At 33.7% G+C, this 120,391-nt stretch overlaps 13 protein-coding genes, 2 non-coding genes and 1 pseudogene across 23 annotated transcripts in view; 9 read left to right on the plus strand and 7 right to left on the minus strand.

The window, feature by feature from the left end:
• Positions 1 to 3,523, minus strand: part of LOC110671766 (uncharacterized) — a 3,530-nt gene extending 7 nt beyond the window's left edge. The window contains exons 1-5 of one of the 5 annotated variants that reach the window (XR_002498154.2): positions 3,179 to 3,380; positions 2,572 to 2,659; positions 683 to 828; positions 309 to 406; positions 1 to 233 (exon numbers count right to left, since the gene is read on the minus strand). The exon at positions 1 to 233 is cut by the window's left edge and continues 7 nt beyond it. Coding sequence is in view for 2 of the 5 variants with exons in the window: in XM_058140190.1 (XP_057996173.1) it covers positions 365 to 409; positions 683 to 828; positions 2,572 to 2,659; positions 3,179 to 3,187 (288 nt within the window). In the remaining 3 variants the exon portion in view is untranslated. Of the gene's footprint in view, positions 829 to 2,571; positions 2,660 to 2,783; positions 2,848 to 3,178 lie in introns of all 5 variants that reach the window. The other 4 variants (XR_009145744.1, XR_009145743.1, XM_058140190.1 and 1 more) reach the window with 4 other exon arrangements.
• On the plus strand, positions 3,434 to 3,505 carry TRNAC-GCA (transfer RNA cysteine (anticodon GCA)). Its single transcript has one exon. It is a non-coding gene; the product is annotated as a tRNA-Cys (tRNA).
• Positions 3,524 to 8,802: 5,279 nt separating the features above from the next.
• On the plus strand, positions 8,803 to 9,974 carry LOC131175489 (uncharacterized). The gene is made up of 3 exons (XM_058139905.1): positions 8,803 to 8,869; positions 8,996 to 9,322; positions 9,460 to 9,974. Exons 1-3 carry the CDS (start codon positions 8,803 to 8,805, stop codon positions 9,618 to 9,620), a joined length of 555 nt encoding a protein of 184 aa, XP_057995888.1. The 3' UTR covers positions 9,621 to 9,974.
• A 23,367-nt stretch (positions 9,975 to 33,341) lies between these two features.
• Positions 33,342 to 36,944, plus strand: LOC110671763 (oxalate--CoA ligase). Its single transcript, XM_058140194.1, has 4 exons — positions 33,342 to 33,772; positions 34,217 to 35,264; positions 35,810 to 35,913; positions 36,364 to 36,944. The coding sequence occupies exons 1-4, from the start codon at positions 33,572 to 33,574 to the stop codon at positions 36,580 to 36,582; spliced, it is 1,572 nt and encodes a 523-aa protein (XP_057996177.1). The 5' UTR covers positions 33,342 to 33,571; the 3' UTR covers positions 36,583 to 36,944.
• A 759-nt stretch (positions 36,945 to 37,703) lies between these two features.
• On the minus strand, positions 37,704 to 40,879 carry LOC110671764 (tubulin beta-1 chain). Its single transcript, XM_021834331.2, has 3 exons — positions 40,301 to 40,879; positions 39,352 to 39,621; positions 37,704 to 38,581 (listed from the first exon to the last, which is right to left on the minus strand). The coding sequence occupies exons 1-3, from the start codon at positions 40,692 to 40,694 to the stop codon at positions 37,902 to 37,904; spliced, it is 1,344 nt and encodes a 447-aa protein (XP_021690023.1). The 5' UTR covers positions 40,695 to 40,879; the 3' UTR covers positions 37,704 to 37,901.
• A 4,253-nt stretch (positions 40,880 to 45,132) lies between these two features.
• On the plus strand, positions 45,133 to 50,128 carry LOC110651580 (uncharacterized; annotated as a pseudogene).
• A 14,584-nt stretch (positions 50,129 to 64,712) lies between these two features.
• On the minus strand, positions 64,713 to 68,329 carry LOC110651581 (uncharacterized). The gene is made up of 6 exons (XM_021806954.2): positions 67,475 to 68,329; positions 66,414 to 66,961; positions 66,020 to 66,212; positions 65,780 to 65,844; positions 65,397 to 65,607; positions 64,713 to 65,301 (listed from the first exon to the last, which is right to left on the minus strand). Exons 1-6 carry the CDS (start codon positions 67,655 to 67,657, stop codon positions 64,945 to 64,947), a joined length of 1,557 nt encoding a protein of 518 aa, XP_021662646.1. The 5' UTR covers positions 67,658 to 68,329; the 3' UTR covers positions 64,713 to 64,944.
• A 4,093-nt stretch (positions 68,330 to 72,422) lies between these two features.
• Positions 72,423 to 73,407, plus strand: LOC110641464 (heavy metal-associated isoprenylated plant protein 31). The gene is made up of 3 exons (XM_021793191.2): positions 72,423 to 72,601; positions 72,727 to 72,805; positions 72,897 to 73,407. Exons 1-3 carry the CDS (start codon positions 72,503 to 72,505, stop codon positions 73,223 to 73,225), a joined length of 507 nt encoding a protein of 168 aa, XP_021648883.2. The 5' UTR covers positions 72,423 to 72,502; the 3' UTR covers positions 73,226 to 73,407.
• A 551-nt stretch (positions 73,408 to 73,958) lies between these two features.
• On the plus strand, positions 73,959 to 74,977 carry LOC110640981 (heavy metal-associated isoprenylated plant protein 39). 2 transcript variants are annotated; one of them, XM_021792569.2, is made up of 3 exons: positions 73,959 to 74,123; positions 74,290 to 74,368; positions 74,494 to 74,977. In XM_021792569.2, exons 1-3 carry the CDS (start codon positions 74,115 to 74,117, stop codon positions 74,709 to 74,711), a joined length of 306 nt encoding a protein of 101 aa, XP_021648261.1. In that variant the 5' UTR covers positions 73,959 to 74,114; the 3' UTR covers positions 74,712 to 74,977. The 2 variants fall into 2 exon arrangements, with proteins under 2 accessions (XP_021648261.1, XP_021648252.1); XM_021792560.2 differs by having other exon boundaries at positions 73,965 to 74,123; positions 74,287 to 74,368.
• A 1,312-nt stretch (positions 74,978 to 76,289) lies between these two features.
• Positions 76,290 to 82,713, minus strand: LOC110640992 (pentatricopeptide repeat-containing protein At3g60050). Of its 2 annotated transcripts, XR_002492206.2 has the most exons (4): positions 82,612 to 82,713; positions 80,705 to 82,530; positions 79,510 to 79,676; positions 76,290 to 77,202 (listed from the first exon to the last, which is right to left on the minus strand). XR_002492206.2 is itself a non-coding variant. In XM_021792583.2 (2 exons), exon 2 carries the CDS (start codon positions 82,272 to 82,274, stop codon positions 80,829 to 80,831), a length of 1,446 nt encoding a protein of 481 aa, XP_021648275.2. In that variant the 5' UTR covers positions 82,275 to 82,530; positions 82,612 to 82,713; the 3' UTR covers positions 80,352 to 80,828. The 2 variants fall into 2 exon arrangements, 1 of the variants encoding a protein (XP_021648275.2); XM_021792583.2 differs by lacking the exons at positions 76,290 to 77,202; positions 79,510 to 79,676 and having other exon boundaries at positions 80,352 to 82,530.
• Positions 82,714 to 82,914: 201 nt separating this feature from the next.
• On the minus strand, positions 82,915 to 82,986 carry TRNAD-GUC (transfer RNA aspartic acid (anticodon GUC)). The gene has a single exon. It is a non-coding gene; the product is annotated as a tRNA-Asp (tRNA).
• Positions 82,987 to 85,289: 2,303 nt separating this feature from the next.
• Positions 85,290 to 95,785, plus strand: LOC110641003 (transmembrane ascorbate ferrireductase 1). The gene is made up of 4 exons (XM_021792593.2): positions 85,290 to 85,531; positions 94,631 to 94,679; positions 94,803 to 95,002; positions 95,352 to 95,785. The coding sequence occupies exons 1-4, from the start codon at positions 85,388 to 85,390 to the stop codon at positions 95,649 to 95,651; spliced, it is 693 nt and encodes a 230-aa protein (XP_021648285.2). The 5' UTR covers positions 85,290 to 85,387; the 3' UTR covers positions 95,652 to 95,785.
• Positions 95,786 to 100,540: 4,755 nt separating this feature from the next.
• Positions 100,541 to 103,697, plus strand: LOC110641027 (remorin 1.4). 3 transcript variants are annotated; one of them, XM_058139504.1, is made up of 5 exons: positions 100,541 to 100,955; positions 102,150 to 102,191; positions 102,301 to 102,388; positions 102,886 to 102,967; positions 103,325 to 103,697. In XM_058139504.1, the coding sequence occupies exons 1-5, from the start codon at positions 100,799 to 100,801 to the stop codon at positions 103,517 to 103,519; spliced, it is 564 nt and encodes a 187-aa protein (XP_057995487.1). In that variant the 5' UTR covers positions 100,541 to 100,798; the 3' UTR covers positions 103,520 to 103,697. The 3 variants fall into 3 exon arrangements, with proteins under 3 accessions (XP_057995487.1, XP_057995488.1, XP_057995485.1); XM_058139502.1 differs by having other exon boundaries at positions 100,544 to 100,955; positions 102,141 to 102,191; XM_058139505.1 differs by lacking the exon at positions 102,150 to 102,191.
• Positions 103,698 to 104,049: 352 nt separating this feature from the next.
• On the minus strand, positions 104,050 to 106,724 carry LOC110641011 (transcription factor MYB17). The gene is made up of 4 exons (XM_021792604.2): positions 106,571 to 106,724; positions 105,980 to 106,131; positions 105,454 to 105,583; positions 104,050 to 105,143 (listed from the first exon to the last, which is right to left on the minus strand). Exons 1-4 carry the CDS (start codon positions 106,603 to 106,605, stop codon positions 104,510 to 104,512), a joined length of 951 nt encoding a protein of 316 aa, XP_021648296.2. The 5' UTR covers positions 106,606 to 106,724; the 3' UTR covers positions 104,050 to 104,509.
• A 324-nt stretch (positions 106,725 to 107,048) lies between these two features.
• On the plus strand, positions 107,049 to 108,728 carry LOC110641047 (25.3 kDa vesicle transport protein SEC22-1). The gene is made up of 5 exons (XM_021792646.2): positions 107,049 to 107,494; positions 107,715 to 107,875; positions 108,080 to 108,223; positions 108,313 to 108,380; positions 108,500 to 108,728. Exons 1-5 carry the CDS (start codon positions 107,304 to 107,306, stop codon positions 108,605 to 108,607), a joined length of 672 nt encoding a protein of 223 aa, XP_021648338.2. The 5' UTR covers positions 107,049 to 107,303; the 3' UTR covers positions 108,608 to 108,728.
• A 1,056-nt stretch (positions 108,729 to 109,784) lies between these two features.
• On the minus strand, positions 109,785 to 111,665 carry LOC110641020 (transcription factor LAF1). The gene is made up of 3 exons (XM_021792613.2): positions 111,449 to 111,665; positions 110,754 to 110,883; positions 109,785 to 110,569 (listed from the first exon to the last, which is right to left on the minus strand). The coding sequence occupies exons 1-3, from the start codon at positions 111,582 to 111,584 to the stop codon at positions 109,948 to 109,950; spliced, it is 888 nt and encodes a 295-aa protein (XP_021648305.2). The 5' UTR covers positions 111,585 to 111,665; the 3' UTR covers positions 109,785 to 109,947.
• Positions 111,666 to 120,391: the final 8,726 nt, after the last annotated feature.

Genomic DNA, 120,391 nt, shown 5'->3' on the forward strand with positions numbered 1-120,391 from the left:
AACAATTTAAAATTTATATTTAGCTTTTCAAACATTGCCAATGCAAAATTTATTGGAAATACATCATGTTCTCCTTCGTTTGAATATACAATTAGAATGAAATGAAAATTATAAGTCAAACCAAACTTATGCCTAAGCCGACGAATAAATTCCTCAAACTTAGCACGGCAAAGAACTACTTGATCTTCTGCAGCATTGCAATCTACTTGAGGCTCCGAAACAGCAAGCTTGCGCTACAAAATTGAGAACGAAAGATTAGTACAATTGAACCTCATAATTAAAATTAAAAAAAAAAAATCATATACAACCTTGTCTCCGACATGTTTGTCAGGGGATTTATCCTGTTTTTTTTCTCCATCATCATTTAGTTCAGTAGAAAATCTTTTTGCTTCCACTGGCACTGCTGCTGCTAGAAAAAGTTGTAGTAGTAGGAAGAAAACTATTTAAAAAATGAGAATTACCTCTATAATATGTAGATGGCATAAATCCATTGATAACAGGCAAGTCAAGGAATATATTTAAATCAAGGAATCTAATCATCCATTTATGGAAGATAAATATTCCTTTAGACCCAAATGATAGTTCAATGATAAATCAATAGTTGCTCATGCATAAGTCAACTGTTACTATTGTTCGATATGACAAGAACATGCTAATAAATTTTATGCAAATAAGCAATAACCTTAGCAGCACCTCGCTTCCTTGCAGGAGCATCTTCTTCAGTTGGTGATGCAAGACCGGGTTCAGGAGTGAGGCAGTGTTCAACATAATGGGCCATCACAAGTTTGCGAAGGTTTTCTTGTACAGCATCCAAACCTATACTATTTCCTGCAAAAAGGATAAAATACTCAGTTCATCAATTAAATTGACATACTTGTGTGAATTTTAATCACTTAATCAAGTAGCAAAAATTTTTCACAATTCAATGAAAAGCACTAAGATCAAATGCTGCTTCTTTCTAAACCTAAAATCTCAGGCATCAGGATTCATTTTAGGAGACATGGTGTAGTTTATTGAGCAAAACAAGCCAATCAGGGACATATTCTGAAAAGGTCAATATGAGAAAAAAGCAATAAAGTCACAAAAATAAACTTTCCACCAAAAATCAAACTGCTGACAATGCTTTCAATTTCTTCTTCAAGAGAATAAACCCAATGCCAGAATCATATGAGGAAACCCACAAAGCTCAAAGAAAGAACACATGAAGCTCAATGGTTGATTTTTCATCATGGCCCATGTAAACCATTGTTTGGCAGTGGCACAACAACAAAACCAAAATAAAGGTGCCACTAAGTACTTCCAAAAGCATAGTGAAGTGTTATGTAAAAGGTGTTATAAATAACTTGTATGTTAGATAGTAGAGAGAGAGAATTCTTAAATTGTTGAAATACAAGAAAGGAAAGAAGTGAAAAGATATGTAGAATCATATATATTTAAATAAAAATATATTATTCTATGATGGCACTTAGCACGTATGTATGTGAAATAAAATAATTCTCTTATTTTAATTTTCATAAATAAATTACAAACATATGTGTTTATTAACAAGTAGATGTGTCTGCTAATAAACAGATATATCTATTACATACAAACAGTTACGACTATTAGGAGATATGTCTTTTAATAAACGAATATAGTCACATCCATTAGAAGATATGCCTAACAAACAGTTATGTCTGTCAAGAAACTGTACCATGATTTTTCATTATCAATAAATATTGATAAGTTTTTCAAGTTAGATATATATTATTTCTATTTCTTCTTCTTCTCTTATAGTCTCTTTAAATTCTATTTGTACAAAAAGTTTTTAAAGGAAATCTTCACAAGTTGTCATCTTTCAGGCTTTTTTGTATCCTGAAGATATATTGCCGTAACCTTGCAACAATCTAATGAGAGCAATTAATATCTTAAAGATAGTGATTCATCACGCCTCAAAGCCTACTGCCTCAACAAAAGGTAGAAACAAAGTACCTTGTAAATCACACCACTGGTAATCAGGCTTTAAAGACAGTAACACATGAACACAAAATTTGTATTAAGATCATAAGAGTCTTTTCAGCAACAAAAATCTCCATTTCTAATACAGTGAGAAGTCAAGGTAGAATCAACAAGGCTTCCTACAAAGATTACGCTTGGCAAAAACCTTTTACTCAAAGGCTCATGCTCATCCTACACTGTCCTCACCCTGTACTACCTATCGTGGTTCAGTTCCTTGAGCAAGCAGGTGAGATGAATACATTCTTTTCAGTACAAGGACATAGACTAGATCATTCTATTTAACTATATGCACTAATGGATAAAGCAGTGATGTCAAGCAATAGTTGTTGATAATCGGGCCTTATAGGATGATTTTCTCATCAGCAATTCAACCTTGTTTATTACCAATTAACTTTTTTATTGGTTTTAATAGAGGCAAATCTAAAACAATAAGAAACTCTGGCTTGCATAAGAAATACACCTACTACATGAAAATGCAAGATATCCAAACATTCAGATTCAGGATGCCAGTTTGCCATGTAATGCACTTTTGCGGTTCCCAGGAAAAAATCCAAACATTTAGGAGATACTTGCCTTCCTTATGACTTGAGTTGGCTCTCTCAACAATTTGCTTCTGTGTAAGCCTACCATGTTGAAGCAAACCCTCAACAATGCCTACACACTGCAGAAACCAATGCTCCAAAAATGAATTATTCAAATTTAAGTCAACTTCACATGTTAGTATGCACCAAACTTAAACTTAAAAAAATAATAATAATAATAATAATAATAAAATAAACACTAACCAATATAAATTATCAAACAATGCCATGTACCGAGTAATTTGTTTTGGCACACTCTGGGAACTACCTTCAAATACAATCATTAAAAAGACCACCGTGAAGCTCCTTAACTGAATTTGATTATTCCAATCAGGAAAAATTCAAAAATCACGCACTGGGTTTACTATAATTCCTCTAAATTAACATTCTTGCACTTCCACGCATGTCAACATATTAATTAAACAACTCGAATTGAAATACCAAAATTTTTAGTAGTCACAATCCACGCAACAGAAAAGCCCAGCAATCAAACAGAGGAGGAACATAAATTGCCAGAGGCCAATATCACTGGCTTTAGACTTTTTTTTTTTTTGGCAATTTCTGGGCACCCCAGCAAAGAAGAAACGCAAATAGATTACCAGTTTCATCGAGGCGCAAAGCTTGAACGCAACTGTGCTGGATTAAGGTCACTAAACAGTTCTTCACACGCATCTGAGAGAGCTCAGTGTATCGGACAATATTATGGAGAGTTAGGGATCCTTTGCGGCGTATTTGATGCCGTGCCGAGTCTTTACCATCATTGTTCTTTGCTGCATATGAGAGGCGGAGGGGAGTAGACGAATTGTTGGGCGTTCTCTTTATTAAAATGGTAGCATCACTTTCACGCATCAATTGGGTCCATAGCTCAGTGGTAGAGCATTTGACTGCAGATCAAGAGGTCACCGGTTCGAACCCGGTTGGGCCCTTTCATTATTTAAAAAAAAAAATCCGTTATGGACATCTTTCTCCTTTATTGAATGGGCTTTTATATATATTTAAATGTCAAGAATTTTTACTTTTTCTTTTCTAAACACCTAATAATCTTTTTTTATGGATTAATTTTTTTAATTGATAAATAAATAAAATTTTAATTAGAATTGAAATTTAAAATTTTATAGCCTTTAAAAATGATTTTAATTATTATTAAATTAAACTTCATGGGTGATAATATTTTCAATTTGGTGACGTGGTTTTTAAAGAAAAAATAGTATAATGTTGAAAGAAAATAGTTTAGGAGCCCAGCTGTTGATGAGTATAAATTCAGAAAATAATTGATTCCAACAAAAATACAAAGAGCCCTGAAAGAGAATTCAATGCCTGGTAGCTTTTATGCTCCAAAAGACATGCTTCATTTCACATGGGAACATTAATGGATGGACATGATTGTGATATATAAGACAATTCCCCACCAATTGAAAGAAAGTTTAATGGCCAAACTGAAAATTGTTGCCAGTTCAATTTTCGTATATTGACATAAAATGCAATTTTTCCACACGGGGCAAATGACTGAGGGCATCTGAACGGAGAAGAGAAGTATGTAAAAGGGTGATGAGAGTGGACAACCTAGTAAAGGCAGCCGAGGAAGACAATGAGAAAATGAAATATGCAATTTCGGCTGTAAAAGAGGAGAACAAGAAGACCCGCGTGTACCAAATCGAGGGGACACATAGATGTAATGTAAGTGTGTGGGGGTGAGAGGTGCCTCTAATAGGGTTACCTCCAGCATCTCACACGAGAGAAATATGGCTTATTATATATATAAATGGCTGAGTTTCTTCCTAACACCAATAGCTGTTCGATTGCTACTCTTACCCATATAACACTCTCATTTGACACTAACATGTTATCGCATCAAATGCATGAAGAGTGAAGAAGAGATAAGATAGGGTAACAGCAGACAATGTATTCTTCTTTCTTTGTATAAATCAACAAGTAGAGAAGCCCCAGGTATGCTTCAGCCAAAGCTACTGCTTCTGCTTCTTCACTGATTAGTGCAGGTGGAGAGTTCCAAAGGGATCGCATTGATCTGATGATGATCTCCACTACTGATGCTCCCAAATGAGTTTAATTCTCATTTCCATTCATTGGATCATGCGATCCCTTAGGAATTTTCCACCTCTAGCTCTAAATTCACACCATATCCTTTCCAGGTAATAAGCCAACTTATATTCTTTCTTCCCAACTTCTTATCACCTTATCATTTGTCGCTGTTTTTATTTTCAACATAAATCTCTCTATCATCTGCGCTTTATATATAATTTTTCTTTCTTTGATCCTTTTAATTTCCAAATATCAAGGTTTAATCTGCCTCGAAAGCCCAAACCCATATTCAAAACATGTACGTTTACAGGCCCTGCCCAACTCAGCCCCAAACCATCTCAGGTCTCCTTCATACTACTTTGCTTTCTCATCTGCGAACGTGCTTAATCATTTAAGCTTTTTATGAATTGAATATAATTTTCCTGGTATCATATTATTTATTTTTATTAATAAATGAAATACATAATTAATTTATATTAAAAAAAAATAAGAATAAATAAATGTTAAAAATTCAATTTTAAAAACAATAACAAATTTATCTATTTATATTGATAGATATAATATTTTATCAATTTACATTTAATTATTTTTAATAATTCATCAATTAAATTATTAATATTTTTTATTAAATTAGTGATTCGCTAATTTAATTGCTTAATTTAATTAAGACTCGATTAATTTTAATAACTACGAATTGACCAATAAATTGTTTATTTAATTTAATTTCCATAAATATAAAGTTTTCATTCCTCCAGGAGAAATGGGTGATTCCTCTATCGTAATCTATTTTTCACAAACCATTTCTACCTTGACTCCGGTCTTATTTGTCCACAAACCAAATGGCAATGAGAAAATTATCAAATACGTAATAGCATTAAAATATGGTAATCTCTTGAATGTAAAATTATTTTTTTTTATTTATAGAAAAGTAAAATTAGAAATTGAAATGAGTGAGGTACTTACCAAAATTACCATATTCAAACTCAATTATCATTTTTAATATCTAATTTTATTTTAAATTTGATTAAATTTTATTTTAAATTATCTAAAACTGTATTAAATACACTTACTATTATCAAATTTGTTTATCTTTATATATTTTAATTAATAATATATATATAATATATTTTTATTAATAATTTATAATATTTTAATAGAATATTATAAAAATATATTTTTATATTTAATTAATTATTTATATAAAAAATTTAAATAATAAATACCCAACGCATCAAATCTAAACTCCATCTAAAATTGATTATATATTATTTAAATTTATTCAAATAGGATTTAATTGAATTGAGTATTTGAAAATATCCCATCCCATCCCATTCCATTTATAAGTGAGAGGAAATATGTGCTCTGAGAGTGCTATATAATCCCTTCCGATAATATGCTCAATTTAAATTATTATTGAGGAAAATATTTTTTAAAATATATTAATTAAAAGGTATTAAAAAAATATTAAAAAATAAATTTAAAAAGTTTTAGATATTAAAATATTAAAATAGTAAAATAATTTTCTTGAATTACTTTTTTTAATAGTATAATGATTTTTTTTCCTAAAAAATAATTTTAGCCTTAAAAGCTCAATATCAAATAGGTAAGATATTCAACATTAATAAGCACAATATATGTTGAATGGGTGAATTGACCCACTTAATTTTTAAAAATAAAAAATTTCAATATATATTATATATTAAATTATTCAAATGACGTATTAAAATTATTTTTTTTTAACCTTTCAAAATCTTCGAAATATTTATATATTTAATAAATTTAGATTTGTTGGACACTTCACTCTAAGACCCTATTATTTTAAATTTTTAAAATAAAAAATAAAATCTTAAAAAAATAAGAAACAAAAAATTAAAACCCTACTGACTAAAACTCCAAAAGACATATTCTTCTCTCTATCCCTCCTTTTGCTAACTTCCATCTCTTTATCATCTTATATTCAGAAAATTATAACTCTCTCTCTCTCTCTCTCTCTCATTGTTTTCTCTTATTCTTTAACAATTAGCTTTGTCTTTTTTCCTTTTTTTTTTTGTGTTAACAAAATTAGTGAACAACTTCAAATTAATAAGTTAATTTTTTTTATTTTACTTACTTGTGAAATTAGTATTGATATTACATATTACAATTTACAATTGCAAATATTTAAAAGATATATTTTACAATGAAAATTATGAAAACTCAATTGTGAAATTAAATGCAAAATTGATTGTTAAATGATTTATTAATTGTATATATTAATAAAGATGTCTTTTATAACACCGATGATAAAGAAATTATGTAATTTTTAATTGAAAATTTATTATTTGATAAAGTTGTTTTCTTTTTCTACTAAATTATTATTACATAAGAAAAGTTACATGCATTATATATATATATATATATGTATGAGTAGTTTATTAGTGTATATAATATTTTTTTAAATTAAATAAAACTTTTTTTGGCTCCATCGATTAAATTTCTTGACTTCTTCTTTGTTATTGGTATCCATTAAATAATCACATTAAATATATAACAAATTTATTAAATAGTTTTCTCTTTCAAAACGTTAAACTTGTTGGTATTATCTTTCCAAATATCGAGTGAATGTTTGGTAGTTTCCATCAATTAATTAATTTAAATTCAAAAAATAATAATTTTCGTGCCGAACGGGGATAAAGCATTTGTGTTAATGGTTCAAATTTAAATCGAGTGGGTTGAATTGTCTTTTGAAGAATGCAGACTTATTGCGTACACATTTTGCAAAAGCATACACTCACAGTCAATCAATTATAACTCCGTTGTTTCCAAGCCAATTTGGAAAAACAAAAAGGAGGATGACAAGTGGCGATTAATTATTTAAATTATTAGTTTAAATGACTTTTATTATATTTAATATATATCAACGGTTGAAATTTATGGACAAGTATTGTCGGACAAGAAAAAAAAAAATCAATGTTTAATTGGGAAAAACCCCCCAAAGTTCTCTCCTTAATGATGGGAGCTGCCTAACTTCACAGTCCAAACGACATTAAGATCTTGACAATGCATCGCCAGCCAACAAACCCTACACCACGGTTCTCCTGTACTAAGAAAGAAACATTATTTTCAAGTTTGCTCCGTGAATGACGGAGGACAAAAGTCACTCCTTTTCAGCTGACTTGTGTCACAAAAACATTGGCTAGGCTTTTGTTTAGTTTTATTCAAACTTAATATGATCATTTTTATATAAAAAAAATTTTAGAGCAAGAAATAACTATAAAATTTTAATTCTTAATTTATTAATTCAAAAATAGTTCTAAACAGACTTGTAAAGAATTTTTGAATAGCTATAAGCTTTGAGAGATGAAAAAAAAAAAAAATCACATTACCAAACAAAACAGCTCTTCATTAAAAGTCTCATTCAGATTATGTTCATACATGAAAGAAGCCAAAAGAAAAGTACAGCACCATCAAAAGTTGCCAGATATTTAGTTTTCCATACAACCATGCAAATATGGAAGCCTTAACTTCCATAATCAACGTGCATGATTCATGTGCCGGGCAGGGTTGCATCCGCATCCGCATCCGCCATTGATAGCGCGCTTGTCATTGACCGCCCATGATAACTTCTTTCGGAGAAAGAAAACAGACTATACCTTTAGGAAGCGTAGAGGGATTATTCAGGGATTACATGCTCTACATGTGTGTAAATATATGAATTAATCCGACTCTTTATAAAAAAGAAAACTGAAATATTATGCTTAAATAAATATTATTTTTTAGTGTTATCAGTATATATTATAATAAAAAAAATTATTATATAAATTCATTATATCATAAATTTAAAATATAATATATATAATAAAATTCACATATAAAATAATGGAGAACTGCAGGTTGAGTTTTCTCGTGTAATAATTAGCAGGACACGTTGGCCCTGATTGTGGGGTCATTGCCAACGATCACAAGCTTGACTATCTTCTACAAGTAGGGTCCCTGTCCATTCTCAGTTGAATGTCTTACATTTCGTGGTTGAATTTCAATCTACAATGCCAGTTGAAACCAAGTATATAAATGGCCGAAACCTTCTCTTGAGTCTTCGCAGCAAATTCGAGCTCCTTGGCCTAGCACAAACCCTGTTGCCAACATTGTATCCTAAGTTCAAGTCTGGCCACCGAGCATACTATTTCCCTTTAGAACTGTTCCTATGGCTTGCTTCAAGACCCTGGCAGTCCTGGCTCTTGCCCTCGTTCTCTGTGCGCGAGGCACTCTAGGTAATTATATATATGTCTTTTCTTCTCTACATAATGTTAGAGGTAAACCCAGTTCATAGTATAATCTATATAATTTTAAGATCATATCTCATGTTGAAATAACAAAATTAAGATGGTGGTCTGCAGGAGAAATAATATGTGAGCATCTCGACCAAGAGACATGTTCTTACGCAATATCATCCACCGGCAAGCGCTGTGTGCTCGAGAAGCACGTCAAAAGAAGCGGAAAAGAATCATACACTTGCCGTACATCTGAAATTGAAGCCGATAGATTGAGGAACTGGATCGAAACTGACCAATGCATAAAAGCATGTGGTCTCGATAGAAAATCACTGGGAATCTCATCAGATTCTCTCCTTGAGTCTCGCTTCACACAGCAGCTCTGCTCTCCTCAGTGCTACGATAGCTGCCCCAACATCGTTGATCTTTACTTCAATCTCGCCGCTGGAGAAGGTATAAATGCACCTAAACATGATTTTCATTTTCATAAACTTATCACTGGACAACAAATTTTTCTTTCGTTAGGCAAATTGTAATTTTTATAAATAAATGCTTTGATTGAACATTTATGTTCCCTTCTCATATTTCAGGTGTATTTCTTCCAAAGCTTTGTGAGTCCGCACATGAGGGAAATGCTCGTAGAGGATTGATGGCTGATATCCGGAGCTCTGGTTTTGTTGCACCAGGACCAGTTCATCCAGTGAAGTACACGATCGCCCCAATAGTCTCCCCATCACTGGCACCCTGTTAATCAAATTTCATGGCAATGAAAACGCAAAGAATCAGAACGGAGGTGTGAATTTATATATTAAGCATATAATAATAATGATAATAACGAAGTAGCACGAAGATTTTAGTAGCCAGCCGACTAGATTGCTCCATCAGGGTATAGAGTGTGCGCCTGGTTCTGTTATTTAAAAAAACAAGATGTTACGTCGGAATATTATTTTAGACGTGTTCTCCTAGTGTTAATTATATGTTTATATATGTGTTGCCATAGTCGGCTTCTTCTTTTTGAAGCAGTATAGATATCCTGGAGTCATGTAATAAACGTTTTGTATTCATAATTTCATTTTCCAAATAAATTCTGTGTGGTGATTTCGTATTTCCGTGACCCTTTGGACCATATATTGTTTTAACATTAAAAATGTTAGCCAAGCAAAGATTATATATTTTTTCTATTTTTCTTTCTTCTTTTTTTTTTTTTTAGAAATGTCTACACTTGAATAATAACTCTACAAACTGAGCAAGGACAGAAAAATTAAAGTAATTCACTTTGCCCCATATGTCACTCCAAGATTCACGACCAGAAGGCCTATAATAAAATGAATTAAGGGTATTAAAGGCAAACCAATATTTAAAACCAAAATCAAAATTTTCTATTATAATAAGGAGCTGCTAGCTTGAAAACTTAGAGACGGCAATCTATTATTTCATGGAATTTTATAATACCATCTTAATGACCCTTCAGAGCATTAAAAACTAGTCCTTAATTATATTAATAATTAAGATCCATACGCTCCCTTTATATAAAGTATTCGCATTAATTATTTCAAGAAGCATATATTCCAGAACTAATATTTTGATCTTATTAAATAAATTTATTTTAAAAGTGTTTAAGATAAATATTATTTACATATTTTTAGTGTTATTTACACTAAATATGTTGACATTATGTATGCATAATATTGCTTATTTAATTATTTATAGCGAAATATGCAATTCTTAACATATTTTACTTTTTAATTAAAAATAATTTATTCAAATTTATTTAATAAAACAAATTTGTTATACTTGCAAACCAAAAAAAAAAAATTGTTATACTTCCAAAGTCTCTTAGCATGCTGAATATATTAATTAATAATAGCCCTTCTTACCACAAAGCTCATTATGAAACAGAGCATCTCCTTTATAACACCGGATAATTTTTTTAGAGAGGAAAATAAAGATTTATCTTTTTTATTATAAAAATGAAGTTAATTTTTTTTTATTTGAAAAGGGTTGAAAATAAAAAGGGCAAAAGAAAATTGTGAGAATTTACAATTTTATACCATTATCAAAACTTAAATAAAAAGGGTAATTTTATAATTTATTTATAAAAAAATAACTTTTCTTTTCATTTATTTTTTAATGTTCTCTCTAAATTAAAAAGGAACATAACAAGAAGAAAATTAAATTTATTTTTTTTTACTTTTTTCTAAATATAAAAAATTATAAATATCTCGTTATTTTTCTTTAGCTATTTTCTTTCAATTTATTTTTCACGCATCCCAACAGAGGGTCAATCTCTCTCGTCCCTTCAACTTATTTTTATTTAATTTTTTGTTGTACAAAATCTCTCTATGAAGATTAATTATATTATATACAAATTGTTATTTTTTCTTACTTAAAAAACAATCAAAGCTTTGTAAATGGTCACTTCGGTTCAAAATTAAATTGAATTAATTAAATTAAAATGAAAAAATTAATAATTTTAAAAAATTAAATCAAACAAAATTAATAAATATTAATAATTTGTTTAACTCTGTTTAAAGCAAATCAAATTTATATAAAAAAAAATCGCATTACTATACATAAATAAAAATTAACCAAACAAACCGAAGAAAATAACCCAATCTCCCAGTCAGTTACAATGAAGAAAATTACTCAATCACAGCCAAAATGATCCCCTAGTCGGTGCCAACTCCCAATCCATCATCCCAGCAGCCAAGCAATGATTTTCAATTAAAAAAAAAAAAAAAAAGATCAATCCCACAACCAAGCAAAATCAACAACTTGCAAATCGCTGTTGGTGATGAGGTGTGAGTGCAATGAGCTGATGAAGTGCGACGTGAGGCGAGGTGATGGCGACGAGGAAAATCCAATAAATGCTATTGGTGACGAGAAGAGTGCGAATGAGGTGACTGAGGGTTCTCTCTGGGGCTAGGGCTAAAAAAATAAAGAAACAGAGAGGGGGGAGAATAGATGAGAACCGCCGAGATTTGTCTTGGTGAGTGAGAGGGCTTGCGGCCCTATTCTCTGTGGAGCATCTATATCGACGATGTGCGAGAGATAGAAGGGTCGAAAGGGTAGAAGAGAATCGGAGAAGGCAGAGGTTCTATGTTGAGTGTAGACTGTGGGGAGGGCAACCGGTATAAATAAGGAGGCAAAAACGGCGCGTTTTAAACTTCAATATGTTCATTATTTAAAAAAAAAAAAACTGAATTAAAAATCGAGAATCTCTAAAACTTTAAATCGAACCATTTAAATTAAAAAAATAAATTAATTGAACAAAATTAATTCAACAATAATACCACGTGGATGAATAGGGATAGATTAGTATTTTACAATTTTTAATTGCATTTATTACAATTTCTCTCAAATTAGAATGCATATTTTCAATATAACAACTTTCTTAAATTTAATTGGCTAATATTCTTAATTTAATTTTTTGCAAAACTCTTCATTTTTTCATATTGTCTCCATAAAAATTAAGAACAAATATTTCATATTACGTTTTCCTTCTTAATTTCTACGTTTTTCATCTTAAGCAAATATTTTGTTCTTTGAATGCTTTATGCATGACACAGCTGATGATTAAAATCATTTGCCGCCCAAATCAACCAATTTTCAGTTGTTTGTGGTTTTAATGAAAATAAAAATTATAAATTACCATAATTAAAATATTAATTTAATAATATTAAATACGTAGGAGTGTGTGAATGATAGGTTTGATTTCAAATTAAAACAAATTGAAAAATTCAAAACAGAATTTCATTTAAAATTAAAATCAAACCGCACTGTATAAACAATTAAATTAAATCAAACCAAAAAATGAACGATTAGGTCTTGTTCAAATATTTGGTTCTTTCAAATTTTCATTTTTTTTTCTATGTTTATCACAAATTCAATCACTGATTTCAAACATTCAAAACAAAATAAAATAATAATTAATTTTATTAAAACCAAACAAAAAAATCTATTTCTTAAATATTTTAAATTGAACCTAATTTTTTAATAATTTAGTTGAATTGATTTTTTTCGATTTGACCTAACTTCCGCTCACTCTTAGTAAATAATGTATGAATTAATTACTCTATACAAAACATAGTTTCATATAATTAGTGTATGGTAGTATTCATATATTAGTATATGGTACTATAATATGTACTAGCTTTTTCATCAATTATTCTTTAAATAATTTAATTAGTACTTAAGTCAATTATTAAATATAATACAATTAAATGAGCTATGCACACCTTAATTCCATATAATTAGTACATTGCACCATAATATGTGCCAAATTTTTTTTTAATTGCTCTTTATAATTCAATTAACACTTAATTCAATTATGAAACATGTTATAATTGAATGTGTTATGCATGCCTTAAGTTCATATAATTAGCACATAGCATTACATAATATATGTGTTAGATTTTCTATCAATTTCTCTTTATAAAATTATTAGTATTTAAATCAATTATATAACATGATAAAATTAAGTGTGATATGTACACCTTATAAAATTAATACATGTCACTATAATATGTACTAGATCTGTCACGACCCAACCTATGGGCCGGACCGGCACTAGGACCTGGGCCAGCCTAAAGCCCCCGAGGCCCGTAGTAAGCCTTAACTGTTCATTTACCCAATTCTAAGGCCCATTGGGCCCAAATTCAAGAAACCAAACGGACAGAGTCCGGCCATAAAATGGACTTTCCAACGGGGAGTTTTTGACTCACCCGACCTGTAAACACAATAAATACTCAATTGGGGAGCTCAGCTCACCCTCCACATACTCATCAACATAAAATAAATGGGAGCTCAGCTCCCTCATCCAATCCATCAACATGCATAACATATTTAAGTTTACAGGTCCAACATGATAAAAATATTACAGACCAAATTCAAATAAATACTGCTAACACATGCGGAAATTCTAGGAGTAATTAAAATTACACAAACATGGATAAACAACCTGCGAAGGATAAAAGCAGTTAACCTAATAAAATATCCTCCCGTGGCTCAGAAAATTTTTGAACAGAGGAGCGCTCGACTGTAGAGTAAAATATCAATCTTAACTATAATCTCTATAACTATCTCAAACTAATGCAACTCGTAGAGTGAAATGCAACATTAACATCATATTCACATCATAGCATCAAAAGGTAATTTGGAGCACTCACGCACTCGTAGCATCAATCATAATATATTGGGAGCCGATCCTCATGCACTCTCTTAAATCCAACTCGTGCCAAGAACTCAAGCCTGACTTTCGCTTAATAAACCAAATCGAGGGTCCCAAATGAAGAACTCAAGCCGTGACTACCTCAAGGAACGTCCCGCCAAGAACTCTGCCGTGACTACCCCGGCCCTATCCATAGTCCACACCACATCACACGCACGCCAACGCACGCACACCGCTCCAAATTACCACAAGAACACTCATGTCACTTTAACAGTTATGAATGTAACATAAATCGTGCATAGTGTTTATCTAGATAAATATATTCATATAAGTGATGCATGGGAATGCCGAACATATAATAATATCTAAATTATAATTAAAATTAATATTTTACTCACGCACTTGACGACAAATTATCGTGGGCGGGCGGAGGAAGAAGGTCGTCCTCACCCGACAATTACATTACATCTAATTAATACAACTGACTCAATACAAACAAAGAAAAAGACCAATTACGCTCTAAGTCGTGTTTAAAATCCGGCAGAGTCTCCCTATACCTAGGACCTACCCAACTCGCAAAGGGCTAACAACGCATTTCTATATTCACAATCCATATATCAACAGCTCAATCATATCACACAGCCCTCCCGCCCATCAAATCAATTATCCATCACAATACGAAAATTTCAATTTAGTCCTTATTATTGATCATTTTTGCAAAACCGCCCAAACAAGCTCTAAAATTATAAAACTTTGCCTCATTGTCCTTAGCAATATTACTAAGCTATTGCAAAAGAATCGTAATTTTCTAAGCTACCATTTAATATTTTACGGATTTTTAATCCTATTTAAGCACTAGAAAATTACGAAAAACAAGGTTCGGTTTACTTTGCCGATTCCGACCTCGGGACGCGCCGACGCCCGACAATGGGGGTAGGCAAAATCTCGCCCAATTCCGAGACTTTTCCAGAACGGTCCGTTCGCCTAATTTCGAGACCCGGCCAATCGCCGAATTTCCGCGAATTGAGAATACCTACACGAAGCCCATAACACTGGGGTTAGTACATAAATTATTCAGACTTTTCTAAGCTCATATAATGCTCGGAAAAAGACAGAGAAGTTCCGTGGGACCCACCAAAAACGTTGTCGGAAAATTTTGAAATTAATATCCCGAAGCTCTAGCCGAGTGGAGCGTGCTGGTAGTCTCGCTTTTCTCGTGGATTCACGGTTGCCGAAATCTAGCCCAAAAGTCGAAATGGGCGAAAATCTTCCCGAGCAAAAATCTGACAATCCGCTCGATGGATTTCGCGCTCTTGGTGTCTATGGAAAGCTCTCGCCGAGTAGATGATTTTAGACACAAGACCCGGTCCAATCGGTACGGACGCACGGATTTGGCCGAGAAACTAGAGCGACGCGCGCGCGCAGGGGAGGGGAGGAGATAGAAAAGAAAGAGAAAAGAGAGACGCGCGCGGGAGAAGAAAAATGAAAGGGAATCGGTTCGATTCGACCGGTACGATCCGATTCGGCCGTTTCGATTCTAAATACAAAATTTTGAATTTTTACTCGCCTGGACCAAAACGAGGTCCAAAAATTCAAAAATTCTAGAAAATTCAGAAAAATACGTAGACTCTAAATATATTTTTAGTTTTGCCACGTGGTCTTTAAATTAATTTTTAAAATCATCAAAGTTTATATTTTCGGAAAATCGAACCCGATTTTTAAAATCCGAAAAATCTCAAAAAAATTCCTAAAATTTAAATATCAAAAATACTCATAATTAATAAAATTTTGGGGTGTTACATTCTTCCTCTTACGTAAAATTCGGCCCTAATTTTTTACACAAGGCGTAATAAAGTACATGATTATACATTGAACAAGTAAGGGTACTTGCTACGCATGTCCCGCTCGACTCCTGTGTGCACTCTTCCACCGATCGACTCTCCACAAAACCTTGACCATAGGGACTGCTTGGATCTCACTGCCTCACTTGGTAGTCCACTATGGCTACAGTCGCTCCTCAAATGTCAAGTTCTCTTTAGCTCTATCACATCCTATTAAAGACATGAGAAGGATTGGGAATGTATTTCGAGCATGGAGATGTGAAACACGGATGAACGTGAGAAAGGTTGGGTGGTAGCTCCAACCGGTAGGCAATCGCTCCAACTCTATCAAGAACCTCAAAAGGTCCGATATACCGAGGTGCCAACTTGCCCTTCTTTCCAAATCTCATGACTCCTTCATTGGAGATACCTTCAGAATACATAGTCGCCATCGCAAACTCCACATCCTCCGTCTGGGTCCGTGATAACTCTTCTCGCCATCGAAAGTCGCCTTCACTGCTCGATTAAAGGAACTACCTCCGAGGTGTACCGCACTAGGTCTACATCATGCACTTTCGCTTCCCATTTCTCGCCCAACACAGAGGAGACCTACACTTTCTTCCATATAATGCCTCATAGGGTGCCATCCCTATGCCGGAGTGATAATCGTTGTTGTAGGCAAACTCCACCAAAGCTAGCCGTCATCCCATTGACCTCCAAAATCCAAGACACTCATGCGGAGCATGTCTTCCGTTGTTTGGATTGTCCTTTCGACCGCCCGTCTGTCGAGGGTGGAAAGCCGCATCAAGTTCAATCAGGTGCCAAGTGCCTCCCGCAACTTTCTCCAAAACCGAGAAGTGAATCGGGCCCTCTATCGATATTATGGAAGCCTAATTCCATGCAATCGACTATTTCTGAATGTAGAGCCGCATACCGTGCTACGAGTATGTAGTCTTTACAGGTAAGAAGTGAGCCGATTTGGTCAAGCGTCCACAATTACCCATATCGAATCATATCCTCGCGTGGTACGAGGCAACCCAAATACAAAATCCATAGTGATCATTTCCCACTTCCATTCTCGGGATAGGGAGCTCTGCAGCCTTCCCGACGGCCTCCGGTGTTCAAACTTCACCTTCCGACAAGTCAAGCACTTGGACACAAAGTCCGCTATGTCTCTCTTCATGCCATTCCACCAATAGCTATCTTTCACATCATGGTACATCTTGGTGGAACTCGGTGGATATCATGCTGTGTAGTGTGCCTCTTGCATGATTTCATTCTGAGATTGTCCACATAGGGCACACATATTCTAGAACCTTGCACTAGGGCGCCATCATTGGCAAATCCAAACTCACCACCTTCACCTTGTCAGACTTTTTCTACGATCTTCATCAATTGTTGGTCTCTCGTGGCCGGGAAACTCTAACTCGCCCTCAAGTCCGGCCTCACCAAAAGTGAGCCAACAATACCCCTCATCCGAAAGATCTAGGATTAAACCTTGATCCATCAACTCATGTACCTCCCGAATCGCTGGTCTCTTTCTCATGAAATGTGCGCCAAACTACTGTAAGATTTTCTCGCTCAAAGCATCTGCTACAACATTGGCCTTCCCAGGTGGTACCGATGGTGCAATCATAGTCTTTCGTAAGCTCCATCCATCTCCTCTGCCTCAAATTTAAATCCTCTGTTGGAAGATGTACTTCAAACTCTTGTGGTCGGTGTATATCTCGCACACTTCACCATACAGTAGTGTCTCCGCATTTTTAGTGCAAAGACTACACCGCCATTTCCAAATCATGGGTGGGGTAGTTCGCTCATGCCTCTTCACCGCCTTGAAGCATAAGCCACTACCTTTCCATTCTGCATCAAAACACACCCTAGGCCAACTCGAGGCGTCACAATACACGGTGTATCCTTCACCACTCACAGTAGTGTCAACACAGGGGCGTGGTTAGACACTCCTTGAGCTTCGAAACTCTCCTCACAAATATCCGTCCAAATGAATGGAACATTCTTCCTAGTCAATTTAGTTAGGGAGCCGCTATCCCGAGAAATCTTGCACAAAACGCTCAGAGTAGCTACTAAACCTGTAAAACTTCGCACCTCGTGATCGTTGTAGGCCTAAGCCAATCGCCATGCCTTCAATTTTCTTGGGATCCACTTGAATGCCGCTACTAGAAACCACATGTCCCAAGAATGAGATGCTTTCTAGCCAAAATTCACATTTTGAAAATTTGGCATATACCGTGCTCCTCAAAGTCCGCAACACTTTTCTCAAGTGCCACACGTGTTCTTCCTCGGTCCGAGAGTATACTGTAATGTCATCAATGAATACGATGACAAAACGGTCCAAAAATGGCTTGAACACCGCTCATCAAGTCCATGAAGGTCGCTGGTGCATTAGTGAGTCCAAAAGACATCACCAAGAACTCATAATGACCATACCTTGTCCCGAAGCCGCTTTGGACACGCCCTCATCCCCGATTCTCAATCGATGGTAGCTCGATCGCAGTCTATCTTGGAAAAGAATCTAGCCCCTTGAGCCGATCAAATAGATCATCGATCCGAGGAAGTGGATACTTGTTCTTCATACCACTTTGTTCAAATTGCCTATAGTCAATACACAACCTCAACGACTCCATCCTTCTTTCTCACGAATAGAACAGAGCACCCTGCAGGTGAAGTGCTCTGACGTATGAAACCCTTGTCCAAAAGCTCCTGTAGTTGCTCCTTCACTCTTTCTGCTTCACGGTGCCATCCTCGTAAGGTGGCATTGAAATGGGGTTTGTACCCAGACAACATCGATGCAAAACTCTATTTCCCTTCCTGGTGGCAACCCTGGAAGCTCCTCTGGGAAGACATCCATATATTCTCTGACAACAGGAACATTTTCCATGCTGACACCTTCTACAGATGTATCTCTCACCAATGCCAAATACCCTTGGCATCCACGCCTCAACATTTTCCTAGCACTAATTGCCGACACCAAGTTATATGGAGCCACGCTCCTGTCACCATCAAAGCTAAACTCTTCCACACTGGTATGTGGAAGTACACCTTTGTTCCTCGCAGCCTAAGGTGGCGAATGAGTTGCCAACCAATCCATCCCCAAAATTACATCAAAATCCACATCGTAAAGGAACCAAGTCTGCTGGGAGGATCTTTCCATCCACTACCACTGGGCTACCCGGAAATACCATGTCTACATCTATGTTGTCACTAAGTGGGGTAGCTACAGACAAAGGGCATTCTAAAGTGGCAGGGTTTCTACCCAATCTCATGGCAAATACAGGGGAGACAAATGAGTGCGTAGCACCCGAATCTATTAAAACACGAGCCTCATAAGAATGCACTGTAAGAATACCCGCCACAACCGCGCTTGAGGCTCGAGCATCCCGGTGGGTCGTGGTGAAAACCCGAGCTTGACTTCTACCCCGAGTGGCGTAACCTGCATCGACTCCTACCTCCGACCGCCTCCATATCCACGCCCCTTGTCTCGCCCGTTGGCCATCGAATCGATCGCCGCCATGTGGGAAGCACTGATACATACCGGCGAGGAACGTTGGCAATGTAACTCGTGACCCCATCCGTGGCTCATCAAAACGGGCATTCTCTAGCAAAGTGACTGGTTGGCTACACCAAGCACACTCGATCCCATCAAACAAGGTCCTCAATGCCCTCTTCCACATTGTGCACAAGGTGCCAAAGAGGATCCCGATCTGCACTGTAACTATCAGACTCGAACTCGACCACCGCCGATCCGCACTCGGTCCGAATCCTCGAGGTTTATGCCTAAATCCACTTTTCTTATTTCTACTCTTTCCTCTGTAATTACTCTGGCCACCACTGTCCTGAGTACCCATGGAAGGGACACCTGAGGAACCCTCTGCTCTATTTTTCTTTGCTCTTCCGCCATCCGCAGCAGAATCGATCTCTATCCGTCTGCCTTGGCCAACCACCACGCCAAAAGATCGATCGACATCATGGCCAGTTCGCATACCTCCCGCCCAGCCCTTTAAGAACCTCTTCACTTTCATAGTTTCAGAGCAAATACCGTAGGGGCATATCTCGCCAATTCTAAACTCAGAGCATATTCATCTACTGCATCGCCATTCGCCTTAAGGCCTCAAAAGCCCACTGCTTCGATCTCTCGTAGCTCGCACAAATCGATTGATGAAAAGTTCTACAACCGAGCCCATGACAAACCCTCCATCCGGTAACACGTAGTCATTCATCCATTGCCTAGGCATAGGCCCCATGACATGTCGTATACACTCTATCGCCTTCTATCACCAATCAGAGTTCGTTTCTCGCCGTCGCAGGAATCCAAAACCGATATGCGCCATCCGACACATCAAAATACTGTGCACCAACTTCTTGAAGTTTACAACTGCTTGTAAGGTTCTTCTTGGTGCGTGAATCACTTTGTGGGGCGGACCATATATTGAGCCATCATGTCGATGGTTCTCTCAGAACCCGCCTAGGGTAGCCGCCATTGGGTCCATGGAACCTCGTGCCATAAAGGATCGATCTCAGACGGGGGTGGCCGCTTCCTCTACTTGAGCAGCTCTAGGCCTCCTACCCCGCCTCCTTGGGGCAGGTGCCTCATCCTGTGCTGACACCTCGTCAGGCACATTTGGTTCTGGTGCAGTGGCAGCTCTCCTGCTTCTACGCATTTTCCTGAAATTCAGCAGCATTAGCCCACAAAATTCAAAACTGCACATTACATAGCTCTATAGACTCATATTTACACACAATATATGAAGCAGAAACTAGAAGCAAAGACGACAATGCAAGACGAATGTGGACCCTAATTTTCCGCATGTGACTCCTAGTAGACTTTTCCCAACACTTAGACAAATTTTCCCTAAGAATCTGGAGCCTAAGCTCTGATACCACATTTGTCACGACCCAACCTATGGGCCGGACCAAGACTAGGACTGGCCACCTAAAGCCCGCGAGGCCCGTATTAAGCCTTAACTGTTGATTTACCCAATTCTAAGGCCCATTGGGCCCAAATTCAAGAAACCTAACGGACAGAGTCCGGCCATTAAATGGACTTTCCAACGGGGAGTTTTTGACTCACCCGACCAGAAACACAATAAATACTCAATTGGGGAGCTCACCACCCTCCACATACTCATCAACATAAAATAAATGGGAGCTCACTCCTCATCCAATCCATCAACATGCATAACATATTTAAGTTTACAGTCCAACATGATAAAAATATTACATCAAATTCAAATAAATATCGCTAACACATGCGGAAATTCTAGGAGTAATTAAAATTACACAAACATGGATAAACAACTGCGAAGGATAAAAGCAGTTAACCTGCAATAAAATATCCTCCCGTGGCTCAGAAAATTTTTGAACAGAGTGAGCGTCGACTGCAGAGTAAAATATCAATCTTAACTATAATCTCTATAACTATCTCAAACTAATGCAACTGTAGAGTGAAATGCAACATTAACATCATATTCACATCATAGCATCAAAAGGTAATTTGGAGCACTCACGCACTCGTAGCATCAATCATAATATATTGGGAGCCGATCCTGCATGCCTCTCTTAAATCCAACTCCGTGCCAAGAACTCAAGCCTGACTTTCGCTAATAAACCAAATCGAGGGTCCCAGCGAAGAACCTGCCGTGACTACCCTCAAGGAACGGGTCCCCCAAGAACCTGCCGTGACTACCCCGCCCTATCCATAGTCCACACCACATCACACGCACGCCAACGCACGCACACCGCCTCCAAATTACCACAACAACACTCATGGCACATTAACGCTTATGAATGCAACATAAATCGTGCCTAGAGTTTAACTACATAAATATATTCATATAAGTGATGCATGGGCATGCCGAACATATAATAATATCGAAATTATAATTAAAATTAATATTTTACTCACTGCACTTGACGACAAATTATGGGCGGCCGGGCGGAGGAAGAAGGCTGTCCCGCTCACCGACAATTACATTACATCTAATTAATACAATCGACTCAATACAAACAAAGAAAAGACCAATTACGCCCTAAGTCGTGCGAAAATCCGCAGAGTCTCCCTATACCTAGGACCTACCCAACCCGCAAAAGGGCTAACAACGCACTTCTATATTCACAATCCATATATCAACAGTTCAATCATATCACACAGCCCTCCCGCCCATCAAATCAATTATCCATCACAATACGCAAAATTTCAATTTAGTCCTTATTATTGATCATTTTTGCAAAACGCCCAAACAAGCTCTAAAATTATAAAACTTTGCCTCATGTCCTTAGCAATATTACTAAGCTATTGCAAAAGAATCGTAATTTTCTAAGCTACCACGAATATTTTACTGATTTTTAATCCTATTTAAGCATTAGAAAATTACGAAAAACAAGGTTCGGGTTTACCTTTGCCGATTCCGACCTCTGGGACACGCCGACGCCCGACAATGGGGTAGGCAAAATCTCTACCAATTCGAGACTTTTCCAGAACGGTCCGGTTCGCCTAATTTCAGAGACCCGGCCAATCGCCGAATTTCCGCGAATTGAGAATACCTACACGAAGCCCATAACACGGGGTTAGTACATAAATTTTTCAGAATTTTCTAAGCTCATTTAATGCTCGAAAAAACATCGCGAAGTTCCGTGGGACCCACCAAAAACGTTGTCGAAAAATTTTGAAATTAATATCCCGAAGCTCTCGCCGAGTGGAGCGTGCTGGTAGCCTCGGTTTTCTCGTGGATTCACGGTTGAGAAATCTAGCCCAAAAGTCGAAATGGGCGAAAATCTTCCCGAGCAAAAATCGGACAATCCGCTCGATGGATTTCGCGTTCTTGGTGTCTATGGAAAGCTCACGAGTAGATGATTTTAGACACAAGACCCGGTCCAATCGGTGGCGGATCGGCCGGATTTGGCCGAGAAACTAGAGCGACGCGCACAAGCAGGGAGGGGAGGAGAGAGAAAAGAAAGAGAAAAGAGAGACGCGCGGAGAAGAAAAAGGAAAGGGAGCCGGTTCGATTCGACCGTCCGATCCGTCCGTTCGATTCGGCCGGTTCGATTCAAAATACAAAATTTTGAATTTTTACTCTGCCTCGGGACCGAAAACGAGGTCCAAAAATTCCGAAAAAATTCCAGAAAATTCAGAAAAATACGTAGACTCCAAATATATTTTTAGTTTTGCCACGTGGTCTTTAAATTAATTTTTAAAAATCATCAAAGTTTATATTTTCGGAAAATCGAACCCGATTTTTAAAATCCGAAAAATCTCAAAAAAATTCCTAAAATTTAAATAAAATTTAAATATCAAAAATACTCATAATTAATAAAATTTTGGGGTGTTACAAGATCTTTCATTAATTTGCTTTTCATAATTTAATTAATACTTAATTAATTATGAATATATTATAATTAAACGAGTTATACATACCTTAATTCCTTATAAATAATAAATTATAGGTTAACATATTAATTTATATATTAGCATATTACTTATTATTTTCTAGAAATATCTGCCAGTTAGGCATTCTTTATAAGTTTATCGCTTTCGTCATCTTGAGTCCTATTATTTTATAATTATTATGCACACCGTTTTACATTATGTTATAACCTTCTTCTTATTTCTCAATGATTTAACGCATTGTTTCATTAAGCCATAGCATAATGATCAGAAAATTATAATTTATTTTGCAATAGCCTTATAATATTATTAAGAATCGCAGAACAAAATTTTAAAATTTTTATAACTTATTTAGGTAGTTTTTACAAAATAGCTAGTTATAGGGGATAAATTGAAATTTTTTAAATTATGGTTGTTGATTATTTGGGTGGGCCCAGGAGGGGCCTTGTGATGTGATTAAGTTGTGATCGTGTGATTGGCAGATATAAAAGTGTATTTTGAAGCCTTTTACAGGTTGGGTAGGTCTCAGGTATAGGGGAAACTCTGTCGGATTTCTGGCATGAAATAGGATGTCTGTTGTCTCTTTAAAGTTTTATTTTGACTTAGTACTAATAAATTTATAATTTAATTATTAGGTGATCGATGTCAGCTATTTTCCTCCATTCAGCAGCCACAATAGTCCTTGGTGTATCATGAGCAAAATATTAATTTTAATTATAATTTTAATATTATTATATGTTCATGCATGCTCATGCATCACTTATATGTATATATCTATGTAGTTAAATATTAGGCATGTTTTATATTACATTCTTAATTTATAAATTGCCATGGGTGTTGTTTGTGGTAATTTAGAGCAGTGTGCGTGCGTGTGATATGGTACTGGATATGGACAGGACGGGTAGACACGGCTTGAGGGATACTCGCTGGGACCCGGTCCTTCTAGGTAGACATGGCTTGAAATTATCGCTGGGACTCCGTATTTGGTTTATTAAGCGAAAGTCCGGCTTGAGATCTTCGCTGGCATCGCTGGCAGAAGTTGGATTAAGAGGGCTGTATGGGGAATCAGCTCCCATATATGTATTGTTTGATATTATCGGGTGTGTGAGTGCTCCAAATTGCCTTTTTGACGTGATTGATATGAAAATTATGACGATGTTGCATTTCACTCCACATGGTGCATTAGCTTTGGATAGCTATAAAATTATGGTTAAAATTGATATTTTACTCTCTGAGTCGAACGCTCACTCCTGTTTACCATATTTTTCCAGGCTACAAGAGGAGACCTATTTCATAATAATTTGTTTCTTTCCTCGCAGTTTATGAAAAAATTACTTAACTTTATTATTATTATCTAAATTTGTAATTTAGAACTCCGCATTTACTAGTAATAGCATTAATCCTGTCAGAGACTGCATAAATTTAAGTTTTTGTATTAACAAATGAAAAATTTTTATGAGTTTTAAATAGTTTATAAATGATGTAACACGGTTGAGCTGGGCTCCCCAAATTTTAGTTTCTGATAATTACTGGGATAAGTTGGCCCGAAATGAAATTATAACAGTTTAATTTAAATTATTTTATATGCATACTGGGCCTACATTGTGGGCTTAGTCATGGGTTTGAGAATAGTAAGGCTTACTACGGGTCTCAGGGGCTTTATGCTTGTAACACCCCTCACCCGACTACAGTGTAGCCTAGCAAGGCGTGCTACATTTGGTACCGGAGCATCCTAACTTATCTTACTTTATTTCTTCAAAAATTTTGTTCTCGTTATATTTAATATCGATTATTTTTCGAAAGAGAAACTAACGGAGTTTCTCCTATTTTATTATCGTTTGACGTGTTTTACTATTCACCTGTTTGAAAATTTCAATAATATTTTACAATAAAAATCTCATCAATTATTCTCATTATTCACATCTCATTCATATATCTTAATTTCATATTCATTTTCATGCATTTCCATTCATGCACAATTTATATATATAAATTCTCAAGTTTTATTAATTTACATGATTTACAGACTGATTACATAAATTCATAATTTACATGATCTATAAATTAATTACAGTTCCATAATCTATATTTCAACATACAATTCATAGTTTACATCACAAATAATAACTAATTATAATGTACAAAATACATAATATGATCTATATGGGCCCTATCTACATGCATTGCTGAGGAGATGACAACCTTGAATACTCTGCAGATCAGAACTCTAAAATCTGCTTTGGTATTACTGGCTTTAACTTCAAGAACTGCGCTTAGAAACAAATCCATCGTGCTAAGCATTGCTACTTAGTGGTGCAATAATATAACAAGTAAAAATAATTGGAGCATACTTTTTATACTCAAGAATTTTACTGAGTTCATATGAAATTTGTCACACCTTACCCCTCTGTAAGGTATAACATGATCCCGTAGAATACCTAATGAACTACCGAACTTTACCTACCGATAATTCATTAAGTACACTACAAGGGATTTTAAAACTATTTTTTTGCATTTTGAAAGTGGTGAGCATTTTGGTAGGAATTAAAATCATTTATTCAAAGCTTATAAACTAGTAAAAAGGAATTAAAATCATTTATTCAAAGCTTATAGACTAGTAAAAATTTTGTCCATTTTAAATTTTACCTCAAATTTTATAAAAATTTTGACAGAATTCCGTTTATATTTAGAGAAAACCGTTCTTCAAAACCTGTAAAAAGCACTTCCAATAATTTTACACAACTCTCAATCACCAAATAATTTCAAGTCAACTCAAAATTTTGAAAACAAACCATTTCAAATAATTCCATCAACATAGTATGCACAAATTAAATTTACAGATATATAATCCAAAAATAATATTATTACAATTTATTATGCAACTGCTCACTTTACATTGATACTTATGATATTATAGTATTTACATCAAAATAATTACAATGGTATAAAACAATACCCGTACAAAAGTGTTTAAGAGTTCTTGTCAATCCCGCAGCTCACTCTGCTGCTTTCTCTTTGTTCTTATCTGCGACAGCAAAATAAGCTATCGCTGAGTATAAAAATACTCAGTGATGCACAATAAAAATTTAAAAAATAATACATGAATCATTCATTACCAAAACACAGTTTAAATATTTCTCAATCACATTTCACAAATTATCAAAGCTCATAATAACACAATTTAGTCAAATAATTTAAGAAACACAGTGTTGCCAATTCATACACAACTTAAGCCATGATACAAAATTTCCGATAAATGCCGCGTTGTACACAACGACAAAGCAATCTATAACCTCAATAATCGAAATCAATGAGGGAGGTGGCTAGCTAGCTAATGAGTACTCATTCGATCTACAACCTCAACTGGTAAACCAGAGAGGGAGGAAAATAATCAATCGCACCCCATAAATGGAGGAGGAATAATAAGGCACTGTCATGCTAAGTGTGAATAAAAAAAATCTATTTCAAACATTTTATTCAAATAATTCATGAGGAATCCGATAGATTTTCAAAATCATAGTTTCATTCACAAAGTGGCAACACAATTCATTATTAACACAAAATTTTCATAAATCATACCAAATCAATTTTTCAATGACAAAATACTCAAATAAGGTTTATTGTGCACAAACCTGACGTGAGTCTCCTCTAGGCCTTGACTCAGTCTCTCTGAGCTTCCAAATTTTTTTCAGCTGAAACACACAGTTTCACAGTGTTTCAGTACCATAACTTAGCGTAAATCCAAAAATAAATTTAACTTCACTTTTACCTAACTCTAACGTGTTAAAGTCGACGTTCTTGAACTTTTGTATTTTGGGTTACTATTCACTACACTATTCAAGTCAAATTATTGACTTTCTAAGGCTTAATCGGTATGGGAACTCCAACTTCACCCACATACCACATTTTGGTCACCAAACTTGTTGGTTTTGGTCATTTTCTCAACACTTAAGTCTTTTAGGCAAAATTGTCAATTTTCAGTTTTTTGTGTCTCGGTTGCACTGTTTCATTGATCATTTTACTGTTGGAATTTGGCAAAACTTCTTTCATAGAAAATGTTCCCTATTGTCTTAAGTTTATTCTCCTTTTTGAATCACTCCAATTGGAGTTTTGTAGCTCAAGTTATATGCAAATTACGTTTACTATTCATGCTGCAGAATATTTTTTGGCAGATTATTGATTTCAAATTCGTTCAGTAATTTGATCAAGTTAGGTCCATAATTTGGTCTAATTTTCTTCATATGAAATTTTCTACTATGCCTTAGGTTTTCATCGGTTCAAGAATCACCTAAATCGGAGTTTTCTAGAGAGAGTTATAGCTATTGAAACTTTACTATTCATATAGTAAATCTGCAGTCTGCAGATTCAGTGATCCAACTTTACTCAGTAATTTGATTGGGTTAATCGCATAATTTGGGTTGGTGTTCTGCATGAAAGTTTTAGGTCTATATCTCATCTAACCACTGATAAAATTTTAGGTCATTTTGACCTGCCTAGCTTGAGTTATGACCAAATGAATAAACACTGTTCTTTTGGTCAGTTTGTGCAGGGCAGCCTACAATTTTTCAACTTTGGTCAATTTGTTCACTAGGTTTTAGTCACTTTTTGGGCATTCTTCCTAAATGAAAATTGTGTCATTTAGTGCCTATTTTGAGTCCCAATTGGTCTCATACCAATTAGACTTGTAAAATTTCATTTTTGGTCCCTCAAAGTGGATTTTTGTTCATGCTGCATACCCAATCCGAATTTGCCTTTAATTCAAACACTTCTAACACACTTAATTAGATCACAAATGACCATTTCTCACTTCACATTAGGTCAAAAACACCATTTCACCATTTCTCTAAATTTTATCTCCCAAACCCTAGGTCCAAAACCCTAACTTCCATGTTTAGCTTATTTCATGCAATTAAACTATATAAACCTCAACTACACCTTCAATCGAGCTTGCCTACCTTTTTAATTATATCAAAATCCATCAATTTCAAGTTACCTCTAAGTTGGCTGAATTTCACTATATTCCTAAATATGTTGTTTTTATTTTATTTTCATCAATACTAGTTCACTTCAAGTGCAAATTCATGAATATAAGGAGAATTGAGAGGATTCTTGACTAACCTTTAAGGAAGTATTCCCAAAGCTTCAATTCTTCCACTGTCTTCCCTCTTATTCTTCTTTAATCTTCTTTTCTAGGGTAACTTAGAAGCTTTTTAGGGTTTAGGGTTGAAATTTATGGGGAAGAACTAAGTTTTTCAAGCTTTAAAAGCTTGTTAATAGAGGAACCTTAGGAGAGAAAAGTGAGAGAGAGATGAGGATGTTTTTTTTTTTGAAGAAGAAGAAATGGTTTTATTTCTTTTTTTTTATGAATTTTTAAGTCTTATGGAAGACCAAAAATGTAAATAAATAAATAAATTAATTATATTCTTTATGGCATCATGCATCATGCATGATGTCATCACCTTTTGACTTTTTCATTTTCCATTTTCTTTTTTCTTTTTTTTTCTATTAGTTCTTTAATTTAATTCTCGATTCTGAAATTTTCTTTTCTTCGATTTTATTTGACAGTTAGGTCAGGAGTCAGCTCTCGGGGTCAATTGACCAAATTGCCCCTCGCTGGTTCATCCCGATTTGCAAATAATTCAGTATTTTTTCCGGCTCCCTGACCTAATTATTTGACTGGCTTAACAGTTTTTTTTCATGATTTTCTCTTTTCCACTGTGTTCGTAATGGTCCTAAGGACCGCAGCGTCACATTTTACGGTTCGAAATTTGAGTTTAAAATGGCTTCGCAGTCGTTCCCAAGACGGTCACCCATCGCTGTGACTCTCAGCTCGTTTAACTTCATATGTCCTGTTCTTCTTATTTATACTTAACTAACTGGCAATTACTAATTATTTGTGTTTATAGCTTCTTTAGTTGTCTTAAGTGTGGTTTTAATTCCCTTAATTATCCGGACCGACACCGATCATCGGAATAGTGAATTATACCAGGTTATACAAATAGGGGTGTTACAAAATTTGACATACAATATATTTTTCGTCATTTATGTTGCTCTCTAGAATCTCTTTTATCATAAGTTTACAATAATCATTTATATAATGTACAAATAAATCTAAAATTTATACTTGTACTTATATTCTTATGAAAGTCACATTTGTAATGTTATTTAAGTTATAATTCTTCTCCTAGTCTTTTTATCACTTCCTTGATACTTTCTAAGTTGTTTACAATCATTTCGTAATATTTAAAATTTTTAATACTAATTTCATTTACTTCAGACCATTCTAAGAAACAAATTTTTTGAGTTAAACTAATTTATTTCAGAACTTCTTACTCATTTATTTGCTTTCTAGCATTTTTAATTGCTAATATTCGCAAGTTATTTTAATAAATTAGACTGCCCAAGTAACCTATTACAGGCTGACTAAACTGGATAACAGGTCGTTGGCACTGAGCACCGTGGTGCCTCAGGCCGTCATATCAGGGGACGCAGAACGTCAACCACGTATGCAGTCAGTATGGCTAAAAAGCCATGATAACACATAATCGGGCATTAAGCCATGAGTGCGGGCATAAAAGCCATGAATACGAACATAAAGCCATGAGTACGGGCATAAAGCCATGAATATAGGTATAAAGCCTTTCGCAGTATTGCTAAAACAATACCCTTTTGGTATGCCAAATTATTCAATCTGACACACATGTCTAGGCAATACAATGGCACATAATATCATTAAATATTAATATATTGTGTTTTATGACTTCATTATTTCATAAAAATTTTCAATTATAATGTTTACATTCATTTGATCATATATATGATCACAATTCACATCAATTATCCTTTTATATCATTCATTTGACCTAAGTTTAGTTGGCAATTTGACTAGGTTATGATCAGAATTTGGATTTGTGTTCTCCATAAAAGTTGTAGGGCTATGTCTCAGCTTTCTGCTGGTAAAATTTCAGATCAATTAAACTTTTTTACATTGAGTTATGACCATTTAAACAAACACTGTTTATTTGGTCATTTTCCAAGGACAGCATGTTGGTCACCCGGATTAGGGTAATTTTTAGGTCAACTTGGTTTAGTTTTCTGGGCATGGTTTCTTCACCAAGTTGTGTCATTATGTGTCTAGTTTCATGTTCAATTGGCCTTGCACCAATTGAACTTATACAACTCCATTTATGGCTACCCAAACCTACTAGACTCACAACTAGTCCTGCAGGTCACCAAGGGCAACATGCCTAAGTTCAACTCCATTATCCTTACTCACTTCAATTCCTCCTCACACACATTTAAATGGTCACTAATTGACCATTACAATGTTAACATACCATTACATAAGCAAAACTCTAATTTTTTCACAAAACCTAATTTCCAAGTATCTATTTCATGCTATCCATGCCATCCAACACACATAATTCCACCTCTAACTCAAGTTATCTCATCACAAATCACTTCTAAACAATTCAAGTCATACAAATCAATAAATCTCATCATTCTCCTATGGCTGCCAATTTTCATACATACTTCAATATAATTATTTTGTTCAATTCTACAATAAATTCTCATTTAATTTGTCTTCCTAACAAAGATTAAAAATATATGGAAGTTAGTATAGGCACTAACCTTTTTTGAGCAGAATTCTCCTAAGTTTAAACTTCACTTTCTTAGCTTTTCTTGGCTGCTAAACACTCCTACAAGGTGTGAGAGTAATTTTTATTGAAGGGATCTAGGGCTTTTGGTGCAAGATAAGCAAGGTTTCCAAGCTTTGAAGCTTGAACTATGGTGGTGTGTCCATGGAGTTCGGCTGGTTTTGAGGGAGAAGGAGCAGATTGCTTTTTCTTTTCTTTGTGTCATTTATTCTCTTTTATTAGTTAATTTAAGTGGCGCTTAATTGTGATTGGTATATAGGTTTTTAATGACATCATATGATGTCATAATTAGGTATTTTCTTTCATTTTCTTTTCTTCTTTTCTCTACTCATTTTCAATTTAATTTTTAGCAATATTTGTTCATATTTTATGTCATAATAATTATTTACTTAACTGGACAAGTCGGCAAAAAATCATCTCTGAATACGAAATGACCAAAATGCCCTCCGTTTGGCTTAGCAGACTAAAATTGTCTGTACCAATTGAAAAATTTTTCTAAGCATTTTCTTGGCATTCTAATGCTATAGAACCCTCAATGACTCTTCTCTGGAGTATCAAAAATTATTTTATGAATTTTCACTCAGGTCTAGGGCTCCTAGTTGCGAGGACCGCAACTTCCCACTAGGTTACTCATCGCTAAGGCACCTACTCATTTAACTTGATTGTATTTTATTTCTAAATTTTTCTTATTAATATTTGAGTTATTTATGATTCCTCACTCTAGTCTAAATATTTTTTCAAGTGTTCTAGCTGTCCAGACCGACACTGATCACCGAAACAGTAGAATGTGTGAAATTGCTACAGTTAGAGTGTTATAATGCTGATCAAAGTCTTAGTGTCGGTCCAGTCCATAAATTGAGTCGTGACATTAACTCCATATAATTAGTACATTGCACCATAACATGTGCCAATTTTTTTTTCAATTGCTCTTTATAATTCAATTAACACTTGAATCAATTATGAAGCATATTATAATTGAATGTGTTATGTATGCCTTAACTTCATATAATTAGTACATAGCATTATATATAGATTTTCCATCAATTTCTCTTTATAAAATTATTAGTATTTAAATCAATTATATAACATGATAAAATTAAATGTGATATGTACACCTTATAAAATTAGTACATGCCACTATAATATGTACTAGATTTTTCATTAATTTGCTTTTGATAATTTAATTAGTACTTAATCAATTATGAATATATTATAATTAAACGTGTTATACATACCTTAATTCCTTATAAATTATAAATTATAAGTTAACATATTAATTTAAATATTAGCATATTACTTATTATTTTCTAGAAATATCTGCCAGTTAGGCATTCTTTATAAGTTTGTCGCTTTGTTCATTTTTAGTCCTATTATTTTATAATTATTATGCACACCGTTTTACATTATGTTATAATCTTCTTTTTATTTCTCAATGATTTAACGCATTGTTTCATTAAGTCATAGCATAATGCACCATTTAATTCATTCTTTTTCAATCAACGATGCTAATTGAAAGTTTTGAAATAGAAAAAAGTTAATTTTTTTTTTATTTAGTTGGTTAATGAATTGTTTAGTTTGTTGATCACTGTGATAATACCTTTGAATTACATGAAAGTGTAACCTAAGTTGGAGAATAGCAAAATTTATAATTTTTTTAATTTAAATATTAGCTATTGAATATTTGATTAAAGAGAAATTAGAAGAGAAAAAGAAAATCTTAAAATCAAAATTGAAATCTGAAAAGCAGATTTTAAAATTAGATAAATATTAATGGTGAAACCTTGAAATTAGTCGTAATTTATTTAAGGTTATAAATATAATTTCATCTATTTTTAATTCATTAATAAAAACTTAAAAATTATAATTTATATATTTTCATATGTATTTCCATTTAATCGGATTGGTCTTAACGTCACTCCTAATTTAATTTAATTTAATTTTTTAATTTTAAAAGAAAACCACATATTCATAATTAAAACGGCCACTATAATTTTAAAAAAGTCGAATATAATTAAATAATAATTACATATGTATTGAATTTAAAAAAATTCAGATTTAACTCTCCTCTCTTTTTACATATGTAATTTAAAAAAGAAAATTAAATACGTCAGGGTCGAGACCATTTTGCGGATTTGCCCTTCCTTTCCCGAATGCATGACAAGATAACTGCTGCGGCAGCTAACAGATGACCGCCTGTCCCAATTACTTAACGAGGTAAGTACACGTCATAATTCGAGAAATTCCAAGACACAGAAGTTTATTAATAAGGAAGACACGTTTCAACAGTCCAACGAATCAACGATGACAGGGCAATCGCAATTCTGAAGGTGAATCTTCAAGCATCAGCATTTCATTTGCCGTTAACAATCCCAAAAGAGGCAGTCCGCTCCTCTCATCGTCCCTTTACTTCATCTTTATAGGCAGAACTAGTTACACAGTAAAAACAATGAGCTGGAATGCACGAAATAAAATCTACCTCAGTACCGACATTTTTACTTCTTTGCCACGTGGGACACTTTCCCCGAGTGCAACCTTCACCAAAAACATCGCCTACAAAACGATCTTGATATATAAAAAACGGGATCGCGTTCGGCTTTTCCATATCTGATATTCACCGTAATCATCTCTTCTTATCTTCTTGTTCCAGAGAACAACATGGATAGTTTTATGATCACTGGGTTATTGAAACGCATCGCCGGAGACTTCCCTCACAGAATAGCAGTCTCAGTTTCGGGCAAGTTTGATTTGACGCACTCTCGCCTTCATGAACTGGTTGAAAAAGCCGCTTCTCGTCTGGTTGCTGCGGGTATTAAGCCAGGAGATGTTGTTGCGCTAACTTTCCCTAATACTATCGAGGTTTGATTTAGTTGATTTATTATTATTTTTTTTAATTTTTGTTTTGATCGCAGTTTATCTCCTGTTTGGAAAGGGGGAAAAAATGGAAGCGAAATCTAGTTTTTGTTAAGTTGTTTGAAGTTTGATTATGTTTTGGTTAAGTATAGTTAGTGAATTTTTAAAAATTTCACAAATTTATTTCAACAACGCCTTGGTATTCATTGATTTAAGAAAAAATAAATTAATTTTCTGATTCTCAATCTGTTTCGAGAACTGAAATAATATCTATGAATGGATATTTTATTCTTTATTATTCTATTTGATTTTTTGTTGACTATATCCTTTTTTTTTTTTTGAGGGAATTCACTACATCCAATTTAATATTAGTTCACTGTTACTTGAAAAATGCAATGCCAATATAATCCAAAGATTGCCATTTATTTGTCCGTTTTGTGATAATTACAGTTTGTAATTATGTTTTTGGCCGTAATCCGAGCCCGAGCTACGGCGGCACCACTTAATTCCGTCTACACCATGGAGGAATTTGAGTTCTACCTGTCGGACTCAGAGTCAAAGCTCTTACTGACCCTACAGGAAGGGAACAGCTCCGCTCAAGCTGCGGCTTCCAAGCTCAACATTCGTCATGCCACAGTTGCACTGCCCGGAGCCGATTCTGGATTGGTACTCTCACTTCCGGACCCGAAGTCAGACGTTATGTCTCTCGCTCAGCTTGCCAACGAGCCATCCGACGTCGCACTCTTCCTTCACACCTCCGGCACTACCAGCAGACCCAAAGGGGTGCCATTGACACAACTCAATTTGGCGTCTTCTGTGCGAAACATAAAGGCAGTATATAAACTCATCGAATCAGACTCCACCGTCATAGTCCTTCCCTTGTTTCACGTTCATGGATTGGTGGCCGGATTATTGAGTTCTCTTGGAGCCGGAGCCGCCGTAGCTCTCCCAGCCGCTGGCCGATTCTCAGCATCAACGTTTTGGAAAGACATGCTCAAATACAAGGCTACGTGGTACACGGCAGTCCCCACCATCCATCAAATTATACTGGATCGACACTTTAGCAATCCAGAATCTGTTTACCCTAAGCTCAGGTTCATCCGGAGCTGTAGCGCGTCCCTCGCTCCGTCTATATTGGCTAGGTTAGAGGAGACTTTTGGTGCGCCGGTGTTGGAGGCATATGCAATGACCGAGGCAACCCATTTAATGTCATCGAACCCGTTACCGGAAGATGGCCCGCATAAGCCCGGGTCGGTGGGGAAACCCGTCGGTCAAGAAATGGCGATATTGGATGAAAATGGCGTGGCTCAAGAGGCAAATGCAACTGGAGAGGTTTGCATAAGGGGTCCAAACGTCACTAAGGGGTACAAGAATAACCCTGAGGCCAACAAGGTGGCATTTCAATTCGGGTGGTTTCATACTGGAGATGTGGGTTATCTTGATTCGGATGGTTACTTGCATCTGGTCGGTAGGATTAAGGAGCTTATTAACCGTGGAGGTAATGTTTTGCGTTTCAGTTTTGTGTCATTTTCCTATTCAGTTTTGCGCGCCCCAATTTAATATTTATCGTCTCTCAGCTGAAGCTAAGTTCTGTTTTAGACCAAAGAGAAGAGACCAACCACAGATATGGTTTGACGGCGGACAGCCTCAGGCCATTTCCTGAAGCTGAAAGCTTTTGTTTTACATTGAAAAGTTGCCTTCGTATTCATGAGTGGTTATGAGATGTGGCAGAACCTTTCCTTGTCAGATCTGCAAGCTCATGTTATTTGCATCCTGCAATTATTATTTAATAATTGTTAGTTTTGAAATGAGTCCCTGCGAAAAATTTCAACCGCCTTAACGGGATGCGAAGGAAACGTGAGAGATTGTAGGAGCAAAAATTGAAAATTGAGCTTCACCTCTTACCTTACAATAGATACATACGGGACATAAAGATGGTTATATTTTTATAGAGATTATTTTCTCCCATGGCAGCAATCACGAATGCCATTATGTGCATGTTATCTTAATAACTTTGCTGACTTATATTTGCACCATTTTCAGGGGAAAAAATATCACCAATTGAAGTGGATGCAGTTCTTCTATCTCATCCAAACATCACTCAGGCGGTTGCTTTTGGAGTTCCCGATGACAAATACGGTGAAGAGGTAAGATCAACAAGTAAAACAAGATTGTCCTAAATTATATACCATTCTTTGGAAAACCTCGGTCCCACGTATGCGTATTGCCTAGGTACAGTTAAGTAGGTTGGCCCTCAGTATGATGGAAAACATACACCAGAAAGCACCAATATATTTTGATTAATTAATGGTTTGGGTGTTGCATGACCTGACCATCCACTTCCAAATGTATGGTGGTGAGGAAGACATTAGGTCATGGAAGGCTTTGCTCCTTTTTCGTGATTGCGTAATAGAAAGGGACATTTAACAAAATTATGTAAGGGTGTCTGACGAGGATTATCGCTACTTGACGCCTTTTGGGTCAGGGATGACTGTCCATTTATTGCAGCATTGGCCATTAAAGATTTTGTCTATCCTAGACTTACGTCTCTAGATTTTCAGATTGTCTAATGTATAATGCTTTTGTGTCTCCAATAGATAAATTGTGCAATAATTCCTAGAGAGGGATCAAACATTGACGAGGCAGAGGTGCTGAGGTATTGCAAGAAAAATCTGGCAGCTTTCAAGGTCCCCAAGAAGGTTTTCATCACGGACTCTCTACCGAAGACAGCCAGTGGAAAAATCCAACGACGAATTGTAGCCGAGCATTTCCTTGCTCAAATTTCAACTGCTAAAGTCCCCAAGTTTGGAGCTTAAAGCCAACTGCGATTCATCTGCTCTTATAATTAAAAGGTGTGACAAAAATCCAAATATTTTCAGGCGAAAGCATTATATATAGCAGATATGAGTTTTAATTGGTACGGAAAGGAAATTGACGTTTCCTTCTTGGTCTGTGTAGTCTAATGATTTATGTACAATATCTTTTTATTTATCATTTCAAAATAAGAAAATGAATATAGATTAAGCATAAAAGAATGAGAAAGGATCTTTGAAGGGGCAAACTCTGATATGCAATCCGAATAACTGAAAGATGAATCACAGTTTTATTGGTGGAATTACTCTGATGGTAAAGTTCATTCTCAAATTTATGAATGATAATAATGCAGAATTTTAGAGGATATCATGCGATATATTATATTGAGACTTAGGTTTTTTTTTTTATTGAATGAAGATTTACCTATTCTTGTAAATTGAGGATATATGAAAGTAGTTTCGTGCACGTACGTACTTGGGTGGCAACTCATCGATTTGATTGGTAGGTTTTTTGGCCGCTTCTGATGGCCCAGGCTTACATATGTGATTGTGACCAATGAATCAACTATTGAATATATGAGATTGACTGATGGAGGGCTCAGTGCGGGTGCAATTTCCAGATTTCAAATTGCCAATTGCGGAAAAATTTGTTATGGATTTCTTTGGGCCTAGCTCCTTTCTTTGTACAAATGTCAAATGACCTTACGATGTATCTTTGCTTGGGCTTGGAAAACAACTTGCCTGCATCCTACATGCAAAAGGCAAGTTTTGACGAATTTGCAGAAAATTATCGATTACTTGCCAAAAATAATGATTATTCGGAAATCATGAATTCAATTGGCCCACTTGCCGCTTAATATATGCAAAACATCAAATAAAAAGATTTACAGAGAAATTGCCCACAAGATCTGTTGTCGTTACACTTAACCAAGAAAGTGTAACTTATCAAATTTTATCCGAGTAAATTACTTTCCTTATGCAAGAAACATTTAATAATGCAAATCAAATAAGACACTTTCCTACACTTTCCAAAAAAATTAAATTTTACTTAGTTTCCTTAAACGCAACCAAGCAAGGCCTAATATGTAATCGCCTAATATGAATTCACCCAAAAATAAGACTAATTAATCCATAATCAATTTACTGACGGTAACCACGTTGGTAAACCAGTTTGCCTAAACTACAATATCACATTTTCCAAGTAAACACATCCATACATCACAATCCGAAGTCCCAAATAAGGCATTCAGGTACAAAAGGAAAACATTAAATCCACAACAAATTTGCAACAAACATACAACCTAACACAAAAAATAGAGCATTTAAGCCTCTTCTTGAATGTCCTCTTCATCCTCGTACTCATAACCCTCGTCATCTGCTGTTGCATCTTGGTATTGTTGGTACTCAGAAACAAGATCATTCATATTACTCTCTGCCTCAGTAAACTCCATCTCATCCATACCCTCTCCTGTGTACCAGTGCAAGAAAGCCTTCCTACGGAACATGGCAGTGAACTGTTCACTCACCCTGCGGAACATTTCCTGAATTGAAGTTGAGTTCCCAATGAATGTTGAGGCCATCTTTAAACCAGTTGGGGGGATATCACAAACTGTAGATTTGACATTGTTGGGGATCCACTCAACAAAGTAAGATGAGTTTTTGTTCTGAACATTAATCATCTGTTCATCAACTTCTTTAGTGCTCATTTTTCCACGGAACATGGCAGAAGCAGTCAAATACCGGCCATGACGCGGATCAGCAGCACACATCATATTCTTAGCATCCCACATTTGTTGAGTTAGCTCAGGCACAGTAAGGGCTCTGTACTGCTGTGACCCACGAGACGTGAGTGGAGCAAAACCAACCATAAAGAAGTGCAGCCGAGGAAATGGGATAAGATTAACAGCAAGCTTGCGGAGGTCAGAGTTGAGTTGACCAGGGAAGCGAAGGCAGCATGTCACTCCACTCATGGTGGCAGAAATAAGATGGTTGAGATCTCCAACTGGATTTAAACAAAAAAGTACCAGCCAGCTTAGTGCTTACAGATAGATTCATTTAAAACAGTACAATTAAATCAAATTGATTTTTTCTCAGAAATTAAAACCCTCCAACAAAAATAGTGTCAGACAATAATATAGTGATAGTACTTGATGAGCAAAATGCAAGTTGTCTTGCAAGCCGAATCAATTAGATCTGCATGGGCCTTATGTTTTCTGTTATCTCATGTATCTTCGGCCATGAGGCAATCTGTATCAGGGCTATAAGCCCTTTTTTAATCAATGCAATAAATTTTCACAAAAAAAAATCTGCATGGTTCCCTGCAAAAGCAGAGTAGAACTAGATTTGACACCTGGGATTCAAGCTTTGATTTGTGTGAAGAACACCTAGCCCTATTAAACAAATAACTATAATATCACTCTGCACGATGGGAATCTAGATCTACACTTAAAATTCAACCAGTTGAGTTCGCTGCATAAAAGCAAACGCAGACCACGTGCAACCAGTGGTCCACAACTGCATAGAACATGACAACGCCACAACTTTCAAAAAGAGATTCTTATTCCCAATTCACAGTCACCAAACCAAGATTACTCACAGTAAAATTGGGAAAAGCTCTTTCTATCACAAGAAAACATGTTAAAGGCCCAATCACTGAGATACCAGTGAATCATCACATATTAAGCCGTATTCATATAATGGTGTAGAAAAAATTAAACATGTTAAAATAAAATTACAAATTACAACTCATTTGGAAAGAAGCTAGAGACTTACAGCTGGGAGTAGTAAGCTTAAGAGTTCGGAAGCAAATGTCATACAAGGCCTCGTTATCCAAAACCATGCACTCATCTGCATTCTCAACAAGTTGGTGAACTGAGAGGGTTGCATTGTATGGTTCAACAACGGTGTCAGACACCTTTGGGGATGGGAACACAGAGAATGTGAGCATCATTCGGTCTGGATACTCCTCTCTGATCTTGGAAATGAGTAGAGTTCCCATGCCTGATCCAGTACCGCCTCCCAAAGAGTGGCAAACCTGAAACCCTGCGAGAGTTTAAGAAACTGTAAGTCCGACAACTCAGTCATAAAAATAGATAAAAATGACAATAACCCAAGGGCATATCTCTGCTCTCAAATTACGGTCATGACTCTCAACTTAGTACCCTGACAAAAACATTCTCAAATTACAGCAAAAAAAAAAAAAAGACCCCTGTCTTCCACAAGCACAATTGCAGCAAACATAAAAAAAAAGCTCAAATTCTTTAATTCCATCAACATATAAAAATAAGCGCATTACTCATGTAAACTAAACTTCAAATTTAAGCTCTGCACTTGTTGGTACAAATTAGTGTTTCCAAATTCATGTTTTACAAGCTCTCGAACTCGCTTTTTGCCACTTTCACACTGAACAGGGAATCAAACGCTTCTTATCAAGAACAAAAGACACCATAGCTAGAAAACATATTGGAACCTCATTTACAAACACTACAAAGACAAATTAAAAAAATTCCTCATAAACACATTTTAAAACACCACCAATTAATAAAAACAGAAGATCTAGAACAGAGTCTTTAAATCCAACGGATCCATAGATTCAACACATAAAATGCAACTACAGCTGCCTTGAACAGCAGAAAGCATTTCTTATATCTATAATAGTAAAATAACAAAAATGAAAAACAGAAACATTTCGTAAAAGACTTTTTATAGGATCAGAAAGTACCTTGCAAGCAGTCACAGTTCTCGGCCTCCTTCCTCACAACATCGAGCACCGAGTCAATCAACTCAGCTCCTTCGGTATAATGCCCCTTGGCCCAGTTGTTTCCGGCCCCGGACTGCCCGAAAACAAAGTTATCGGGCCGGAATATCTGCCCGTATGTCCCGGATCTAACACTGTCCATGGTGCCAGGCTCCAGATCCATGAGGACGGCTCGTGGAACATACCTCCCGCAACTCGCCTCGTTGTAGTAAACATTGACTCGCTCGAGTTGCAGATCATTGTCCCCTTGATACCTTCCCGTGGAATCGATCCCGTGCTCGGCGCAAACCACTTCCCAGAACTTGGCACCTATCTGGTTGCCGCATTGGCCTCCCTGGATGTGAAGGATCTCACGCATTTTGATTCGAAGCGGTGAGTTCTGGATAGAGAGAGAAAAGTACCGAGAAGAAAAGAACAGAGAAAGAAAGCGCTAATGAGAGAGATGGGGAAATGGGGGAAAGAAAGAGAAGCTTTTATAGTGCGTAGATAGTGACTGACGTTTGTTTTTAAGGGGGAATTTGAATTTTGAAATTTGGCCAAAACCCTCTCTTCCTAGTTTTGGTTTTTTTGTACCATCTGATTAGGGCTAGTTAATGATGGGAAGCGTTAGGGTCAGTGTGGAAGTCCACGCGCCGTTAAGGAAATGGATTGGAACGCGCTTTGGCATCTGGATAAAAGGAATATCTCATTCTTATTTGTTTACGATCACATGCAAGGAGGTGGATGAGTATCACGTGACTACCAGCAATGGACACTGGACAGAATTCAATTACCTTTCGCCGCTGGCCCACCCATGCCTTCCATTTTTGGTTTGAAGATGTCTTTTAAATTATTTTTATTTTTTTTTATATTTCATTATTATTACAATTAAAATCGTTATTATTACTATTATTTCATATCGCATATTAATATTTAATGATTAATGTATCTTATAAATCTGTTGATTTATTTACAAATGATGGCGAAATAAGCAAAAATTAAAATGCCTGATTATCATGTAAGATATTTGGACATTGCAATGAGATGGTGATTATCTCTTGGGAAAAAAAAAGATGTGAATCCGAGGGCCCATAGATGGCTGATCTAAACAGATAGCTAAGGATTAGAGAGTGACAGACGGCCCACAACAAAGCGTACGTTTCACTCTTGCCATGCGAAGAGACCAGGGATATAATGAATGAGAAATGATGGCCTCCGTTGTTCTTGCAACCCCACTAAGGGCTGCTTCTGGCTCCTCTTTTCTTTGGTTTTGGTTTTTAACTATTTTTCTTATTAATAAGAATTATTTTTTTAATCCATCGGTGAATGTACTTAATTTTCATGAGGAAAACAAATGGAATTACACTAAATTATATTGTTATAATTAAAAATTAAAATTAAATTAAATATGATAAAATTATAATATACAAAAATATATTTAAAATTGAATTAATATTATATTAATATTAATTAATTTGATTTTATGCTAAAAAAATTAATTTTTTAAAAAATTAATAATGTTTTAATTGTTAAATTTAACTAAACTAAAACTAAAATAAAAATTAAAATTGTAATCGAAATGGGGACTTTAAAATTCAATTTTAATTTTCTTAAAATAATCGTTGATTTAATTATAATTTTACAGAAAAACCAAATCGCTCTTGTCTGGTCCAGCTTTGAGTTGACAAAAAGAAAAGCAATGTAGCGATTAGGGCTGAGCACAATACGGTTCAAATAGAAAAATCGAACCGAATCGATTCAATTCGATTCAATCAGTTCGGTTTTAAAAGTTAATCTGTTCGGTTCGATTTTAATTTATAAAAATTTCGATTATTTCAGTTCGGTTCGGTTTTGAAGAGAAAAAACCGAACCGAACCGAATAGTGATTTATATAGTCAAATCGAACTAAATCGAACCGAATCGATTTTTGAATTAATTTATTTTTATGGAAAAATTATGAATTATATTTAATTTTATATATATTAATTATTTAATTTCATTGATTAATGGTTATTAGGTTCAAACCAAAGTTAAAATTAGACCAAATAACTTGAAAATCAAGTCTAAATTAAAAAATCAATCAAAAATCAAACTGATCAATTTAAATCAAACCGAACCGAATTAAAACGGTTCGATTTAATTCAGTTTTTCACTAATTTCGGTTCTGTTCGGTTTCTAAAATTAATAATTTAATTTGATTCTGTTCGATTCGATTCGATTTGAACCGATTGCTTACACCTAGTAGCGATCACATAAACCTTCATGAAAAAGCTAAGATATGTGTTCTTTTTTCATATTGGTGGGTCCATTGCCCAACTAAGGATTATCATTTCTAAAATTATGAATCCGATTCGGCCCATAGTTATATTCTCTTTGAAGCAACAGGCAATAAAACCAAGTAAAATTACAACATGAAATCGAAAGATCCCATCTCTGATTATTATTAATTTAATTAAGTCATCATAATTCATATTGTTTAATTAATGTTTTGCTTATAATTATAAATGTATAAAATCCATTTAGAGCAGCTTGATTGAAATTTTAATGTCATGATTTAAAAATAATTGGGTTGGAAACTACTCTAGCAATATATTCTTCATTTGTATTATTGGATATCATTTATATTTGTAGCTTTATTGTATTGCTATGGAGAAAGCCAGAAACTCGTACACTATGGGATATAAAAAGAGCCGAGCTTAAATTTTATCCATCCATCTTAAAAAAAAAATATATATATATATATATATATTTATATAAAGGCTAAATACATAAACTCATTTATAATCGTCATAAAAAAAAAAAATCTCATGGCTTTTTCAGCTTTTAAAACATCTTATTACATATTTAAACTTAGAAAAGCTAAAAGTAAAATAACTTTATGAGTCCATACCATAAAAATTAAAATTCAATCGCACTGACATTTAATTTTTTTAGCTGACATTTAATAAATTAAAGTAAAATGTATATATAATAAAATAATTTTACATATAAAAATATATATACCTTATATTCTAATATTCATCTCCTTCTTTCCTGACAAATCATAGGGCCACTTGTTACACCACCACTTTGTCTAGCTTCCACAAATTTTCACCTCTCAATCCCAAGTGCCATCCACACCTCCATGGTCCCCTCTAATGTAGCCTTTCATCCTCTGCTTTAAACTCGACTTGACTATCCCTCATTCTGATGAGGATCAAAGTTCATGCAATTTTTTCTTTTAATGTTTTGAGGCTATTTATATTCATAAAAAGAAAAGTCTAAAATAGTAAATTGTTTATCACGGTAAAAAAGATGAATAGAAAAATTGCCTATTTACAGGAGACCCATTAAAAGTTAAGAATTTTGAGGTTGATTAGATTATATAATAATTAAGACAACAACAATAATAAGCAATATTCTAGCGCAAAAATATGAGTTATGATAAAAAAAAAAAAAAAAACACAAATTAAGCAACAATAGTAACATTCTTTTATTTTGTTATTTGTTGTCAATAAATAATAGCATATCTGATCAATTGCATTAAAACCAAAAAAACAGTACCAAATTTATATACATCTGCACTTGGAATCTATTAGAAGCATTTAAATTTGGTCAATGAGTACTAATAAGATAACTATTGATTTCTCCAACAGTTTCAATCAATCATATATCATTAATTACTTTGACATTTAGTGAAGATCCAACAGATTCATCAATTTCTTTGAGACTTACTAAAATTTATATAGTAATATTAAAAGCCGAAATCTTTTCCTTATAGATTTTGTCTTTTATGAATTGAACTCGTATAAAGTTTTGTAAATATTTACTTTGTTGGGCTTCCAACATAATTTTTGTTTTCTTTTTCTCCTTAAAAAAATACTATTCATTATCTACAATGACAGAACTCATTTCAACTTCAATTTCATTATAATTTTTCAATTTGAGGTTCTATGTTTATCAAATTTGTTACTTATAAAGAAACCAAAATTCATTTTTCGTAGAACCCAACTTCTCATTTTTCACATTGTTAAGAGTCCCTTTAATCTCCCCTTAGGTTTTTTTTCACCGCTAAGGACAAAACCCTTCATACAATTCTTTGTGTCTTAAACTTGCATGTCCAAATTAGAACGATTTGCCATCCACCATCAATGATTTTAAAAATATAGTGCTTTTTGTAGCGTCTGCATAAGGATGAATTACCACTCAAAGTTGATGATTTTGAAGATTTGCAACTCAAACAAACCTGTAGGAGAATGGCAAAGTGAACACAGATAGAAAAAAAAAAAAAAAAAAAGAAATTGAGAGAAGGCATGAATGGGTGAGTTAGCAATAAATCCCCTTCTCTCAAAGCTTGTCAATGGTTTCTAAATCCTAAGAGAGAAGCAGGTCTAGTGGTGTGAGGGAGATTTTTTTTTATTGTTGATTTTTTTTTTATTTTTGTTTATCATTTTCTAAACCTTTCATTTTCTTATGTATGCATTGATTCACTTTATCTGTGTTAACTACGATTACAAGATTAGATTAACTATAGTTTTGTAAAGTTTAAGAGTATAATAGAATGTTTTAAAAATTTATGATGCCACGAGAACTTTTTTTATAAGATTTAAGGTTAAATTTATATATTTAACATTTTCCTAAAAAAGCTAGAGTGTAAAGTATTTATTATTAAGAAAATATTGAAGATTAATTTAATTTTTTAAAGCTAATTTAATTTAGAAAATTAAAATTTTTTTTTTTTGAAATTTTAATATATATGAATGTAAAATTTTATTTTATATTTTATTTTTTTTAAATTAATATAATTTTCCAGAAGTGAACACTGTTCCTTTTTTATGGATACAGATGGCATATCCAACGACGTCGACTTCCTTGATCCAGCCCTAAAGTTACAACAAAAAACAAGTTGGAGCAGGATGCTGGTCGCAGCCAAATCCCAATTAAACCCCAGGCAACAGCCTCCTCCCCGGAGCTAAGTTTTTAGAAGACTTTCCGGTCGTGCTTCCCCAACTGTATCATCTTCCCTTCATAGTTTCAGTAGAGATGGTGAGCCAAAGACAGAGATTAGCCCGCAAGCGATACAGAGAAGCGCACCCGGAGCTATTCCCTAAACCAGAGCCAACGCCACCAAAAGACCCCGACAAGAAGAAGAAAAAAAATAAGAGCAAGTTCAAGCGAGAAAGGTCAGAGTACAAAGAACCCAGAGATCCAAATGAGCCCAACAAAAAGAGGTTTAAAAAACACCCATTTAGGGTCCCTGGCATGAAGCCGGGTGAAAGTTGTTTTATTTGCAAGGCCAAGGATCATATTGCCAAGCTTTGCCCTCAAAAAGCAGAATGGGAAAAGAACAAGGTTTGTGTCCCTTTTTTTAATCTTTATTATTTTCAGTTCTTATCATCTGGGCATTGAATCAATTATTAAAGCAAAACTGAGTATATACATGAGTTTCATGTGGTTTAAGCTCTTTACAGTGTATTGGCAATTAACTTCAAAGCATGAAGTTGACTATCGTTTGGGCTTGTTTAATTTGTAATTTATAAATATTGAAATGTGAGTATATACTTGAATTTGAGATTTGCTGTGCTAATTGAGAGGATTGGATTGGGAAGATCAAAGGTATTTGTCAAAAACAGACAATTGTTAGTTATGGGTGAAGTTAACTGATGGTGGTGGTTTTGTGTGTGAAAAATGGTTGCAGATATGCTTGCTTTGTCGGCAGCGAGGGCATAGCCTCAAGCGTTGCCCTAACAAGAAGGACGAGACTGTTGATAAGAAATTGTGCTATAATTGCGGGGAATCTGGGCATTCGCTATCTAAATGTCCCCAGCCTCTTCAAGATGGTACCTTTATTTCTCAATCTCTCCTCACTTCAAGATATATTGTAAATACAAAAAATCTGGTGGTTAGTTTGTCTAGTTGCTGAGTTGTTTTGATTGATAGCTTGTTGGTGAATACAACATGATATTTCACCTTATAATTAGTGAATTAGACAATTTCAAGGTCTGCCTTAAACATGATTTTTTCTTCATGACAGCAATGACTTGCCATTGTCATACCCTTCAAACTGGAAAGAAAACTGTGAAGTTTTGGAGGAAAAATATTATAGATGAATATTGCAAAATCTTTCTTTCCTTTTTCTTTCTCCCCCTAGGTGTTTGATTTAGGAGTTTCATTAAGGAGATTTAACAGATAAGTTCAAATGGCTGTCTAATGTCTATGAACTTGAAAAAAAGGAAAAAAAGAAGGTTTCAGTTTTATTCCATTCTATAGGACAGGGGATAAAAGAATATGAGATACTTATAATTACGAATGCGATATTCCAAGGCTTACACCTTCTCACGTATCTAAGTTAGTAAGGAGGCTTGATGTACCTTGGTTACCTACCTCTATGATTTTGGGAAGTACATTTATCCTTTTTGATAACTCATTTGGGCTAAAGCTTAATCTTTTGTTGTTTTATGAATCATGATTGTCTCTTTGGAAATCCAGGGGGAACAAAATTTGCCAATTGCTTTATCTGTAATGAACATGGACATTTGAGCAAGGACTGCCCTCAAAATACTCGTGGGATATACCCAAAGGTATGTCAAACGCTACATTTAATGTTGATGTTGTTAAAATGCAGGCTGCTCTGCTCCTGGAATGTGGGACTACATGCTTAATACATGGATGCTTACTGATTTAATTTTTCAGCTGAGTAATCTGCACTGTACATCCACTGATGCTAACATCTTGTAAATATGCAACAGGGGGGTTGCTGTAAAATATGTGGTGGTGTGACACATTTAGCAAAACATTGTCCTGACAAGGGTAAGAGAGACTCTCTTACCTCTGTTAAAGAAGGTAAGACGTACAAATTTCTTACAGTTATTGCCAACTTCCTATTCAAGCAATTTTGTAACTGGTGATGATAAAGTTAGCACATAGGATAGTGGCATCTAGTTCCTTCATATGTAACAGCGACTTAACCTTTTTGTGGCAAAGAAACGCTATTGAATATGAGAAGATATTTCAACAAGGATAGCTTGGTTCAAGCATATATGGTGTCTACTGACCTCAATTTAACATCAGGTTGATAAGATGTGTTCCTTTATTTGAGCCACTTGGTAGAAATGTTTGTCTCCTCGATGACATGTTAATTACATGTAAATGTTATCTTACAATGGGAACCAAGAAAAATGATGGGGAAAATATTAAACTAGAGAAGGATTTTGTACTAATAGTCTGGAATTTTTATAATTGCAAGCAATATTTTTGCATTCTATGATTTCCTGCTAAAGCATTATTAACTGCTAGGATGTTCCAAATCCTTTGTTTTTGCTTAATATGGCATGTCAGATTTTCACTTAACCTTCTATTCATTTCAGCAATCGAAAAAGGTGAAAGGCCAACTCCCAAGGTGACCAAGTTTGTAAGTGGGGATGAGTTAGATGATGATTTTGTGACAGAAAACACGAATGGCATCCAGCAAGAAAAGCCAGCGGATTCAAAAGATAGTCATGCAGAATCAAAGAAGAAGCAAGGGCACAGAGTGGTGAACTTCACTTGATAGAAACTGCCTTGCGATGAATACCATGAACTTTCTTTGATCCGAGCAATGACTGGATATACAGGAGTCTTAAAGATCTCATTTTCTTTCAAATCTATTTTTCTTTTTTCTCCTTTTTTTCAATAGCATTACCTACAGTTAAGAGAAAATTGTTGAGTCTGTAGTGGTGATTTTGCTAATACCTTTTGTCCAAAATCTTCATAGTCCAAAATTGACCGTTGATCATGTTCTCATGCAGTGCAAATCGTGGGGACAATCTGGACAGGACAATTGACAATGAAAATGAGTATACTAACGGCTTCATCATTCTTGTATGTTCATGAATGAGTAATGATTTCAAAAAAATGCCATAACCTTGGCTATTTCTATTTTTATTTTTTCCTTCATAATTTAACAACTCATATGGATAGTGCTTGAATTAATGGCAATGATGGATCATTGAATTCCTGGTGCAAGGTGCCTGAGCGCACTTGTAGGTAATTATTAAGCAGGGAAAGAAGGACAGAGAATATGATAAAAAAAAAATAAAAAAATAAAAAACGTAAATAAAAGGCATAAAATTTGGGTGTAGAAGCAACCTTTTATTATAGAATCTAAATTATCTTCTCATTTGATTAGCTTCTTATTTATTCTAACTTATTTTAAAAAAACTGAAAGAAATTATGTACCCATTATCCTAATAATAATTTTCGATTTATTATTGGTTTTCAAGCGGGTAAAGACGTGGCAAGATGAACTGTGTTATGTTCTTAATTTTCGCTTCCTTTGATGGATAAACAACATGGAAATATTGTTGTGGACATGATAAGCTTTGAAAGTTTAGAGAATTCTCAACCCTTGTTTTTGTCCCTCAAATTTCTCTTCTTCCCCTTATTTGTCTGGCCTCTCAATATTAATGTCCCCAAAATAAAGGATCTCCCCCATTTCTCCTTTTCATTTTTTTTTCCATTTTGCTTCTTTCTCCTCATTATTTCCCCCAAGGCCCTGGCTCTCATAGTTGAACTGCAAACATGGTATGCTCTCTCTCTCTGTTTCTTTGATCATGTTATTCTCATCATGCCTGACAAAGGGGAAAGCAATATATGTAAGTTTAATGGGATTTACACAGGTATGCTTAATCCATAAATTGAATGAACTGAATTCTTTTAAAATTATGTCATTTAATTCATTTCTTTTAAAATGATGTATTCTTTTTAACCAAAAGAATTGAATTTTATTAATTTTAAAATTTTCCAAATATGAAAATTATCAAATAAAATTCAATTGGATTGATCTCAAATTTTTACTTTTTCCAAATACGACATTTAGAAAGAGATGGAAAAAAGGAAGAAAAATGCTTAGCACACTAGTTATCTATCTACATTGTCTTTATATTCTATTATACTTCTAGTTGAATAAATGGTTCTCTGGAAATCTTGGGATTCATGCGTTTCTTAGTATTCTTCCCTTCATTCTTTGCGTATGGTCCAATTAAATTGTTGGGTTAGGCGAATTCGGCATCTGGAATGGCTGTGCATGATGACTGTAAGCTCAAGTTTTTGGAACTAAAAGCAAAGAGGAACTACCGATTCATCATTTTCAAGATTGAAGCTCAGCAAGTTGTGGTAGACAAACTTGGAAGCCCTCAAGAAACCTACGAGGATTTCACTGCATCTCTTCCAGCTGATGAATGCCGCTATGCTGTCTTTGATTTTGATTTCACCACTAATGAGAATTGCCAGAAAAGCAAAATTTTCTTCATTGCTTGGTAATCTACCAGTTTCTCATATTACTAATTTGAGACTCCCTTTTTTTTTTTTCTTACCTATATTGTCTATGTCTCATCTGTCCTTGTAGGTCACCTGATTCTTCGAGGGTGAGAATGAAGATGGTGTATGCAAGCTCCAAAGACAGATTCAAGAGGGAACTAGATGGCATTCAGGTCGAGTTGCAAGCAACAGATCCTAGCGAAATGAGCCTCGACATTGTAAAAGGGCGAGCACTTTAGACACTAATCCTTTCTCTTGTTTGAGATTCAGAGCTTTTTGTGACAAATTGCATGTCATCAGACTCAGCATTGTTTATTTATTTTTTCTTTTCTTTTCTGTTGCATGGGGTTGTTTTACACTTACCTCTATAGTTTGATGTAATATGCGTACATCTATCCTGTTTCATTCTCTTTATTTGGCATAACTGCTGTTCCTTCTTCTGGAGGCATAATTTGTAATTCTTTCACAATTGTAATTGGCCTGTAGCTACAGAGAAATATGGTAACTAAGTTACCTGAGAATCTTGAATTTGCTCAAGCATTATCTCTCCAATTTGCATCATCATAAAGGGAATTTATTTAAGACGAAAATGACTCTTCATCAAGGATAACATTTGAAAATACATCATGGGTAGCATTCAAACATCAAACAACATTAGGCAGCACCTTTTTCTTTGTACAAAAGTAGAAAACAGAAAAAGAAGCTGAACTGGTGCCCAACCACACAGGTGAGGCTACCTCATAACCCCAACATTACATGCCACGCAGTCTGAACCACAACCTTTTCAAGAATCGATAATAGGAATATCTGCATGACTTGGAGTGCGGTTTTTTGTGAGTGGAATGTTGCCAGCATAACTAGACGCTTCTAAGCTCTGGAGTTGAGTGCTTGATGGAATTTCCTGTAACAACCCAATTTTTCAAATAAATATATTTTTATTAATTTTCTTTTATTGAGTTAATAATTTATTAATATTTTATTCATAAATTTAAATTAATATTTTACAATAATATTTTTTATTAAATGGGTATTATTTTTACATATATTATTATTTTTATCATTATTATTATTTATTTATATGACTAGTTTTAAACATCCATATTAAATGCTGAATAAAATATTATTTTATATTATTAACAATTGATTTAATGGTAATTAAATTAATTATTATTGTTATTATTGACATTGTTATTATTATCAATTTAAATATATTAAAGAAAGATTAGGTACCTATGTGAACAAACAAGAAAAGTTCAGGGATTGCAATAAAATTAAAAGTAAAAAAAAAAAAAAAAAAAAACGTAGCAGCAGGCCCCCCCCCTCCCCCTTTTTTTTTCTCCTCTCCCGCGTCACCCCTTCCCCTCACTTTCTGGTCAACCGGCCAGTACCAGTGCCGATGGGACTCCCCCACCGCAGGATGATGTCAAGCAGTGGCAGCCACGGCAGCAGGCAGCAGGGAGGAAGAGAGAGAGAAGAAAGGGAAGGAAAAGAAAGGAGAGAGAGAGAGAAATCCATGCCATTTTTCCGGTCGATTCCGGCCACCAATGCCGGCGATCCAAGCTGTCATCAACTCCTCATGAACCCAGCTCCATTTTTCGACTAGCCATGCCCAGAATGATGAAGTTTCCAGCAAGAAACGAAAAGAGAGAAAGAGGAGAGAGATAGTGATGGCAGTAGGCTTTCCGACCGTTTTTCCGGCGATCCGACCGTCGGATCAAAAATCCGAGACCACCAATGGACTCAAGACGGCGAAATCTTCAAGATAGGATCAGTTCTACTCCGATCAGACACCGTTTGAAAAAGACGATAATTGGACGGTCCAGATCGCTTGGTGAGATTTTTTAACTTTTTCGATTTTCAAAATTTAAAAATAATTTAATGATAATTATTAACAAAATTTGAATTAATTTAGGTGCAATTGGATCGAGGATAGCTCACAGGCGCTGGGATCACATTTTCAGCTAGATTCGGCTGCCCGACGGCTTGTCTCAGAAAGTGATCGATATTATAGTTAATCATAGCATTTTCAAATGTTTTGGACACGTTTCAGGTGTCAGAATTGGCATAGGTAAACCCGAACTTCAAGTTGCTTATTTTCGGCTAATATCGATTTAGAATAAAAATTCATAAAATATTTGTGGGTGATTATAAAATTATAATTCTTTTTACAATAGTTTTATAATCCTATTAAGGACCGTTAGAAAAAATTTTAGAATTTTTAGAGCTTGTTTGAGTGGATTTTTATAAAACGTCAATTATAGGGACTAAAATATAATTTTTCAAGTTTATGACTATTGTTTGATTTAGAGGGCCCAGGAGGGGCCATATGATGTTGATGAGATGTGATTGTGGAAATTGAGATTTAGAAGTGTTATTTAAATCTTTTTACAGGTTAAGTAGGTCCTAGGTATAAGGGAACTCTGCCGAATTTTCGGCATAAATTAGGATGTGTTGTCTTTTTAAATTTATTTTAATCTGAATTAGCACTAATAAATTCATAATAAAATTATGTAGGTGATCAGGGTTACCCTTCTTCCTACACCCATCCTCTACAGTAATCTCTGGTGTACTATGAGTAAAATATTAATTTTAATTATAATTTCAATATTATTATATGTTCAAGCATGCTCATGCATCACTTATAAATATGTATCTATGTAGTTAGACCCTAGGCACTTTTTATATTACATTCTTAATTGATGAAGTGCCATGGATGTTGTTTATGGTAATTTGGAGCAGTGTGCGTGTGTTGGCGTGCGTGTGGTGTGTGGTATTGGATATGGATAGGACGGGTAGACACTGTTTGAGAGACACTAGCTGGGATTCGGTCCTCTTATGGATAAGTCGAGGTAGGCACGGCTCGAGACACTCGCTGGCCCCCGCATTTGGTTCATTAAGCGAAAGTCCGACTTAAGAGACACTTGCTGGCAGAGGTTGGATTAAGAAAGCTGTATAGGGGATCAACTCCCGTATATGTACAGTTTGAATATTATTGGGTGTGTGTGTGCTCCAAATCACATTTTTACTGTTATGATGTGATTTGTATACAAATTTTGATGATGTTGCATTCCACTCCTTGGGATGCATTAGCTTTATATGGCTATAGAAATTATAGTTAAAATAGGTATTTTACTCTCTGAGTCGAACGCTCACTCCTGTTCACCCTATTTTTCCAGGCTACAGGAGGAGACATTTTTCATAATAACCTGCTTCTTTTCTCGTAGGTTATCAATAATTACTTAATTTTATTATTATTCTCTAAATTTGTAATTTAGAACTCCGCATGTGTTTGCAGTAGTATGGACCTTGTTAGAAATCGTGTTAATTTAAATTCTTGAGATTGATAAATGAAGATTTGTATGATATTTAAATAATTTGTAAGTGATGGTATCAGGATTGAGCGGGGCTCCCCTGACTTCAGTTTTTTATGGTTATCGGGTTGGGTTGACCCGAATAAAAATATTTTATTTTACTTTATTTTATTTACATGTTGAGCCTAAGTTTTTGGGCTTTAGTTATGGATTTGGGAACAGCAAGGCTTACTACGGGCCTCGAGGGCTTTATGCTAACCCAAGTCCTAGTGTCGATCCGGCCCATAGGTTGGGTCGTGACAAATGTGGTATCAGAGCTTAGGCTTTAGATTCATGGGAAATAAGGTAATTGGGAGTGTAAAAAGGAGTCATGTTAGGAGGTCACATGCGGAGTATAGGATTCTGTTTCGTCTTTTTCTGTAATTCTTTATTTTTAGATTCTGCGTTATATCTCGGGAAATATAAGAGTGCCTCAGTTAGTGTCTTTATTTTCGTGGAGTACATAGAAATGTGAAATAGAGTTAGTAGACATGTTGAGGTCTGCCATAAAAAAACGTTCTCCAAGAAATACTATATTTTTATCAGTATGGGTCTAAGTGTTGTGCCTATCTGGTGCTAGGCACGAGTACATAAAGATGAGTTTTGATAGTATAATTGCACTAGATAAGGGTGAGGATACCATTGCTGGCAATCGTCAGTGGATGATCCAGTTAGAGTAAGTTTATGATAATAGTAGATTCTAGAAAGATAAGAGATTAGGAGACCTAGTCTGTCAAGACATATTGTAGTAACTATACAATATTCTTGATGTCTGCTCTGTAAGCTACAGATTACAGTACCGACATGAGATTATTGTATAGAGCTATGTGCATCCCCGTGGTGCTTCATAATGAGGGTGTTTGTGGATGACCTCTATTTTGTTATAGTTATGCCAAAACAGAGTTCTATATCTGCAGCGGAGTTGGAAACTCCTAGTTAGGTGTCTAAAGTTAGAATATTGAAAGGTCACAGTTGGGTGATAACTAGAGTTAGTGACTCGGTTACCCTAGCAAGAGCTAGAGTTACGTCAAGAGTTGCCATCAGACCAGAGGTTGCAGATTAGTTGTAAAGTAAAGGTGACATCTATAGAGTGGGACCATCTGATATTCGGTATGAAATTTTGGATGGTTTTTGCAGTACGACAGACGTTTTGCTTAAAGCTTAGTGAGAATAGTATACCTTGTGTGTATCAGCAAGGTGTGAAGTACAACCCTACTACCTAGAGAAGGTCGGAACTATGAATTGATGATTTACAGAGCTATGATATGATAAGAGAGTCATTAATTTGACATGGTTTTGGCAATGTGGTAAATGTAGTACCTTTGTTGCAGTAAGTTAGGGTATAGTCCTATCTTTTCAGAAGGGATAGAAGATTATTACTAATAATGATGACTTATGGAATAGTTTCCCAAATGGGACTGTTGCGTGAGATAGAGAGTTGTTAGCTCATGTGTTCTGGAGAGGGTACAAGTTCCATGTAGGAATCATAAGATGTAAGATCAAGATGTATGTAAGCCTTTAAATTGAATAACGGGTTTAGATATCTAGTATTTTAAGTTTCAGCTAATTAAATGGATATGAAAAACTAGAGTTGCTACAGATCCCCTCCCTAAGGTAGTAGGGGGTAATATGTAGTCCAAAAGGGTAAGAACAGAGATCACGCAGGAGAAGTATGACTACTATTCCCTAAGTTCATCCTTAGCTTCTTAATGCTTAAGACAAAAGTATACTCCAAATAAAGTAAAAGAAAAAGGACAAAAGTTAGCATCGATAAATCATAGAATATGTATATATATATATATATATATATATATATATATATATATATATATATATATATAGATGGAGTGCGGTTCAAATGCAGTAGGAGAGATAGCCTGAATGCCAATAGAAGTTTAGCTAGGGTAGTTAGAGGATCAATTCTGAGTAACATTGAGGTATAGATGATGTGGTAGGGATAGTGTAAGGGTATAAGTTTCTAACATGACAATCAGGTTCAAAAAGAAAATAGAGCTAAAGAATGGAAGAGTGAAAGTTTGGATTTGGGTAAGATAAAAAGAGTTGGCTAAAGAATAAACTGGAAAAAATAAATTAGGATAAGATTAGGAAGAATAGAGCCAAGATACCGAGGAGGTGAATATGGTTCTAGGAAGGGTAATTGAGATAAACGAAAAAAAAAAGTAAGGATAGAGAGCATAGAAAAAGGATGGCATTAGGAAAAACATTGTCAAGTTATGGAACCCAGAAGTACAGGACTTAGAGTAGGTCATAATTGATGTAGTGTTAAGAGCCTGAACCTAGAGCTTAGAGTTACAGGATCTGGATTAGACCTTATCTGTTTTCTACCCCCAAGGTAGGATAATGGGGTAATGACATAAGAACCCTTTTGGTTGTTGACAGTATAATGGAAATTAGGTGAGGTGTGCGACCAAAGTAGGTAGTAGCTATTGAGCGTACTGTGGTAACTTGAATTGTATTGTCAGATAAAGAAGCAAGATCAGTAGAAGTAAGCTGGATAAAAGTCAACATAAGGGATTTAAATATACAAGATGAAGGATAATGTCACAAAGGCTTGATGTTAAAATTTAGAATGGTGAGACCTAGAGTCTAAAATTAGAGTTAGACATATATTTTCAGTGTGATCGATAGGATAATTATGTAAAAAAAAAGAGTAATAATAAATAAATAAATAATAGTATGATAATATGTAGCAGAATGCTAGTAAAGGTCATAATAGGACAAGATAGGTATAGGTGTAATTATAAGATATTGAGAAGTACATGGATTAGAGGAGTGATTGTTGGTAAGATTGGAGTAGATCTGAAAGAATCTGTGAGTGCTTTTATCTTCTAAAATATATGTAACACCCTAGGCAAATCCCACATCGACAAAACACGGGAGAGATGCTGGGTTCATAAGATGGAGGTTCCTAACCTCTAGTGACGCGTTTTAAAACTGTGAGGGCTTCGGCTCAGAGCAGACAATATCACTAGTGGGTCGGGCCATTACATTTATGGTATCAGAGCTGCTCCGCGTGCAACCTTGAACGATGGTGGGGCAAACCTCAGCGAGGACGCTGAGTCCCATAAGGGGGGTGGATTGTAACACCCTAGGCAAATCCCACATCGACAAAACACGGGAGAGACCACTTAACCCAGTTTTGCCTTTAACCAATTCAAATTGTTAGCACAAGTTGGGTCACTGAAACTGCCAACCCAGAAAATGACCAAATGAACAGTACGTGTTCATTTGGTCATAACTCTCTCTATACTGGTCCAAATGACCTAAAATTTTAACCATGGAAAGTTTAGACATAGGGCTACACTTTTCATGAAGACCACTTAACCCAGTTTTGCCTTTAACTAATTCAAATTGTTAGCACAAGTTGGGTCACTGAAACTGCCAACCCAGAAAATGTCCCAAAATACTATTCCTTTGGTATTTTGACCATAACTTGAGTTCTATAATCCCAAACTCAGTGATTCAAAAACTGAAATTCAAGTTTAAACATAGAGGAGAAATTGTTATGAAGGAATTGTGACTAAATAGACATCCCAACCTAGTCAAATTCCTAGATAAAGATAACACATCAACATGAACCTAAAGAAAGGTTCATGGGAAAAATGCTATATAGGATAATTAAAATACTCATAAGGAAAATTCAATATTAAAAATGATATGAATATGTAAATTAGGACTAATGTCCTATTAATATGAAATTTATGGTACCAATGAACAGTACTAGATAATAGTAATAGTGAATAGTGCTAAATTAATTAAAAATATTTAATTGCCCATAATATACCTAGACTTATTTATTTAGTTGGATAAATTGGTATACCAATTAGGGACTACAGATAGCAGTACTGCCTACCGAGAAAATCATGAACTGACAATATATGTCTGGTATGATTGTTCTACAGGCTATATGCCTACTTTATTTCTGGCTTTACAAGCCTCGTGGGATAGACATATGGATACACCCGTACATCCAGCTTTTATAATTTGTTATAGGTTTTCTTGGGCACTGGAAAAAAAAAATTTTATTAAGACTTAAAATACAATAAGTAATCATAAAAGATCCCAATAATATTAATTATTTCCAAAGAGCAATAAAAATGTAAGATACCCAGAAATTATGAGTTGCATATATTATTTCAAATTATTAAATTATTGTTATTATAAATTATGCACCACTAAGCGTTATGCTTAGCGCGTTGGTTTTCCATCGCTGGAGATCGAGTACACCGACAGAGCTTTGATCAACCGCCATTGTCGAGTCACCTCACGTTGTATTTTGGTATGACCCATGTATAGACTAGTATTTTGGTTCATTATGTTTAGTCATGATGTAATTACTAGTTTATGATGTATTTCATTTTGGACTTGTAATTAAACTTTGAGATTGAAATGAAAACTTGTAATTTATTATCTATGAATTTCTATATGAAATGAAAACTTGTAATTTATTATCTATGAATTTCTATATGAATGCAATAGATAATACTTCATTTTGAGATCTCATAAATAATTGTAAATGATATGATACATGAGAATATGATATGGAAATGTGTAAAATGAATATGAACATGTTAACAGGTGATTAGTGGAATCATGGATGCTAATAAAATAAGGGAGGCTTCTCCACAGAAATAAGATATAAAAAAAAAAAAAAAATTTCTACACATAGAATACATGTTTTAAATGACATAAAAAGTTTACAATAGATATGATAAAACAAGATAGGGTGCTCCGGCACCGAATGTGGTACTTCTTGCTCGGCTATACTGTAGACGGGTAAGGGGTGTCACATTTAGTGGTATCAGAGCCTGGTTTCGATCCAGGGACCTGTGGGTTATGGGCCCACCACGCTTCCGCTGCGCCACTAGTGATATTGTCCGCTCTGGGCTGAAGCCCTCACGGTTTTAAAACGCGTCAATAGGGGTTAGGAACCTCCATCTTATGAACCCAGCATCTCTCCCGTGTTTTGTCGATGTGGGATTTGCCTAGGGTGTTACAATATAAGCAAGTATAAGGAGCATTGGACAAACAATTATAAGTATGGAAGATAAATGGAGAGTAAAAAAGAAATAGTAAATTCTAAGATGATATGTCAGGCAGGACAACAGTATAACAAATGGTAGATACAACTGATATCTTGTAATAAAGCACAATAATTACAAAGAAATAATGAAACTAAAAAGGGAGACTAAGGAGTATGAGCTAAATCTTATTTATCAAACAATGGTATACCATAAAAGGTGGGAGAACATTTCTCCTTCTTTCCAAATTAGCTCGTGTTTCGATTCTAGGAGATTATGTTAAGAAGAGAGGTTGTGTCAAAGTGACCCATTATGAAAATTTGATGGGAGTTAGTACACATCCAATCTTTTGAGGCGAAAATGACGATAATGGAGTACCTAATGTTAAGTATGAAAAAATGATCAGAGAGGTGACAGGAGTTAAATCGCGCTAGTTATCAGGGCTTACAACTCTTTGGAAATATAAGTTGGAGGAAGTACTATTTTTCTAATGAGTTACAATGAATGAAATTGTTGTTAAGGGGAAAAGTTGAGGCTGAAGTTGGAAAGCTATGGGTAGTATATGTGATTATAATGGAACTTATAATTTCTGGGTCTCCTATCCATCCAGGATGAGTAATTTCCTACTAAGGCTGGTAGGGAATGATAATGTTCTGATAGTTAAGTTGGAAAAGGGGATACAAAAGAATTTTCTATAGTTAATTACAAGTGTTACATAAGGTGAAGAATGTGCTGATAGGAGTAAATTGTAAGGTTATAATTCTCAAAGTAATGGAACTAGTAATTAAGATAAGACTAAGAAATAAAATGAAAGTTAAAGTTGATGATGGGATGGACATTCTTGAAGGAAAAAGGTGTAAGGGTGAGATAGGACTAAGATTAAGGAATAAGTATAGCATGTTGAAAAGATATCAACAATAGCAGAAATAGGAAAAGGAAGTGGATAAGATCCAAAGGACAGGAAGAAAGCTCGATAGAGCTAGTTATAATGATGAGGATAAGAAGGAATAGATATGCTAGGAACACACTAAGAGATGTTTGAAATAAGTTATTATGAGATGATAGATTAAAGGAGTAGTGGAGCCTCAATCTAAGTGCCAATGTGTCAGAAGTAGGCCACATACTAAGAAGCTTTAGGAAAAAGTCTAGATATTTCCATTCTAGAGAAGGAGTGGGAAACAATAAAGTTGCATTAACTAGGTTGTCAAGGAATACAAATACATTTGTCCTATAAGGGAAGAGACCCAGTTTACTCTCTAATATTGATAGATGGTGTAAGGTACCCTTGACACTTGGATGGAATTTTACCTGACTAGTTATCTAAGATGGACAGAGGTTGGTCTAAGTACCTTAGTGATGACATAAATAGATTGGAAATTTGAAGTATCATGAAAATAAGAAGATGCATAGGTGTTGACTATTAAGGTCATAGGACAAGTAAAGATTTTAAACAGAATGCCTATGATGGATGCTACAGGAAAACGTCTCATAGGATACCATGAAATAAGGAACATAAATTATGTCATTAGGGAACAGAGGTTGTTAGAATAGAAAAATGGGGACGAAAATCACTAAGAGACATGTTAGGATGCAGTGAAAGAGAGGTAAGCACCAAGTTGATTACGGTTATGAGACATCAAGTTAAGTGCAGTGAGGTATAGTAAATACTTGAAATGTCAGAAAAATGGTCAATAAATAGTTAAGAAATAAGAGCCCCTCTAGGAAGAGATAATAATAGTTAGGACACTATAAGTAGAATCAGAAAGCAGTAAAATGTGATCTATAGCATACGAAGAGTTCGAAGAATAAAATGTTTCAACCATCTCTATATAGCTAGAGGAATAATGATCGCACTTGTTCCAAAAATCTCATTTTCTTTATCCTCAGTTTGTTTGAAAATTCGGGGATGAATTTTTCTTAAGGGGGAAGAATGTAATAACCAAAATTTGCAAATAAATATATTTTTATTATTTTTCTTTTATTGAGCTAATAATTTATTAATATTTTATTTATAAATTTAAATTAATATTTTACAATTGTAATTTTTATTAAATGGGTATTATTTTTACATGTATTATTTTTTTTTATCATTATTATTGTTTATTTATATGACTAGTTTTAAACATCCATATTAAATGTTTAATAAAATATTATTTTATATTATTAACAATTGATTTAGTGGTCATTAAATTAATTATTATTATTATTATTGACATTGTTATTATTATCAATTTAAATATATTAAAGAAAGATTAAGGACCTATGCGAACAAATAAGAAAAGTTCAGGGATTTCAATAAAATTAGAAGTAAAAAAAGCAGCAGCAGCAACACACACCCCCCCCCCTTTTTTTTTTCTCCTCTCCCACGTCACCCCTTCCCCTCACTTTCTCCCTCTCGTTTTCCAGCCAGCACCAGCGCTGGTGGGACTCCCTCACCGTAGGACGATGTTAGGCAGTGGCAGCCGCGACAGCATGAGGCAGGGAGGAAGAGAGAGACAGAGAGAGAGAGAGAGAAGAAAGGGAAGGAAAAGAAGAGAGAGGGAGAGAAATCCATGCCATTTTTCGGTCGATTTCGGCCACCAACGTCAGCAATCCAAGCTGCCATCAACTCCTCACGAACCCAGCTCCATTTTTCCACCAGCCATGCCCGGAATGATGAAGTTTCCGGCGAGAAATGAAGAGAGAGAAAGAGGAGAGAGAAAGTGACGGCAGTGGGCTTTCCGGCCATTTTCCTGGCGATCCGACCATCAGATCAAAAATCCGAAACCACCAATGGACTCAGGACGGCAAAATCTTCGAGATAGGACCAGTCTTGCTCTGATTGGACACCGTTTGAAAAAGATGATAATCGGACGGTCCAGATAGCTTAATGAGACTTTTGAACTTTTTCGATTTTCAAAATTTAAAAATAATTTAATGATAATTATCAATAAAATTTGAAATTAATTTAGGTGCAATTGGATCGAGGATAGCTCACCGACGCTGAGATCGCATTTTCAGCTAAATCCAGCTGCCCGAAGGCTCGACTCAGAAGGTGATCGATATTATAGTCAATCCTTGCATTTTCAGATGTTCTGGACGTGTTCCAGGTGTCAGAATTGACATAGGTAAACCTGAACTCTAAGTTGCTCATTTCCAGCTAATATCGATTTAGAATAAAAATTCATAAAATATTCGTGAGTGATTATAAAATTATAACTCTTTTTGTAATAGTCTTATAATTCTATTAAGGACCGCGAGAAAAAATTTTAGAATTTTTAGAGCTTGTTTAAGTGGATTTTTATAAAACGTCAATTATAGGGACTAAAATATAATTTTTCGAGTTTATGACTATTGTTTGATTTGGAGGGCCCAGGAGGGACCATATGATGTTGATGAGATGTAATTGTGAAAATTGAGATTCAGAAGTATTATTTTAATCTTTTTACAGGTTTTGTAGGTCCTAGGTATAGGGGAAACTCTATCGAATTTTCGACATAAATTAGGATGTGTTGCCTTTTTAAATTTATTTTTATCTGAATTAGCACTAATAAATTCATAATAAAATTATGTAGGTGATCAGGGTTAACTATCTTCTTACATCCAACCTCTACAGTAATCTCTGACGTGCGTGTGGTGTGTGGTATTGGATATGGATAGGATGGGTAGACACGGCTTGAGAGATACTCGCTGGGACCCGGTCTCTCTTATGGATAAGTCGGGGTAGGCACGGCTCGAGAGACACCCGTTGGCCCCCGCATTTGGTTCATTAAGTGAAAATCCGGCTTGAGAGACACTCGCTGGCAGAGGTTAGATTAAGAGAGCTGTATAGGAGATCAGCTCCCGTATATGTACAGTTTGAATATTATTGGGTATGTGTATGCTCCAAATTACCTTTTTACTGTTATGATGTGATTTGTATAAAAATTTTGATGATGTAGCAGTCCACTCCTTAGGATGCATTAGCTTTAGATAGCTATAGAAATTATAGTTAAAATTGGTATTTTACTCTCTGAGTCGAACGCTCACTCCTGTTGACTCTATTTTTCCAGGCTATAGGAGGAGACTTTTTTCAGAATAACCTGCTTCTTTTCTCATAGGTTATCAATAATTACTTAATTTTATTATTATTCTCAAAATTTATAATTTAGAACTCCGCATGTGTTAGTAGTAGTATGGACCTTGTTAGAAATCGTGTTAATTTAAATTCTTGAGATTAATAAATGAAGATTTATATGATATTTAAACAATTTGTAAGTGATGGTATCAGGATTGAGCAGGGCTCATAACTGCAGTTTTTTATGGTTATCGGATTAGGTTGATCCGAATAAAAATATTTTATTTTATTTACATGTTGGGCCTAAGTTTTTGGGCTTTAGTTATGGATTTGGGAACAGTAAGACTTACTACGAACCTCGGGAGTTTTATGCTGACCCAGGTCTTAGTGCCGATTCGGCCCATAGGTTAGGTCATGACATTTCCCCTAATAGACTATTATAGGATAGATTCAATTAACTCAAGAAATGCAAACTGGTCATGCTTGGAGGAATTTTACCTGAAATTTGGTTTCTTGAAAAATCAACTGATTCTAGCACTCGCATGTCACAATTTTCTTGGGGATCTCTCCTGCCAAATTGCTTTCAGACATATTCAACGACCATAATCCCAACAGAGGAGTTATTTCCCCTGGAACCTGTCCTGATAGTTTGTTGCTTGAAAAATCCATGCTAGTTGTCAGTGTTAAAATGCTGTCACATTTTTTTGTTGTTTTGAGCGTAAAATGCTGTCACATTCAATTTCTCTTCAAGTTTCGAAGAGAGAATTAATTGGCGTATTTACTTGCAATAATGGGAATGTCTTTTTTCCTTTTTCCCAGACTGCAAATTCGCTGCAAAACCAAGGCCCAATATAACACAAGGAATAAGGACACCCAGTTACCTAACCAAGGCCCAACGGGGAATAAATTCTTTGAGATGATCAAAGGTAAATATTAATATTTACAAATTATTAAAATTGGACTTGCTTGAGTGGAAAAAAAATATGAAAACTGGAAAGTGTACGTATGAACCGCAAAACTTGATGTTGAAGGGCAGGTTTTGCTCTGTACAAAATGGCCAAATGGCATATTTAATAAGGTAGGTAACAGGCTACCCACCTTGCAAAACCATCCATCCATGACCGTGAGAAGGCACGCTGTCCAACTGCTTAATCCTCCTTCTGCTACTGAACTAGGTTATTTAATTTTGCTCTTTCTAAATAATATAAGTTAAACGGTAACTGTTGACCCCGTGTAGCTCAAAATGAGCATTGATTTTGATGATAACAAAACTCAAAGAGAATCTATCTAACCTAACCTTTAAGTGATGTGTAGATTCTTTGTCTTATGCATAAAGAACCTTTGAAGTTGCATCTAAGAAGAAAAGATACTCAAAGGCATTCCAAGACAAATCCAAAATGAGAAAAAGACTATGGAAGCCAAGACTCAAAGAAAAGGTATAAAAGGCATAGTATTAAGGAGTGAGTCTTAGGTCTTTTGTAAAAAGAATGGATGATAATTTAGTCATATGGAGCTCAAAAATAAAAATTTATTTTCTGATTACTTTTTCTCATCATGACCTTGAACACAACCATTGAAACATTTTTCAAAGGTCTAAATCATTTTACATTGCAAGTTGAGACATGCAGCTGTTGACTTAGTTTCCTAACTGGTTTGCTAAAATTTTCGGTTTGCTAATATGTTTGCTAAAAACATTAGTTTGCTAACTGCTCCTAAAATTTTATTAGTTTGCTAACAAAAGGACAAAATAACGGCTATTTTGTCTTGGGCAGTGTGTGTAACGTTCCAAAAGGGTTTCAAACGGTCTAAAATGATTTGGGACTATAAATACACATTCTTTACTTCATTTACACTTGATGAAAGCTAACAATTGAACTCCAACATTGATTTTTCATTTATTGCTTTCATTCAAGAGCTTTAAAGATTTTTGAGCTTCCATTGGCAAATCTACTCATCTCTTCTTTATAGTTTGATTTGTATTGAGTAAGAGTGAGTGTTGAAATATTAAATTGCATTCAAGAGAGGTTGTACAAGCACCTATTGAAGCTTGAGAGAGAAAGTGCTTGTGATAGCACTTGTAGAGGTTTCAAGCTACCTTGGTAAAGCTTGGTGTTGTAAAGGGCTTTTGGTCTCTTGCCTTCAAAAGAGCAAATAGTGGAGACAAGACTCAAAGAGGGTTCTTTGAGAGAGTGGATGTAGGCTAGTTTCTAAGGAACCACTATAAAAATCATTGTGTTTGATCTCTCTAACCTTTACCTCCTTAATTTTGTGCAATTTAAATTTTTCTTGCTATACATGATATTGAATGTTGTTTGAATAAGATTGAGTTAATATATTTGAGGACATATTAAGTGACTTGAGAAATCAATTGTATATTGTATGGTGCATGCCTTGTTAGATATTGCCATATACATTGATTGAGAGTTAAATTGCAACTTAGGAACACATTGTTGAAGCTCATATTATCTTCATTACATATAGAGAAACACTTAGTTGAACATAGCCACAATTTTTCATTAGACTACAAGCAAGGGCCGAAAAATTGTTAAAGTCCAATTCACCCCCCTCTTGGACTATATTTGGGACAACAGTAACCTTTTTTTTCGTTAGGAACTATACAATATGAAAGGCTTAACTGTCTATAAGGACATTCATTTTCCCACATATCCTATAAGGCTATATATGAAACATAATTTAGTGAACAGCATATATATGAGTCTCATTAATAATTTGGGTTCAACGAATAATTTAATATAAATTCCCCTACACTGCTCCTTAACTTATTTTAAATATTCCCCAGCATTTGCTCCCACAACTCTACCTGTTAATGAATGCCTTTTTCTGCTAAAAATGACATCAAAAAATAATTAAATAATCATCTGAATTGAAGGCACTGTGTATATTCCTTATTTTGTAGGATTCTAATTAATTGTTCTGATTGTCCCGGTACTTCTTCTCCCATAACTCCACTTGTTTTATTGAAATCTCTCTTCTCCTAAAAATGGCGTGAAGAGATGGAGGATCATAGGGAGGAGGCAGCGTGCATGGACTTGTCTCTGCAGGACTCTTCACCATGGATTCCAATATGAAGTCCTTCTCTAGTCCACCCAATCGGCAAGCCATGGATTCTGAACACAGTTTTATAGCTTTTCGAGGTATAACTGGCTTGAACGTCAAGAGATTTGCATACTCTTTCAAGAGATGAAACATATAGTCGTACACATAATCCATCTTCAATTCCTCCTGAATGAATTCACTGGCCGCCTTTCCAATGGCCTGTGCCTGCCAAATCCATGCAGAATGTAACTGAATTGTAATAAGTGATTTGACTCAAACACTTTCTGCAGGGTTCAAGGTAAAATTAGGTCAGAATTTACCTTCTGCTTGTGGGTGTTACCCCACTCAACGGCAAACTTAATGGACCTGCACTTGTCATTATCCTTTATAGGCCAGTATTGTTCAATTGGCCTGAGACTTCTCGTGAAGAAGTCATAGTAATGTGGTTTTACAAGTAAAGTAACAGAATCACAGGCAAGAATGTATTTTTCGCTGACTGACCATGCAGTCCCTTCGATATAGATCTTATATCTGCGTCATTGCATTTAGAAGCAGCAACAAAAAGATAGTGAAGTAAACAAGAAAAGGACGGTAATTAATTAGAAAGCACATAAACAGATCAAGTCAAAAACTGAAAGGATGTAGTTCACACACGTACTGGCACAAAATAAGAATAAGTGAACAATTTTGAATTTTTTCCTACCTGTGAATACATTGGCTTGCTAAGTTTGATTGCTTGTAACCTTGCCGTGATTCTCGAATCCAGTCCTGCAAGATAAAGATATGACACCATAGTTCACCCATTGTCCTCTCCTCTTATAGAGAAAAGATAACAAATAATGCTCCATAAAGCTTTCATATACTAGAAGAAGCAATTCTCACTTCTGCTATAGGTTAAACTGAACGAAGATATAAAGGAGGATAGAGGGAGTCAATTATTTACCTGAGCATACAAACGAGCATTCCAGTCTTGTTGCTCAGAGACATTACATTTCATAAGGTCCTGCCTGGTTTCAGCAACTGCTGGATTTCCTTTCCAGTAAGCATAAGGTTCCCTGTCCATCCACCTGGTCTTCTTGTTGCCTTCTTTCAAGTCATTCAGCAGATTCTCCCATGGCTTTATATTGACCTCAGGCCTTCATAAAGTTACAAAGCTATGTTTAATATAACAGGGAAGTGAAATTAGGTCTCTTTCCACTTTAATCAAGTGAACGAGGCCCTTAAGTCCAAAGTTCACTTGGTAATTGTTATCGAGTGAAATTTAGTCATTCAGTTGATATGAATGAAGTAAAAAAAAAAAAAAAAACCACCTTGATATGAATGATGGAGATTCTTACCATCCCCAAAAGGACCAATCTGGGAAAACGATATCCAGTGTGTCGTCATCTCCACAGTAACCAAACAAAGGTGGTGGGGCCGTTGCGTTGGGCCTCCAACTATACTCACTTGAATTCACAACCGGCAAATCAAAGCAATCAAACATGAGCTCCAAATCAGGCACTTTTCCTGGGTATCTCCGTAACAGCTGTAGGATTCCCCACAGCGTAAAAACATCTCTCGTCTGAAACGCCCTCCGGTACTTCTCCAAATAGGCTTCGCCATTCACAATCGCCAACCTAAAATTCGCTGTCCTTTTAGCTCTCTCAACCATTTCCCTCGTTATCCCCGTGCGAGCCCATGGACGCAGGTCTTCGTATATCCAACGGAAGTATTCTGGACAAGCAGAAACAGATGGACGGCGTGGATTTTCTGAAATGGTAGTGGAGTAATACGCCGGACATTTTCTTGTGAGGTTGAAAGCAGCGCAGTCGAGTGGAATCTCGATTTTGTTTATGAGCTTTTCGGTGGCTAAAAACGGCTTCTGAGCCAACCCGCTCTTAACAGTCTGCAAAAACACAGGCCGAAAGTTGAAAATTAAAGAAATAGTCAATAACGGCCAATCAGCTGTGCCCAGGTCCAAAATGGAATGAAATTCTACAGACATCATGGGTGCCTCATGGGTTGGTGGGAGGGACCCATGCACATGAATGATTACAATAAATCACGACACTAGTCCCACAGTAGACCAACTTTTCTCAGGAAAAAAAAAAAAAGAAAGATGAACCGACACTCACGACGTATGCGAGGCCTTGGAATCATCTCTTAGCATAATATGTACGCGTGTCCGGCATAAGAAAATGTTGCAAAAGAAAAAAAAAAATAGAGCTAACGACGTCGTTTGTAAAATTGTAGAGCAATCCCGCGCATGGACGTCATATTAGTTATTACTCTCCTTTTTGCCTTGCATTTCTCGAGAAAAGGATGAGGAATGTCATTAATTATTTTTGTCGGCAAGTGGCTCTTCCCTTTTGTTTTTATGAGAGCAAGCAAGATTGATCACAATAGGGCGTTTACTTACAGTGTTGTCAAAGTGGCGCGTGAAGTCGAACGCGCATACAAGCAGGAAGAGGAGGAACACGAAGACGGAGAATCTTGCAGATAACTTGACAGAAGGCCAGATCGTCTCTTGCAAATGATAATAAATCCCCGATCCATTTTGCAAGTAACTCTGCTCCCTCTGCTGCTCCCTGATTTCTCTCATTTTCTCTCTCTTCTCTCTCTCTGTAAATTCTCTTAACTAATTTCTGACAAAGCACTTGTCAGTGAGATAATTGGGTGATTTCCTCAGATATGTGTGTACTTCAGTTTTGGCTGATATGGAGATGTTTAAGGCATAACTAGGATCATTTCTTACGAGAGTTTCTGAATCGGCTAGTTTGTAAAAAATAGAAACCACGAACTTTAATTAAGCAGATGGATGGAGATCCAAAAGACGCAAATAATAAGAGAGAAACACAGTTGTAGTTTGCATTTGCTGTTGAAGTAGGGTCACGCTTAGCTAAAAGGATACCCAGGTAAAACAAAATTGGCTAAAGAAGTATGGATGGTGCTTAGGGAGAGCATGAGATCCAAATTAGAGTTTCAGTGTGAAATTGGAGTTTCAGTATGAGTGTGGTGGAGGAGTCTGCGACTGCTTTTTTACTTCCGTTTCTCAAGAGAGAAGCGAAAAAATTTGATTGTCAAAGGTGGAGAATAAAGATGGAGAAGGAGAACAAAAAGGAAATTTCTCTGAGGAAACGAAACACTGGAAAGTAGAATAATTAAAAAAAAAAAAAAAATTAAAAGCCAAATGTGGGACTCTCAGGTAAACCTGGTTGATCAGGACTCCACTCACGCAAATTATATACTGGGTTGTATTTATTTTTTATATAGATGCATGATGTGCCTTGAATCTGATATCTATCTATATATATATATATACACACACACACACATTGAAGAGATTACTGTTTACAATAATATTTTAAAAATATATAATAATTTAAAATTAAATTTAATATATTTTTTATTAAATTCATTTTTAAATTTTAATTAAAAGTATTTTTTAATAATGTTTAAAATAATATTTCTTAAAAAAATTGAGTTTAGTATCATTTTTTTTGTTTTTTATTTTTTTAAAATTAAAAACTACTTTTCAGTTTTTTATTGCTTGTTTTTAAAAAACTGTTTTTTTCATTGTACACGCGGAAATATTTTAGTTTGCATATATATATATATATATATATTAAAAAAATAATTATTATTATTTAAAAATAAAATATTTATTAAAATTTTACAGTATAATATAAAATGTAAAAATATTAAACAAAATCAATTATAAATATGTTCATAATATTCAACAAAATGTTAATCAGAATTTAATTATTTAATGCATTTAATCTTAATAATGAAACCAAGTGTAAATAAGTTACAAAAAAAATAATAATTAAAAAAATAATAATTAATATACCACATGTCGTTTCACTTTGAAAATTAGTTATGGCATTATAAAGGAGGATGAGTTGACTGGATTAATGCTACGTGAAAAACCAAAATAAAAATTCACTTTTGCATGTCTATACTTTACCGCATTCAACTTAAGAAAAAAACCCAAGTCGATAAAAATTATTTGAAAACGCAACGTTCAATCAAACAATTTCTCTTTTTTTTTTTTAAACAAAAAGACAAAAGAAAAATTCAACGCGCTCTTATTTTCTCGATTTTATTTCTAAGCGAAGTTAATTTTTTTAATAAAAAATTAAAAGAGAAAATTTAAACTTGAATCTATTTAAAAATGACAATAATTTTAATTTTTATCAATAATTGTTTTCATCAAATCCTAATAAAATTAATTTGAGTAATATATAATTAAATTTAAAATATTTTTATATTTAAAATTTAATATTTATAACAAATTTAAGAAAATTCAAATTTTATACTTTGAATATCTATTATTCTAATTCGTTTATATAAATATTTAATTAAATATAAAAAAAAATATATTTTTTATAATAATATTTAAATATTTTTATTTTATATAAAATAAAATAAAAATATTTTATGAAATTATTAAATTTTTAAAATATAAATTACTAATAAAAATAAATTTTAAATATATAATTAAATGAGTTTGAGTATTTTTTAAGTAATAATAATCAGATTTGAAATAGACTCAAATAATTAAAAATAAATTTTAATCAAGTTTAGAAAATATTTAAATTTTGAGAATATTAATTAAATTGAATTTAAGTAAGGTAATTTTCGTATATATCTTACTCGCTAACATTTAAGTGGGTAATATATTTCTAATCATTAAATCAAATTAGACTAACTAAATAAAGTTGTAATTTTTTTTATTAATTAAGCCATACTTTATTTCTATTTAATAGAATTTTTTCTTTATAGAATGTATGCATTCGCATTATATAAATCTATTCCTGTTTTCGTTTCTCTTTCAAGAAAAAAAAAAAATTTACCGTCCTGCTCATTTGAATCTTCAATATGAATTGGACATCCAAATTTTTCATATGAATATAATGTATAGTGAACAGTGTCAAAGTAAGAAATTTTATTTAGGGGGCTCATTTTAAATAATTATATTAAAATAAATAAATAAATATATATATATATATTTCATTGTAAAAATAAAAATAATAAAGAATTGATTAATAATCTTTTCAAAGAATAATAAAAATACATATATTTCCTCTTGTGAAGATTAAAATCACAATCTTTCTAAAAATTGATAAAAAATTATGTTTTTTATATTGATAAATTTGTTATCAGCTCTAAATTTTTAAGTATTAAACATTTCTTTCAATTACCTCAATTTTGATATTAAAAAAAAAAATTATAGAAAATTTTGCATAAAACTAAATATTTATATCTCTAAATTTTTTACTAACTCATTAAATTTTATTATTAAAGAAAATTCACTAAACTCAATAAAATATTACAATGATTAAATAGGAGGAAGAGAAAAGATATACTAAAATTGATATTTCAATATTAATTTACAAAGAAATCTAAGTATTAAATTGAATTTCTAACTTTGTTGTTCTATAATATATTTGATAGAATAACAGCTTTAAAAATTTACGATATTAGAAATCCTTATTCATTTTTAGTGTAGATTTTTAAAAAAATTTATTTTTAGCTAAAACTCTAAACACATCGTTTATCTAAAGAGAAATTCACACTTACATACTTAGTTTTTAAGAATTGAAATAAATTGTTCTTATTCTTAAAAAAATATAAAATTTAATCTTTTTATTACATTTTAATCCCTCACTTATGTTAAATAACCTTTATTGTATATTTTTTAGATAAAATAACATTTTAGTCCCTTATCTTTGATTTTCTTAAAAATTAAAAATTAATTTTACATGAAAATTCAAGGACTAAAATGTTATTTAAAGCAAGATCATAAAGATTAATTATATAATATTTTAATTGTATAAGTAGATTATTATAAAATTAAAAATTGAGTACTATATTTCTTAAAAAAAAAAGATATAAATATTAATTTTATTAAAAGTAAAGGAATTTAAGATAATTTAATTTTTATTTTTATTTAAAGAATTATTATACCCATAATTTTTTTCAAAATCTTAGGGGGTCTAATGTCCCCCTTGGCTATCGTGAAGACAAATGAAGATTCAAATTTTGTCTTTACTTTAAAAAAAAAAAAAAAATCCTACTTTTGTTTGGACCAAAACATATTATTCCTACGAAAATTGCCCCATGGGCTTGAAAAAAAAATTGCCCCATGGGCTAGGGAGGAAGCCCAATAGGCCACATAAAATTTGAATGTTCACTCTCAACTTAAATAATTAAGTGCGTCAAACGATTCAAAATTTATTTGGCATTATTATTAAAAAAATATCTTTTTAAATATATTAATTAAAATTTACTAAATATTAATTTTAAATTAAAATTAATATATTTAAAATTTTTAATTAAAAAATTTCCATAAATTTTCAAATCACAATTTTTTTAAAGATACAAATCACATTTTCAAATAAGTAATAAATATTAATATTATTAACTAGGTGGCTGTGATTTCTGATCCAATATTAATTAGAATTATTATATTTTTTTAAAAAAGAATAATGTTAATGTTTCCCTCCTAAATCCAATAATTATCACTACGATGATTATGCTCCCAAAATAGGTTTCTAAATTATAGACTTTTATTTTGCTTTATTCATATTGAGGGGACAGAAGAGAATGATGTAGTTTCTCATATTCTTTCTGTCTATTCTCCTAAATTTCGCAGCTTTCTAACAAAATTCAGGTGATGATAAATTTTTTCAGTCAAGCGATGATGGTATTTCAAGTGGCCTCTGTTTATATTTAAAAATATACAAACTTATAAATCATCCTAAAATTTATTTAATATTGAAAATAAATCATAGTTGAGAATGGAAGCCTTCGTTAAGTACAGTTGTTAGATAGTTCTTGAAAAGTTTTGACCTTTGCAATCTGTTAATCTTTCTTTCTGCTGCTTTTCTGTCTTGGAGCTGAGAAATCTTTGACGAGTTTCACTACTCTACTACTTTTTTTATATATTTTTTTTGAAACAAAAGAAAAAAGAAAAACAGATTCATCAGTACTTTATTCTGATAGTTCTTTTGCAGAGCCAAAGCTGATTCAGTAAAGCTGTCTCAATTTTTCTGTTATCGTGAGCTTTGGGGGCATCAAAAGGAAGAAGAATTAAAAACCACAGCACTGTAACTGAGCACTGCTGTTTCTCTCTACCTTGGGGCAGCGTTTGGGTCTCCCCACAAGCTTAACGCTTAAATCTGTTTAATTATTTGCATTTTTAAGGTGGAGTGGGAACTGGGAAGAGATTTAAGAAAGAAGAAATTAATGGAAGTGTGGTTGGGCAATTTGAGACCAAAGAGGTCCTACATAATTAAACTGGAGAAATGTTTAGTGGGTGCATGGGATGGGCTTCATCATTCCAGAGCAATGAGAGCGTGACATTAAGTACTTACACTCACGATTTCCTAATCCACGCGTGAATTCTTGCTTTTGAAATTCAAAACCCAAGACTGCAGCCTTAATGCCTAACGCTTTCACCTTCATATATATTCCTCTTCACTATCGTCTCCAGTCCACCACTGCGCATGCTTTCTCTATACTGTGTGAACCAGCTATGTCTGTGAGTCTTCTCTCTCTTTCTCTCTCTCTCTCTCACACACACACACACACAGACACACGCATAATGGAAATGTATGCATGTCGAAGGCGATACTTACGAATGGTAGGTATTATTTGCATATGCAGATGATAGAAGTGAGAGTTCCAAACCTTGACTGCGAGGGTTGCGCTGCAAAGTTGAAGAGAGCTCTCCTTAAGCTCAAAGGTATACATACACATGGGCTTCATTCTTTGACTTATTTTTTAATGTTATATTAGTTTTGCAAATGAAAAGTGGGCTTGTTTTAATTTTGCAGGAGCAGAAGAAGTGGAAATAGAAATGGAAATACAAAAAATAACAGTGAGAGGGTATGGATTAGAGGAAAAGAAGGTGCTAAGAGCTATAAAGCGAGCAGGGAAAGCAGCGGAGCCATGGCCATTTCCAGGATACTCTCATTTTGCTTCTTTCTATAAATATCCAAATCATATTGTCAACCATTACTACGATAGTTACAAAAATGTAGCTTCTAATGGCGTTCACACTTTCTTTCATACTCCTGCCATTTACTCTGTTGCTGTGGCTTCCGATGAGGCTATTGCTTCCCTTTTCAGTGATGACAATCCCCATGCTTGCATTGTTATGTGATTTTAGCTTTGAGGATCAGGGAATATTATTGTACCTTATGGTATTTAATCATAAACTGTATTATCTATTGGGTTTTGATTTTCTGTTTGAATACGTTTAAGTATAAATCTTTTTTGTTAAATTAATGATTCAATATTTTATTTGTAAATTGAAATGCAAAAATATAAATTTGAATTTATATTTGTTTTTTTTTTCTTTTTTCCCTTCTTAGAATATTTACCCCAAATAATGCATTGGTTTTAGCTGAAGCCAGATATTATACGCACATTTATTGAAGAAAGTAAATTAAAAGAAGCGGTTGGTGTTGGCTGGTTGAGTGGGGATGTTCAAAATCTCCCTTATCTTCAATAATGTCAACTTTTTCATCGATTGAGAGAATCTTGAAAACCATAAAAGAAATAGAAAACCAATTAATGTCAATTTATCCCTGCGCCCAACTAGTACAAGTACACAACAGTGATGAAATCTTTACTTCATGCTCGCTCAAAAAATCTAGCTATTATTTTTCTCCACTTGTTCACCTTTTTCTACATAATATAAAAACTTTTCATATTCAAATCATAATCTTTGTCAATTATGCAAAAGATTGTAATATTAGTAAATAAAAGTTAACTCATAAATCTTCATAATCCAACTCATAAATCTTCATAATCCTTTTTAAAAAGTGGCTCAAACTTGTCGATAATGCCAATGTTGGCCTCGTGAAAAAGTGCCTTATGGCCACAGACTTTACGAAAGCTTACGCCTCCACCTGTAGCGTACAAATTAATTTCTCGAACGTTTCACGCCACCCTTTTAAAAGAGAGTTAAAGAATGAAACGCCATACAACTCCCAAAAATTCATTTCATTTTTGACTTTCTTCTAAGCTTATATCATCTGCCTCTTCCAATGGCTCAGGTACCTTCTTCTTTTCTTCCCTATGAATATAATCACCTATAATTCTGTATACTTTCTTTCTGTAAGTTGTTTAATGCAATTCTTTTGTAAGCAATTTATATGAAAGAAAAAGATAGGTTCTTTTTCTACTCTGCTGTCTAACATCTCTGGTGAGATTTTGTAGCAGAAGGCGGTGCTAAAGATCTTGACCATGACCGATGATAAGACTAAGCAGAAGGCCATAGAAGCTGCTGCTGATATTTATGGTATTTTTGGTTTTCTTTTCCTTTCTACTTTCTGCAACTAAGACTTTGTCCATTCTTCACTTTTCTATGGAAGAAAGTTAGAGATCATCTTGTATCAGATTCATATTAGAAGATTGAAAAAACAGGGGTTGATTCGATTGCCGCTGATCTGAAGGAGCAAAAGCTAACAGTGATAGGGCTGATGGATCCAGTTGCAGTGGTGAAGAAGTTGAAGAAAGTAGGGAAAGTGGACATAATTTCGGTTGGGCCTGCCAAAGAAGAAAAGAAAGAAGAGAAAAAAGAAGAGAAGAAAGAGGAAAAGAAGGAAGAGAAGAAAGAAGAGAAGAAAGAGGAAAAGAAGTAAAACTCATTTTCATTTTGTAAGAAAACTTTCCCCATTAAAGAACCCTTTTCTTGATTTTCTCATGGTTTTCAAGAATCTGTGGTTACGAATACGTTTCAGCAAATAGTACAAGAGGGTTACAGTGAACCTGCTTTCCTGCATATTTTCACATGGTAGTGCCCTCATGGGCTTTTGTCCATTTTCACTTTTTTCTTTAAATAAATTCGAAAATGTAATTTGTTGTGTAAATGTGATCAGCAATGTAATAAGAAATGCAATTGGCCTTCCTTTGTCCTCTTTTTTTATTTTTTTTTTTGGGATTAATTTCGTGAGTTAGAGAGATTTAACGAGTTTCCCCTCCTATTTCTCCCTTCCAAACGAAGGCACACAAAATTCCGCATGCGCCAAGAGATTCCTTGCCAGAAAGGAAATTATATAAATTGCGTCACCTTGTGATCCCGAAGCTTCTCCAGTTGCAGTTGTTTAATCTTCACCAACTCAAAATTTCAAATAGGGTAGCCATTAGTGATGATGAATTGATGATTTTGATATTTTACTGCTACAAGCTTCACTAATCAATCACTGCTAGTCCGCTCTAATTCATTTCTGAAATTTCAGTCACCAACTACCTCGCATTCAATTCAATTGTATGCCAACTTGACTTCAACAGGCATCGGTTGATTGACCTAATCTAGAAGTTCCAAATTCCTACGGGTATTCATACTTTTGAAGAGGCAGGGGAAGATAGCATTGAAAGAATAAAAAATGAAGGTAAAATGTTCGTTATTGATAATTATCAATTGATTTGATTATAAATATATGAAAGAAGGAAAAAGTGAAGAGAGTAAATTAATAAATCAATAATATTAAAAAATGGAGTTGAATTAAAAATGGCATCTTCATTCTTGCTCCGCTGAGGAGAAAACCATTTTCAATATGAAAAGGGAGGAGAAAGGAACACGCATTTATGTCTTTGTTAGGCTTAAACATCATATTTATATGTAGTGGGCCAAGCATACCATTAAGCATGACAGTTAACAAGAAGACATGCGTTGGAATTTATCGAATGGTAATAGAATGCTTAGCTGGGGGTGACGATAATGGCTTGCTTATTGAGGACGCAACTGGCAACCGCCATTTTCAAACTCTTGGCCCAGTGAGCTTTAAGACAAGGATACTGATCTGGGATTTCCATATTCCTCCTAAGAAAATGACAATTTCATAAAATAGCAATGCCTGAGAATAATATATAAATTCCACATTGCTCATTTTGGACAAAATTATGAGCCACAATACAATGTACGTTCTCGTCTCTAACAAACGCCTGCTGTTCATGTGAGAAAAAAAAATGCAACCATTTCACCTGATCATTTTTGCTAATTTGTGTTAATACCATATTGGATGACCTGAAACAAGGAATAAAATCTTTTTATGTTGCATCTATTTGGAATTACCGTCCCATGAGCAGGATTTAGAGCAATAACAGAAACAGTTGATCTTGACAATGAGAAGACTGCATACCTAGAGCAATCATGGGCAACAAAGCCAAGCAAATTATTGCAGATGCTATAACTATCCACTTCGCAATCACTGCATGCATTTCGTGAAAGCTTAATGGCGATAAAATTGCAAAGAGATGTCACTTGATAAATTCTAGGGGGTTTACAATCATATGAAACCTGTTGGTTAGTCTATTAGTTTTACAAATGCAAAAGATATCAAGAATGATCCAGAAAATGAGTAATAGGAGACGGTGAAGTCAACCTCATACTACATGAATATTTAGCATCATACTTCAGCAGGTTTTGGCTGTAGTTAGTCAATGAAGTTTTACCAATCACTTGAGCATTATTCTCTATTTAGGGCTAGATCTCCAATATATAAATCTCCTGCCTCTCAACAGATCAGACGAGATGAAAATTAGTTTCAAGGTGGCCTTCTGGAAGTATTCATTCTGTTATAGGTTGTTGCATGATAAAAGAACAAGTTGAAGGACTAAGGGTTAAAGTGAAAGACAGATTGAAGCAGGGCTGCTCATTGCTATAGATGATGCTGACAAAACCTGAACAGTGACTGTGTCTGTTCTCAATACAAATCCAGCGTAGGGTGCCTTGGCATGCTTCTGCATATCTTTAGCTGAAGCAGAATTTCCAGATTATCTCCAGCTTTTGGTCATGATCACAGATAAATTTAGAATCCAATATCATGTTCACAGCGTTGGACTTTGTCAAGAATGATATCACAAGATAACGGCATAGAGAATCACAGCAGCAGAAAAGCATCATGGAGAACAAAAACAGTGGATCTGTAATCCCATCAGCATCCAGCTGTTTGAGGTTGCTGACTTCTAAGGGATGTTATTAAGGTCATGAGAGGAAAATCATAAACTAGACAAGCTTATGACATCAGCTTTGATGACCATCACCAAACTATCAGTTTATGTGTAAGCCTAAAGTCGTCTTCACTAGGCCATTCCTTTAAACATGGTTCAGACTTCAGATGAAAAGGAAACCTGCATCAAATATCAGAAAGAATCAAAAAAAGGTTACTGACCATATTATCTCCAGCCTCTTTCCTAGATGACCCTTTTTCTTCAACAACTAAAGAAGTTTATACTCAACTAATGTATTCCTTTCTCCCAAATCAATCTCAGATTACTAAAATAGATTGATCAGTTAATGAAAATAAATACAAGACAAGGTTACTGAAACATCTGAGAAACATATCAATTAACATAACTACCAAAACAAAGGCAGATGATGGCATAATAATTATTAAATATGGGTGTCTCCATATGACACAGGTACTAATGCAGTCAAGGAAAACTCAATTTAGGAATTATTATGATTTAATTTTTCATTGTAAAATTATGATCTTCAGTTCAGATTTTTTCTAGTACAATTTCTATTTAAATTTCTATTATTTAGGAATAATTAAAAAGTTCCGTTAGGTTTAGTATTTTCCTAGCTAGCATTGGTTCAGTTTTTCTTATTTTGGAAGAGCTTATTATCAATAATATTGACAATTGAGAATTATTAAAATTTGAGAGTTCTTTTCTTTTCCCCTTTGATTATTCTCTTAGGTTCTACATCAGGTACATAATAAAATAGGGGAGTTGAAATTTTTTTGGAGAATTGCCAACATCTTCCAATAATGGCAGCTTAAAGAAGATCAGGCAAAGTTCAGTTCCCAAATGCCTTGTCATTTGTACAAATTACATAGTTTCTTGCATTAACTGTGTCAGAGTCAGGAAAAATTCAAAATTTAAGAGTTTTTCCAGTGCCTTTCACCAAAAGTTCAAGTATAGAATTTAGAACCTTGGACTGCCATGAGTCAGTGGCTCAGTGCTCATTTCAAGAAAATCTTAAGATCTCCATTTATCAGGCATCTCAAATTCAGGTAAAACAATGAAAGGATTTCCATATCTCTAAATTTAGATTCACCGTGCCCCTGTTATCAGTGCCAAACACCATCATCACCACTTAGTCCATCCCCATTCCACCTTTTGGACAAATAGCAACTGCAGTACCAATGCTGAAACAGTGATTACAACAATTACATGGCACCTCTTTAGCCACCGCCAACATTATCACAATTTAAATTGCTGCACCATTACCATCAATGGAAAAACCACAACTTTCTCTATTTGTTACTTTCCCCCTATTCCTACCTTTCTCAGAGTTTCAGAGTGGAAAAAAGAGAGAGAGAGAGAGAGAGGGGGGGGGGGGGGTTGGGGGTGGTTGAGAGGGGATGGGAACCGCTCCTGAAATATAAATCGCAAAACATATAAATACCTACAAAATGAATATCATTATGCCCCTGTTTGGTTCAAATTTATATGGAATTCATTTGATTTGCAAATGAATTTCATAATGAATTTCATTTGTAAGTGAAATCTTTTTTTTTTGATATAATATAAATTAAAGATGAAATGAATTTATGTTTGGTATAAATGTAAAATTCAATTTAATGTATTTTTTTTTTTTCAAAAATGCCCTTTTATATCTAGCACCATTATCACTCTATCACAGCCACCACTCCACCCCCGAACCACCACCTCTACCCCCACCACTTCACCATATATTCAAGAACAATACAGATGCAGCTTTGTGTTGTGTGAGAAAAAACACAAACAGGGGGTCTGCATAAAATTGATTATACATTTTCTCAAGGACTTTGCATCAATTGAAGTATTAGACTTAAACACATCCAAAATTTCAACACTACCAACGCAAAACACACTTTAGGTGCTTAAAGCCCAGCTATCAGACTCACCGGACAACCTCAGGAGCAGAATCAAGGAAAGGCATACGAATAGAGATGTTGGAGGAGCTAACTAGAAATGATGGAGAAAAAGCAGACCAGCAAGGAAAAAAATGGAGATGAAGAATTGATTCTATTAAGTACCAGAGGGTATTTATTTCCAATATAATTTTTAACATTTTAAGGTCAGAATTCATTTACAAATTCTATCCAAATTGATAGAATTTGGATTAGTTGTAATAAATTCAATGGAATTTAAATTTTAAATTTATACATGAATTTTGATTTATACCAAACATAGTATAAATGGATTTATAAATGAATTCCACAATGTTTTGTGGAACTCATTTATACCAAACAAGCTCTAAGTCACCAATCAACCAAAAAATATAAGTTCCAAGTGGAAGTAGAATCAACTAAGGAAAACTTATTAAGGAAAAGCAAAAGTAATTAGTAGAATGCACAGAACTTTATAAATAACAGAGGCACAGAGATTTAGCTAACTTATCAGGCAGAAGTTTAGAAACAACTTATAAAACTCAAGTATGTGACTAACCAGCCAAGCAGCAATAAAAGGAGACTCGTGCTCTAGATTGACCAAAAAGCCCACTTTTGCTCCCGTTAAGGGGACAGATCAGATTGATGGTAAATACATCCTTGAGCATGCAGTTCTTAGCTTTTCCCCTGCACTTCTTGAATCATCCTAGTATGTAGCTCCACGCACTAAAAGGAAAAGAAAGTAAGAACAATCTAATGACCAGAATCCAATCACTCATTAAGAATTGGGCATGAAGTTGCTGAATGAAAAAGCAAATGCTTTCTACTTGCTATTGAAAACACAAGAAGCAAGGAGCTATAAAAAAGATAAGCAAAACTAGCAAACAACAACATTCGATAATTAATAGTAGCCTCCATCTTATAGCAGGTAGCATCTACTAGTCAGACCAACATCAAAACTATAAAAAGAATTACAAAAGAGCAACATATCTTATTTTTTTCTTATGGAGCTTCGTAAGCCAAATTCTTATTTTTATTATTTCATGACAAGATGCAAGGCCAAAAAGGCTTAGAATTGACCAATGGCCATTAATTACATAAGAAATTTAGCATCCCAACTTTTCATTTAGAACTTCTAAGATCAATATATAATGGTATTGCCAAGTAAAAAGGGCACACACACTTTCTATCCATATAAGAGACCAGAATCTAAAAGAACAGAAACTTTCTAAATGCTTCAAAAGTGCAGGTTACTATCAAGTTTTGGACGATTTTTATCACCAAATTCTTCTCCAAATATTTATCAATTCATGCCAGCTGCTTTCTAGATTCAAAAGCAATCATTCCACCCACTACCACATTTTTATCAGCTCTGAGAAAACTGATCAACGATACACATGATGACAGTAAAATTTCAAAATCCTGTTTCAATAACAAACAATTTTTATCCTCAGCTTTTGGAGGAAATTTATTGAAGATCATGATGTCATCATAATTAAAGATGTTACAGAAACATGTCACTACTTTAATACAGGTAGTATACAGGCATTTTGGACCCCCAAGCAAGAAGATTATGCAGATAGATGATCCGTGCAACTATATTTCACAAGTTGCTCCACAGGAATTCTCAAAAACTGACTTTACTCAAGAAAGGGCAAAAGGAAAGGTCTGCAATGAAAAGAAAATTTGGCTTTCTTTTCTGTCCCAGCTACACTCCATTAAAGAAGAATGACAAGAAGATGAGCATAACTTACCCTTTCAATTTCCAGGACATCTATTAAAGACAGGGAGATACGAGTCATCAACCTGAGCCAAATCGATAAGTATTATACTAGTGACGTTACAGAAAAAATTCTCCAAGGCAGATGGTCTATTACTTCAGCATCTCCTATATTCGCTGAACCTTGAGACTAGATGGGCATATTGCCCCTTCTCCACCATCTGTCTTATTACTTCACGGGCTTCAGAAAGCTTTCCAGCATTCTGCATATTGCTCACCAGGGTGCTGTACACAAGAAAATTAGGACTACATCCTCTGGATTCCATTTCATTGAGCATGGAACAGGCCTCCTTAAACCTCCCTGCCATACAAAACCCACGAATCATAGAATTATAGGTAAATACATTTGGCAACTGGCCCCTGGCTGTCATCTCATCAAACAATGCCTGAGCCTTTTCAAGCTCTCCTGCCATTATGTATCCTGTGATCATTACAGTGTAACAAACAACATCTGGCTTGCATCCATTTTTTATCATTTCTTCAAAGAAATACTTGCAGGCATCTAAATTCCCAGCTCGGCTTAGTCCATCTATCAAAGTAGTGAAGTGAAGGACATTGGGATCAAAGCCAACGTCCTTCATATGATTCAAAAGATTAAGTGCCGCAAGTGGCTTGTCCCCTTTACCAAGAACATGGAGAAGGATATTATAAGTATGAAAATCTGGAGAAAATCCACTCCTAGCCATTTCATCAAGCAATCTATTAAACTGATCCAACTTCCCCAATCTATACTTTGTACACATAAGAATATTATAAGTTAGAATATCTGGGGAATAACCCTCAACTAGCATGTGCTGATGTACCCACTCAATCAGCTTGTATTGATGAACTGCAAAAAGTGAATATAGGATTGCATTGTAACAATGTTTGAATGGCCTATAATTGAATTTCTTCGATTTAATGAACCTCTCCACGACTTTCCTAGCCAATCCTGCCTCACCACAAGTACAGATCAATATGTTAAATGTCCGTGCTGTAGTTGAGAAACCATTCTCAACCATTTCATCAAGCAGTCTCCACATTGCCTTAAACTCCTCACATTCTGCTAATATCTTCATTATCAAATGATAAGTATTCACAGTATGCCTGTACTTTTCCTGCTGACCGGACCACAAGAAAAAAGTATACCCTAATATAGCAGACCTTTCTTTATTCTCATAATTTATGTTCTTCAAAATCCCCACAAGGACCTCCCTGACAAGAAGCCCTGAGACCCTTATATGCAACTCACTTAGAGAAGCTTTTGCATTGAAGCCAAGGCCATCCCGTCGTAGAATATCAAGAACTCTTGCAGCGTCGCTCCTCACGTACTCAAAGAAACGCTGCCTTGGGGAGAAATGCTCTTCATTACAGCTTTCATATCCTGAAGAATCAAAATCTGAATATCTCCATGCTCTCTTCAAGGGTTCCTCAATGTACTCAAACCCATTACCACTTTTGTCACTATCAAAACTATAGTCACATAATTTTCTCGAAATGAATGAACTATACGATGAAAATTTATAAAGAACCATCCTTGCACCAAATACAGCTACAGTGTTCATTGTTGGAGTCTATTAGACCCATTATATATGTAACCTTGAAGTACTGAACAAATGCAATAAACCCACCACCAGATTGGCATTTCTAGATGCACAGAGCTCAAAAGACCTTACAAAATCGAATTGAGAGATACCCATTAAATCGAAAAAACCCAATTGCACAAAATTGCTTTATTCGAACTGGAATAGAAGAGGTACTAGGGAAATTTCACCAAGTAGAGCTGTAAGAATTTCTTAACACAAAATTGCTTTATTCGACCTGGAACAGAAGAGGTACTTGGTAAATTTTACTGAGTTGAGCAGAAAGAATTTCTAAGAAATTAGCAGACCTAAGAGTTACCTGGTACAAGACAGTTTGTTAGTATCCAGAGTTCTTAATCCGCCTCAAGGGATACACGAAGTTGAGTACTTCTGCTTCCGTAAGGGTTTTGATACTATTGTAACTTGTACGCAAGCCCAAGCATAAACCCAGACTAGAGGGATTAAAGAGGGCAATCCGGTATTTTCACAGAACAGAATACTCTTTGCTAAAGCTAATCATCTGACGCCACGTAAGTAAAAGAATTTTCTTTATAAAAGGGAGCAAAAACTTTATAGAATTTTTATTGAATTAAAATAAAATGGCGGGATTGAAAAAAGAAATCGCCGTTGCCGGGGATCGAACCCGGGTCGCCCGCGTGACAGGCGGGAATACTCACCACTATACTACAACGACTTCTATAGTAAACAATTTGTGTTTCTCTTTTCCTTCTAATTAGGACTAATGCAGTTTTTGGTGTGAATTAAAAAATCAAATCGAATCGAATCATTTCAGTTCAATCGATTCAATTTTTTAATTTTATTAGTTTGGTTTGATTTAAAATTTAAACATATTCAGTTTTTTATTCGGTTCGATTTTTTATTGATTAAAACCGATTAAACCAAATAGTAAAATGACCCAAATAATTTTTCAGCCCAAGATGCATAACTCAGCCTAAAAAAATAAAAATTCTAATATTTTCAGTTTAATACAACGGAACAATGGAATCGAACCGAATCAATATTTTTTTGTTTAATTCGATTCGATTCTCTTTAAGTGATCGATTTAGTTCGATTTATATTTTTAAGTGATTCAATTTTTTAATTTTTAGTATTCGGTTCGGTTCAAAACTTAACCGACTGAATGCTCTCCTCCACTCCCAATCATAAATAGAGTAATTTCCTCACATTCTTATCTTTATTATTATTATTTTTTTCCACGTCTTCTCTTTCTCCTTTCATTTCTTTTCCCACCAACCCTTTCCCATGATATTTTTTTAATTTTTCTTTATTTTTTATTAATTTTCATTTCTATTTTTATTTATTTGTATCTTTCTTTGTAATAATTTATTTTTTTATTTATATTTTTATAAAATTGTTACACCTAATTAAAGATTTATTCTATTTCCATTTTATGGATTGTTTTGATATGTGATTTTGTTATCTAGATACAAGCATAATATGGGATACAAATATTTTCTTCTATGTCAAAATTTAAAGATTATCATAAAAAAAGTAATAAAAATATTATGGACTCAAATAATGACTATAGATCATAACTCACTAAAATGTACTTCTCACTGGTTAACCAAGTTAAATACTATATCAATATAATTGAGCTTTCAAATCAATATAATTATTTTTTTTTATAAATAGCCTACATTGAATTTTTTTTAATGCAAAAATAATATCACATAAGATTTATATTTCCAATTTGTGTTCTATAATCAATTAATTAAATATATTTTCCTCTAAAATAAAATAAATCTCCCATAGTTTATTAAGAATGCGAACTAACTACTTTATCACTTTTCTTCTTCTTTTTTTTTTTAGCAAAAAAAGCGCAAGCTTTTTAATCCCCCAATTCCTCGCCTCTTTCACTCTCATCTCATGATTTTCGAAGAACATCTTTCTCTCCTTGTTTCCGACCAAAATCTCTTTTTCGATATTGAGAAATAGTTGATTCCGCTCTCTCTAAGTTTATGTGACAAATAATTTATGAAAAAAATTGATTTATAAGCAGTTTAACGAGATATATAACTGTTTAAACTTTTTTAAATATATATAAATTTAAATTAACTTATAAATTTTAAATATGTATAAATTAGCTTTCATAAATTAATCAAGCATCCATTTATATTCTATTTAACACTAAGGTTTTGAAAAAAAAAAAAGCTTTTTAGAAATAATACTATTTAAAATATTATTGAAAAAAATAATTTTATTATTTTAAAATTTTTATAATTGTAACATATTAAATTTAATTTTAAATTAATTTTTAAATATCCTCTATGTAACATATTTTAAAAAATAATTAATGTGATGCCAAATAACAAATAGAGCCTTAGTTCTACCGCAAAACCAAGCTGGTATATCCCAGGATTAAGAAAGAGACCTCAAACCCATATAATGCAAGAGAATTTTGACCCAGCACAATCCACAGATCATTAAATACAAGCCGATAAAGCGGTTGACATAAACCTTTGTATAATCATTCTCATTTGATGTCACACGTAACCTCACCTCTCTCACTAGTATGCGCCACGCAATGGCTTCATTACGGTGTCGTTCTAGTTTTCGCTTTCCATAGCGCCAATCACCATGCATTTCATATCATTTAATCATAACAACTATTGAACTTTAATTTTCAAATGAATTAAAATTAATTACCTATTAATATTCTCAAATATGTTAACAAATACCCACCCGAAATTGAATCGGGCCGGATCTCCGGATTATATTAGGACTTCAATTTCGTGTCCCCATCGATTTTAAGAACCAATGCAAAAAAAGAAAAAAGTTATTTTAAGGGAAAAAAATGATAAAGGACAAGAAAAATCCCCCGAGGAACCAGTGGAGACACGAGTGACGTAGCTGAGCCTCACAGGCTCACACTTAAGTGGACCAAAATCACTTAACAGTCATATCCACGTGGCATCAATCCAAGCATGAAGCTGCTAGAAAGTAGAAACAACGCAGGTGAGGCCAACCAACCGATCAGGCAAACAGATAAAAGGCGTCTCTCTCTCTTTTCTTTTTCTCCCCTATGATCCTTTGGTTTCAAGCTGATTGAGAAGAAGAAACCAAGGTGAGCATATATGGCTTTCGAGTTTAAAGCACTACCATTCACGTTTGTTACGCACGCACTTGCGATCGCTGGTGCGGTTCTGGTATTGGTTTGGTGCATACACTTTAGAGGTGGCTTGGCCTGGGAAGCTTCCAACAAAAGTCTCATCTTCAATGTAAGTTTTTATTTGTTTTGCATTTTCAATTCTATTTTGTTTTTCTGGTTAATCGAACTGTTTCTATCCTTTTCTCTCGAATTGTGTGTTCTTTTTTTTTTTTTTAGGTCACCATTTATGTCAGAATCAAAGGTTTTTGTTTGATAGTGCTATATATTGTACGGTTTAACTTATAGTTGTCGTTTTTTTGTTTCAGTGATTTTCGATGAGACTCTATAGTTTTTTACGAGCTACCTAACAATTTAATTTGATACTTTGAAATTTGCTTTGAGCATTTGCTAATGAAAGGGAGAATCCTGGCTTTCCATTTGTTTTTACTCTTTCTAAGGCAGCAAATCCAGCAAAAATTCCAAAACCAGGATTTTCACCAAGCAGCAAACCCTCATTTACTCAAAAATCATCAGAACTTCCACTTTCATTCTCCCCCCTTGTACTTTTTTTTTGCTCTCTCTGTCATTGCTAGGGTTTTTAAATATGACAGAGTTCAGATGGTGACGAGTTTTGGTTGCCCTCTCAGTTCCTCACCGGCAACGATATTTTCATGAATAAGAAAGCCACAGTAACAATATTAACAATGGCCCTGAAATGCTAAAGATATGCCTGTCTCTGAAACTGAGCATGCCAAGCCTTTGTTCTCATTTGACTTTCTTTATGGGTTTGGATCCTTTGGGGTGTCTTCCGATCTCAATTTTCTGATAAGTCGGTGGTCGGTTCTACGGAAGAGAGAGGCGAGGAGGAATACATCACTGGCTTAACTTGCCAAATAGCTCGCTCTACTCTTGAAGACGATTTCGGGGGAAACGATATGACGTTTGGCAATCAACGCTATGTCGGGTTGGAACTTGGGAGTGGGTGCGAGTGTAGGCAAGCGTCATGTCGTGGCCATCCAAGTGGATTCTACAAGGTCTCCTAAATTCTTGGTCACGTGGGCTCTGCTTTATGTGGCTGCCGGTGAAGTAGCGAGGAGGAGAATGAACGAAGAAGGTTTCTGCTTTCTGAGTTGATAGATTTTTTTTTAATTTTTAAAATGATTAAAATTTTAGTTTTATATAAAAATAATATTTCATTATGAAAAATAAAAATATTATTTTAATTTTTATTAAAAATTGTGTTGATTTAAAGTTAAAATAACTAATTGGATCAAAAAAGTTTACTTTGAAACTACTTTGTCTAAAATTCAAGGGAAATTTTCTGCTTTTAGCTCTATTCCTTTTTTGAATATCAATGGATAAAATTTTATTTAAATATGGTTTATTGTACATTAAAAATTTTACTTATATATCTCATCATATATATATATATAATTTTTTAATCAATGAAATTTAGTAATTAACCGTAAACCTCGTAATTAAGGTGTTAAATGCAATTTTTGTTTTGTTTTGGCTGATTTTTGGGCCACGCGGCCACTAACCTTCAATTCAACTGATTGATGAAGACTCATAACTTCGGGTCTTGTATTGATTTTTGCCCCACGATACTAGTAGATATGCTTATCTATTTTGGATTTTTTTTTTTGGTGATAAATAGAAGATAGGACCTGATTTTATGTGATCGATATTCAAAGTTGTGTTCTTGTTAATGGCCTGTTGCATATAATTTTCATATGCGGTCCAGACTTTGCTACACCTAATTTGCTTTTTCTTTCATGGTTTAGATTTTTATTTGGTAATACAAATAAAATTCTTGGTTTGAATTTTTGGTATTTCTTTTTGATGTGAACCTTCAAGTAATTGATAACTTGAAAACTCATTCAAAAAATATGGAAAGCAAAAAATCAAAGAAAAATCATGATTGATGAATTTGATTTGATATCCAAGTTGTTCAATAGATTGTTCAAAAAAAAAGAAAATGGATTCTTGACCTAATTTAATAATAATAAGAAATGAATAGAATAAATGATTAATATTATTAAAATTAGCAAACAAACCAATTAAAATTTAATGGTTAATACAAGACACAACAAACAAAACAAAACACTTACTAAAGGAAACTAAAAAAAATCTTTCACAAATATTCATTATTCGCTCTATCATCATTCCTCTCTCATTCTTATTTGTATTTATAATAATTTAAAAACAAAATAAAACAAAAAAATGTTTTACTGCATGACATGAAAGATCGAAAAAAAACAAAAATTAAAAATAAAAAACCTAAAAAGAAAAAAAAAACAAAAAAAAAATAAATCAAAAAACAAAGAAAAAGAGAGTCAAAATATAATAGTTATAATATGACAAAAAATAAAAAGGCCGTGTGAGATGCGTACATGCATAGGTTGGCATGCATCAATCACCCGTTATTTATCTAACTAATCCCACACACATGACACAGGTCTTCTAAGCTTAATAATTTTATTTCATAATTTAGCAATTATTTGCTTAATGCTATTTTGTAAATTTTTGGGCGTGATTTAACCTGATTGATTGACATTCCTTAATGCCAAAAGGATTAATTTTTGATTCGAGGATTCTTGACAATTTCGCATCGATATCAAAAAAAAATCAAGGACACTCCTAGCATCAAGATCACTCAGGGCTATGTGTGATTTTATTATTTGGTATTTTTAAAATATTCATTAATTTTGGAATTTTGTAATATTTTTCACATCTTTTTTTTTTTTTTTCTTGTATTTCTTTTTGACAAGACTTTTTGCAATTCCCATCTTTTCACAGAATTTTTTTTTGTTACTTTCTTTTTTCTTTTCTTTTTTTTTTTTTTTTATTTTTCTTTTCTTTTTTTTTCTTTCTTTCTTTTTTTTTTTACTTTTTTTTTGGAGTATTTTTCTTTTTTTTTTTCTTCAAAAGATCCTTGCTTTTCTTTTTAAAAAAAGTAAAACAATTTCAAATGGTTGAAAGATACAATTTTCAACAATGAAATCAAGGAGAAGGAATGAAGGAATACATTGAATCTAAAATCAATTTCAATTCATTAATAGATTCATGCACATTTCTTCAAGCTTTATAAACTACAAACGGAATAAAGAGTAGTTAGTTCCTGTACTTACTTGTTTCAACAATTAGTTTGTGGCAACTTAGTGAAAAAAAATAACCACGGTGCCCTTTCAAATAAAAAAAACCCAAAAGTAAACTATTTTTAATCCCTAAAATCCTCTAAACAATAGTAACAAATGCAAAACCTACTAAACTCTTCCCTAATAAACCATTGCAACATAATAAAAATAAAACTATTTAAAATAACAAAAAATGTCATTTTTCAAAATGAACAACAAAATTGACAAATTGAAAATTTTAAAAAACAAAAACAACAAAAACAAAAATCCCAAAACAAATTAGAAATCCCAATAAAATCACAAACCTAAGGTATACACACTGTGGCAAAAGCACATAGTAGCAAAAGCACTGACAATAAACCAGCACACACAACTACACCTAACACAACACACTCTAACCAATAACACATACTCTTTCATAAAATTTTTTTCATTAAACATTTAAAAAATTCTTCAACACATCTAAAGTTTTAATCAACACCAAAATGAGAATAATACACACCAATGGATTCATTCAAGTACACAAGTAAATTTTCTCTAAACTCTTATTTTCTAAACAAATATCCATCAAAAAACAAAACAAAATCATTCATTCAAAACAAATATCATCTCTCTTTTTTCAATCATCATCATCATATAATATATAACTTTCTTTCATTCTAATGCTAAATCTTTCATCTATAATAGGTAAGGGTAAATATTATCATTTTAACCATTTTCTGAATATTTTTTGTGTTGAATTACATTAACGAAGATATCATTTATGGAAGGTCTCAAGGAACTCAACCATTTTGCATTTATTTGACTTGACTTATTTTGCCTCATGATATTTTGCATGACAAATTGTGGATGACAAATGTGAAATTTTGTAATGTTTTGTGCATGTTGCTTTGTTTCCAAGGCACGTACTAATGCATACAACTCCTTATTATCATATTAAAAGTATCTTGTACTTATCTCTAAAAGCTCACTAATTAATCTCTCATCATTATATAAACTCGGTCTATTATCCTCTAATTAAAATAATTAAAATACAATACAAGCAGAAAAAAATGTAATAGAAAAACATAACAAATACATTATTTTTAACACAGGAGCTACACATCTTCTTGTTTAAAAAAAAAAAAAATTTTTTTCATTTTTCACAAGATCATTCAACAATTCAACATTCTTTTTCTGAAATTTAAATTAAAAAAAATTTAAAATAAAAAAAAATAGAAACTCTATAGTCCATGGTGGAGATAATCCAACTATGCTAAACTTCTCATTGGATTATTTTTTCATCGAACTCATGATAAATCATAAACATTTCTGATAAATCCTAAATGAACATTTACAAAACAAAAAAACACATTTTCAAGTTTTTTTATAATTTTTTTTTCTTTTTTCTATATCATAATGACTTTTATAAAATTAATCATATCATATGTTCATTCAATCATCTTCAATAAACCAATATCAAAAATAAAATAAATAAAACACACATAAAATCAAATATCAATAATAAATAATTCAATTCACAAATCAAAAAGCATTATCAAAATTATTTACCCAAAATAGCCAGCTTACCAGGCATTTATATCTTCACATTCATCATTCACTTTCATTTATTCATCAATTTCTTTTTTCAATTTCAATTTTCCAGCTATAACAATCACAAACAAAACAAACAACACACAACACATTCATCATCCAATCATCATATATCATTAGGATTTTATTGATTTTTTGCTTGATTATTCACACCATTGCACATGCGCCATGTGCCATCTTTCTTTTGTACCAAAAGGAAAAAGCAAAAGTAAAGTTCTCTCGTCTGCAAGCTCCTCTAACCTCACTCTTAACTCTCTCACTAGCAATTTCAATTCTTTTCTTTTTTTTTTTCTGGTGGGTGGTTTGGAGAATAATTGCAGAATAAAAAAAAAAAAATTGCTTCAATCCTCAATCTGGTGCTCAATCAAGTCTGGCTAGTAGTAGTGTCCATCTCTCCTCCACATTCTGCGAATCATACAACAGGCAAACTAACAAAACAACAATACTGCAAATATCATAAGGTCAATAAACACAAAAATAAACATTAATAACATGGTTTACTTAACATTCAACATGGCATTCTTCATTCTCTACACTACTTCTTTTCCTTTTTTTTCTTCTTTCTCTCCCCTCTTTCTTCTTTTCTCCTTTTTTTTTTTTTTTTCACTCTCTTTTTTTTTTTTTCTTTTTTTTCTCTTTCTTTTCACACCTTGTCTTGCTCACTCACTCTTTTTTCATTTCAATTTCTTTTTTTCCTTTCTTTTCTTTTCTTCTCTCTTTTCTTTTTTTTGATTTTTTTTTCTCACCCATTGCTTGCTTAAAAGCTGTTGGTTCTCATAATAAACTTTTGGTGTCATAGGTGCCAATATCAAAAGAGTATTTTTTTTTATACCATCATGGATCACCTCTATCAAATTGCCATGGTTGCCGCCAAGTAATAAATGGCCCACTTGCATGCATTGGAACCACGTCAACTTATCTTCTTGATACTTTCCAATTAAGAAAGAAAGAAAATTTTTTGTTACTTTCACCCTCACCCGCATTCATTCAACAATCCGCAAATTTTTAGGTCTAGGTGTTTGAAAGTCCTCAACACCCTAATCTCCGCAAATAAGTTACTAGCAACATTAGCAACTTCCCCCCCATCATGATGACACTACAAGCTTGTCTTGGATACTCTCATAATAGAGCACTTCCTTCAAGACATATTCCACCTCTCATCCTCCTCCCTCCAAGATGTGGGGAATCTCACACAATCCTCTCATCCTTCTATCTCACCATTTTCTCTGACCATGACTCTTGTTAGTTAGGCATTGAGAAGCAATGTGTCCACCGCCCAAACACATATTTAACAACATTTATTTCCCTATCCTCCTTCTTCCATGACTTCCAAAGATGAAGAAGTACTTACATTCCTCCAAATTTTTTTAAACCTTGAGTCAATCTTTGTAACCTCGATGTAGCTCTCTATAATAATGACTAGGAACAATTTTTCATCTCACCCGGGTTGCAATTGATTGCTCATAATTTCTCCTTCTACTAATCAACACTTGATCCCATACCAAAGCATAATCAAAGCATAATTCTGAAATTAACTCTTTTTTTTTCTTTTTTCTGAATATGTGATGACAATCACACACACTCTACCTCCCCTTTCCCCATTCAAGATACACATATCATTTTTTTTTTTGGAAAGAAAGACGGATGCTCATTTTAATACTTTTGATATTGTCATCTACCCTATTCAAAACACACACTCCCTCACGTACGTGTTTTTACACTGGAGACACTCCACTCGTGTTTAACACTCAAAGGCTTTCCCTCTTATGAACTCACCACCTGTGCCTTTTTACCCTCTTGGCTATGTCCACAAGTTCTCAAAGAATCAGACCACAAAAAATTTAACACACAATAAAATTCTTGAACGTGACGGCAACATATCCAAGTTTGCCCCACCAACTTATCAATTTTACAATGATTCACACAATACACATCACCAAAAGCATGCAATTATTGAAATGCAAAACTAAAATGCGACTAATTGTCGCCTAAATTTTTAATTTTTTTTTTTTCTTTTTTTAATTTTTTTTAGCTTTAAAATTAAATTTAATCATTTGCAAAATTTTTGTTCCCAACCAAATTTGTTAAAAATTTTGAAAATTAATTTAATTTGAGAAAACAAAAATGCAAAAAAAAAACAAAGAATTTTCAAGAATTTCTCGCTGATTTGCTATGTGAACTTAATTTGATGTCTAAAATTTTGAAATTTTTAAAAAAGACAAAATTTTTTAATTTTTAAATAAAATTTAATTTGGGGAAAAAATGGGGTATAAACAAAAACGTAAATTTTCAGAATTTTGGTACATTTGCTATGTGAACTTATTTTGATCGATTCTCACAAGAAAATTTTGTTCCCTACACAAATGGTTGAATTTGATTTATGAATTTGTTCAAGTGGGGTATATAAACACTTTTAATTTTTTTTTTTTTTTTTATCTATATTTGCTATATGATTTGATGATGATGAATAAAAAATTTGAAAAGAGAAAACAATATCAAAACACCCCCAAAAAAAAACCCAAATGTCTTAAACACAACAAAAATATTTGATACGACTTTTAGAGCCAAATTGGTAAGTCGAACTCAATGTATAGAATAAATGGGCTTGGCTTGATTAACCCAAAACCCTAAGACAAAAACAAACAGTCAAACTAAAACCTCAAGAGCCAAACAAAGAAATATAATAAGAAGCAAAAAGAAAATCTACCTTTTTTTTTGGTCTTTGCTGCTGCTCACAAAATCGATGTGAACCTTCATAATTGATAACTTGAAAACCCACATTCATCAAGATGTATGATTTGATTCTTTTGAACCAAAGACAATGATTTGTGTGTAATTCAAAAAAAAATCGTAAAATGGATTCTTGACATCTCAAAAAGTTAATGGGGCTTAAAAAAAAAAAAAAAAAAAATAATACTAAAACTAAAGGAGCATAAAATTTAATTAATGTTTTTAATGTCCTCTCTTCCTCTCTCTCATTACATCTGTATTCTTAGCCTCTTGGCTTCAAAAAGAAAAAACAAAATAATTAACTTCTTTAAGTAGTAATAAATCAAAAAAATTAAAAAAAAAACAAAAAATTAGAATAATAAAAAAAAAAATAAAAAAGAAAAAAACAACTAAGAAGTAAGTAATAAAAAAAAAAAAGAAAATTATATATACAAGAAGGAATATTCCTTGAAAAAAGGTGTGCCAGATACTATGTTGGATTTGGATGATTTGGTGCATGCATGTCGTTATTTATGTAAAACCTAACGCCTACATGACACCCGATCACTTCTAAGCTTAATTTTTTCTCTTTCCATTTCCAATTTAATCCTTGATATGATTATGATTTAAATTAAAAATAAAAAGTGATGATCTCTCTAGCTCTTGTAATTGGACCTTGGATGAAATCCTTTGGCGTGGATGTACCTTGATTCTCATCACTTTTACTCATCATGTAACATGTTCATTAAAATTCATAGCTCTCTTCTTCAAAACCAAGGAAGTTGGTTACACTTACAGTAATGAAAAGGTATTCTTAAAAGAATGAAAAGGAAATTGTTTTTAAGGTAAATTATCGTGCTTTTGAAAACAATTTTTAGTTTTTTTCTTGATATAAAAAATAGAAGTGTGACTTCGAACTTACATATTTTAGAGTCTGTCTTTCAAATTATATATATATATATATATGTTTTAATTTTATCTTTTGTTAATACTTGAAGGGTTTTTTATTCTAATGCTGCTAAATTATTTACTTGAATAAAATAAGATTTTTAATATAATAAATATCAAATATAAATAAAAATATCATGCATTTTAGGATCATCTGTGGATCCATGGCGTCTGAATAAATGGATTAATGAAACACTTAATCTGATTTCTTCTTTGTCTCGGGTGAGATTCATACACACACTTAGAGAGGCTAACAATTTTGCTGATAAATTGGCAAAAGCTGTTAGCGGGCGAGAGACTGATTTAGTGGCCTTTAATTTCTTTAGCACCATTATTTTGTGTTTATGGTGTTTTGCTATATACTTTCTCAATAGCTGTCCCTTTTACATTTGCTTATGCTTTGGCTGGGTTGTGTCGGTGGGGTTTCTTCAACAGCAGAATGCAGTTAGTTTAATAGGCGGGTGTATGGGCTTGGATAGGATGATACTGGGATCTACTTTTGCTGGTTTCCCCACCTTCCTTTTTATTCACTAATTAATAATAATCTTTCCTGCTGCTTATAAAAAAAGTGATAGAATAAACTATTCTTTAAAGGTTAATGAATATAATCTTAGGGTGTTTTTATAAAATTTAAAACATAAATCTTAAAATGTCAAATTGTGAAATCATGAAATCTATTTTTATATTTTTTCCAAATAAAAATTCCACTTCTTCCTATTAGTTGTTAGTTTTGATAAATACATAAAAATCATACTAATTTGGCAACTGTAAACAAAATTTCTTTTTTATTTTTTTATTGACACTATGAATCTGACATTTGACATTTCCTCTTCCCAAAACAGATTCATCCCGTTTTGATGCTAATTGGCTTGATCATCATAGGAGGCGAAGGTAATTGAACAATTTTTAAAGATGCATGGTAACTACTAGCTAGCTCTATATACGCGCTAATATTTAGTACTAATTAACATTTTTCTATTACATTTTTTCCTCATAAATAAAAAAAAAATACAGCCATTATAAGTTATAAATCACTTCCTTTGAAGAAACAAGAGAAGAAACTCATACATCTGGTTCTCCATGCCGTTGCACTAATTCTGGGTATAATTGGCATCTACACGGCTTTTAAATTTCATAATGAGAGCGGCATTGCTAACCTTTACAGCCTGCATTCATGGCTTGGGATCGCGATCATTGTCCTCTATGGCATTCAGGTAATCACCAACTCACTTTATATAGTTTCTTGCTCAATCAGGAATTGTAAGCGAGCTAAATGATGGATTATATTGGCACGTTTCTGGCCACCAAGTCGCATGGCCATTAAATACTTGTTAATATAATAGTTATCATAGCAGTAACGTACCTTATCAATTGGTACATTTGGAGGCAGCAGAGTTAGGGGAGGCGCCCTCCAATGCTCGCAACTTTCTAGGCCTACCGTTGCCCCCCACATCCTATTATAGGAGGAGATTTTGGCTCCACCAATGATTCTAGAATAAGGTTCTATTAATACCTTTTTCGGAGTGAATTTTTTTATGGAACTTGATCTAAATTACTTTGCAGTGGATATACGGATTTCTTGTATTTTTCTTCCCTGGAGGTTCAACTGCAGTTATGAGCGAGTCCCTGCCTTGGCATGTGTTATTAGGGGCGTTCGCGTATATTTTGGCAGTTGCAAATGCTGCAATTGGGTTATTAGAGAAGCTCACATTCCTTGAGAACTCGGGACTTGCCAGATACAGCCCTGAGGCCTTGCTCATCAACTTCACTGCTGTGGTTGCAATATTATACGCGGCTTTTGTTATATTGACCGTTATTGGTCAGGGACCTCCGGTGAAGGATAGTACGGCCGTACAGGAGTAGGATGATAGAATTTCTGGTGGCTCCATTTCAGTTGAAGTCATAGGACGTCTATTGTTTGTATTTGATGGTCTTGTATATATGTGTGTAAGAGTGGCAATTTAATTATCAATAATATTCTGGCCTTTTTTTTTTTTTTTCTTGAGGAATAATATTATAGCTTTTCAGTGCTGCTCGTGGCCAAATTTTAACATGGCTGGTACAGTTTGATACCGAGTGAAAGCTGCTGCAGCAGAAATGGTCTGAATTAACTAGCTTATTATGACTAATAACATCCACCCAATCCTTGCACTATAGTTCAATTGAAGAAGGGTATTTAGATGAAGTTGCCAAATAATTCTAGCCAGAGTTTGCGAATGCACACTTCCCTAATTCTAAAATGAAATGGTCTGCTTATCTCATCTTTACTATGCAGGCTTGCACAAGTATCTGTCGGTATGCTACATGAATTTTCTTTGTCATAAACAGATGGACTAAGTTGGAGAGCCAAAAAGGTCGAGATACATTCTTCTCCAAGGATATTAGCATATTGACATGGAAGAATGGGCGGAATGCCCTTTTTTCTGTATTTTGCTCTAAATGCTAAGAAATTGCCATTAAAAAAGCCCAAAAGGCAATTATATATCGAAATCTGGCCCATAGCCCCAATGCAAGATTTCACCCACCCCAACCAACCAGGCTAAGGACCAAGTCCCACCCACAAACCACAGTTAAGAGCACACCGCCGTCAAAGAAAAGGAGCTACGTGCCGCCAATCATTGTTGCCGCTCCGTCTGCAATCCCGAGAGCCAAACCTAGCCTCCTTGGGCAGCCGAACCAACCTCAGAAGCAGAAAATCAAAGAGCATCTACCGACAAGCCAAGCAAGGCTAAAAAAAAAGTAAAAATCAGACGCTCCAAACCAAGCAAAAGCCCAAAATCTCAAATATTGGAGGTAAGGATCTATCCCTGGAGAGGCTGCGAAGGAGGGCAGTAGGATTTGTATAAAGCAGTTTCATAGTAGTAAATTAATTACCTTGCAAATAGAAATAGTTGAACCAGAACTTAAAAACTTATAGCCAAAAGCTTTTAGATGGATAATGAAAGAAAAATAAAATAATTTATTTGGTTTTTTTCAATTACGAAAAAATGTTCCAAAGTTAGACAGGTAATTAATTTTGTGACCAAATCTGTAACCATCAAATGTTCCATCCACTTAATGAAGGGCCTTATCAACCCCTGCCAACTTGTTCCTCAGGACCCACCTGTTAATCAACCACACCATTCCAGAAGCTTTCTTTTTTCCTTATAAAAAAAATTAATTTTAATAGTTTTTATAATAAATTAATATTTTATTTTTTAATTTTACTGCTTTAAACGTAAGATTTTAAATATTAATTAAAGTAATTTATATATGTGTGTGAAAAAAAAAAAAAAAAACTAGGTAATTGATAACCACCGCATTGTTTTAGCTGAAAATGAGAAAAATAAAAAAATTGCGTTGCTTTGGTGGTCAAGAACAGACACGTGCACACAGGCTTTGCTTCGCAAAAGCATATCGTGGCGACAAGTGAAGCACCCTGCTGGCCGCGTTTTAACGACGAGTCGTCTATCGCTACTGCATTATCAGAGCCCACAACGTGGCATTGTTGGTTTGTTGTTTAACATTCTTCCAACAACTTGAGCGTCCTTGTCGGCCAAGTCATGTGATTGAGGCATAGATTAATTAGATTGCAACTTTGCAAGTGAGAGTTTTATTAATCACACAAAAATGTAGGGCTAAAAATTAATTGCATAAATTGATGAGGCTTGATAGTGATGAAAATAATGGTCATCCTGCCATGTTTTTGTGGCTATGGGGTTGGATGGGCTGCCTGCTAACACTGCCAAAATTTTCAACTCATATTAGATGGTCTGCTAGTGATGGATGCCTGACGGCTTCTGCAGGTGGGGGTCTCCAAATTATGATTATAAGGAATATGAGATAGAACAAAGCTAACTACAAATTTCATAGCCATGAAAATAAGAGGACTCGGCAGTCCAGTCGAGCATCTATTTGGGAAGTAAAGGCTGTAAGAATTAATTATAACTGTTGGTCCCACATTGCTTTTAGAATATGAGCTCTTGGCACCAACTGTGTGACATGTATTTTAGCTATTAATCTATTCAAGTGCTTAATTAATGTGGTTGAGACTTCGCTTTCTTCCTAATATTTTTTTAATTATTTATATTTGAGATTTATATTCTCAAATCAATTTAGTATGTTTAAAATAAATAATTTTAAAATATTATACAATAAAATTAAATTTTAATTAATAAAAAAAAAGTGGAGATGTAATTGTTATTAATTAAATTTATTATATTTCTCTTATTTAAAATATAAAATCTTATAAAAATTCAATTTAATTATTTATTTTTTTAATTTTTATATTTGAAATAAAAAAATTAATTCTTTTTAATTAAAAAAAATTATTTTAAAATAAATAAAAATTAAATATAATTTTATGAAAATTTAATAAAATTATTTTTTTATAAATAATTTATTTCAAACAAACTAGTGGATTTTCTTTCTAGAATGATAATTACTTTACCAGTAAGGTCTACATACCTTAAAAGCAACTGGTTAAATTTGGAAAGGCCGATTAGAATTACAGCACTATTCTATTAACCTTGAATGAAATAACTTTATTTTAGAAAATAAAAATAAAATTTTTATTAAATGGAGCCAATACAAATATAAAATATTCCGTACCAATGGAATCTTATCATTTATATATAATGAATTGGTATGGTATATCCATATCATAACATATGAATAATAAAAATTAGTATTTTTATTGAGACTATAACCTATAGAAAAGAAAATAAATTTATTAATGCAATCAAATATGCAGTATTTATCAATAAAAGTATTCAGTTATTGATGAAAAATCAATATACTTTTAATATCAAATTATAATCAACTAAAATAGAAATAAAATATTGTATAGAATTTTTTACAAGTTGGATTTAAAAACCATTAAATTTTAATATTTTTCATGAAGAGAATTTATATTTTTTTATTATTCTTCCCCTATTTACAATATAAAACTTTATAAAAATTTAATCTAATTTATTGTTTTTTTAAAATAATTTTTATATTTGAAATAAAGAATGTAATTCTTTTTAATCTAAAAAATTTTATTTTAAAATAAAGAAAAATTAAATATAATTTTATGAAAAATTAATTAAATTATTTTTTTTATAAATGATATATTTCACACAAACTATTGGATTTCTTTCTAGAATGATAATTACTTTACCCACTAACGTCTACACGCCTTAAAAGCAACTGGTTAAATTTAGAAAGGCCGAGTAGACTTAGAGCACTATTCTATTAACCCAGAATGAAATAACTTTATTTTAGAAAATAAAAAAAAATTATTAAATGGAGCCAATATAAATATAAAGTATTAGCTCTGTATCAATGAAATTTCATCATCTATATATAATGAATTGGTGTGATATATTCATATCATAACATATGAATAGTAAAAATTAATATTTTTATTAAGATTAAAATTCATAGAGAATAAAATAAATTTATCGATAGAATCAAATATGTAATATTTACATGTAAAAATATTTAATTATAAGTAAAAAATTAATATTTTTTTAATATCGAATCAAAATTAACTAAGACAAAAATAAAATATTGTGTAATTTGTATAAGTTCAATATAAAATCATTAAATTTTAATATTTTTATAAAGATAATCTATATTTTTTTATTATCATACCTCTAATTAAATAATAAAATAAAATATCTATTAAATATATAATAAAAAAAATTCTTTGTAAGGGAGGAATTATCAAATTCTCATGAGAAGAGACAACAAATTATCTAAAGACAAATTCATATTTATCAGTAATAATAGAATGAGAACAAAACATATTTATTCTAAAAATAATATAAATTTAAATATTATTAAAAAAATAAATAAATAAATGAAAAAAAAAAACAAAGGCTGAAAATACTCAACAGACTGGAATTATCAAATAAAAAAATAAGAAAGAGCGATATGGATTGATTCTTAGCCCGAAAAGGATATCCTGCTCGGGTAGCGCACCAAATTCCTCATAAGCTCTCAGTCTCCATGGGCCGCGCACGGCCAAGGCCCAAGCCCACCACGACTCCACTTGCGCAGACTCTGGGTTCGCCAGGCCCACTCTTAGCGCAGAGCTGTTTTTTACGCAGGGGCGAGACTCGAACCCGAGACCCCCGGAACGTTACGAGGCTCTGATACCACTTAGCCCGAAAAGGAGAGATACGTATGCTCTACACTTGCCTCGTTAAGAGGATCCTGTGTATCAGAAATATCTTTGTTTTGACATTAAGGTGCGACGGTCCCGTTATCACATGTATAATGAACAAAAGCGCAGAAAGCGATATGGATTGAGGGAAGACGATAGCGTGAGTTCATTATATGTGTGGTAATGGCTCCGTCCCCAACACGAAATGCTAAGAATCTGCAAATGATGTGACCGAATCTTTTCGAGTGAAAGCAGTTAAGCGACGCCGTTTATTTAAAATGAATCCGTGGAGGAAATCGGAATCTGCTCTAACGATGGATGTTGTTACTATACAAACCAGGTACCCTTGAAAAAGTAGACTTATTCCCCATCTGTTGTAATTACAAAATACTCCCTGAAGAAACAAATTATACAACTCACTTAGGATTTAATTTAAAATTAGCCAACGCTGTTATGCTTTATTAATTATAGTAATTTATTTTATATTTGATTTTCAGGAAAACGATTCTATCTTTTTTGTATTATTTATATTAATTTCAATTTAATTAATGAAATTTTGATTTTTTTTTTTTAAGAAAATATAGAGCATATAGGTGGTGCCAACGCCAACGCCAACGCCAACGCACAGTACACAGATATCAAGCACCTACCAATTCAGTCCAGCTCATACTTTCGAGATACAGTTACCCACTTTCAACTATAATATCTCAACCAACACAACAGCTCCTCCCTCCGTTTCCGTATTTTCTTCTTTCCTCTTACTGTCCTTCTTCTTCTTCTTCTTCTTCTTCTTCTTCTTCTTCTTCGTTTTCAATATTTAGCAATTTCTATTTCCATCTTTTCCTACTTTCTACCTTCAGTTTCCATATTTGGAACCAATATGGCCGAGGAGGAGCCTAAGAAGGTGGAATCGGAAACCCCCTCGGAGCCTCCACTGCCTCCTGTAGCTCCTGCTCCGGCACCTGAAGCTGTTGAACCTCCTAAGGACGTGGCTGAGGAGAAATCTGTAATTCCTCCGCCTCTGGAAGAGAAGGGAGGTGAGTCCGAAGCGCTTGTTGTTGCGGTTGAAAGTAAAATATTCTCTGTGTTATCTGTTACTTGCTTTCTTGTTCGGCTTTTGCTTTAACTTTAACGTCTGTTTGGCTGATGAGGACTTTTTGAAGCGATAAATTAAAAGAGTTGCCCTTTGAATTAGCTTTTATCTCTCTCTCTCTAAAATTCATAATAATTTATTTAGAAAGAATAAAAGAAGAACGATTTTTTTTTTCTCGAAATTACGTATGAATTCTTTAATTGTTCTTTTTGAGTTGGTTTGGTGCTATTTTCTTTTCAAAATTTGTAAGGATCCGTTTGTTTCAACTTAATAAACCATAATTAGATGAATCTCTTTGGAATCTTTGAAAGACAGAGGAAAAAAAACTCATTTACTCCTCTCTCTCTCTCGCTCTCTCTCTCTCTCTCTCTGTATATATGGATAAATAAACTTAGCTCCAGGGAAAAAAAAAAAGGATGAATTTAAATAACTAAACATTTTTTTTGTCCAGTTTTAATATATCGTCAAGCAACAAACTTCAATTTAGATATCTCAAATTTCTGAGTCAAATTTACTTATTATTATCTTCTAAAACCTGGGGTTGCCTGTAGAAGATTGCATAGTCATTTTCACATTCTCAATTTTAAGTCCCAGATTTGTATTATAAAATAAGTTTTTGGCTCAGCAGACTCAATTCCTTTTCCATCTTCCTGACGATGCAAAACATGTTTTGAATTTGAATGTGTTTTGGTCGTTGCACGCAATTGCATAGCATAGCAAATAGGAAATTGAGGACAGAGTAAGGCACTCAACAGTGACATACAAGCCACTTTGCTTTTTTTTCCTGCCAAATCGATTGATTCTATGAGGCTGTCATAGCTTAAGCTATAAGCATTAGTAAATTTAACTTCTAAATTAATTTACTTGACTTGCCTGTCTCCAGCTTCAATATTAGTTTTCATTTCAATTTGTGGCACATTACTGGCCATGTTATTTCTTTGAGACGGAGATATAAAATACTGTGATTTGGTTGATTGTATCTATTTTTTCGCTAGTTTTCTAATCCGCAATTAGTTCAAAAATGCACAAGGGATTTACTGGTTTTTGCAAAAAATGTTTTTGGGATCCAAATAAAGCAAAAACAGAGCTTCCTTATTTCCTTGATGTTTGATTTTGCTGCTTATGGCAGAGGCTCCAGAATCTGCTGAGGCTAAAAGTACTAAGGGTTCTGTCAATCGAGGTAGTGCTAGGCTTAACTGGTTAACATTCGTTCAATTCTCCCTTTTTCTCTCCCTTTCTAAATGTCTGTTATAGTTTACTAACAGTTAAATAACTTGTGTATTTTATAGATGCTGTTCTTGCAAGGGTTGAAACAGAGAAGAGGATTTCACTCATTAAAGCATGGGAAGAGAGTGAAAAGAGCAAAGCAGAGAATAAGTAATGGTTTCTCTAGTATTTGCTATTCTTTCTAGCAATTTTCATGATTCTAGATAGTCAAATTTTTACCAAGAAAATTTAAATTTCTGTCCATCACTTAACTGTGGCCAATGAATGGTTTATATATATATATATATATATATATATATATATATATATCTTCAGAAAGCATAAATGGCATGAGCCCACTATACAACTTGTCTTTTGTTCTTAGTTATCTGTTCCAGTACATAAATCTTATGTTGATGATGGCTTTATAAGGATCATTAGCATAATGAAATAACTTGTCAAATGTGCCATAATAAAAAATTCAGAGCTCCTATTAAGTTATATTCTTAAAGGCAGTGCTCTCTTCTATAACGTGCCTCTTCTTTGTTGAAATGAAAACAATGATATTCATTTGCTCTATAATCATGGTCTGCTGTTCTTAATGCTTGCTTCTTGTTTTCGATGATGATTGTCATTTCTTGACTGAGCTTGTTAAATTTATTGAGCAGAGCTCACAAAAAACTATCAGCCGTCGTGTCATGGGAGAACAGTAAGAAAGCATCTGTGGAGGCTCAGTTGAAGCAAATTGAGGTAAAAAGTTGAACCTTATATTTCAGTGAGCAATTTTTAGAACCTTCTCATTCTCAAAGAATTCCCCTCGATTGCTCAGCTATTGAATGCTTTTACAAATGAAGTAACCAATCCCAATTTGCACGTCAACCAAACTGTTCCATGGTTTGACTTCTCGGCTGTTTCTTTGTCTGTTCTTTTCATTCAACTAAGCAGTCAACAAGTTGGAAGTCACCAACTTTCAAAATCTGATTCCTACTGAATGAATGCGATAGCCAGATTTGTACAGGAGTTGCTATTAATCTTCAGTACAGAAAAGGCTGTTAAACTTGAGTTGAACTTGACATTGGTTTTGAAATCATACTTCCATACGAGCAGGAAAAATTGGAAAAGAAGAGGGCTCAATATGTGGAGAAAATGAAAAACAAAATAGCACTAATTCACAAGACAGCAGAAGAACAAAGGGCGATGATTGAAGCTAAACGTGGGGAAGATCTTCTGAAAGCAGAGGAGACAGCTGCAAAGTATCGTGCTACTGGAACTGCTCCAAAGAAGCTTCTTGGATGTTTTTAGACATGAATACTCAGGTTTAAATGAACATTGCATTATTTGTGTATTTAATTGTGAGTTATTTGTTAATTGAGTTGTGTTTGTTCATAGGGGAAGTTGGCCAATTATTGCGTGTTCATGTTGATGTATTGTGTATATATACCATGTGAATTGGAAGCTTGACTTATTGAATTTGTAAAAAGTGAGTATGAATCATCAACGAAAACTTTAAAACGATAAAAATTACGGCATGTAACCATTTGAATTGAAACCCGAAGAAACAAAAACAAGATGTGTGTGGTTCCGCAGGATACCTCAGTTTTTACATGATTAATGAGTCCCTCAATTCTCCTTTTTCTCATATCTTAATGGACACATTTTTTTTTACTGTAAATGAGATTCGGGTTTTTATTCTATGATTCTGACCAAGGGCCCTGTTACCAAGGGCCCTGTTATTCTTGCTTTAACATCTCAGGGACAGGGTTTTGGAAGATTGTTGCTGTTGGAGATTTGGTACTGTCACACTAAACTTATATGCTGCTGGGATCTGAAAGTAGTCTAATTGACAAAATACTAAATTTTAGAAGTCAGAAGTTCAAATTCACTTTCTGAAAGGAAAACCAGAAACCAAACTATAGAAAAATCCTTGAGAACCACTGGATATCAGTTGTGCTGTAAAATCATGCACAAAAAACATCCCTGACAACTTTGGATGAACTGAGACATAAAAAAAAATAAAAATAAAATAAAAAAAAGCTCATCTTTTATCATACGTTCGACTCCTACTGGACTCCCACTTGATTTCAGAGAAGAAAGCTTGTAATCAAGTAACTGCCTCATCCTTCTTAGCTTCTCGGAAATCAACCATAGCACTGAAACAAGAAAAAAAACTAGCTGCACTGTACGTTAGATGTCAAAGGGCGGCCAAAAATCACCATCTGCTTCAATATTGCCCTTTCCCTTCTAACAGTACACACAACAAGAAGCAGAAAGTTTGAGGAAAAACAGTCTCAATCACACTTGAGATTGAGGTAGCTGGTAAAATTTTTCGGTGTGTCCTTCCAAGAATTCCATATCATTACCACCTGGAATATCCAACAGCAGCTTCAATGCTGTATCTGAATAATCAGTAAATTCATTAAAGCTAATGGAATCCGAACCAGTTATGATATCTGCATTTGGTTTGCAGTTATCTTCTTGTTCATGAGTCTCCTGTTCAATGGACATCATTTGAAACTCATTGTCATTGTCAACTGAACTAAACCCAAATTTTGTCCATGAAGATGCCTGCAAGATAGGACTTTCACATGCTCCCCCATCTTTTCCATTGATATTACGAAATGGTTCCCCAACTTCAGAGTTCCATATCCGGGGAAAGTAATTATTTTCCATCTTAACCGATGATGATGGGTTAAGCAACAATGATTCCATTGACAGACGAGCCTCAGCCTCAACCCTAGCGCTCTCCCAATGTACCATGTGCTGGGTTGATGGAGACTCCCATTTTATATTGATGGGACCCCAAGAGGAGCTAAAAATCTGCAACTTTTGATCCAAGGAAGAAAGACGCTTCTTCAGATGTGTATTCCAAAAGTTCTTAATCTCATTGTCAGTTCTTCCAGGTAATTGTGATGCTATGGATGCCCACCTGAGATATTTGAGTTTTAAAGATTGACTAAAAATGAAATTCAAGAATGAACGAAGGTTGCATGGCTTCACATGATCATCTGATACTTTAAAAACAATGCCAAGCAATTGTTATAAGGTCAAGTTACCTTAAAAGAATTTTTCTGTGCGGGCAATATAAACCAGGAAACAATATCTATAGACAGGAAAGTTTCTTTAGCCCAAGAACATAAACATGAAGGACAAAATCCTCTTAAAAATCCATTTACAATACTTTGCAAAATTTCAGTTTAAGCATTATGCATAAGAAAAATGAAGAGCTAGTGGATTACTTGTTACCAAGCATGCCATGAAGTTGAATAATCGTAGCTTCTTCTTCAGGTGTAAAGGGACCTCGTTTAATGTCAGGGCGAAGATAGTTTGTCCATCGAAGCCGACAGCTCTTTCCGCATCGAAGGAGACCTGATCACAAATAATTAATCCCATTAGAATTCATCAAAACTCCCAGGAATTCAAATCAGATGAAACCATAAAATTCCTGCCAGCAAAGAGGACTGGAATCTGTATCAGTTGCAGGGTTGAGCTTATTAAGGTTCAATAATCAACCTATTGCAGCTGTGATAGTTTGATCTCCTATGAGATTATTGACACATTTTTATTCCTCGGATTTGGTTGCTCTCACTTTTAAAGAATTCTAAGATACAAATTACACAATAACCGAAATTGTGCAGAGATTTTTCCCCCTTTTAAAGATTATAGTGGTGAAACAAATTTCAAATAATTCATGAATCATGATTCGGCTCATGCGAGTAACATATGCATATACAGAAAGAAAAAATGGAAGAAAATAAAAGAGACCTGCATTCTTTGGGAGGGAACGCCAACTACCATGACCATGTTTTTGGATGTACTGAACCAAGATTCTGTCTTCTTCAGGGCTCCAAGCCCCTTTCTTCACTCCATCATTATCGCAACAATAAGTTCTTCCCATCTTCTTCTTTTCACCTCCTCTGCCCTTCCACGCACAGTCATCAAAGACAATTAAAAACAAAAAACTAGAGAGAACAACCCAGCTCTAAGTTATGAGATATTGATAAGTCTAAGCATTTAACGAGACAATAGATAGCCCAGAAAGAATCGATTAATGGGGTTTATCATCTGGAAATCTGATAATGAGCTTAATGCTATAGATGTTATGTGCATTATTTATTTCATTTATTTGCACTAAACTAATAGACCCCCAAAAGGACTGCCAAGCATTGCCTGGTTTCATAAAAGGAGTTGATACAAAAAGATGTTACCATCAGAACCCAATTCTGGAGAAGAGGAGATAAATAAAAGAGGAACCAAGCTGAAGTCTTGGAGAACCATTTTGCATAAGAGAGGAGGTGGTAATAATAGGTGGAGAGATTGAGGGGATTGCAGAAATAGGAAATGGGCATGGCTTACCTTTGCGAATTGATGTTCTTCTCAATAGATGTCATCAATTCTTCTCGCAAAACAAACTCTAAAATTGGTGTTCTTCTCAATGGAGTTACAAACGCAAGATGAACTAGCAGTAGTGGCGGAGTTATAACTCTGCACGAAAATCCTGTAGCGTCTCCATTCCTTTTGTTGACACGAGTAACGTGGAGAACACATTTTTTTTCTTTTCCTTCAAACACCTCGAGCTTATTAATTAACTCATTATTATAACCCTTGGCAACGTTAATGAACAGTGAAAACTAAACTGAAGTTTGAAGAGGCCCACACGAGCAATCGAACGTCATCGAGGATGTTGGTATCACTTGGGTCTCACAAGTCTCTGTAATGACCAAATCCATAAATTCTTAGAGTGGCCCTGTCGGCGAATTGGACAGTTCCGTTCGCTATCTTGCACAAGGCCCATCACCGTCCCTTTAAGCTCTCCAGTTTCTTCTTTCCCACATGCTTTCGTATTCAATTATATTTTCAAATATTAAAAAAAAAAAAAAAGGATGTAGGAGAAAGGAAATGAATATTCTCAATTCTTATGCCTTTGTACACCCAAGGAATGACTTCACCGTCAAGTTCAATTACCTGATCACCTCCTCTTTTGTCCTGCTATAAAGGGCCTTATGTATTGATCCTCCTCCCATCAAATCTGACCTTCACATATTGCTGTTAGATTTTACATTTGTGGATTGCATAATTCTTTTTGGTAATGGTTGAGCTGACAATAATTGGAAGGTTGGCTGATGGGTTGCCTCTTGCACAAGGGCCCAGGTACGTACATAAAGAGAATGATAACTTCATATTTTATAGGCAACAAGCTGAATTCATACTGAAAGAAATCTCAAGCGGTGCCCTGACACCTTCCAAGATGACCATTCGCATTGATCACCACTCCTTCAAGTATCTTCTTTCCATTATATTTTTTGTACTTGCTTCTGCTGAAATGAACTTAAATTTTATTATTAGATGGATCTTTCTTTTCTTTTATTTTTATTTTTATTTTTCGGCATAAAATTTAATGGTAAGGGAGAATTAGAAAAGGCCAAAAAAGAACAAGTTAAGACTATAGAGGTCTGATGTTTAATTAATTTAATTTACCTGATCTTTTTGACGCATTAAGCTACTTGGTTGAGAATGGAGTCTGCTTCATTACATTGTGCGATTCTTCATATCCAAGAAAGCTAGCTTTCCATTACCTGCAAGATTTGCAGAAGGAGTTGGAGAAACTTGACAATGCCCTCATTCACAAGATTACAAGTCCTTACACTTTCCACAAATTCGGTAATCTCTATATATACTACTCTAAGTTGAAGATGGCTGGCATACATATATGCTCACATGTTAATAGAGCAAAAACAATTAATCCAAATGAGACTTAAATCTCCAATATCATCCTGCTTCTTCAATAAATTTCTCAAGTTTCTCTCAGCAAAGTAAGTAGCGAGTACTAGCAGAAAAATATCCAATTCAACATTTTGTTTGCAGATGGTGTTATTAGAAATATAAGGAAGCAATACGTTGATACCAGAACACAAGCTAATCTGTCAAAGTTGAATGCTAGTAGACAGAAAGATACAGATATCATTACTCAACACATTTCTGAAATCTTGGAAAGAAAACGGAATGCAGGTAGAGATTAAGCTTTATTTTTATGTTCTATTCACAAGGCATACAAAAACCCTATGCATTGTTCATCTCCTCACTCCTGTTTTTATCAGAACTATCAGAAACAGCACTAGCAAGACCTCCAACTGCCCCTTCGATATGGGGTTCCCCACTCCTTGAGGTATGCGTGTATGAGTATAATATAGAAATTGCTTAGAAAATATTTTATAGGCAAAGAAACTGTGCCTAATCTTTTTTTATCATCAGAATTTTCAATGTATTAATTTTCTGATAGTACAGTTGATCGCACTGAAATGGACACCCATTACAATTGTCGTTGCTGTTGCTTCTGTTCTCTTATGGGCCAGCTTAATCTTCACGGAGGACTTCATCATTTCAACCATATGAAATGCCTCAAACTAGCTAGGATTGGCAAGCCCAAATTGAAAGCTGAATTTTCCGATTGAGAATATTACTTAAATTAGGCATTTTTCTGGCAGTCCTGCATTTAATTACTCTAATAATAATAACTTGTTTGAAATATCATTTGCTAAGTTTTATTATTTTATTAATTATCGTAGTTTACCTAATATGATTGATTTTTCTTAAATATAAATCATGTGTTTAGTATTATTCAAAATAATAATGTAATATATTGAGTATTATTTATGTCAATACATATAATATTTGAAGTCCCAAATCAACACAAAATAATAAATCCCAGTGTTAGGTAGGCCAAAAAATTAAAAGCACTTCCTCTGGAAAAATGGCATCTTCTATTAAATATTATATACTTCGATTTTTATTCGAAAGTCAATGGAATAACTAGAACCTTTAAAAAATTAATTTTCGGATGCTGCACCTTATTTGGTGCATGTATTCTGCCCTTAATTTTAATTTTTTTTTAATAAAATCAATTTTTTTTGTCAAAAATCATCTCATATAAATTCTATTTTTATAAAAACAAATCTAACAACTTTATATTAAATATTTATACTAAAATTTATTGATTATATGTACAATTGAAATAATCAATACATGATTCTATAACAAATGTCATCAATTTTATTCCTTGTAAAAATTAACATATGATAGAAACATGGACAATTGATTGCTTTTAAAAAAATATGAATAATTGATGCTAATAAGTATATAAAAAAGATATGATAACAATTGTTGTCATTATTGAAAATTTTTTATAGAAATAATTAACTATTTTTTCACAACAATCACAATTTTGTTATAAAATGTAAGAGTAACATGCAGTAATTTATTGCTATAAATTTATGATAATAAATTTTATACTTTTGACAATAATTTTTGTAATTAAATTTAACATTTCTTATAATGTGAATTTTAATATAACATCGAGTTTATACTTACAATAATGAACCTAAAATTATAATATAAGCCCTTAGTAACAATTTCAACAATTATATTCATAATTAAAGAGCAGTGGATGGAGATTTTTTTAATTAAAAATAATTTTTTAATAATCATATACTAATCTAAACTGTCAAAAGAAGCATGGAGCATTACACAGAGACAGAGACAGAGATGAGAAGAAACTGCATGGATTCTTTATTTCTAAAACAAATAGCTAATGGTTTATCCAAGAGCAACTTTCCATGGAAGAATAACCACTAATTACACTGATTAAAATATTCAAACTATATTGCGATATGAAGTGCAATTAGAGATTATTCTTTCTTGAAGTTGCTCTGAAAACATTCCCCTGCAGCTCAGCGCTAATATATATACATCAAATCGTTGTTGACGGTGAATTCACTACATATATCCTCTCCAGAGCTAAAATCAACAAACTGATCATTTACTGAGCTCTGGCATTCAAATTTGAACTGTGAACTGAACATGTCCTCTGCGGAGGCATCGCTAAGCGAATTATGAAATTCACCGTTACAAAATGTTCCTTCATTCGAAAAACATCCTTGCATGAAGTTATCCTGGAAGTTAGAATTGTTTTGATCCAAGAAACCCTTGGAAGCCATTATTGGATCACTCAAACTTGAAAAACTGTCAAGCGAAAGCCACTCTGCGAACATAAGCTTAGGCAAGCAGCTTCTGTTTGTTTGTTTAGGAGAGTGATCAGACAACTGTGGGACCGACTGATCTGTATTGGTTGGTGATTTTTCCATGTTCATCAATAATGATCCATAATTTGGAGTTTGCATTGTAAGGTTTTCGGGAGAATTATTAGATTCCAAATTATCTGAGCTTGTGTTGTGTACATTTGCCTCCTCCAATGTTCCTTGATCAGCTTTGAGAACCTTTTTCTTCAAATGGGAATGCCAGTAGTTCTTTATCTCATTATCTGTTCTTCCAGGCAAATGCTGTGCTATTTGAGACCACCTACTCAATAACAAATACAAAGATATTGATATGTTGTTACCAAAAAATTAATCAACTATTCAATAATACTGAAAATAGAGCTGTGAGATCTCGTATTCAAGGCTGAATATTCATTTTCATATTTGCCTTAAAGGAATAAGGTGAGTTAAGCAAAAATAAATGCAATATTGTTGATCTTGCTTACTTGTTGCCTAACAAGCGATGGAGGGTGAGGATTGTCTCCTCTTCTTGTAAAGAAAACATGCCTCGTTTTAGTCCTGGTCTCAAGTAATTAATCCACCTCAATCTGCAGCTCTTCCCGTTCCTCTGCAGGCCTGCATGCATAATACAATTAGGTCAACTACAACAGGGTATTTTAGTCATTGTCACTATAAGCCATTATCAAATTTCAATCACTGGAGCCTTGCTAGCGGTCCATACGTACAAAATAATAGGTTGGTTTCATCACCATTCCACTTTTCATGCTACGATCTCGTATCAACAGTCACCAGAAATTAAATTATTCGTTTTCTATATGTTTTGAATGACTCGTTTTCCATATGTTTTGAATGACTCAAGCTAACATCAAATTAATTCCTCAAAAATAAATAAAGCATGGGATCCATTTAAGTGGGAATGAATTGATCTGAGAGGGGGGGGGGGGGGGGGGGGGGTGGAGGAAAGAAGAAAAACAAAAGATGAAATATTTTAGCTAAGTAATTGCTCATGAGCAATGAAAAACCAGCTACAAATAACACGTGTGTGTATGTTTGTTGATGCATTTTCTTTTCCATTTTTCTTAAGAAAAACATCTGAACCAAGTTTTATTTTTTGCATTATCGATTGTGGTTGTGCAATGCCCGCAGACACTGAATGAGAGTTCGCAGTAAATCAACTCACCGGCGTTAATGGGGACGGAGCTCCAACAGCCATGACCATGTTTGAGGACATAGTTTCTGAGCCTTTGGTCTTCCTCAGGTGACCACAAGCCCTTCCTGTGCTTCGGCTTTGGCTTGTCTGAAGACCTGCAAACCATTTAGCCCCAGAAAGGAAAATGGTGCTGATGAATAACAAGTTATGAGTTGTTTTTGTGAGAGATAGAGAGAAAGAGAGAGAGTCTTTTTGATGAGTGTAATTGCAATGAAAAACCTACCATAAAGGCTTTGGTATATAAAGCAAAGATTAGTTAAAGTCTACGTTATTAAAAATACAAGAAAAGAATTATAAATTATAAAGCATATACTGGTCGACATACAACAAGTACAGGCTTTTTTTTTTTCTATAGCAATAACATTAGTATTAATAGTATCCTCATAAAGGGTCCAATAGATGAAATTTGAAATTTCTAAACCATTAAAAAATATTGGTTTGCTTCATGCTATAAAAATGATAAATATTCCCATATATATTTTAACTCTAAAAATCTAGATCAACCATTAAAAAGTTTTATCCTAATTAAATTTTGCTGATATTAAAACCTAAGAAGTATAATTTTATATCCCATTGGGGCATAATAAGAACTGGGGCTACTGAATACTAAATTGACATTCTAAAACCTAATTTACAAGGAGTTGATATACTTTAATAAATATTTCTGGTGCTCCTTGGACCACCTAGCTACCTACCATATACTGGCAATGATGGTGTGTCTACACCTCGAATTCTCTCTCGCTGAGTTACTTCTCTCTTTTTATTATGAAAAAAATATATATATAGTTTTTTTTAGAAAACAAGCAGGTACAGAAATCAAAAGATAATATGCTTTTGGGCAACAGGTAATAAAAAAATATGCAGTCCAGCTCACGCAATGCAAGCAAAGCTAATGAACCAGAGGCTTTTCTTCTCCTTTCTATCATCTATCATTTTATAAAGATGTGGAAAATTTGCCTCTTAGAAGGAAGGACCTTTCTATAATTCCAAGGTCTAGCTCGGATCCTCCTTTATTCATATGGATTTCATTTTTTTCCTTAGTCTTTCGTGTCGAAAGTTTCACTTTATTTTAATCAAACCCTCTCTCGTCTAATAATGACTTTGACAATGTAAAAATTATATATATATATATAATGTTGACAAAGAATAAAGGGTTACAGGACTATCTATCCATCCAATACTAATTAACAACCGACTCCAGGGAGGAAAGTATAAGTATTAGTTAATAAAGAATTTTATTTACTCATTTTAAATCTAAAATTTAATAATTTAAAAAAATTTAATACTATTAAATTAAATTCATAAGAAATAAGATTTTCAATAACAACTCCAAGATTATATTTAAGATTATCTCATATGTATAATTATTCTTTTTGTTTATTTTTATCTATCATATTTAAAAAATTAAAGAGTATTAATTTTTTTAAAAAATTTTACATTTTATCTCTAATAAATATTTATATAATTTTTAAAATAAAATAAAGATAATTTAATTAATTATTAATATATTTTTATAAAAATAAAATTATCTAATTATTTCTTAATCAATGGAGGTACCTTGACTTTTTAGTGAAGGTGGCACTGTGCGAGAAGAGGCGAGAGAACACAAAATCAAACGCGTGCTATATGCGGTGTCATAAATTATTTGGAAACATCTTTTTGTTTGAGTTATACATAACCAATAAATTAATGAAGTTGATGAGATGGACAATATGCAATCAATCATTTGTTAATCATCTCATCAATTTTGCTCCTTTTGACGAATTGCAATTGCATTTTTTAAAACTAGAATTATCGAGGCATGGTTCTTCCAATCAATAGCCCACGAAGCTTCTATCTATTTCATATTCTTATGTCAAACTCAAAATCGTATTTGTCTTTCAGAATTGAACAAAGCAAATAAACTCTTGCCCACCTTCTAATATAAGTGTGAAAATATTTTTCAATCCTTTCATAATTAATTTATATATATATATATATATATATATATTGTAATTATCTCCTAATAAATTAAATAGGTGGAAAATGAATTGAAATTATTTTATATTCCACGTGCCAATAAATTGGGAAGAAGTTGACTTGATCAAATGGGATTTGTTGTTGAATTTCATAGTTTTATATTATGTACCATTTGCCACCTAAACGCCTACAACTACAAGACCATATATTATTATTTCTATCTTTTAGCTAGAAAGAATGAATTATTTTCTGCTACAGGTTCAAGTGTTGGATGATTTACAAGTGTTTTATTTACCTAACCATTTATATACATCTTAAATTCAATTCATAATTTTGAGAGCTTCTTGCGATATGACTTCTTGTTGGTACAGGATAAGATTTGGTATTAAATATTAATGTAAATGTGAAAGAGATTCGACATATTATATTTATACACATATTAATAAATTTTAATTCAATTATATTAAAATTATATCTAAAATTATCAAATTTTAAATTCAATTCTAAGTAAACAATAAAAAAAAATTGTTAAAGAAACATATATGCAATTGATTAATTGAAGCCAATTATTGTTTGCTATAAGCTGTTATCTTGTAGGTGCAAAAGCGACTGTAAAACAGTCAAATTGCTCTTATAATGTTTCGTCGTGAGAAAGATCATATGAATTTTGTATTCTTTGATTTACTTTTATTCCTTTTCAATTTCAAGTGGGTATCGACTTGTTGATTTAGTTAAAACTAAATTAAACACGGCTAGATCAATGCATTTTCAGATTATATTGCTCTAAATTCCAAGTTTGAGTTAAAAAAAAATAATAAGTTTATTTAAAGTGCATAGTAATTTGTATTTTTGTTTTATTAATTTTTTTTATTGATAAATAAAATACACGCATACATTAATAAATTACAAGAAAATTAATTTATTTAAAATCTACAGTTTTAATTTATTTGTCTAAGTTGAAGCCAATACCAAAAAAATTAAAATAAATGGTCATATTAAAGCTTGGACTTTTATTTTTTAAGCATGAAAACAATATTAATTATTTATTCCTTTAATTCCAAATTCTGATTTGCTGCCCATTGAAGGCTTTTGAAATGTTCCCTTTTAAGAGAACAAAGAATCACTCGGGAAGTACTTAATAATGGACAAGTATTATTGTTTAATTTCAATTTTTCTTTAAAAAAATAATAAGAATTAAGAATAATGTAAAAGGACAGTGAAATTAATCAAGAAAGCGATGGTTGGATTAAAGAAAAATGGATGTTAAGCCGTCTGATCAATAGGGCGGTGATATGTGCTAAAAGGCTACTCGATAATTTTGGTTACTTACTAAGCCAAGCGATAATGACACTTAAATTACGTCATTACTTGCTAATGACCCTTCAAAACAGACACATTCAAACAAAATAAATAAAAATAAAAATGAATTAATTATGATAAGCATGGTATCAAGAATGTATTAAGAATGTAGTGGTGAGTGAGATTGATGATGCAAATTAATTAAATTAGCCATACAGAATTTAAGAGATGCAAAAATTAAATTGAATATCATTAAAAAATAATCACTAATTAAATTGACTTAAAAAAAAAATGCATATGCTAATATAATGGAATCTTTATATTTACCCATTTGATTATAGATGATGCATATGATTGGCAATAATATCAAGTATGACTAGAACACACTTTTTTTCGGCATGACAGTAAGGAATACATAAGCAATTCTGTGTCGGTCATTGTGATCATTTTCAATTTTAATTTAATTACTAATTGTAATTAATTAGTTGATGTTTTGTTGTTTAAGCCTTGGTTTAATTAGTTGACCATGATTATATATTGATTATGCAAATATTTTTCATCATTTCTATTTCTTTTAATTTAAGGGTAAATTATTATTTAGTCCTTATATTTTAATGAAATTAATTACTCGGTTTCTATATTTTTAAAAATATACTATTTAGTTTATATATTTTACTTCTGTTAAATTGTTTATCGCTCTTTTATTTTTTTCGTTTTTCAGTATTGATTAATTATTATTTAATCATTTTATTTTGATAAAATTAGTTAATTGGTCCTATATTTAAAAAAAAAACACATTAATAAATCTCTATAATTTGACTTCGTTAACTATTTAGTTTCATAATTATTTTTTATACATAAACTATTCTAATCATTTCCACCTTTTTTTCTCTCTTATCTTCTGTTATTTCTTTTTCCCCATTTTTTTCTACTCTACACTCACCCTTCTCTCCCTTATTCTATTTTTGTTTTCATCTGTAAATAAAAATGATACAAATTGTTTACACAAAAAAAGTAAATAAGTTTTCTTAAATTTTTAAGTAATTAAGGAAAATTATTTTTCATTAAAGAAAACACAAACATAATGTCACGACCCAACCTATGGGCCGGACCGGCACTAGGACCTGGGCCAGCTTAAAGCCCCCGAGGCCCGTAGTAAGCCTAACTGTTCATTAACCCAACTCTAAGGCCCATTTTGGCCCAATTTCAAGAAAACAAACGGACAGAGTCCGACCATAAAATGGACTTTCCAACGGGGAGTTTTCGACTCACCCGACCTGTAAACACAATATATAGTCAATTGGGGAGCTCAGCTCACCCTCCACATACTCATCAACATAATAATAAACGGGAGCTCAGCTCCCTCATCCAATCCATCAAAACAAACATAGAATATTAAGTTTACAGGTCCATCATGATAATAATATTACAGACCAAATTCAAATAATTACTGCTAACACATGCGGAACTTCTAGGAGTAAATAAAATTACACAAATATCGATAAACAACCTGCGAAGTATAAAAGCGAGTTAACCTGAATAAAATATCCTCCTGCTCAGAAAAATTTTTGAACAGAGAGTGAGCGTTCGACCAGAGTAAAATATCAATCTTAACTATAATCTCTATAACTATCTGAACTAATGCACCCTGTAGAGTGAAATGCAACATAAACAACATATTCACATCATAACATCAAAAAGGTAATTTGGAGCACTCACGCACCCTGTAACATTAATCATAATATATGGGAGCTGATCCCCTATACAGCTCTCTTAAATCCAACTTTGGTGCCGTGAAGAACTCATTTCGGACTTCCACTTAAATACCAAATCGGGGTCCCAGAAGAACTCAAGCCGTGTCTACCCGAAGGACCGGTCAATGAAGAACTCAAGCCGTGTCTACCAGTCCTATCCATAGTCCACACCACATCACACGCACGCCAACGCACGCACACTGCTCCAAATTACCACAACAAAATACATGGCACTTTAACATTTATCAATGCATCATAAATCGTGCCTAGAGTTTAACTACATAAATATATGCATATAAGTGATGCATGGGCATGCTGAACATATAATAATATCGAAATTACAATTAAAATTAATATTTTACTCACAAACTTGACGACAAATTATCGTGGGCGGAGGAAGAAGGCTGTCCCGGCTCACCTGACAATTACATTACATCTATTTAATAAATTTGACTCAATACAATAAAGAAAAATATCAAGTACGTCCTAAATCGTGCCGAAAATCCGGCAGAGTCTCCCCTATACCTAGGACCTACCCGACCTGCAAAAGGGCTAAAAACGCACTTCTATATTCACAATCCATATATCAACAGTTCAATCATATCACACAGCCCCTCCTGGGCCCATTAAATCAATCATCAATCACAATACGCAAAATTTCAATTTAGTCCTTATTATTGATCATTTTTGCAAAACCGCCCAAACAAGCTCTAAAAATTATAAAACTTTGCCATGTCCTTAGCAATATTATTAAGCTATTGCAAAAGAATCGTAATTTCTAAGCTACCACGAATATTTTATGGATTTTTAATCCTATTTAAGCACTAGAAAATTACGAAAAACAAGGTTCGGGTTTACCTTTGCCGATTCCGACTTCGAACGCGCCGACGTTTGACAATGGGGCTAGCCAAAACCTCGCCCAATTCGAGACTTTTCCAGAACGGTCCGTTCGCCCAAATTTGCGCATCTGGCCAATCGCCGAATTTCCGCGAATCGAGGATACCTACACGAAGCCCATAACACGGGGGTTAGTACATAAATTTTTCAGAATTTTCTAAGCTCATTTAATGCTCGAAAATACACTGCGAAGTTCCGTGGGACCCACCGAAAAACGGTGTCGGAAAAATTCGAAATTTATGTCGTTGCGAAGCTCTCGACGAATGGAGCGTGCTGGTGGCCTCGGTTTCCTCGTGGGATTCACGGTTTTCGAGAAATTTAGCCCAAAAGTCGAAATGGGCTAAAATCTTCCCGAGCTAAAATCGGACAATCCGCTCGATGGATTTCGGCGTTCTTGGTGTCTATGGAAAGCTCTCGCCGAGTAGATGGTTTTGGACACAAGACCCGGTCCAATCGGTGACCGGATCGGCCGGATTTGGCCGAGGAAGCTGAAGCGGCGCGGCGCGCGCAGGGGGAGAATCGCGCGCGTTTTCCGGCCGTTCTGGGCGGCTGCCGGCTGGCTGGGACGGCTGGGAGGCGGCGCCGGCGAGGGGAGGACGCAGGGGAGGCAGCTGGCCGGCGGCAGGGGAGGGGAGGAGAGAGAAAAGAGAGAGAGAAGGGGAGGGCGTCGCGCGCGGGAGGAAGAGGAAGAAAAAGAGAAGAGACCGGTCCGATTCGACCGGTCCGATCCGGTCCGGTTCGATTCGGCCGGTTCGATTCGAAATACAAAATTTTGAATTTTTACTCTGCCTCGGGACCGAAAACGAGGTCCAAAAATTCCGAAAAAATTCCCGAAAACTCAGAAAAATACGTAGACTCCAAATATATTTTTAGTTTTGCCACGTGGTCTTTAAATTAATTTTTAAAAATCATCAAAGTTTATATTTTCGGAAAATCGAACCCGATTTTTAAAATCCGAAAAATCTCAAAAAAATTCCTAAAATTTAAATAAAATTTAAATATCAAAAATACTCATAATTAATAAAATTTTGGGGTGTTACACATAATATCAAGAAAATTCAAAATTTAAAAAAATGTAAATTCAGATATAATTTTCACATAAAAAAATTTATATTTTTATCTAATAATATATTTTTCAAAATATAGGGATCAACTAATTAATTTTCTTACATAGAAAGACTAAATAATAATTTAAATAGTATAAATAACAAAAAAATTAATAAAAAGACTAAATAGTATAACGAAAATAAAATACATAAACTAAATTATATAATTTTTAAAACACAAAGATAAAATAATTAATTTTATTAAAATACAAGAACTAAATACTAATTTTCCCTTAATTTAATTTACACCCTTTTACGGGATGGAGCTAATACAATTACTTCTATATGGATTTTTAGAATCACATCACAATACTTGTTGTTTGAATTATTATGAATATTTTAAATTATATATATTCTTATTAAATAAATCAATTCATTAAAAAAATAATAAATATAAAATACAGTTTTTATCACAATTTTAGTTTTTATAAAATAATTTCTATTTTATCAATTTTTTTAGATAAAATTTGAAAATTCATTATAAAAAATAATAAAATAAGTATAGTATAATGTTCTCATAAGAGAAAAAAATATAAATATAAATATAAATAATTAAAATATTTTCTTCAAAGAAAGATCCAAATTAAGTAGAAGAACTCTCTGGGTAGAAACTTGTTATTTTTAATTTTGGACGAATAAAAAATCTTTTTATTATAATACTGTCTTTTTAGAAATTTGTTACTTTTGTGGCTCACAAAAGATACTTAAATACAAAACGTCAATGAAGGAATAGGTCGTATTACCGGACTCCATTGATAGAAGATCATTATTCACATATGAGTTTTCGATCAAAAGAAATTAATAATTTACGTTGAGTTCTGAAATATTAAATAGTCTATTTAAATATTAAAAAAATAAATAAAATCTTATTAATATGACCCAAATAATTGAAAGAAAATAGGACTCGATATAGAGAGAGAATCTTAAATATATTCTTAAACGACATAAATTTGAGGAGAGAAATTTAGATTTGTGTTAAATGGACACTGATATAAAAATTTATTAGGGAAAAAAAATAAAACATAAAAATTAATCTAGGAAAAATACAGGTGAAAAAACTCATCGATGACAATTCAAAAAAAAAGATGCGAAAGAGAAAAGAAACAAGAGGGAAGAAAGGAGGAGAAGGGGAGAGATGTTGACCCATATTTATTTTTTTTTTCAATAATTATCACTAATTGTATTAAAAAATAACTATAAAAGGTGTAATAATTAAAAACTTCAAATAATTGATGCAGTACGTGGCATCATGTCATTAGTTAAATTGAAAAACCAAAGGTAGAGCCGTGCTCCCTGAACCTTGTAAGCGACGTCGTTCCCTCATGGCTGAAACTAATTAGATGCTAACCGTTACTCAATCCTCAGCACAACAAATCGGATTTTCACGCTGTTTATTGGAAGTAAAAATCCAAAAATCCGATATTCTACATATGCCTTGGAACTTACAACTGAAAATCTCAAATTTATTGCCAAAATGCAAATTCCAACATCTGAAACAAATCCATGCGCTCATCATCGCTGCTTCTCTCTATCAGAACACCCAATTCTTCTCCAGATTTCTTCGTCGAAGCACCGAATTTGGCTCCATGGATTATTCAAATCTCATCTTCTCCCAAATGGATCATGATTTTAACACAGAAACCTTGCTCTGGAATGCCATGATTAGAGGATACGCATTCAACGGTCCTTTTGAGAAATGTATATCGATGTTCGATGAAATGCCTCTGAAAGACCTAAAACCGGATAACTATACGTACCCATATGTGTTAAACTCCTGTTGCGAATTGGGGCATTGCAGAAAAGGAAAGAGAGTGCATTGTCAGATTATAAAGTCTGGATTTGAGTCCAGCTTCGCTGTCGCCTACTCCCTTTTTAACATGTATACAAAAATGCCTGCT

Source organism: Hevea brasiliensis, chromosome 17 (assembly GCF_030052815.1).
Source record: "Hevea brasiliensis isolate MT/VB/25A 57/8 chromosome 17, ASM3005281v1, whole genome shotgun sequence".
Classification (NCBI taxonomy): domain Eukaryota; kingdom Viridiplantae; phylum Streptophyta; class Magnoliopsida; order Malpighiales; family Euphorbiaceae; genus Hevea; species Hevea brasiliensis.

Excerpts from the sequence above, each read along its gene's own strand:
- LOC110651581 (XM_021806954.2), bottom strand. The coding sequence starts at position 67,657 with ATGAGAGAAATCAGGGAGCAGCAGAGGGAGCAGAGTTACTTGCAAAAT. Across the intron at positions 66,962-67,474 it reads CGCGCCACTTTGACAACACT|ACTGTTAAGAGCGGGTTGGC; the intron begins GTAAGTAAACGC and ends GTGTTTTTGCAG. Across the intron at positions 65,302-65,396 it reads GTAACACCCACAAGCAGAAG|GCACAGGCCATTGGAAAGGC; the intron begins GTAAATTCTGAC and ends TGGATTTGGCAG.
- LOC110641464 (XM_021793191.2), top strand. The coding sequence starts at position 72,503 with ATGCCTAACGCTTTCACCTTCATATATATTCCTCTTCACTATCGTCTC. Across the intron at positions 72,602-72,726 it reads TGTGTGAACCAGCTATGTCT|ATGATAGAAGTGAGAGTTCC; the intron begins GTGAGTCTTCTC and ends TTGCATATGCAG. Across the intron at positions 72,806-72,896 it reads AGCTCTCCTTAAGCTCAAAG|GAGCAGAAGAAGTGGAAATA; the intron begins GTATACATACAC and ends TTAATTTTGCAG.
- LOC110671763 (XM_058140194.1), top strand. The coding sequence starts at position 33,572 with ATGGATAGTTTTATGATCACTGGGTTATTGAAACGCATCGCCGGAGAC. Across the intron at positions 33,773-34,216 it reads CTTTCCCTAATACTATCGAG|TTTGTAATTATGTTTTTGGC; the intron begins GTTTGATTTAGT and ends TGATAATTACAG. Across the intron at positions 35,914-36,363 it reads ATGACAAATACGGTGAAGAG|ATAAATTGTGCAATAATTCC; the intron begins GTAAGATCAACA and ends TGTCTCCAATAG.
- LOC110640981 (XM_021792560.2), top strand. Across the intron at positions 74,369-74,493 it reads AGCTGCTGCTGATATTTATG|GGGTTGATTCGATTGCCGCT; the intron begins GTATTTTTGGTT and ends TTGAAAAAACAG.
- LOC110641003 (XM_021792593.2), top strand. The coding sequence starts at position 85,388 with ATGGCTTTCGAGTTTAAAGCACTACCATTCACGTTTGTTACGCACGCA. Across the intron at positions 85,532-94,630 it reads ACAAAAGTCTCATCTTCAAT|ATTCATCCCGTTTTGATGCT; the intron begins GTAAGTTTTTAT and ends TTCCCAAAACAG. Across the intron at positions 94,680-94,802 it reads GATCATCATAGGAGGCGAAG|CCATTATAAGTTATAAATCA; the intron begins GTAATTGAACAA and ends AAAAAAATACAG.
- LOC110640992 (XM_021792583.2), bottom strand. The coding sequence starts at position 82,274 with ATGAACACTGTAGCTGTATTTGGTGCAAGGATGGTTCTTTATAAATTT.
- LOC110641011 (XM_021792604.2), bottom strand. The coding sequence starts at position 106,605 with ATGACATCTATTGAGAAGAACATCAATTCGCAAAG. Across the intron at positions 106,132-106,570 it reads AAGAACATCAATTCGCAAAG|AGGAGGTGAAAAGAAGAAGA; the intron begins GTAAGCCATGCC and ends GTGGAAGGGCAG. Across the intron at positions 105,584-105,979 it reads TTCCCTCCCAAAGAATGCAG|GTCTCCTTCGATGCGGAAAG; the intron begins GTCTCTTTTATT and ends ATTTGTGATCAG.
- LOC110641027 (XM_058139502.1), top strand. The coding sequence starts at position 100,799 with ATGGCCGAGGAGGAGCCTAAGAAGGTGGAATCGGAAACCCCCTCGGAG. Across the intron at positions 100,956-102,140 it reads GCCTCTGGAAGAGAAGGGAG|AGGCTCCAGAATCTGCTGAG; the intron begins GTGAGTCCGAAG and ends TGCTTATGGCAG. Across the intron at positions 102,389-102,885 it reads AAGAGCAAAGCAGAGAATAA|AGCTCACAAAAAACTATCAG; the intron begins GTAATGGTTTCT and ends TTTATTGAGCAG.
- LOC110641020 (XM_021792613.2), bottom strand. The coding sequence starts at position 111,584 with ATGGTTTGCAGGTCTTCAGACAAGCCAAAGCCGAAGCACAGGAAGGGC. Across the intron at positions 110,884-111,448 it reads CTCCGTCCCCATTAACGCCG|GCCTGCAGAGGAACGGGAAG; the intron begins GTGAGTTGATTT and ends TTATGCATGCAG. Across the intron at positions 110,570-110,753 it reads CATCGCTTGTTAGGCAACAA|GTGGTCTCAAATAGCACAGC; the intron begins GTAAGCAAGATC and ends GTTATTGAGTAG.
- LOC110671764 (XM_021834331.2), bottom strand. The coding sequence starts at position 40,694 with ATGCGTGAGATCCTTCACATCCAGGGAGGCCAATGCGGCAACCAGATA. Across the intron at positions 39,622-40,300 it reads GAACTGTGACTGCTTGCAAG|GGTTTCAGGTTTGCCACTCT; the intron begins GTACTTTCTGAT and ends AAACTCTCGCAG. Across the intron at positions 38,582-39,351 it reads TAAGCTTACTACTCCCAGCT|TTGGAGATCTCAACCATCTT; the intron begins GTAAGTCTCTAG and ends GTTTAAATCCAG.
- LOC131175489 (XM_058139905.1), top strand. The coding sequence starts at position 8,803 with ATGGCTTGCTTCAAGACCCTGGCAGTCCTGGCTCTTGCCCTCGTTCTC. Across the intron at positions 8,870-8,995 it reads CTGTGCGCGAGGCACTCTAG|GAGAAATAATATGTGAGCAT; the intron begins GTAATTATATAT and ends GGTGGTCTGCAG. Across the intron at positions 9,323-9,459 it reads CAATCTCGCCGCTGGAGAAG|GTGTATTTCTTCCAAAGCTT; the intron begins GTATAAATGCAC and ends CTCATATTTCAG.
- LOC110641047 (XM_021792646.2), top strand. The coding sequence starts at position 107,304 with ATGGTTGAGCTGACAATAATTGGAAGGTTGGCTGATGGGTTGCCTCTT. Across the intron at positions 108,224-108,312 it reads GGAAAGAAAACGGAATGCAG|AACTATCAGAAACAGCACTA; the intron begins GTAGAGATTAAG and ends TGTTTTTATCAG. Across the intron at positions 108,381-108,499 it reads GGGGTTCCCCACTCCTTGAG|TTGATCGCACTGAAATGGAC; the intron begins GTATGCGTGTAT and ends CTGATAGTACAG.